The 113,400-nt window shown below is 42.8% G+C and overlaps 1 protein-coding gene and 1 long non-coding RNA gene across 5 annotated transcripts; one reads left to right on the top strand and one right to left on the bottom strand.

The window, feature by feature from the left end:
- Window positions 1-264: 264 nt before the first annotated feature.
- Window positions 265-41,543, top strand: LOC148093201 (uncharacterized). The gene is made up of 3 exons (XR_015714388.1): window positions 265-344; window positions 15,441-15,662; window positions 40,466-41,543. It is a non-coding gene; the product is annotated as an uncharacterized LOC148093201 (long non-coding RNA).
- Window positions 41,544-45,019: 3,476 nt separating this feature from the next.
- On the bottom strand, window positions 45,020-112,147 carry PFDN1 (prefoldin subunit 1). 4 transcript variants are annotated; one of them, XM_087816335.1, is made up of 6 exons: window positions 112,094-112,147; window positions 109,544-109,710; window positions 91,187-91,271; window positions 54,904-56,050; window positions 48,276-48,987; window positions 45,020-47,874 (listed from the first exon to the last, which is right to left on the bottom strand). In XM_087816335.1, the coding sequence occupies exons 1-4, from the start codon at window positions 112,124-112,126 to the stop codon at window positions 55,967-55,969; spliced, it is 369 nt and encodes a 122-aa protein (XP_087672461.1). In that variant the 5' UTR covers window positions 112,127-112,147; the 3' UTR covers window positions 45,020-47,874; window positions 48,276-48,987; window positions 54,904-55,966. The 4 variants fall into 4 exon arrangements, with proteins under 4 accessions (XP_087672461.1, XP_087672463.1, XP_087672462.1 ...); XM_087816337.1 differs by having other exon boundaries at window positions 48,831-48,987; XM_087816336.1 differs by having other exon boundaries at window positions 45,020-47,869; window positions 48,831-48,987.
- Between the last annotated feature and the right edge of the window lie 1,253 nt (window positions 112,148-113,400).

The raw sequence follows: 113,400 nt of genomic DNA, 5'->3' as shown, positions 1-113,400 counted from the left end.
GGGAGAGCCTATTGGCGTCTGGGCGCCCAGCCCGGCGCGGAGGCCGGAGCGCTGAGGCCGCAGCGGATCTCCAGTCCCGGCGCTCAGCGCTGGGTGGCGTTGCCCCGGAGCCCTATGGCCCCAGGCTGGGGGCGGGGCCCGCACTGTGACACCGCCCCTCGCCACGCCCCGCGCGCGTTGCCAGGGTGATCAGGTGACTCGCAGCTCGGGGAGGCGGGACTGCGGTGACGTCAGGCGCGCCGCTGCCGCTCACTGCGCGTGAGGCTGGGGCTGCGCTATTTGTGTGGTGTCGCCGAGTCCGGTCAGTTCCCGACCTAGCCGGTGCCAAGCCCGCTGACTGAGAGGTGAGGCGAGGCGAGGCGGCCCCGGGCCGGGCCGGGCCGAGCTGGGACCAGGGAGGGGGTGAGGCGCGGGCGGGTTGTGCGCATCCCCGAGCTCCCCAGAGGGGCTCCCCGAGAGCGGCGGGCACCGGGGCGGGGTGGGCCGGCTCCGGCTCCGGCGCGCGCAGCCCCCGGAGAGGGGTGGGAGTCCCGGCGAACGGTAACAGCCTGCCCGCTGCCCACCCGTGTCTCCCTCCACACGCACCCTCACACCCCGGCCGTTCCTCGGGCTCCCGGTCGCCGCGCCGCTGGCCGGGGCAGGGGGGATCCCGCGCCGCCCGCCCGGCCTCCGGGGCCGCGGTTTAGTGGTCTCGCGGTTGGAGGAGTCGGCGGGCTCGGAGCTGCACTCGCCATACCCCGTCTCGGGGGGCGTCTCCGGGAGGCTTCTGCATCTCTTTGCCTCGGGCTGCGATTTCTGGGGCGCTGCCGGGGACCTGCTGGGTGCCCTGAGCCGGGCCTGCGGGGGGCGGGAGGCTTCTCCGGAGCCCCGCGAGTGGGAGCCGGGCCGAGGGTGGTCAGACCAGGTGCTGCGCTGGGGAGGAATCCTGACGGTTGGGGGCGGTGGACTGGGACCTGGGGAGACCTGTTGGGTGAGGGGGTGAAATCTGAGCGGAGCCCTGCGCGGTGGGGGCTGTCCCTCCAACCCCGTGGGGGACTGGAAGAGTAGAGGGAGCGAGAAAGGAGACCTCGGGAAGAGACCGCAGTACTTGCGCTGGAGGAAAGGGAAAGACGATTCGGTGACTCACTGGACCAAGTACTGGGCTTTGTGTGGGGGAAAAAGTTTGGAGAATTAGGTTAGGGCCGATTAGGAAAACTTGAGCGCCCAGCTGAGGGTTTGTGTTCTGTGGGAGTCACTGAAGCGTCGGCTGGATTGGGGTTAGAGGATCACTGGGATGGGGAGACACTGAGGAGGCTGTTGGGACAACCTGGGAAAGAGGTGACACCACCTGGAACTCTGGTGTGATGGGATTCTGCGAACCCTGTTTATGAAATATTTATAACAGACAGGTGCCCTGCACCCCAGCCATTGTTAGCAGATTAAAACAAAAATCCTTCTTATGAGAGAAAGGAAGCACCCACTGCAGTTCATTTTCGTATCTCATTTGGCCAGATTTAATAACCACCTGAGAGCTTTGCGCCCCCCTACAGGGTGGGGCGAAGGGAGGTTTACAGTTGTGAGTACTCAAAACACAGCATTGATTCATGTATTATTGTTTATCAGTTATTGTATTTTCCATATGAGCAAGTGTAAACCTTTTGCTCCACCCTGTACATGTGCAGTAGTTGGATTGTCCACAGCACTTGTCCTTCAAAGGTTTCAAACTGTCTTACAAACACCTCTTGTCCCCCAGGCTGAAACCGGAACCCCTAGTGACTGGTAGGAGATTTAATGGGGGGGGGTTATTAAAGGATAATCAGTGCCCAAAACGTTGAGTATGGGGGTTGGGGGAGCTGAAGGGACCGCCATGTTCCTTGTGAATTGTTGAACAAAGAATTCCCATTTTCTACTTGTTCCCCTCAGATTGTGGCTTCCCAGCATCAGATTGCTTAAGCGTTAATTGACCATTTTGTAAATTTCCTGAGAAACGGGGAGAAAATATTTTGATTACTGAAGAGAAATGATTTGGTGATTTATGGTTTTTCCCAACTCTGTAATTTACTGATTTTGTTACTCAAAAAGATGTAGCAATGTCCATTTTATGTTGAGCCCTAGGAACTTCTGTTATTTAGGGGTAGGTGAAATGACTGAACCTTCCCACCAATTTGTTTTCTATTTGTTTGACTCCAGAAAACAAAATTGGACCTCCAGGGACCTTGTACAGTAAAAGGCAGTTTAGGGAATTGCTGAGAACTTGGGAAGGTGGCTGCAGCTGGTTTGTGTATAAACAGAAACCTGCCACCACTCAAGGGAGGGCAAATTCAGAGTGGTGGCACCTGGGAAGAGAACTTCCAGTGAGCTTCCAGTCAGATCAGTGAAGTCATTCTCTGTAAAAGAAGTCACCTGAATAATGTTTACCATATATTACTAATTACCTGATGAGTCCCCACCCCCTCCCTTGTTATAATAGTGATTTTTAAGGGGCTTTGCAGGAGCCTCATAATATTAAGAATCACTGGATATTAAATTTCTTTGCCACTTAAAAACAAAAATTGTTAACCATTTTCTAAATCTCTTTGGAAGTATTTGAACTGGCGAACTAATCATGCTTCCTTTTGAAAGAAATAGTCCGCCCCCCCTTTCCCGCAACACTCCGAGACGTGCTGCCAGGGTGGTTAAGTAGGCCAAGAGTTTTGGGGAATTTTCCGCTTTCATTCACCCCTGCCACCTCCGCAAGTTTTCCCAGTGGTAGAGAATTTAAGACTTCATTGTCAGGAAAAAAAAGTGTTTCCCTAAACACTGCTCACTGGGGCTGGGTATTCAGTCAGGAGTCTGAAATGCCCTCCCTTAAGGGGAATGAACTGGGCCCAGGTGAGAGGCAGGACTAGGGTAAGGGTCGGAGACCCTCAGAGCATTCTGAGCCTGCACCTTTGTCACCCAAGGTCTTGGGCAGGGCCCTCCTTTCTTGGCATTGAAACATTCCTCGACCTTGAAACAGGATAAGAGTCAGTACTCCCTTCACAGAGGTACCATGGAGAATTAATGAGAGGCTTATATGAAATTTAAGCTCATCCAAAGCCAATATTTTAATTCTTGGGTGAATGGTAGATTTTGAGATGTAGTAAAATAAAAAAGAGATGGACATTCTAAATTTTGGTAAAATCCTCCTTCAAACCCTAAGGCTTTTTTGTTGTTGTTTTTTCCTGGAGTGTTTAGGCGTGGTTAGCAATCAAATCTGCAGGCCTGAGGGTAAGTGTATGTTTGCATTTCACATGTAAATCAGTTCAGATTTTTTCCCCTACTCTTTTTCCAACTCTTTCAGAGTGCCTGGAGTAAGTCAATAACCTAGCAGGTGTGGGGCTTTAGACCCTACACCCTTTCAACCCTGAAGGAGTTTGTTATTAAGCTCACCAGAGACAGAAGGGGGTAATAAAGCTTACTAAATTGAAAGAGTGAAATAGTCATTTTTAAAAATTCCCCTATCCTGTGTCAGTATACCAGTCCTACTGCTCAGTCAAATAGAGATTCAGGTGCTTGCTGATGTTCCCAGGGACAGCACAGAACTGTTATATCCACCTCTTAGACTTGAGACATTTGTTGGCTAGGCACAGTTCTCACTTGAGCGAAATTCTGCCAGGAGAGGCTTCTTGTTTGTCTCAGACTGAGCTGAGTGCCCTGTTCCAGACCTTCAAGCTCCCCATGCTTGGCCAACGCTACTAATTGGCTTGGCTATAAAATGGGAGTCGGCAGTTAAAACACAGCAGTAGAGAAGAGAGGGAATTGAGCATGACCCTCCAGCCAAAAAGGTTTACAGTGCTTTGGGCACTATATACAAGTGCTCTTCAAAAGGAAGTGAGCTTGGAATTACTTCTTTTTTTTATAGTTTTTAGGAGACATATGTGGAATATTTGAACTGAGTTAGGCCTCAAGCAAAGGAGGCATATGGTTTGAATACAGTCTCCGTGGACAGCAAGCCTGTGGTATGACCGAGGAAAACAAGGGATGGTATATATTTATCTGAACCCTCTCAATTAAAAGGTTTGAGGGAGTGTTGGTAGTTATGGCAGGAGGAGGATTTGATTTACCCTCACCGGGGAGTAGTGCCTTCACAGGTGCCTATCATTAGTTCTCTGATGATTTATGCTAAAGAATCCTTAGTTAGTCCCAAGAGAATTGGCCCAGAAAATGCATTATTATTAAAAATTATCTGACTGTGTACTCAGTGTTCAAAGAAGGGTAGGGATGGGGAACCATTGAGCTGCAAAGGTTTGTGGGGAGAGGAATCCCTGGGAAATGGTGCTAGACATCTGCCACGTTAAATTTCCAGCGCTGCCCGCAGCACTTTGCGGGTCAGCTTTCAGTGTCAGGACCTGGGGCAGGGTCATTTGGGGAGGGTAAGTACTGCCTTCAGCCAAAGAATGACTCACTAACTGTATTTTTTCAGAGGTCCATAGGCAGATGGTAGAGATGGTTTGGGGTAGGCAGACCTTCAGAGGAGGCCCTTTAAATCCCATCTTCTGAAACTCCATGTGGCTCTGTGATACCAGGAAGACAGCAGAGTGAAGAATCTAGGAGTTAAAAAGAAATAAGTGCAGTCAGTGTGAAACCACTGGTGTTTTTATATGAAATTTGCCAAAAGGAGGCCTGAGTGGTGGTGAGACTGTGCTATTTAAGTTCCAGGCCCTTCATACTACCCAAAGCAATTTATAAATTCAATGCAATTCCTATTAAAATACCAACAGCATATTTCACAGAGCTAGAACAAACATTCGAAAATTTATATGGAACCAAAAAAGACCCCGAATAGCTGCAGCCACCTTGAGAATGAGTTCCAGGCCCTTCACCAGGGGTGTGACTTCATTGGTGCTGCAGTGTATTGTTCTTCCTGTGCATGCGTGCTCTTGGAAAACTCAGGTTTCAGTTCAGGGTGGATGCAATTTTTTTTAACCCCTCAGCACCCTATACTTTGAGCCCCTTCTCTTCCATATGTATAGTAGCTCTTTGTGGGTGTTACTAATGACAGGAAATCTGAAGATACCATCCAGCATTTGTGTTTTCTAACCTTTGCTGTCCATAACGCCTATTCCTTTAAAAATCCTATGAAAATGAAGCAAAGAAAGGAGGGGAGAGTGAGCTGCATTAAGAGCCACCCCACGGGGCTGGCTGAGCCTGCTTCCTCCAAGGGTCAGAAGGGCAAGCTTTAATGGTGGAGCAAAGCCAGGGCTGGTTGGTGTCCCTCAGGAACCCGGAGTGCGTAGTTAAATTACCAGCACATTCAGCTCTAGGGCCTCTTTCTAAGCCATCAAGATTTCAACTTTCCCACAAAGCCTAAATCTAATGCTGGGGCGGTGGGGGGCAGTCTGGCAGAGACAGTCTTTCAGGGGCTGTGCTGGTGGGGGACCTGGCCTGGGAAGTAGCCTTATCAGGCTTGTTGGGAGGGATGGGCCAGTCCCCCTTCTAATGTGTCCTCTCAACTTGGCAGGGGGCAGAGTTGATCCCTTTCTCTCTCTCTCCATGCTCTAACCTATTCTTTCATTTCCCCACCTCACTTTCTGTGTTAACAGCTTTCTTTCCTTTTCCTTTCCCTTCTGTTCACCGCTGCTTTCTCTCTCAACCCTCCCTCTCACTGGGCCTCATTTTCTCCCGATTGTCACTTTGAGGGCTGGCTATTTGAAGTTCCAGAGTTAGCAGTGCTGTCCTCTGTGTCCCAGTTACTAGATGTAGTTCATAGGTACCCAGCCTTTTCTTCTGAGGAGGAGCCAACCTTGACTTCCCTACTGCTTTCCGATAGCGCTGGTAGGGTACTGTCCAGAGTCCCTGATCTGAGTCATTGGATGAAACTGGAGGGGACTGTGGTCAGGATTTGCTGGCATTGTCAGCTGGCAGACAAGGGACTGAGGTCCACCCTCAGGAGTCCTTCTAGAAGCTGAAGGCAGAAGCAGAATCAGGAGTCCTGTGTCCAGGCAGTCCTCTGGCTTCTGCAGAGGACCGTAGGTGACTAACAAAGGCTGGAAAAGCGGTCCTTGATTAGGTTGGCCTGGAACCCATGGGACTATTTGCAACTGTGGATCCTGCCCTGAGCTGGGTTTTTCCAGGGGGAACAAACTGTGTTCTCAGTGGTAGTTGAATGGTTGTTGGAAGCATCTAAAAGCATGGCTTTTCTGCTCAATGAGTTAAGAAATGGATTTTTTTCCTCCTAAAAATCATGTGGCAGACTTCACTCGAAAATGATTAGCAGGAGTTTTAACTTTAATTGTTAAATATGTATAGAAAATATATATAACAAAAGTACAGTTTAATGAAAAATTATATTAGTATAACTGGAATCTATTCAGGTCTAGATATAGAACTGTACTCTTTAAACCCAAATGGGACAGTAGAATGCTCTGTGTTGCAATTTGCTTTTTTAACTGTGTTGACACTTTTCCACATCAGCACATGTAATTCTGCCTCGTTCTTCTTAAGGATCAAATAATAGTTCCATCGTTTGGAAATTCCACGGTTTGTTTAATCATTTCCATATTGAGGGCCTTTAGGGTGTAATATATCATAAATATGTACATGTATATGCATGTCTTATATATATAATATGTATGCTATATAGCTATTATAAACCAACACGGCAGTAAATGTGTGTGTGGTATAAAATTATGTGTATAAAATTGGGAGGTTTTGGCATCCTAGCTGTAGTATATATTTGTAGGATAAATTTCTAAAGGTGAAATTGCTGGTTCAAAGAATAGGGTGCTTTTATTTATTTATTTGAAGTTTCACTTAAAAATGTGTCTTTGTTGAAGAATTTGTAAGAAAAAAAAGGATGGACCCTCTATAAAAAGAAGGATGTTTCTGCCCAGCCAGTGTGGCTCAGGGGTTGATGTTGATCCATGAACCAAGAGGTCACTGGTTTGATTCCTGGTCAGGGCACATGCCCAGGCTGTGGGGTCAGCCCTGGTGGGGTGCAGGAGGCAGCGATCCATGTCTCTCGTCGAATTGATGTTTCTGTCTCTCTCTCCCTCTCCTTTCCTCTCTAAAATCAATAAAAACTTTTTTTTTTTTTAAAGAGTAATTTTAAAAAATCTTTTAAAGAAAAAAAAAAGAAGGATGTTTCCTCCAAACATTAGTGAGGACTGGAATACCAGGGCCTGGGCAACTAAGGGGTAGATTATTTTATTTGATAGATATTTTCAGGTAGCAATGATTTTTTTTTTTAGGGCTGTTTAAGAAATGTTATAGAGCTTATATTTTATAGAGCACCAGGTCCTGGATCCAGCCAGAAGTTCTGTATAGAAAGCTTTATGAAAAAAGATTTTAGGAGATGATGTGTTATCCTCTGTTGAAGGCAGCATCTGTGGATTCCCTCAAAGTCTACAAGGCTGGAAGAGGGCTGAAATGTATGTTACCAAGTTTAGTATTGGAGGGAGGTGAGATTAATGGTTATAGCCAGACAAGGTGGGCCAAAGTAGATTTACAGTTGTTTGTCTGGAAAATAATACAAGAATTAATAAATAATAATACAAGAATAAAAACTTTTACATACTGATAACTGTAAACCTACTTTTGCCCAACCCTGTATTTTCCAATAATGTTGAACTACTGTAGATAACTAATGTGGGTATGACTTTTCAGATTTTTCATAATCTGATGTGTCAGGACAAGTTGAGAATGCTCACATTTTTGTTGTTAATCTTCACTCGATATTTTTTCCATTATTTTTAGAGAATGGAAGGGAGGGGAGGGGGAGAGAGAGAAACATCGATGTGAGAGAGACACATCAATCAGTTGCTCCTGCATGCGCCCTGACTGGGGCCAGGGATTGAACCTGCAACCCAGGTATGTGCCCTTGACTGGAATCGAACCTAAGACCCTTCAGTGAGCTGGCCTACACTCCCACCATTGAACCACACTGGCCAGGGCGAGACTGCTTACATCTTTGTATTATTTCAATGTTGAGGATAGTGGCTGAATGGCATTAGCACATTGTTACCAAATAGTTTGTAGAGTTTTTAGTTTCATGTGAAACTCAGTTATAAAAGCAATGTGTAGTTTTTATATAAAATATTTTTTGGAGAAAATAAAATAAAATAGACAGTCTCTGAACGTTTCATTACTCCAGGATGGGGCTTCCAGAAATAGGATCCACTATTGTATTTTTGCCTTTTGTGTGCATTTTGATGTCCTTGTTCAGGAAGGGTCCCATTTCTAAGCTGTGGGTCACTGTGTACTCCACAGAGAGACTATTTTAGAGCCACAAACCAAAATGTTGATGTAAAAGACATGCTCTAATATTTAGTCATTCATTGATTATATGACAGCTCAGGACCTGGTGGAACTCTCTGGCAAACAAAAGATGGTGATTCAGATAGGAGGTGGCTAGTAATATTTGGGAAGCCAACTCCAAAATCAGTATTTGTATAGTAATGAAGTAACACTACAGGATGTCTCCCTCCAGTCTGCCCCCAAAAGAAGAGCAACTTAGGAAATGGTAACACAGCAAAATGTGTTAGAAATGGTGAACAAATCATAAAAACAAAGATCTTGTCGGTTATGATAACTGTGAGGTTTGCTGATATTGCTCTATTGTTGGGAGTGTCACTACTGTATTTTCAGTAAGTAAATCCCTGCTGTCACTCTGGGGTTCCCATGTAAAGTGGTCCATGTCAGGTATAGATTCTAGAATGTCTATTTTTGGTTTGGATTTGAAGGTTCTGGAATGCCTGCTCTGGTGGTTTGGGGTTCAGATACTCACATGTATGTGTGGCATGAATTTCCCTATGGTAGCATCATTCAGGCTCTACTTGTACCTCAGTTTCAGGAAACTTGCATAACTCTTGGAGGGGACCCACCCTCTGGACCACCCAAAGTGAATTTTGTTTAGTCTATATCAGAAAACTATCCTCACCCCCAAAATATGGAGAATTTCTAGCACTTTCCACCTGATGCAATGAGACAAATAAAAAAGATAACTTTATTTTTATTAGCAGTACAGAAGGGGAAGAGCAAGCCAGCCAGCTAGATAGAATTCTTTCTTTCATATCCCCAGTACTTGGCCTGTCATGTAGTAGGTACTTATATTGATAAACAGTATTAGGTTTGCTGATAATATCCAAAAAGTAAGCATAAGTAAAGTTATGTGCATCTTTTAAAATTATTTATTTTTTTTAATATATGTTTATTGATTTCAGAGAGAAAGAGAGCGATAGAAACATCAATGATGAGAGAAAGTCATTGATTGGCTGCCTCCTGCATACTCCCCACTGGAGATCAAGCCCACACCCTGGGCATGTGTCCTGAACGGGAATCGAACCTCGATCTCCTAGATAATAGGTGGATGCTCAACCACTGAGCCACGCCTGCTGGGCACGTGAATCTTTTTAAAAGAGATAAAGAATAACTATAGAAAAGGAAGCTGCAATAATCCTGAAATGGTCCTATTCTTTACAAGGCTGTTTGTGAACTGACCCTCATCTCATACTATGTGCTTCAGCCATAATGAACCTATTCAATTCCTCAGAGGCATTCAGCTCTTTCTCACAGATTGTCACCTCTGACCAGTGTGTGTATGCTTAACTCACACTGACCTGTGGTCTCTACTTTGAGCTCACGGTACCAAGTGTTTCCTCTCTCTTAGCTGGTTTCATAATTGCTGATGTTAATGTCTGTCTCTCTCACTAGCTCGAGAAGAAATTGTCTCTTGTTTACCATAATCTCGGTAGTGCCTGGAACCACTAGTGCTGAGTTCACAGGGTTACAAAAGCTATAAACAGGAGATGATAAAGCAGCACAAAACCAGTAATTCTAAAGTTGTTTTTAGCCTAACAAACGATACCCAAAATTATGGGTATGAGAATCAAGAAAAATTGAGGGACCTAGAATATAAAATAACCTATTTACAAAGATCCTATTAAAAGGCCAGCTAATCAAGGAATTTAAAAAAAAAAGACACAGGAGGTCTTTAGAATAAGATCTGCTCTCATGTTCTTAAACTTTAAGGACAAAGTATAAATTCCCAAGAAGGATATGTAAGGATGGAAGGATAAGCAAGACTTTGGGTTATAACCATACGATCATTTACAAGGTGGGAAAATCTGCATGAATCAAGAGAATTTTGCTTTTTATCCCATGTCCACTACTTAGCTAAGTAACTCTTCAGTTCAAAGCAGAAAGAAAACATTTTTAAAGGGCTTAGGGAGCTGAAGTGTCTTGTGAAAAAAGAATCACAATTACAGAAATCACTGTAAAAAGCAATGAAAAGCAGATACAAAGTAGGTTACCAACAAGGGGAAGATTAGTAATTGGAAAGTAAATTGGGGTACTGGAAGTGGATAGAAGGTCTACAGAGGCATTGTAGCTATTTAAAAAAAGATGGGCAGCGTGAAAAGCACTAAAAAACTTAATTTTTTTCTGACTATATAGGCTGCCTTAGTCAAACTCTTAGAAATACAAAAGAATATAAGTAAATAACAATTGCCTATAATTCCAGCCAAATTTTTCCTTCTAGCCAGAATTTTGTCTGTCTGCTGTTACTGTTCAACTTAAAGTGCAAAAATCTTAACATACAACTCAGTGGTTTCATAGCAGTCATGTAAACATGACTCAGCTCAAGATGTAGAACATTTCCGTTATCCCAGAAGGCTCTCCTTGTGCCTCTTTGTCAATATTCATAGATTCATTTGGCTGTTCTTGAACCTCACATAAATGGAGTCATACAGTGTGAAGTCTGTTGAGTCTGGCTTCTTTTGCTCATCTTTGTCTGTAGGATTTATCCACATTGTTGCACATAGTGTTCCTTTTATTTATTGCTGGGCAATTTTCTGTTATACAACTACATCGTAATCTATCGGTTCTGCTCTTGGTGAACATTTGGATGGTTTTTAGTTTGGAGCTATTATAAGTAAAGCTGCTTGGAACATTGTTACATGTCTTCGGTAGACTTAGGCACTCATTTCACCTCAGTATATATATATATATATCTAAGAGTAGAGTTACTGGGCCATAAGGTAAATACTGCCAAAATCATGAGTATAGTATATACTTGTAAAAGCTTGATTGTTTTAGCTTTTATATATAGGTGCATGATATAGTGTGAATCATTTTTGTTTATAAAGATGAGGATCAAGGTTCATTCCCCCACCCCCACAAGAACATTGTGAAATGAACTCAAAAAGAGTCTGGAGGCTTTGCTGGAAATAAATACTAGAGATTTATTCAAAGGTCAAGGTTTGCAAGCCAGAAACGCAAGTGAGCCGTACCGAGAGTGTTTCGAAGAAGAAAGAAAAGTTAAGAGTTCTTATAGTAGAAAGTACATTCTTGAGAAAAATCAGTCCTGCCTTCTTAGTCTCTGGATTTGTTGAGGTGGTCATCCTCTAGATAACTGTTGGTCTGGATAGTGGATGTCACATGTTCTGGATATGTGAATGTTCCTTCTCTAGTCCTTAAGGGGGTAATCGGGGTTATCTGGAGGTTTGATATATATCAGTATTTATATTTTAAAAATTGGGATCATGCTGACTATGTAGCTTTAAAATTTTTCTTACACTTAAATAATGCTTCAAAGACAAGTTAAAATGACTGGAAAAGAACTACCATGTATATGTACTATAATTTATTCAACTCTTTTCTCTTGTTGGGTATTCGATTGTTTTTTTGTTTTTTTCCTTTTTCCTGTTTTGTTTTGCTCTGTCTTTTACATTGCTGGCTCCCCCCAAATGTCTGATAATCTTTGATGTATGAGATAATAAAAAGTCAATTAGAAATTCTGTGTATATGGGCTTTACTGGGAGATGACTGGGCGAATCATTTCTTTGAGTCTCCTCAGCTATTAGTATCAGTAATTTTTTTCCATTGGGGCTGTTTAGTTTTTCCAGGAGAAAATTCTCCAATAGTGCTGCCTGCAGGTTCAATGCCAGGCTACCAGGTATCTTGTAATTTTTAAAACAATAACTTTGAAAATATTGCTCTTTCCTGCACTTCTACTTTGATGAGGTTTTTAAAATAGTGATCTTATCTCCATGGACCACTTTCCCAAAGAATAGTTTCTGCTTTTCTCATTGTACCCTTGAATACCTGCTAATTCTGTGTCTGAGCATGTCTTGAATGGGATCATAGTATAGCAGGGGTCATTCAATACAATCTGTTAATGGTTCTTGGCTGCTGCTCGATTTGCACTCTTTTGGAGCTTTGATTTGTCTTTAATGCTACGATTTCCACTGTTTACATTGGATCCTCATAGTAGGACTTCCATTTCACCTGACCAGATTTATAAGGGAAAACATTCATATTACAAAGCCTAGTTTCATACCTTAAATGTAAAGCTCATTTGTGTTTTGGTTATGTTAAGTGCTTTGTACTAGACTGTCTTAGTGTTAAGCAAGTTTTTATATTGCCTTGCTTCTGTACAAGCTTGGGAATAATTAATTCCCACTGGGTGAGGTCCTGCTTTTCAAAAGGACTTTGATCTCAGCACAGATGCTGTTTCTGTGACTTTTGCTGTTCTCTTTCTCTTACTGTTTGTCTTTTTCTTGTTTAGAGGAAACTGAAAATAGATCCAGATTTTTATTCCTCTAAGATGACTGTCTTAGGAACACAGGGACAGAATGTGAGCAGGGATGGGGTGGGGGGAGGGCGCATGGCTGCTGGAGCATCTCTATGGCTTACACTCTTTAAAGTGCCGCTGTGAGTACCACATGGGGTTTTCCCCCCTGGACACTGTGACTCCTCAGGCAGAGGGAGAAAGGTACACACCAGAGACAAGAGGGAAACATGATAGAGGGAGAAGCAGGGAGGACACATACATTTGGGAGAGTTTTGAGGGTCCCAGGAGAGAACTACACAGGATAATGAGAAATAGATGGGTCAAGAAAAGTCATGAAATACTGAGGTCTGCAGTTCTGAGGTTATTACTGCAGGCTCTTGTTGGACTAATCAAATTAAACTACAGTTTTGGTGGAATTAGGTCAGTCTGAAGGACCCCTCTCCCCCAATATGCACAGTGAATTTCAGGAAAGAGGATACTGTGGTCTACTTCTGTGACTTAAAAAATAAGTAATGGAATGACCGTAGAGGGGTTAATGAAACTGATTCTGTGTTGACCAGGGCTCTCTAGGTTTCGCACAGGAACTGAAGCCTTCTCAGTAGGAGAGGAAATACAGAAGTGGTCAGCAATTGCAGACACCCCAATTCATGGGATGATTGCAGTGTTAGTCCCAGTGAGCCTCTGTGTCAGGGTAAAGAGAAAGGCCATTCCCAGGTCAAAGTGTTATGCCATGTGGGCATAGACCAGGGAGCAGAGAAGGGAAAGAGTTCTAGTTCTTTTCTGAACGCTTGTCAGATCCCTGGGAAAATAAGAGAAAATAGGGGACAGACTACAATTGCAGTCAAAATAGAGACCCTCAAGCCATTCTGAGTCTATATTAAAATGTTTCAATTTATAATCACCTCCCTCAAATGACATTCTCCCCACTCCCTCCTTTTCCTATGGGTTTAAGCCCCTACTCCTACCCAGCAGTCTATTTACCACCTTTTCTAAAAATCACTATCCTTACTGTTTTTTTTAACCAGTTACCCAAGAGAAGAGTATGAGCTGTGTTCATCTCTATACCCTCCTGCATAGCACAGTGTCAGGAACAGTCAGCACTGCATGATGTGTGGGTGGTTGGATGTCACCCAGAAGGGTTCATTAGCCTACCTTACTATTGGTTCCTAGGACTGGAAATCCTTTAGAGGCAGTTTAGGTTAGGCTGGGTTTTAGTCTGATGTATGAGCTGTTACAGTCTTCTGGAATCCCATTCCTTTCCTTCTTTCTGCTCTCCCTTCCTGAAGTGCCTACTTCATCTTGAGACTGGCTCCCTCAGGTCTGCACATTGCCTGTCAGCAATTTTGTAGGACATGTGTTCTTGCTATACTTTGTGTGTGCCTGTATTAAGGCAAAGGGAAAGCTGGGAGTGTGTTAGGAGAGCCCCCAAGCTTTTAACTGATTAAACCACTTCAGAAACAATCCCAGTGGCTAAGGATGCCATTCGTGATTGGCTTAATCCTGGATTCCTTTGAATCAATCTTAATGTAAAAGGAAAGGTGATCTGGACCAACTTGGATAGATTGGGCTGTCTCTGGAGCTGGTAGAGGATGAGCTTCCCTGAAGCACATGAACTGCAAGAATGAGTGGACATCTAACTGGAAATCTGACTACTGTTACAAAGGGGGGATATGGCTGTTGTGTGGGCAACCGGCAAAGTCTGTTAATTTTAATTCAGATTTTTCTGGGGACCCTTACTTAATAGCTATTCTATTCTTCATATAGAATCACTTACTTAGTGATTGCATGTTATGAAAAAGAATTAAGTGAAATTTAGTAAATAAAAAATTTTTACTAAATTTACTAAGTATTTAGTAATACTCAAAATGGTAAATTTTGGGTATGAGACTCTTCCCTCTATTGACTTGCTCTTTAGTTGGGGATAGAAGACACTCAAATAGGTGAAAAGTTAAATAGCAGTACTAGAGATGGGTAACAGTACAAAGCAGCAAGATGACAGGTATCACGCTGTTCATCCAGCATATGGACTTGGCATTCCCCAGTAATACTTTTCTTCTGGAAGTCATTGTGTCGGGCACTGTGGAGGTTACAGGCATGATGGAAATGAGATGGCTCTTCCCATTGAACTTGAAGCCCAATCAGGAGAATGGTTAACAGGCTTGGAGGCTGGGAAGCAATGGCCTCTCTCACAGAAGCAAACCACTGAGAACAGGAACCTATAAACACAAGTGGGGGTTCCTGGTGAGCCCTTCAGAGTCCTGGGAGCCTGGATGCTCATGGAAGATACTTAGCATCCTCTATAGACAGCTCTGCCCTCTTCCAGTGATGACAGAGCTATGGCCCTGGGGAAGCAACCAGATCACCCCAGTGCCCAGGGCGGTGGCGGCCGTTCCACACTTTGGTTGGTCACTGCTGGCAGTGCTGCTTGTTAGAAAACCCCGTGTGGCCCAACCCTGTTTATTGGAGGACTGCTAATACTGGGTCAGCGTCTGCTGATCTGACTTATAATTAGTGCTGTTAGACTTTGTACCTTCTTCTTAGAGCTATCCAGTCACATTTATGGACATTTCAGAGAATTAAAACACAAAATAACATCCTGTTCTTCATTCAACACATTTATTGAGGATCCTGCCTTGTGCCAGGCACTATGCTAAGCTCTAAGGTCATGGTGATGATTCAGAATTGACCTGATCCCTGCTGCCCTAGCCTACAGTCTACTGTGGGGAAGGCAGACAAAGGCAAATGAACAGTTACATGAGATGTTTGCCAGTTACGATGGTCAGAAAGAAACAAAATGGGCAGAGCTGAAGATTTGCAAGAGGTTTGAGATACCTTTAAGGCATTTTGTAAATGATCTCTTGAGTTGAAATTTTTTTCCTAATGATTTCCATTGATTAAATGCAAATAATTTTCATTCTTTGCCTCTTAGGTACATTCTTCAGTCCCCTAATGAACCCAGGGAATCCTCCACCATATCCGGGCCCTGGTCCGACGGCCCCATATCCACCTTATCCACAACAACCAATGGGGCCTGAGGTCTACCCTCCAGGACCTATGGGAGGACCTTACCCACCACCTCAGGGGTACCCCTACCAAGGATACCCACAGTATGGCTGGCAAGGCGGACCTCAGGAGCCTCCTAAAACCACAGGTACTGTGAACGGGGTGTGTGTAGATGGATATGTGGGCATGTGTGTGCAGTCCTATGTCACCAAATGAAATGTTTGCCAGTTTTCTTTGGCAGAGAAGAAACTCTGACCTTTGTGTGCCGTGGTTGACTTTCTCAAAGCTTGGTGACTGCTTAGAGTGGCTTCTTACTCCTGAGAGGACTTCTTTCTCAGGAAACCTGAGTCAGTTCTACCTACTTCCTTCATTTCTCTTGTTTCCTGTGGGGCTGATGACTTCCTGGCCGACATGTTTTCTGAGCACACCTCCTGGAGCACCAGTGGGGGAAGGACCAGTTGGCTTCTTGCTCTGGCCATCAGTTTTGTTTTTCAGGTTTAGCCTGTTGGGATTATTTTATTTCAGTTTGTTGACCCTCAAGTCATCCTCTTAGCCCTGCTTTGGGGTTGGTTTTCTTTACTAACATGTTTTCATAATTCTGTTGAATCTGCTGGCTGGGTTTTCAGCCAGCTCGTGGGTCCTTGTGTGCTGGAACAGTGCTACTCAACGTTTGCTCTGCACACTGGTGCCAGTCCCCGAGCGCTACTGGGCTATGGTGAGACAAGCACAGAAAGTAAGAGTAAACATTTATAAACCTTTAGAGCAATTTGACATTTCCTGACATTCAAGCATGTGATCTTGCATTTTACGAAAAGTATCCGTGTATGAAGGGTTAGAAAGGAACCATCTTGAGAAGCACTGTACTAGGTATCTTGCTGACTGCTATGACTGTCTCATAACCTTTCGGTTTGCTGAATAGTTGCTCTCTTCCAGTGCTTTCAGCTTAATTCTTACTGAGTGCTTATATGCCACGTGGTCTCCTAAGAGCTTTATGTACATTAACATTTAATCCTTGCAACAATCCTATGAGGTTATTCCTATTTTACCCAGTGAAATAATTGAGGCACAGAGTGGAGTAATGATTTGCCCAAGGTCACCCAGCTAAAAGTGGCAGATCTCAGAATTGAATCCTGATAGTTCAGTTTAAGAATCTATACCTGTAACTTCTTGTTGTACTTGTGTCCCTCTCCTGTCTTTTCTGACCCACATTCACCTGAATTTAGGGCCTTAGGCTGCCTCTGAGATTTTCCTGTAGTTTAACCCCTTACTAATCAAAAGTAGTAATAGAATCTATGGCTTATTTTATTTTAGGATTTGAGGATCCTTTAGAATGGGTGGATGCCAGGGAAGAAAAATATGTTTAAGAGGAGTTTTGCACTAGTATGGGAAAAATAATATTTTTATAGTGTGAGATCAGAGGCTGTGTTAAGATTGAATCAGTTTGCATACCTTTAAAAGATTTGGTTTATCTTGAAGGAAAGCTTTTACAATCCAAGATTCTGTTTTGCTGTAAGTTTTAATAACACAGGTTTGGGAGAATGCAGAAAGTACAATCAGAGTAGTTGGCATCCAGGTCTGTGACATCAGAGGGGGGTTTCCTGAAAATAAATCTCAATTTCCTGGTTTTCTGCTTCAGGAAAAGGTAACCCTGTGAGGAATGAAAGAAGGCAGACTGAAAAGACCACAGGATGTATGATTCCAAGTTATGTGCAATTCAAAAATAAGCCCAACTAATCAGTGGTGATGAAGATTAGAATTGTGTTTACTCCTGGCTCTGAGTAGAGACCAGGGTGGGATTGGTTATTGATTGGGAAGGGCACAAGGGAACCTTCTGGGGTATTAGGAATATTCTTTGCCTTAATCCAGGTATAAATGTTCTTCAAGCTGTACACTTACTTTTTGTGCACTTCCTCGTATATTGTATGTCAATGAAAAGTCAGCCCAGCATTTGGATTATCTAATACACACAGCCCAGTGCCTGCCTGGTGTTATATCTTTCACCCATAGCCCGTGCCATCTATGGTATGTAGGCCATTTCTAGACTATATTGTTTATGCTGACTGACTAGCATTTGATTGATTTGGAACTCTATGGAGTTTGTCTAGAGAAAGTGCTTCCTGGGGTTGGTGGACTTTGTACCCTCATGCAGGATATACAAATTTTGTCTTTCTTTACCGTTGGTGTATTTTAAGTATTACATCAGCCTTTTTGAGAAAATAATATCTTAATCCTTCTTAGGATTAAAAGGCTCTGTTTATCATGATTTCATAAATGCAGTTAAAAGCTGTTTAATGTCCTTTCCTACGGGATTTTTTCTCTGTTATCAGCTTGTGAATTGGTAACTGCTCAACCCATTCTGCACCCAGACACAGCTGGTGCTGCCAGATGGTCAAGTCCTCTCACCTGGGGTCCAGGTTTTGTGAATGCGACCCTTTTATCCCCTCACTAAGGGATGCACCCTTTAGGGACTTATTTCATTCCTTACTCTTTGTATTGCTTCTGGGATTCCCCATTGAGAGTCATTCTTGGGGCCTGTATTCTGTGCCATGTCTCTGAGCTTTCTATGGAAACTTAAGGGTTTTCTCCTCCAACTGGATGATTTTAGATTGATCTACTACCACAGATACCATCTCTCAAGCTGAAGTTCAAGTGTGCACTCCATTCTGTTGACAGCTACCTAGGTGGAAATGGCTTCTTTGTCAGAGAAGGGAGGGTCTTCTTGGCAGTTCTGATTGGTGTCTGGTAATTAGTAAGGACTTACTTGTGTGTTGAATGGATAGGTAGGTGGGTAGATGGCTAACCAAAGCAGAACCTTCTTTGGTAGCCTGTTTATGGTTCAAAGTTCATTTTTCAGAAATTGTAGTTAAGAAAAACCTTTGTTTTTCCTCAGGATACTAGCTTTTTGGAAACTCTGTGATTGGAAGCAGCGAGTGATTGTGGGAATAAGACTTCCCAGAGAGCAGTACTTCAGGGGTTTCCGGGGGGGTTAATAATAATAATAATTATAACAACTAGTATTTCTAGAGCACAGTGCCTGGTATTAGCCTTATGTAATCTTAACGACCCAGTAGTATTAGTCCCATGTTACAGAGATGGAATCTGAGCCCAGAGAGACTGTTTCAGTTAGCTATTATATGGGATATCCCCCCAAAACTCAGTGGCTTAAAACAATAATGATTTATTATTTCTCAGGATCCTGTGAGTTGGCTTCATGTGATCTCTCCTGGGGTCACTTGCATGACTTAATTCAGCTGTCAACTTGACTGGGGCTGTAATGTCCAAGATGGCTTCACTCACATGACTGGGGTCTTGGTTTGCCTCCATTATGCCTCTCTCTATACATAGTCTCTCATCTAGTCTGAGCTTCTTTACATGGCAGCTAGCTTCCAAGAGTGTGAAAGTAGAAGCTTCCAGGCTTTTAATGGCTAGGCCCAGAACTGGCACAGCATTAGTTACCCAGTGTTCTGTTGTTCAAAGCAAGTCACAAGCCTGGCCAGATTCAGTAGGAGGGGAAATAGATGTCATCCTCCCACCTTTTTTAAAATAACTTTGAGATATAATTCATATACCATACAATTCATCCTCTTAAAGTATAATCCAGGGGTTTTTAATGTATACTCATTGAGTTTTAAACCATTCCCACTGTCTAATTCCAGAACATCTTCATCACAACACAAACAAACCCTGTACCCTAGCAATTACTCCCCTTTTCCTTAATCCTCCCCTCCATTAATCTACTTCTATCTATATAGATTTGTCTGTTCTGGACATTTCTTATAAATGGAATCATATAATAATATATGGTCTTTTATGACCAGCTTCTTTCACTTAGTATAATGTTTTCAAGGTTCAGCCATATTGTAGCTTGTATCATTCTTTTGTACTGCCAAATAATATTTAATTGTATGAATATAGCACATTTTTATTCATCCATTTATTAGTTGATGAATCTTTGAGTTTCTGCAGTCCACAACATTCCACTCTGTGCTCTCAGCAATTCACATCTCCTCCATTTGCATAATATATCCACCCCCTCCAAGACCACCAGGTATCTTATCCAATAACTATATTGGCTTGAAGTCTAGGATGTCATCATTTAAGTAGTCTATATGTAGATAAGGCCTCTAACCTGCCATGCTGCTTCCTTCACTTCCCAACCCTCATTCCCACTCTGCCCCAACCTACACATTCCTGGAGATCAAACAATATTACCTCCTCCCTGAAGCTTTCCCTTACAAATTTCCACACCTCCAGTAGAATTCACCACTCTCATGTGCTTCATTCATCTGCACCCTATACAGACTTCAAAGCACCTCCTCTCTACATATTCAGTTAGTTTTTGTGTTCTGTTTAGTTTATCTCCTTAATGTCTGAATTCATTCATCCTTGTCTCTTGCTATCTTGGTTTAGGCTTTCACCATTTGTGTTAGTCAAGACTCTTAAGGCTGCAAGTGACAGAACCTCAGCCTTAAATATTAACCAACAGAGAATCATCTTGAGAAAACCCTGCTACAAAAAAGGAAGAAAAACAACATTCTTTTACATACAGGAAGCTAAATCTTATCGAAATAAGAGTAGGGATGTTGTGTAAAAAGGAACTCAAGAAACAAAAGCACTTGGCCAAGAAGAATGTGAAAGTGACCTCAGCCAAGAATTAGGTCCAAAAGACCCTTTTGGACAGCCAAGTCCTGCCAAACCAGAATTGAAGGCTTTTTGCCACAGGTGGAAGTTTGACATAATCTTGGTTATCTATTGCTATCTATCAAACCACCCCAAATCTTAGAGATTCTGAATTTGGGTAGGGCTTGGCAGGAAAGCTTTATCTCTGCTCCCCATGGCATGTACTAGGACTGAAACATACATGATAACCAGTGTGCTGGGTTGAATATGTGTCCTTTCTACCTTCAAATGAGATTTATTGGCTTTTTGTTTACAGCATATCCAAAGGGGTGCTGTTGGTTTGTCTTACACCTGCAATCCAGAGGCAGAAACCGCGTGGCTTGGCAGATACTTCAGAAGGGAGAGAGGGAGGGGAGCATGAGGGCAGTGTTACTGCTGGGAGGGGTCAGAAGAGACCCATGCTGAGATGCTGTTATCCTGTGTGTGCCCAAACCTGTCTTGGGCCTCTCCACTTCTATTGACTTTGACCTTCTTACTTCCCTTGAAGTTCAGCCTATTCTGTCAATGGTTTCAGTTTTGGTGAAATCTTATATTTCTGGTTCACATAACAGGAAATTATTCTTTCAAATAAAAAAAAAAAAAAATCCCGTGTCTGGCATCTCTCTTTCCCCCTCCCTCCACATGGCCTTCAGTGTGGCTGGCTTGGGCCCCCTCACAGCGCTACAGCCTCGGGGAGTTGGGCGCCTTCCATGATAGAGTGCAAAAGTGGAAGCTGTCAAGCCTTTCTTTGAAAAAACAATCAAAAACCTTTTTATTAACTTCTAATTTTGAAACAATTTCAGACTTACAAAAGCATTGCAGAAATAGTACAAACAACTATGTATACCTCTCACCCAGATTTCCCCAAGCCTTACATAATGCAATGTAATGATCTGGCAGGCTTTTTCTTTTCTTTTTCTTTTTTTTAATATATCTTTATTGATTTCGGAGAGAGGAAAGGAGAGGGAGAGGGAGAGATAGAAACATCAGTGATGAGAGAGTCATTGATCAGCTGCCTCCTGCATGCCCTCAGCAACCTGGCCATGTGCCCTGACCTGGAATCGAACCCCGATCACCTGGATCCTAGGTTGACGCTCAACCGCTGAGCCACGCCCAGCCGGGCTGGCAGGCTTTTTGACTACCCAGTCTCAGAACCAAGTCTCAGAACATTACTTGCATCACACTTTGATTGGTCAAAGCAGCCACAGGTCTATCTAGCATGTGTTCTAGGGGAGGGGAAATAGACTTCACTCCTTGATGGGGAAGCGGCAAAGCCACATTGCCAAATGGCATAGGGTTGGGAGACCTTCAGGAACACTGCCACAGGTCCCAGTGGTGATAGGTGAACTCCTGTCCAGTGAAGCATTCTAAAGAACAACACTTCTAGGTTCTTGTAAAAATGTTATAGTAACAACTGTTTAAAGTTAAAAAACACCACAATATCTCTAGTCTCATATCAGAAAATAGGCAATCTGTCTTTTTAAAGGAACATTCTGTGAATTGGTTAGAAAGTCATGAAAGAAGAGATTTTTTAATTCTGTCACCAAAATTAAAATGACTCCCACTCAGATACCTTAAACGATCAAAAGTGGGAAAGTCCTCAGATGATCACCCAGGTTAATCACCATTCCAAACTCATGGCAGACAGTACTAATCATTTTGTGGTTCTTTCTGCTAAGCCCAAATGTGGCTTCAGCCACTATAATAGGCTTGAATTGTTAGGTGAGAGGAAACCATTTACTCTTCCTGCTGGGCCAAGCTCCTCTTTTTAGAGATATTCAAAGTGAAGCCCAGAGAGGTATAGTGAGTTTCTATATCAGGCTGGGAAAGTCCTGATTCCAAGCTAAGTGCATATTTCCTGCTGCTGCTTTGCTCTATAATCCAGCACAGATTCCACAGCAATTATCAAACACACAGCAAAAGAAAATACCTGCTTTTCAGCCCATTCCCTCTCCTGTCTCCCACCACCTCCCAAACCCACAAACACCTTGTAATCACAGCAGGGCACCAGTTTCCTAGTAAAAACAGTAAATGGAGTGATCAAGCTGGATTCAAACCCCCCAAACCCTAGGACCTGACAGGTTACTTAACCTCCCTGGTTTTAAGTGTACCTGCCTCTCCTTGTAAGCTTCAGGAAGGCAGGTTTTTCTCTGCTTCCCCTCTGCCTCCAGAGCACCTAAAACAGTGCTGACACATGTATATGCTCAGTGCATGTGTTGCATGAAGGGACCCTTCCCTTACTATTTAACTCTTTTGAATCCAGATATTGGGTTTCATACATGCTCTTCTGGGTTAGGACTGTGATACCTGGCAATGTAATGATTTAAAATAAATTCTGCTTCAACAGAGTCCTTGGGTTGCCCCCATGGAGATCAAAAGCCCGGTTGGCCTTTGCCTGGGTTTCTAAGCCTGTAGATGGGAACTAGAAGTGACCCTATTATGGTTCTTTGTAACTTGAAGAAGCGAAAGCAGAGTGCCTGCTCCAGGAGCGCCTTGCTGGGTCACTGGCCAACCACTGAGGAGTTAGAAGTGGCCTCTCCTTTAGTCTGCAGTCACTGATGGGAGGGGGAGGGTGGAGGGTAGCATGTCTCCCCTCCATGCTTTCTTGATGTCTGACACTGCTCTTATTAGCGTGAGGATGGAAGAGGAAGGAATGTAAGCGTCTGGCATCTCTGGCTAATTGGCTTGGGGAATGGCATTGCAGCTTGGCTTGTTCAAGTCTTTCATGCCTTTCTTCATCAGAAACTCTGATCAGGCATTTTTATTGCCCTGGGAAGCCTTTCTAACATAAAGTTCAGCTCAGTACCTTCTTTCTTTGCCAGGTATCAGATGACAGAATGTCCCAGCAAGGACTCTGCATGGTGCCACCAAAAGCCGCATTGGCTTAGGAATCTAGGTTTAGTTTCTCCAGTTCCCCAGGCTTCTGTTTCCTTATCTGTGAAACTGGGATTACAGGAATGTGGTGAAGAATAAAGGAATATGCCTTGTACAGTTTCTGGGACCTTGATGGCATCGAGGGAGTTAGTTCCCTTTCTCAGCCCACAAAAATTTCTGAACTTTTGCTTGTGGGTGAATGGGGGTGGTGAAGACAGGAAGCTCTACGGGAAAGGCGGGAAGACAATGACTGATGATCATTCCTGATCTACCCTAAGAATTCCCACTGGCCTGAGGCAGCCCCAAAGTCATCTCATCTGCCGTGTAAGCCACATAGCTGGTCTCCCTCTTCTTGCCCCCTGCCATCTTCCACCCAGACCCCCTAATAGCCTCTCATGTCACTCGGATGAAAAGCCAGCATTTTTACAGTGACCAGCACGGCCCTCTGTGAGTGGGCTGTCCCCTATATTACAGAACCCAAGTTTGTGTGCCCGGCGCCTCAAAAGGCCAAAACCCAAAACAGAGTCTGGAGTAAGAAGTGAATTGACAGAGAAGGTACCATCCAAGAAGATGGGAGACTTAATAGTGCCTCAAATCCCTCTTGTTCCCTGGACTGGGTTAAGGGTTTGTAAGGGGTTAGGGGGACCAGGTATGCCGAAGTGCTAGTGGGGCAAGTTTTAGTTGGAGGACCTTGAAACTTGGCCATTTATGGTAAAGGGGCATCAGCACTGGATCCTTCTGGACAGTGGACCCTTCACTTCTGAAAGGGCCCCTGTATGCAGGTTCTGGTTATATCCTGGTCTTTGGGCCCCGTGTATGTATGTGTGTAGGGGCGAAGGGGGGCAGGTGGCAAGACTGGTTCCAGGTGCAGCTGGAGGTCAAAGTTCTCTTCGCTGCACATGCTTCTGCTGCATGACCTGCAGTTTTGGTCTCTGTGTCTGAAAAACAACTCGGCATCTTGTTAGACAGGACAGGACCATTTCGAGCTATTCTGCAGTTACATCTGCTTCCGGTCCACCTTCACAGGCTGCCCTGTTCACTCACCAGGCCGCTCCCCCACTGGGCCTTTGTCTTTGCTGCTGGGTCCCTTCCCCTCTGCCTTTAGATTGCCTCAGAAATCCATGCAGCTTCTGTCCTGTGTTGGTTCTTGCTAGGCTGTCACCTAGTCAGGAAGGCCTTCCGTCCACCCCCCTTCCCTCCACCCCACTTAAGGTAACACCCCAACTTGGCTGTCTCTCCCCTGTGCTTCCCACCTCTTTCCCTGCTGGTGGTTTACGTGTTCCTTGGCTGCCTTTTCCTCCCGCTGGAATATAAACTCTTTGTGCTTCTTCCCTCTTGGCCTCCTACTTTATCCTGGTCTGTCTTCCTCGTGGGAAGAGTTGACCTTCTTGCCAAATACTCTATATCTTATCCTCAGTTTATCTTTTTTCAATCCATTTCACCTCCATCCTTCCTCTTGCATCTCTTAGCACATAGCCCGTTACATTTATTTGAATCTTCTAATGCGCAAATTTCATGGAATTCTTGGAAAAGTGCCCTTATATCTCATATGGGCCTGGGCCAGCATCTTTAAGACTGTAGCCAGGCCTGGCAGAATTGAAACAGTTGTGGTTTCTGGCCCAGCAAGTGGGTCTAGACACAAATATTCTTTGGTGTGAGGAAAGAGACGGATCCAGTGGCCACAGGAGGGAAGTGTAGGGAGAGGGAAGAAGAACAAGAAAGGAGTATGAGGTGGAGAAAGTACGGTTCCTGGGCCTAGCACAGTAACTGGTAGGTAGTAGGGCTTCCAGAAAGATCTACTGAAAGAATGAATCCCCAGGGCCTGTGCAGATAAAAGCGCAGAACCTGGGGACAAATGGGAGAGTTGGTCTGATCCAGCCTGAACTTGGCCCCTCAACTGGGAGAAGACAGGCTGCTTATGGGGTCCTCCTGGGGTTTGTGGCTCTTGACAAGGGCTCTGACATCAGCTGTTTCTCTCAGCCTTTCCTTACCCCAGAGAGGGCACAGACCTCCATGATTCACTGAGCTTAGAACTTGCTGATCCTTGCCTTGAAGGGGAGCCTGCTCCTCCTCACATTTTGCATAGTTCTGTTGGCTTCTGTTTCGTTGGGAGGCTTTGCTGCTGGCCTGGGTTCCTCTGCCACAGGTCAGAGGTTTTGGTGGAGCAGTTTCTCACCTAACCCTTGAACATGCCGTAGTAAAAACTCTGCATGCTAAGGGTTTAAACATTTCTTTTGTCTTCCTGAATAATTTGGTATTATTAGAATAAAGACCAATATTCCAAAAGGCGCTGAGGCCCTGCTTGGTTTGCCCTGCCACTCGATTCCTCAGCCTTATCAGGCCTCTCCTCCCACATGACTTTCGCAAATGGTATTTTCTCTGTATGGCTTGGAAATTTTTTTCATACTTCTCTTGGCTCAGTAAAAGTACCCCCTGTTAATCCTTTCCGTCTCACTCATGTGTCACTTCAGTGACACTGAGTGATGCCTTCCACCCCCAGTGTGGCTCAGCTTTCCTGTCCTTCACAGTTGTACCTTGGTCTGTCATTTTACAGCCCTGGCTCTTATAGAATAGGTCTTCCCTGCTCTCTGAAGGCTCCTTGATAGCAAAGACCTTGTCTAATTTGTCTGACCACTTGATTCTCTGGTAACTGCTTGCTGAGTGATTTAAAATGAAGAAGAGTTTGCCCAGCGGGGCGTGGCTCAGCGGTTGAGCATCGACCCAGGATCCAGACAATCGGGGTTCGATTCCCGGTCAGGGCATATGCCCAGGTTGCGGGTTGCAGCCGATCAATGACTCTCTGATCATTGATGTTTCTATCTCTCTCTCCCCTTCTCCTTTCCTCTCTCTGAAATCAATAAAGATATATTTAAAAAATAGAAAATAAATAAAATAAAATGAAGAAGAGTTTAGAGATATGCAGGAGAGAGGACAGGACAAGATTCTGGAATAAGCTTTTCAAGTTGTTAAACTCTGCATTTGAATTTGCAGAAAACACTGCACTATTTTTCCCTCCCTCACGTTACCCATTTTTTTTGGTCTGGGATCTGAGGAGAGCATTCACTGTGTCTCAGGGGTTGGAGCACTGTTATTATGCTGGCAGTCAACATATGTGAATCATCAGAACTGATGTTATCAGACTAAAGGGGTCCATGTGCCTGAGCACATCAAAGCCCAATAAAACGCAGCCAGAGTCTGCAGCAAAAAAGAGGTTTATTCGTTAAGGAAATGGTGCCAAGCTTGGAGACACAGATAAGCTAGCATTCTAAAACCTGTCTCCCCATGGGCACTAAATATGTTACCATTTCTAATTAGATCTTACTCAGGTGCTCTGTGTACACGATCTTATGTAATCCATACAGGAGTCCTGGTGGTTTCCCATTTTAGAGATGAGGAGACTGAGATTCAGAGGGACGAATGAATTTGCCTAAAGTCAAGTAGTAACTCACTGAGCTATGATTTGAACCCAGGTCTGTCTGATTTCAAATTGTATTCTTAACTTTTAGACCTTTTGTATCCATTGGGGAATATCCTTAAAACACTTCGAAATTAGCAATTACAAGCATTGTTAATAGCAGTGAAGAAGGGGGCTCTATGAGTAAGACAGTTCTCCCCAGGGACACTCAGCTGCAACTCTTCCTTTCTTGTCACAAAAGTTTATGAAATTGGTCTTTAGTGAGTGTGCTGGGCTCTTAGCACCAACTTTGACTCTCAGTTCATGTACTTGTGAAGTCAGGCTTTAACTCGGCAGGTCTGTTCGGGTAGGCCCAGTGCTTCTATGAAGTCCCCTGGTGACTGCACCAGGTCTCCTGGACCTGAGGGTTTGAGGACACTGGGGAGGGACCTCTAGTCTCCTAAAGATGGCCTTGGGTATTTCCATCTTCTCAGAGAGAGACACAGTCTGTTTTAGTCAAATACTTTATGCAAAACACACTCTTTTGCTTTTCAAAAGCCTTGGCCTGCCCAGCACTCGTAATGGAGTATGAAAAGGCAGCTACTCTGCACAGATCCAGTTTACTCAGCTGGCCGGTGGGATGGGCCAGCGCCCGCTGACTGGGAGGGAGCGGGCTGGGCTGGCCAGACCTGGCCGACAGGGGGAACAGAAGGTGTTCGAAGCCTTGCCCTGCTTCCAGGCCAGTTTGCTTCATTGTTGTAATCCCCATGCATCCAGGTGCAGCCTGGGTTTTCAGCAATAATACTACTTTTACTCAGTCTCAAAACAGAACATACACATTCCCTTCACTTCTCACATAAGCTTTTAAAAGTTAGATCCTCCCTGTGAGTGTGGGGTCACTTAGGGTGACAGGGATCTTTCCTAGGACTTACCCTTCCGAATAATAATGAGGCATTAGCTGTGCTGGAGGGGCCGAATCTGGGATCTGTGCACGGGCAGCGTGGCACGGGGCCCATAGACACCTGGCTCCAGCTTCCCAGTGGTCAGTGTGGTTAGCCACGGGGGAGAAATCTTTATTCTGCTTATATTGTGGCTCCCCAGAATTGAGATGTTCTAAAACGTGGGATATGTACGACAGAGGAAAATTGTAACTCAAATGCTGACAATGAAGATGTAGATTGGTGTCCACTTCACCAATGAGGACTTAGCCCGGCAGGCATAACACAGTGTGGTGACCAAGTCCAGCACGATTAGGGGCAGAAGAGTGGCTTCTCCAAACCTTAACCATGTGGCTCTGCTCTCTCCCTCCTGCATCACACCTGGGTTCTTGTTTTTAAAAGAACTTTTTAAATTACAGAAATCTCTCTTCCTTACAGAAAGAAATAATACCCATAATTTTGCTATACAGAGATAGTTAATATTTTGGTATAAATCTTTTGGTATATGTTTAGTTTTTGTTTTGTTTTTATGATGCAGCCCCTTTTTGAAGTTCAACTAGTGTGTTAATCTCTATCCAGGGGCTATATTGGCAGCTAATATCATGCTATATAAAAGCGTTGTTTGGTGGGTTTTGTTTTATTCTTCATTTTAAATTCATGAAGTCTGGGCATCCTCAGCAGCGTCTTGGCCGCATAGAAAATGCAAGTCCTTGCTAAGGAGCCATCAGTGTTCATGGAGGGCTGCGTTTCAAGTGTCAGTCTCAGCACTGCCCATCATGCCAGGTACCGCCTGCCCCCACCCCAGTCTAAATTATTCTTGTTTTTAAAAATCTCAGTACAGTGGAAAGCTCTACAAGAGAGATTGCTTTTCAGTTTAGCCTTTTACCTAGTTAATAGAAAAACAGCAACAATAATAACTATAATTTATTGTCCGTTTACTTTGTGCCTGGCACTAAGCAAGCTGCTTTTTGAGGAGTTAATCCTATAATCTTTATAACAGTCCCAAGAGGTCAGTGCTGTTATTGTCTCCATTTTCAGGTGAAGAAACTGAGCCGCTGAGAGGTTAAGGGAATTGCATTTTACTTAAATGGACCATACCAAGTATAGCAGGAGGCATAACCTGAGTCCAGCAAACCTGTATCTGCAAGAGCTGGACTGGGGGTTTACAGAGATGGAGAGGACCTGGCTCCTGCCTGCTCAGCTGAGCTGACAGGCGGGCGGGGGCTGCGAGACCCTTGGGGACAGACCCGTGAGTGGATCATGGAAGTATCTGTGGCCTGTCCTGGTTTTCTGCTCTTTCAGACTTGCCTCAGCTCCTTGAGGGAGTGGCTCCCTCCACCAGGAAATATGGACTTTCCTGTGGATTTGTGGGAAATCCTTATCAGCCCTCAGCCAGGGACCTGCTGCTATCAGGGCTGCAACTCTTTTGGTTTTGAGAGGCTGGGACTGCTTCCCTCCTCTTCCCCTGCTGGGCTCAGCGGCTTTTTCTTCATTTTATCAAAGGCGTCTTACGGGTCCAGGCTGGGATCCTGTTAGAAAAGGTGAGGCACTCCCTAGCGCCACCCTTACCCATTCTAAGCCTTTAGACTTCACAGGTTCTGAAGCTGGAGAGGGGAGTAGAGCCCTCCCCCACCCTCCACACATAACACACATATGCACACACATGTGCACACACTCACATGCACATAAGCACGTGTGCACACACTCATGCACATGCACATGTACACACGCATTCACACACGTGCATGAGCACACACATTCTTCCTCTAGAAATTGTACCTGGCTTGTGTGTGGGGACGTGAAGAACTTTCTCCTTGGGGTCTCGGGCATCAGCCCTTTTCCCAGGGACACACCTACTTAAAGACCATAAGTTGGAAATAGCCTAGGAAAGATTGATGCATTTCCCTTAAAGGAAAAAGTCTCCATTAGAATTTTTTTTTTAGCAGTGTCTTGGTTCCCTCTGAGCTTTTGCATTGACCCTTGAAATTAGTTCATTTGGTAGCCTGGGAGACCTCGTTAGCTGGAGGATTTTAGGGAGACCGTACAAGATTGTATCTGAGTTCTTAATGGAGTAAAAATAGATTTTTGCTTTTGGGGGGTATGTGTATTATGGGCAGTTTATGAAGGATCAATGTTCGTCTCCCTTCCTTCCCTCTGCCCCTGAACAAAGCCCTGTCCATGTACCCTTGGGCTGCTGTGGGTAACCACGAACTCCTGAAGGCTCCCGAGGGGTCCCCCTCTATAAGGTGTCTTCTGTGACTGTGGGGCCCCCTCTCCCTGGCCCAGGCCAGCTCGGGACCCTGAGCTCCCTTTGCTCGCTTGACGCTCCCCTCAGACCTCCTCCTAGTCAGACTGATCCCTTCTGGGATGAAGTGATGGTTCCAATGCCAGGGATGCCCTCAGCCATTTCAGGAAGGTTCACAATGAGCCAAGAGCTCTTGAGGGGTTTCAACTGGCAGAAGTAGGGGTTACTCCCATCCTTAAGAACTTAAGGCTGGCAGGATCTTCATATTTTTATTAGTAATGCTTTGCTGTTGCATCTGAAAATAGCTGGTAGCCTATTTACAAGGCAGGCCAGAAACAGCTCTTCCAACTGAGGTAAAAGGTACAAGAGAGGTTGTTCATTCAGTTGTTCACTCCTGCACTCATTGGTTAATTCATTTGTTCCGTGTCTCCTATATGCCAGGCCTTCTGAGCATGCCCTGTGCAAGACTAGGGGCATAGAGTGGTAAGTGACACTGGAGTCTTCAGCATTTTAGGCAGGTAGCATCAGGAGGGAAGTGTCAAAAGGAATTCCTGAACAGGACATTCCCTGCTCAAGCATGCAGAAAGGTAGTAAGGAAGGGGTTGCTGGAAGGGTCCTTGGTGGTCACCGGCTCCAGTTGCTGACATGGTGGGTGCAAGTAGTTAGGATGGCTGTGGTTTGAACATCACTGGGAGACAGTGCCCCTGCCTTCTCGGGTTATCGCCCAGCAGCCTGGCATCCACACGGACTTGGGCTTAGACAGTACTTACGGGAAACAGATGCCTCTTTTACCCCATTTCCATGTCTCTGGTTCAGTCTTTAGAAAGACCTCAGTTCATTGTGTAAAGTGAAAAACTATCTATAGACCTCCGGCTTCACATAGTACTGGCGTTGCCCCCAGGTGTCTCAGCAGTGAGGGAGTCCTGCCGCCTTCCTTTAGGCCCCTGTCTTGGGAGTAGCAACAGTAGCTCACATATACTGAGGACCTGCTGTCCACTAGTCACCAGCCTGTACGGGTGAGGTTATTAGTCCCTGAGGAACCCAGTGGGGGAACAGGAGCTGCTGCTATCCCCATTTGACAGGTGAGGAAACCGAAGCTGGGAGAGGTTGTCATACCCTCAGGATAGCATTGAGAGTGGACCTCAGGGTATCCAACGCCAGAGCCACCTCTCCCTATCTCTAAAGTGTTCCTTGGCGAGCTGTTAGGCCCAGGAGATTGGGCTGTGCTTGTGCTGCATTCTGGGGAGGGCCGCTGGCTAGTGATGACAGCAGGGCTGCAGGAGTGCCCTAGCCTGCGTGTGCCGGCTTCCGGAGTCTGCTGAGAGTCCCTCTGTTCTCCAGACTGGTGGCACTATAAATAAACCCACCACTTTGGGCAGCTGAACCCTGCTCAGTGGATGGGAGCAATGAGATGCCTTCTGTTATTTCTGACATACTGAGGCTGCCTGCACACCCACTGCACCTCATGGCTGACCTCACTTAGTTTCCCACTGTAGGGTTTTATCACAAGGATTAGCCTGCCTCTTCCTGCTTCTGTGGAAAGGTGGTTGGTTGGTCATGATGTTGAAGACTTTTTTTCATCGAGCTTTAGTGACAAGTTGACTAGAACTGGTCGAGTTGCCTGTGGAAGGAAGTTGCTTCCCTAATCTCTGGCCCTGTCTTCCAAACTAACAGAGTCACAGTCCTCTGGGCCAGGGTACACATGCACATGCACATGCACACCATCTCTCTTTCTTCTCTGGGGAGGTCTCTGGCCTCACATTTGTCAAATGGCACTCTTAGTGTGTGAGGTGGTGGTTTTCGGGACCCTCTGTCATTGACTTGTGGGTGACTGTCAGCTTGTTACAGAATAGCAGGTGTTGTGAAGAACCTGGCAGAGCCTAGGCCCCTGCCTTCTGTCCAGAGCTCTAAGGATGACCTTTGTTACTCTGAAATGGTGGGCAGTGCGCTGCAGGGAGTAGAGGGCACGGGTGGGCACTTACAAGACCTTACAAGTGAGGTCTGCCTCAAATCACTTCCTCACATGTTCACTGAGAGTGGTCACCCTGTCCCATCCCTGACCTTGGAACTCACCTGCACCAGGCGTCGAGACTGAGGTGCATTGAGGTGAAAACACAACTACTTTTACTGTCACAAAATTAAGCCTGACAGTGGAGGAAGAAGACAGCCTGGGTGTTTTGCATAAGTATACCTGCTAGAGCTGTTAATCAGTAACGCAGGAATCTGGTGCCTGCTGAAGCCAGTTGTGGTCTGTGTACCTAAGATAACAACACACTTTGTGTTCGGTAAAAACGATATGGCAGTATTTGCATTGTTAAAAAACCCAGCGGGTACTGTTTGAACGAGACTCCGGAGGCCGGCACTCAGTGTGAGTCACACTAATATTGCCGATAACAGAGCAGCCTGTGCCTGTCTGTGCCTGGACACCAACTGGTAGAACCCAACAGCTACCTCCTTGGTGATCTCTGCCCACTTGGGCAAGTTCCAAAGAGCCAGCTCCCCTCAAAGTAACCTCTCCGTTTTTTCCCTGCAATCTAATACCTGAAAGCCATGAAAATGATAGTTTTCTTATTTCTATTTAGCTTCCAAAATCATGGCAGTCATCTTATATTCAGGGGCCACTCACTGACATTGGGAATCTGTGGTTTCTGAGTCTATTTTTGTTACTACTCTTGCCTTTTCTCTCATTGCTCTGTTCTCATGATTCCAAGCATCATTCCTTCTGCTCAGCAGGGTATGAAATAACAGATCGTGCAGTAATCATCATCCCACCATCCCTCCTTGGGGCGAGGGGAGTCAGGCCATGATGCCTCTATCAGTGAGGAGAAGCCAGGGCTGCAGGAGCTGGCTGTCGCAGCCAGGGCCAATCTCCAATGATGTCCATTTCTGAGTGAGCCACTCACTAGCCATCGTTTTTTAAATTTCCTTGTGTTAGCATAAGGGGAGAGAAAGGAGAACAGGGCAGTAATAAGATCAACACTCCTCTGTCCTTAGCTCACTGTAAGGATCTGCCCTGATTTTTAATCTAGTCATGTTTATCATTGGTCCCAAACAGTGTGCGCTCCGCTCCCTCAATAGGACTTTGGCTCTTTTTCCAAGTGGTCTGTGAGCTGCCTGAGTTGGGGAAGATGTCTTTTATTCCTGGAATCCCCTGCAGGGTTGGCTGTGTCAGGAAAATGAGAAGTGAGCATGTGAGCGGGGAGAGAGACCCAGCAGTGTGTCAGCAACAGCGGCTCCTTTCTCCTTCAGCACATCCCGGCTTGTGAGATAGCTGGAGCAGTCTGAGAGTCTCCGGGCAGGGGCGCAAGTGGGCACACAGGCAGGCAGAGTGCACTTCTGGGTAACTACGATGTACCTTGAGCTGGCTAGAGTCCAGGCTGGCCCCAGGGGACTGCAGGGTTAATTCACGCTACCAAACCGAAGATCTGAAACTGCTGCGGAACAGAATGTGCCTGAGCCACGGGCAGACAGAGTGTTGCTGCTGTGAGGCTCAGCCCTAGTGTCTTTCCTCCTTAGGGTGTCAGGTATCCAGGATCCTGAGGAGTAAGCAGAGGACACGATGTAGGGTTCTTGTGGGTATGGTAAAATACTGATAACATAAAAGTTATCATTTTAACCATTTTTAAGTATACAGTCCAGTGGCATTTTACATTCACATTGTTATGCAACTGTCACTTGAATATCCCAGAATTGAAACTCCATACCCATTAAACATTAACCCCCCTCCCAAGCCCCTGGCAACCATACTTTCTGTCTGTGAATCTGACTGCTCTCAGTACCTCATAAAAGCGGAATCCTATAGTATTTGCCTCCTGTGTCTGGCTTATTTCACTTAGCATAATGTCTTGAAGGTTCACCCATGTTGTAGCTTGGGTCAGAACTTATTTCCTTTTTAAGGCTAAATATTCCATTTGTATGTATAGACCACATTTTGTTTACTCATCCATCAATGGACACTGGGTTGTTTCCGCCTCTTGGCTCTTGTGAATATCCTACTATGAACAGGGCTATGAACAAATACCTGTTCGAGTCCCTGCTTTCAGTTCTTTTGGGTAAGAGCTTTCAAACACAAGAGCAAGGTGTTTGAAGGTCGGTTTCTGATGAATCACCCTTCTCCACCGAGGGCTAGACCTGCAGACCAAGTCAGCTTTACTCACCATCTAATTTTAGACTCCAACGTAACCATAACTGGTTACTTGTAACATCATATTTCATTTTGACACTTGATAGGCTTTCACAGCGTTACAATTCCAGTTTTATATTTTACCTGCCATTGACAACACTTAGTTGTGATTGTGGGGGCACCCTTGTCACTCGGAGGTGGGCATGGCACTAGGCACCGCACCTTATACCAGCTGGCTGGCTTTAGGGGTTGCAGGCTGTCACTGACTTTGCCCCTCCTGACCCAGTCAGGCTGATCTTTTGGCCTTGTGCCCAGACTAGGACAAGGCTGTCTTGGGACCTAAAACCCTGAGCCCACTGATAGCCGAGGCAGAGGCTACTTGTCTTACACTCGCGGAAGCTTTGTGCAGGCATGGTAGTTCCTTCCATGTCTGCTGGTTCTTGTCATCTGTTTTCATTTCATCCAGTTCTTACATAACAGTTAGCATGATTAGAATTATATGTAATTTTTTTCCTAGGGAAAGTAGAATCTTTTTCTGAAATACCTTGGCATTCAGAGTTGCCATGAGGTCTGGTTTGCCCTGCATCAGCTTAGAACAGTCTTAAGGCCCTCAGATTGGTGAGGTGGACACACCCGGGGATAATGGGCTTTTGATGGATTTAGCTGTCCTGACATGGATGTCTCTCTGCCTTTGGAAAAGACTTCCTTCGGTTGGCACCCCTCTGTATTTGCCAGACCACTTAGGAAGTGGACATGGCTGGTTGTGAAATTCTTACCTTGATGGGCATGTGGTTATTCTCTACGTTAATTTCTTATTAGAAATTCTCCAAACTCACAGATGAGCCAACTCCAACCTCTTCTGCATGGTGAAGGACACTAAGAACCATCACCAGCGCCTCAGTAGACTTTGAGCCCATGATATGGTGAGGACCTAGACTGTGGGCCACATGACCTTATGAGTAGGCCAGGGACCCTGTCTCTGTCACTGCCCACTATAGCTACCTGTCCCTGCCTAGAAGGCTTTTGGTGCTGCGTGCTGACTGCCCCCGCGTGCTCCTAGTTCCTGTCCACCCCGTGCTGCCCTCCGGGTGTTTCGGGCCATGTGGAGCAGCTCGTGGAGAAGACCTGTACCCTGCACTTGAGCTCCTAGTCTGGTTGGGGCGGTTAGAAACCCTGGTGATAAACCAGCCATTTCTGAGACAGTCCTATTTTCTCGCTCTGTTCCAGGCACACGAGTGAAAACCTTGCTGGCATACGAAGGGGAAGTTTCGTGTGTACCCCAAAGCTCTGTTCTGGGCGCTTTACAACATGTACTGTTCTGTAGCCCACCTTTTTCATCTGAAGACTTCCCTTGGGCCCACTTCTGTCTCGGTGCCACATTCTTCTTAAGGGCTGCTTGATATTTCTTCAGCTGTTTTCGAAAGATCGTAGTGATAGTGTGGTAGCAGCAGTTCAGAGTCAGAACCATATTGATGGGCTGGACTCAGTCGGGGAGGCTTCTCTGAGGACTTGCTGGGAGCCTCGGTGCAGGTACCCTCCAGCTCGGCATGCGGAGGAGGAGGGAGCCTCTGCTACCTTTTTCTCTCTTCTCACGCTGACTGTTGCCTTCTACGGCTCAGGCACAGGGCTGCAGGGGTCGGGAGGGGATAGGACAGGAGTCAAGTGATACTTGTTGCCAACGCATCTTCATTTCTTTGGAGCCTCACTGCAGATGCCACTACCAACCCCGCTTTTTACAGGTCAAGACACTGGAGATTAGAGAGGCGAAGGGGGCCCAAGTGGGGGCCAGCTGAACAGGAGCCGGAGCCAAGAAGGAAGGAGGCGTGCAGACGAGCCTGAGCTGGGGATGAGTGAAGGCCCACGCACATGTCTAGTGCGATGACCGCCGTTTTAGTCCCCTGCCGGTTGCCTTATTTGGGTTTTAGATGCTGAAAGATGAAGGCAGGAGTTCGCCAGACAGCAGATAGATGCTTCTCAGAGGAGCAGAAAGGTCTGTGTCGGGTGTGGAAAAGCCTTTCACACAGCGAACCAGCCTCAGGCGAGGTTTCCGACCTAAACCCTGGGAGGGGCCCACTAATGAATCAGACAGCTGTCCTGTAGCCAGCATGGATGAGAGGGGACACTTTTCTGCCCTGGGGCAGGCGAGCCACTCCTCTGGCAGGGAGAGAAGAAAGGTTGTTTGAAGGGTGCTCTTCCAGCTCCTGGAAGCTGGCTGATGTCTCTGTTCACCGGTGTCAGTGTGCTGGGGAAGCTAAGAAGTGGCAGATGGTTTAGGCGGGTGCCTGAGAGACCCACTGTGCGGTTTCCTGCCAGGGTGAGTAGCCACAGAGCCTGAGGCACCTGGGCCTTCAGTGCATGTGGCGGGTTGTCACTAGGCAGGATGCAGGTCTGTCTGTGGCACTTGGGTCACAGCCTCTGTTGCTGTCCTGTTGGTTCTGGTGCTAGCTGGGTCCCTCTTCTGTCACAGGCTCAGTATATCAATTCCCTGTCTCCTGCCCTGGGTGCTGCTCTGTCCTGAGCCCTGTCTGAACTACACAGTCACACTTCTCAAGGATGTGACCATGTCTCCCCAACCCTGGACCTGGGTTCTGATGCCATGTGCTTGGTTGAGGCCAAACGCAAGGTGAAGGGACTGTGTGTGTGCACATGAGTTGAGGTGGGGGCAGGACCCTGAGTTCCTGGCAGTTCACCCTCCAGCATGCTTATGTTCTCCGGCCGTGGGTCTCCTGGAGATGGGGGCCTGGCTGGCTCTCTTCCCTTGCTCCCTCAGGCTGGCCCTCTGTTACCCCCAAAGAATGAAGGCCTCACTAGTCGTGCAGGCCCTTTGCTCCCAGAACAGCCTATTCTGCCTCCTCTCCTCTTGCTTATTTCCAAGGCTTCTCCCCAGAGTCCGGGTGAGCCCCCCTCCATTCTACCTGACTGGGTCTGTCTACAAGAGGCCCACTCTTTACTCAGTCAGGGGGAGAGTTCCCCCTAAAGGGTCATTGTCATTTGAATAATAGTAATAACATCAATGAAAACATTGACCGCTTTACAATGTGCTAGGCACTGCTAAGTATTTTACATGTCTGACCTCTTAATTTTCCCAGCAACCCTGTGGAGTATAGATTACTAATATTGCCCCCTACTTAACAGCAGAGAAAACTGAGGCAAAGAGAGGTGGTCACTTTCCCAAGGTTACATGGCCAGTGAGTAGGTGAGCCTGTCAAATCCAATTTGATGTGTCTTATTAAAATCTCTCTTCTGAAATCCTAATTGTGGTTTCTCCCACTAAATCAGAACAGTGTCTGGGAATTGTGCTCTGGATTGGAGTATCAGGTAGGGAGGGTTCCTTCCCTGCTTCTCCCCAGAATCTGATGAGAACCCGCTGCCTATCTGCCCTACACACACACACACACACACACACACACACACACACACTCACTAACTCACACTGCTTCTGGCTGAACCTTGGGTTTCTGGGAAGAGATGTTCCTGGGGCCAGCTTTGGTAAGGAGGAGGTCTGGGGATGTGGGACAGAGCTTTTCTGAGAGCACAGCTAGTGCCCCCTGCAGCTTGTCATTTTGTGTGTTGAAGGGCGGGGCAGTCTCTGACCCCCAGAGGGATGTGCTGATGCCCACCTTGCACACTGCCACCCTCAGCGCTGCTGGGGGTTCAGGACGGCTCTGTGTCTGCTGTGAATATAGCCCAAGTTGGCTCCTGCCTCCTTACAGCAAAGCTGTCCTCACCCAGCTTTTCAGAGACCAGAGTTCTGCAACTACCACCTCCAGGCCTTGGTGCTTGAAGTCCAGAATTCCAGCACATGGAATTAACACTTTTCTTTGGATTATTAGTCAGCCAAGTACTAGCCTTCACACTGTGCATGTGCCTAGAATTGGCTTCCCTGACTCCTGAAAAGAGCTTCCCAAAGAGCACTCAGAAGTCTCCTGATAGGAGCTCTGCTGCGTGAGGCTGTCAGGGCTGAGCTGTGCTGTGCTGAGAGGCAGCCTTCCTTGTAGGTTGATCCGGGTATTGCAAAAAGGAAGGGAATTTGGCTGTGAACGACCTGAGGCCCTTACAGGTAGGGCTAGGTAGCGGGAGTTGCTGATCGTGGCTGGATACAGACCCATGGGATCCATGCAATCTGGCTGTAAAGAGTCCAGGTGGCCAAGGAGAAAGTGTAGGAAGGAGGAGCCCAGATGGTTTTGAGCAAAAGAGTGCCATGAAGGACAGTTTAGAACAGTGGAAATATGCTTACCAGCGTGGCTAGATCTGCAAGCGTGAGCCTGCTGTTTAGTCATGTGTATACATGCTGTTTTTAAAATATAAATATATTATTGCCCTGGCTGGTGTGGCTCAGTTGGTTGGGCTTCACCCTGTACACCAAAAGGTTGCTGATTCAATTCCGGGTCAGGCACATGCCTGGGCTGCAGGATCAATCCCTGGTAGGAGGTGTGCAGGAGGCAGCAAATCGATGTTTCACTCTCATGTCAAGGTTTCTCTTTGTCTTCCTCTCTCTCTCAAAATCAATATTGTTAAGAATAAATTAAAATGTGTGTACTTACATTAAAAAACAAACAAAAAACTGACATGTGAATGCCACCTTCTAGTTGATTCTGGCCACACCATGGAGCCCCTCATGCAGTTACCTCCTCTGTACAGTGGGACTGTGAAAGTGTGGGGCTTTACAGACTTCATCTGATGACAATGAAAAGAATGATGAAGGTTGAGTCTAGGAGCAGCAGGCAGGTGCCTAGGCGGAGGAGGCTTTGGTCCATGTCCCAGCAATCGGGGGGGGAAGGGGGGTGTGCAGAGCCGAGCAGAAATGTGGAGGGGTTATTTCCAGGACAAAGGAGGCAATGCGCCCAATGAGTGTTGCCAGTGTCAAAAATAGGCCAAGGGGTGGGGTAGGCACTGCTTTCAGGGTCAGATGAGTAGGCACTGACTTTCCTGACACAGGAACCATTGAGGGGACAGGCTGGCAGAGGTGGATAGCAGCAGTGTGGGGCCTCGCAAACAGAGGGACCCTGCTGAGGAAGGGAGAGAAGTGCCTGATGTTTGCCCTGACAGGCGAGCAGAGACGGGGGAGTGGGGGCTGCTGAGGGACCTGAAGGTGGCTCCTGGAAGACCATTGAACCCTTAGGGTTTGCAGAAGCAGATACTGACTGTACCTGCTCCCTTGGAGCCCTCTTTCTCCAGGACCCAGCTCAGGTGGGCTCCTGACTACCTGCTCAAACCTAAACCAAACCCAAAGGGGAGAAGTGAAGAGGCTGGGGTTGGTTTGGTAAATTCTGAAATGCCGCCAGCTGGTATGACTAGAAGGGGGGACATGCAAAAGGAACCCTGGCAGTGGGCTGGTTCCCTGCCTCACGGGGCTCAACCTTAGGAAATGCCCAATGCGGGGCAGCTCTGGTCTCTGAGCTGCAGGGAGGGGCCCAGCATTTGCCCAGGGTTGAAAGCCAACAAGGCTGAGGGAGGTGTCAGAATCGCATGGAAGGCACATGTGATAGGGACTCCAGGTCACAGGGGCCAGATCAGGCCACGAGAGGAGCAAGAATAACTGGGAGCACAGGTTAGGTGGAGCTGGGCCGAGGGTGGTGTCTAGGTAACAATGACATGGGAAGGCAGTCCAGGAGTGAGGCCAGTTCCACCAGGGAGCCCAGTCCGGACATTGCCACCTACTCCCAAAGCCCCTGGAGCTAGTACTTGTGGCAGAGGCTAGAAGAGGCCCAGCTTTGAGTGTGGCTCTGGAATCAGAGAAAAATGTAAACTGTACAGTAAAAGCCTCTACTTCTCCCCACACCCTGACCTCTAAGTTTCTTGTATTCTTTCAGAACCTTGTGTGTATATGTGTTTGTGTGTATATCCTTTCATTGTGCAAGTAAGACAGTTCACTGCTGTATACCGTGCTTTTTCCCTCGCTTAATTTATTGGCAGCAGGAAAGAGCCACCTCGTTCTTTTTCATGGCTGATCCGTATTCTACAATGCGGTATGCAGTGATTTAGCAATCAGCCTCCACTTGACATTGAGGTTATTGCTAGTTTGGGGTTCTTTTGATACAGCAGCAATCGCAATGTACACCTATCTTTGAACACTGGGAGAATTATTTTTACAGAAAAATCTGTATCCTAGATACAGATTTTCATGGTCAAAGTTATGTGTACCCCCCCCCACCATTCTCTTTCAGAGGGTTTCTACTAGTTCACACTCATTCAAAAAGTGTTGAGAGTTTTAAATGGTGATAGTAACACAGCGCTGTTGTGAGGATTAAATGAGATAATGTATAAAGCTTTCAGCCAGTCCTGCCACGCCAGGCCTGGGCTCACTGCAAACTGGATCACTGGTCAAACATCAAGAAAGGTGCTGGTTTGGGTTTCAGAGAAGGGGAGGTGGCAAGAAACAGTGGTCTAACAGTTGCCGAGCAGATGTCACCTTTATTTACACATTCAAGAAATGGTGTGCCAGACACTGGCGTGGGACTGGACCAGTGAACCAGGTAGGCGTGGCTCCCACCCTGGTGGAGCAGCAGTCTGGAGAGGGAGGGAGACAGCCAACATGTCTCCACTGATTGTGTGCTAAGTTCTATCAGCACAGGATACTGCTGCTCATATTGCCCCCTGACTGGGTCTCTCTCTCCCCTGCCCTTCCCCTCCCCTCCCTATCCCACCCCTGCCCCTCCCTCTCCCCTGCCCTTCCCCTCCCCTCCCTATCCCACCCCTGCCCCTCCCCTGCCCCCAGTGTACGTGTTGGAACGGGAAAGGAAGAAGGACGACACAGGGTGTCAGGCAGCCTTGGCTGCATGCTGGGCCGCCCTCTGCTGCTGCTGCCTCCTGGACAACTTGGACTGAGCAGCCAAGACCCAAGTGCTTCCTCCAGGCGTTCTGCCTCCTACAACTGGAATAAACAACTAGTGCTGCATGATTTCCATTTTTTCTTTCTTTGAAAAATGCCTAATCTACAGACTTTTAAATTTTAGCACCTGTGGTGGGTGTGAAATGGTATCTCACTCTTCCAACTTACCTTCCCTAATTACTAGTGACCTTGAACATAAAAATATATAATTTTGGTGATTTGCTTTTACAAATCTTTTTAATTGCTCTTATATCTTCTTAGCCCCCCCCCATTTCTCTGTCTTTTCTTACTGATTTGTAGGGAGTGTTAAAATATTCCACACACTATAATATTTGTTACTTTTGTAGGTTTTTAAATATCTTCTTTCTCAGCCTTTCTTATTTAAATGTCATATTTATCAATCTTTCCTTCATGCTTTGTGTGTTTTAGTCTTTAAAAAATAATCTAAGATCATAAAGATAAGCCTGTATTTTCTTCTAAAAATTTTCGTAGTGAATCTTTAGTCCACCTAAGTTTATTTTTAATCATAGTATAGGGTAAGGTTCTGGTTTTCTTTTTCCATTTTGATAGTTCCAACACCATGTATTGATTAGGTCATCCTTTACCCATTGGTTTGAAAAGAGATTCATCATATACCAAGTTTCCATATGCAACTGGGCAGCTTCCATGTAGAAACAGAAGTCTGGTTTGCTCAGTATCTTTTCCAGCCCCAGCACATGCCCATTTTTCCTCCTTAGATTTGGCTGTTCTTTGCCTTTCACTCTTTAATCTGGATTTTAGGGTGAGTGTCAGTTTCTATAGAAAACCGCCATGTTTGGCCTTAACTGGGATGACATGTACTTTACAGAGTAATTGGGGAAAGAGTTGACGTATTTACAGGATTGTCTTCCTATCATGAACATGCTATCTCTCCACTTATTTGCCTTCTTTTAAATCCTTCAATAAAGTCATATAATTTTCTTCATATAGCTTTTGCATATCCTTTGTTGGTTTTTAAATTGGATTTCTTCTAGGGTACGTTATAGTTTTAATGCTACTGTGAATTAATTGCTTTTTAAAAAATACATTTTTGGTGAAAATAACTTATTCACTGCAGCGGGTCACATATTAGAAGATTCTAACCCAGTTTTATCACAGCATCACCTTGGGGCACTATATTTAAAAAAAAAAAATTTAATATGCTTTTATTCGTTTTTAGAGAGAGGGAGAGAGAGAGAGAGAGAAACATTAATGATGAGAATCACTGATTGGCTGCCTCTTGCACGCCCCCTACTGGAGATCGAGCCAGCAACCCAGGCATGTGCCTGACCTGGAATCTAACTGTGACCTCCTGGTTCATGGGTCGACACTCAACCACTGAGCCACTCCAGCCAGGCTTGGGGCACTTTAAATTGGAAGGAGCATTTCATCAATCTGCCCCTTGCATATTCCGAGGGAAGCACCCTCAGTCTACAAGAACCCACATTCATTCAGTAAACACTGAACAGCTCCAGTGTATCAGGTGATGGACCACATGGAACAGACCCCATCTCCGCCCTCATGGGGCTGACACTGTAGGGAGGGAACCAGACATTAAATAACCCCACAGGTAATAATTGACAGTCTATTTTCCTATGAAGAGAAGATATGTATTGCTATGAAAACATAAAAGGGACCAGCTTACATAGTCTGGGAGGGATCTGAAAGATGAGTGTTAATAGGCAAAATGGTTGTAGGAAGAGCAGGTGCAAAGGCCCAATGGCAAGAGAGAACATGGCTCATCTGAGAAAGTAGAATCGGTGTGGCCGGGAGCGATTGGATGTTGGGGAATAGATGAGAAACAGGCAGGAGCCCCGGTTAGGGGTTTTGATCTTTGTCCTGTGAGTGGTAGGAAGCCACTGAAGAGTTCAAAAAAAGGGGTGACATCAAATTTGCATTTTGAGAGAGCCCTTTGGCATCCATGTGGAGAATGGTTTAGAAGGGGGCTCAAGTTCGCATGGTGGTGATGGAGAGACCTGAGTGCATTTGAAATATTTGGAAGTGAAATCAGCAGGACTTGGTAATGGAGTGGGTATAGGGATTGAAGGAAGGAGTCGGGGATGACTCCTGGGCTTTTGACTGGAAGTAGGTGCCTGCCGGTGGTATTTGTGGAGGTTGGAAACAAAAATAGGAACCATGTTTGGTTTGGAGGAAGAAAATGAAGTTGAGCTCTGAACATGTTAGATCAAGGTATCAAGGTGACAATTAGACATTCAAGTGGAGATGTCATGTAAGCTTGGAGCTCAGAGGAGAGCTCAGGCTGGAGATATAAACGAGGGAAACATTGGCATATTGGTGGTAACTGGAACTGTGGGAGCGAATGAGATCAAGTTGGGTAGAAATATGGAGAAAAGAAAAGGTGGCACGTAGGTCTGAGCTTTAAGGAAAACTGAAGTGGACCTGTAGGCGATGGACCTGCAGTGAGTCAGAGATGGAAAACCAGGAAATGGGGTGTCCTGAGAATGGAGAGGAGAATTTAAGCAAGGAGTGATCAGTGGCATCAAATGTTGCTAGGAGGCCATGTAAGGTAAGACTCAGAAATGTCTATTGGACTTAGCCACACTATTACCAAGGAGGGGTGGACTTCTCTCCGGTTCCTGTTCTGTGAAGGACACCAATAGAGGAAGGTGGGACTGCTAGGACCAGAGACAGGGCTCCTCAGGTCCGGAGGAAGGCAGGCATGTGCGTAGGCGTGAAAGAGACAAGCTCAGAGGTACAAAGAGCTGGAGAGAGGCATGCAATGAAACGTTAAGTTCTAGAAAGTCCAGACACCAAGTAAGGGAATCAGGCTAATGTTCCTCAGCTTTGAATCTAGACAGAGAAGATACTGCTCCTCAAGCAGAATGTGTCCCCTGGAGTGGTGGTTGGAGGGTCCATCATGTAGATAGCCAAGCACATGACCATCCCTACTCTGCGGACACCCTGCTAAACAGCAACAGTGTAGGTCCTTCATGACTACCATTTCAGACTTACTGATAGTTTTCTGATTTTTCTAATGTTTTCAAATGAAACCACATACAATTCCAGTATGGGAAACATACTGTGGAACTGCAGTTGAGGCAAGAATGTACCGTCCCCTACCTTTTTATGGAACCCCGGGGACCTGAGGAATAGTACATTTGAAAGCCTTTGGTCTTTTCAGATTTCCCAGTACATTTGGCCAAGCCCAGGGAGGTTCAGGCTGGATGGGTTGCCCTGGAATATCCTCCAGGGATGCTGCCTCACAAGCGGAATCGGGGTGTAATTGCTGGTGTATCCTGTTGAGATCTGGAGGGTACCTTATTGCCTGGTTATTTCCACTTTTTTGGCGATTATAAATTTATGTGCAGGGTTTTCTGTGAACATAATTTTCATCTCTGAGGGGAATGGAATACCCAAGAGTGGAATTTCTGGATATGACTAAGAATGTGTTTAGGAAACTGCTATTGATTTCCAGAGCGGCGGTACCATTTGTATTCCTACCAGTGAGGGGAATGAGTTCTGGTTGCTCTGTATCCTCACCTCTACTTGTATTTTTTCCATGTAGCCATTCTCCTAGGTGTAATAGTATCTCTTTGTGGTTTAATTTGCATATTTTAAATGCCTGATGATGATGTCATGGGCTTGCTTTCCCTCCTTGTATCTACTCTTTGGTGTCTGTTCAAGCCTCTTGCCCACTTTTAAATTGAGTTCCCTTCCTGTGGAGTTCTGAGTCTTTAATATTAATTCTAAATACAAGTCCTTTGTTGGAGATGATCCCCTTAACAGTGTCTTCCACAGAACCAAAGTTTTAAATTTTGACTAAATCTTTTTCTTTTCTAGAGCATACCTTTGTTTCAGGTCTGAGAACTCTTTGCCTAATCCCAGGTCATGAAGATTCTCTTCTGTTTTTGTGGGGTTTTTTTTTAGTTTTATGTTTTACATCTAAACCTATGATCCACACCCTGGCCGGTGTGGCTCAGTGGTTAGAGCATCAGCCTATGGACTGAAAGGTCCTGGGTTCGATTCCAGCCAAGGGCATGTACCTCTGTTGCAGGTTTGATCCCTGGCCCCATGTGGGAGGCAACCAATCAATGTCTCTCTCTCACATGGATGTTTCTCCCCCTCTCCCCCCGCCAAAAAAAAAAAGCAATGGAAAAAATATCCTTGGGTGAGGATTAAAAAAAAATAAATCCATGATCCACTCTGGGTTAATTTTTATATAAAATGTGAGGTTTAAGATGGTTGAGGTTTTTTAGTTTTTTGCATGCCAATTTTTTCAACATTTGTTTGAAAAGACCACCCTTTCTCCATTGAATTGCTTTTGCATTGTCATCCAACATCAGCTGACCATTCCACTTCCTTGATCTGTCTGTCCTTTTGCCAGGACCATACCGTCTTGACTGCTGTAGCTTTATATTAAATCTTACTTAAAATAAGGTAGTGGGACCCCTCCAACTTCGATCTTTTTCAAAATTGTTTATTTAGTTCTCTTGCCTTTCTACAAATTTTAGAATCAGCTTAGTTACAAAAAATACTGCTGAGCTTTTGATTAGAATTGGATTAAATCAACATATCATTACGGGGCCCGATGGGTATTTCAGTGGGATTACTTGCTCACTTACGTGCGTAACCTTTCAGGACACAAGGCAGCCTGCTCTGCCCCTCCTTTGCTATGTTGTGCTTACTCCAGAGTCAAAGCCCCAGCTCGTGGCTGATGACTTTGGTGTCCTTTGAAGTTTGGAAGTAAATGAGGTGGGGGCTACATCACACAGAACAGCCATGAAAAGATGACTAGCATGACGAGGGGCTTGTGGGCCAGGCCATGCTCTGGGTCAGGTAGGCCACCATCATTCACAGCCTTGGTGTCCATGAGTCGCAGCTTCTGAGCAGTTTGTGAGCAAGGCTGCACTGGTTTGCCAGCCCTTAGAGGATCTGTGCCTCGAGGTCGTTACTCCCCTGCCACAGGGTCATAGAACTGTTGTGTTCTGGGCAGGATCAGGTTTTTTTTCCTCTGGATTTTCCTTAATTTCTTCTGCCTGGCATAGCAGCCCCGCTCATACTTATTTCTCCAAAAACTGTATTAGAAATATATTCATGATACAGTGAGTTGCGTCCTCCCTTCTGCTGTAGCAGTGTCACCTGACGTTGGGCTTATACTTGACCCCTCTCCCCCCTTTACCTTTATGGGGACATCTTTCCCCACTCACACCCATGGTTTCTGTCTGAGGGAATGGTACAGACTCCCGGCAGAACAGTGCGGTGCCTGGGAATCGCCTGTGGTGCTCTCATCCTATGTACTCCTGCCCGCTATTGCCCTACCATCCCCTCTGTCTCGTGGCTGGCTTCAGAGTAGAGGAAAAACTGCTTTCTACTCTCCAAACGAAACAATAAACAGGCTCTTCTAAGGTGTCTCTTCCCCTCTGGGTATATGAGATTATTCTCCAAAGTCATGTGCCACAGAAGTGGGTCTGTCGCCTTAGTAAGCCATCTGAGGTTGCCTTTTGGTGGCTGCTTCTCTCACCAGCATGAGGCTCTCAGTCTTCTCCTCAGATTTATAAATACTAAAATTATAAGTCATTTTATAAACTCATCTGGATAGACCGGACCCTACCCCAAAGCTGTTCAACCCTCCTGTCAGCCAAGGCGTGTTTGTGAATGTGCAGGACCCTGTACTCTGGGCCTTGGGTGCGTGCTGCCAGGCCAGCAATCACAAATGTAGATGCTGCACCAGGATGCCTGGCACTTCAGTTCTTAAGTTGTATGGACATAAACAGTGAATGTGTATCAAATTATGAAGGATGACATTTGAAATGTACTGTGTGATCCCACTAAGAATCCCCACGATGAAACTTTCCCATTTGTGAACAGACCTGTTTTTTCTTCTTAATACCTTTGTCCTCATTTTCCCAAGTTATGTAAGGCAATAGTTTCCACAGATGTCTGTCCTTCCTAGAGAGGAGGAAGCAGAGGCTCCACGAGGTCAAGCCGCTTACCCGAGGTCACCTAGCAATGAAAACAGGGCCAGGACCTCAGCTGGGATCTGCCCAGCTCCCGAGTCAGTAGCAGGGATGTGGGCCCCGGTTTTGACGTCTTTTGTTGGTGCTAGTGTGTGTTTGGGGGGGCGGGGGGGCGCTTATTTTCTGTTATTTAAGTGGGGTGAGTTCCACTTTCCCCCTTGTAGAATGGCGAGGTCTTTACTGGAAAGTACCTTTGGTCAGCTTCCAGCACTGCGCTGAGTGTCCCATGAGGAAAGTGATGCGCACTCGTGCGATCTCACACACACCGTTCAGGCTCCTCAGCCACCTTCGCTTCTGCAGCATCTCCATTTGGGAGGCGAGAGGGTGGGAGGAAGTTGGTCCTTTCACTTTAATATTCTGTGACCATGGACCAAAAATGCTATCAGCTCCTTTACCCCATTTCTGCATTTCTTTCCTAGACCAAAAAAACAGACTGAAGAACTGCCTCTTGATACTCTCTTGTCCCCAGAAAATTCAGTCCCTTTCCTGAGTCAATTAAAAAGGCCACCAGTCCTGATGGAACTTCTGAGATTCAGCTGTGGACTGATCACACGCCATTGGCTTTGTTTTTTTTAAGGCGTAAGGAGAAACACCTTACTCTTCAGTTTTCAGTCTTCTAAGTACGTACATCCCTTCTAACTTGACCATCCTTTCGTATTATGTTCCACAGCTGTTCTTCCTGCGGACGTGTCTACGTTGTCTTAGTGATGGTCAGGCTCGCAGCTCAGTGAACGCGCGCACACTGAGAAGGTTGCCTTACTTCCTTTATCTAAGGAAATGAGATGCTTCTAAACATTTCACCCTCTCTTGTCCCTGAGGGGTCTCAACGGTTGAAGTTGTGTGTTCTGCCTCCCAGTACACACAGCCTCCCCCCCGGGGTGGGGGTGGTTTTTTCCCTTTGCCCTGGGAGCTGCAGTGTTAACCACGGATAGCCAGTTCCCCGCTTTTGTCATCCCGTGGTGATCTGGGGCCACATGTACAAATATGAATCTGAATACAGGGTGCAGGCGCCCCTCTCCACACACAGACCCAGAATAGGAAAACGTGTTTCTGGGGTTTCTTCCGTAAGGTGTCCTCCCTCCTCCACTTTATGCTATGCCCTGGGCCTAGCACTTTACATTGTCTTGTTTTTGTCATAAAATGTAGGCTCTCAGGCACTACTTTTCCCATTTTGCAAGTGAGAAGACTGTGGTTAAAGGGAAGCTGTGACTTGTTTGGGGTCAGATGTCCTGTCAGTGGCAGTGTCAGGATTGGAACCTAGGAAGCACCACTTCAGAGCCCAGGTACATAGATACTGTCCTTAAACAATGAAGCAACACAAGGGGTGAGTGGTCAAGGAAAGTCTGGAGTAGATCTGTTGAGGGGAAGGGTCCAGTCACCTCTCCTCCCCCCATCCCCAGGAGGTGCCTTGTTCTGGGCCAGCACACCCACTCGCCTGCCTGGAGATTGCCAAGTGGCTGCCAGGAAGGACCCTGAAATTCCCTCCATTTCCCAAGTCATTCTGAGGCAATGGGCCCTGACTCTCTTGGGGACATAACTGTAGATCTCGCCCTCCTGCAGAGAGGAGGCCTTTCGCCCTTGCATACATAACCACATTTCAGGTCACTTGCAGCCAGGCTGCTGATTTGAAGTGTCTAATCTTGATGTGCAGAGCACGGGGCCAGGAGGCAGAAGGTTTGGGCGACAAGCCAAGTACCTACCTTTGATTACTACGTGACTTCAGTCAAGTTATTTCCCTTCTTTGAACTCAGCATCCTCTTCTAGAAAATGACTGGCAGTTGTGATCCCCAAGTCAGTTTCACCTGCAGTTTGGTCTACGATACCTCAGTTGTTTCAGGGTCTATAGCCAACCCTGTCCTAGTGGTCCCAGCAGGTCTAGCCCAAGGACAGGGCCACAGGAGGTGATGGCAGTGGGGTCCTGCTTATCAGACTGCCACAGTGTCTTATCTGTTTTTGTTGTTTATAGAGAATTTTGCTATCAGATCTACTCTTCATAGAACTGATTGGGGCAGACAGGGCTAAGTTCAAGTGGCCTTGTGACTGAGGGAGGGGGGCTGGGTCCCATCCCTCCTCTGGATGCTCTGAGTGAGATGGGCCTGGGGTTCACTAGACTCTCTCATCAGTCTCTCAAAATGTGTGGTCTTGGCTGAGATAGCTGCTTGGTTTTGTCTAGCAACTGCATCCCTTGTAGGATGGTGGCAGCTGCGCTTCTGGAGATGTTAGAACAAGGACCCACACACAGGTCAAGCTCTCACCCTTTCCACACCAATCCACAAACACTGAGCACTGTTTGGAGAGGGATGGTGCGCTGAATGCTGGATCAGCAGGGTGGCAGTCAGTGATGTGGGTGGGCAGGTGAACTGCTTGGCCAGCTCCCAGACTGTTCCACCTTGGAGTGGGTATCCTAGGACACTGAAGCAGAGAGAGGGACAGAGACTTGGAGACATGGCCTCTCCTGACTCACAGCTTCACAGAAGAGACAATGAGGCCAGAGCTGAAGCTACAGGAGGAGGCATGAGGAACGGGGGACTGAGGCCCAGGAGGCCCATGAAGGCCTGAGCTTAGCAGACAAAGGCAGCTGCTGCAGAGCCAAGGCTGTGCCAGCCCCACATCCCACCTCCCTGTGGAGAAAGATGAAAGTGGAACATATTCCTAACCTCTCCTGCTCTTAACTTTCAGCCTCCAGGGAAAACTACACACCTTGATCACTCTGCTTTTTCTAGCCACCCCTTCCCCGTCACTCCTCCCTCAGCATACCTAACCCGGTGCTAACAGGCTTGTGCAGGTGACACAGTGGCACTGCCTTCAGGGCATGTTTTCTCACTAGTGCAGCCCCTGTGCTGAGTAATAAGTGATCCCACTACACAAGCACATCCAAGGAAAGTTGAAGTGAATCCTTAGCAAGTTGTATACTCTCCCCTTGGCCTCCATGGAAGGGACAGGATCCATGCTAGAGCTACCTTGAGATTTTACCTACTCCAAAAATGCTTAGATTTCCCCCTCCCTGCCTGCCTCTTGGTCTGAGCAGGAGGAAAGCTGTTCCAGCATCGTCTGCTACCTCTGGAAAGGCTGACTGGGTGTTTCTGTTGTTCAGATTCTGAAGGTGGGCTGAGGGCAGCTGAGGCGGGCACAGGCTCCAGGCCTCCTGCCTCTGGCAAAGCTGTCATTTTGCTAGAGGCACTTCTTGGAAGGTGCAGTGGCTGTGGTGGTGGTAGCAATTGAGGAGCAGCCCTGGGTGCCATGACTGGTCTGGGCCTCGAGAGACCAAGATGTAGCTTCCTAGTTCATGGAGCAAGAAGACCCAGATGTCAGAACTCTGTGGGAGGCCCCAGTCTTGTTTGCTTCTCCTTATTAGCCCCTCCTGGGTTGTGACTATGTACAGATGCATTCTCAAAAGGATGGGCCATACAGCTCCATTACCACCAGCACCCGATTAATCATTTAAAATGTCTGAGCCGAGCAACTAAAAGGTTTCAGATTCCAGGAAGGAGCTGACTGAGGAGTCTTCAGCTGAAAAGGCCTCTGCTCACATTTCTTGAGAGTCATCTCTGCCCTGGCCCCTGTGTGGCCTGGACTCCATTTGCCCACTGCCTGCCCAGAACCAGGTTTTGTGAATGGCACCCTTGGGGCTGCTGGTTGATATGTGTGGTGGGCTAAGTTGTAGTGGGCTGGTGACCCTGTAGAAGACCCCAGGGCTTGGGCAGGCATCTGGGCTCAGGGGGCTGTATGTCTCCAAGCATCTTCCATCTATTTACTCTGGTTCCAGCACAGAGGCAAGAGGGTAAGTGGGAGCCTCTGACAGAAGCTGCTCTGCACCAAGACTTGCCAGGGCCTTTCTGACCTAGTCTGGCCTCTGGGTCACAACTATTTGCTCATACACCCCTCCCTGATTCTCTCTGCCCTCCACCACCCCTCTGTTCTACTTGCATTCACATGCCAAAGCCCCTTAGTAAGCTCCACCCTGGGCAGAGGCTGAGAACACTGAGGGTTGGTGCCAAAGGGCTGTTTGGGAGGCAAGAGACACAAGCCAGTGAAGGGTCCCCCTGGGTCTGATCTCCAACTCGACCAGTTTTCTGGGAATAGAGTGTCCCTTCAGCCCTTTCTTGCCTGAATCCAGGACATAGACTTCCAGCACTGGCTGAACAGGGTGGTCTTGGCTACTGAGACACTAGAGAGCAAATAGCAGGGTTAGCCTTTTGGCTGATGTGTATGTAAACCAATTGGCCCTGTAAGGCCCTGCCCGTCCCCAAGCTGGCCACAGGGGGGCACCTGATCTCCACGGAGCTCAGTCCGAGCAGCCACTGCAGGCCAACAGAACCTCTCCCTGTACCTGGGCACTGACTTCTGAACCACCTGGAAAGGCAGTGCCTACTCCCACCCCCACCTCCTATGGCTCTTTGAACCTTCTCCTTTCCCTCCTTTTGAAGAACGTTTTGTTTTCAAACAACTTTAGACTTAGATAAGAGTTACAGAAATGGTAGTTTCTGTTCTGTATACTGTTCACCCAGCTTCCTCTAATATTTAACACCTTACATAACCATGGTTTTGCCCTCTTTTTATGCCTCGATTGCCAGAAGAGATGAGTGGCCTGGGTGGAGAACAGTCCACTGGAATCATCTCTGCCTCAGCTCCTGCTGTAACCAGCACTGCTAGTGAAGCTTCAGTACACATGGTCCCCTGGCTTCCAGTAGCCAGGGAGGGCGTCAAGACCCAGGACACAGGCAGCAGGGGCTGCACACTGGCTGGCATGGTGGTGGAGTTCTCAGGCAGATTCACCCACTGGGTGGCAGGGAGGGGGACAGAGTGGAAGGTAATTTGCAGTGGCCCCCAGGTGGGGTGGTGTCCTGGAGCAGACTAGGCCATGCAACTCAGTGCAGCAGGGACCCTCCAAGTAGGTAAGGCATTTAGGAAGACAGTTGTAAAACGTGCCATTTCTGGGCCCACAGTGGGTCTATGAGGAACTGTGAGGCCTTCGTCAGAGCAAGTCACTTACCTGCACACCTGCCTTCCGCCATGTACTCTTGACAGTTTGGGGGCAGAGGTTCTGTTCTCAGCTAATGGAGAGTCATAAGGGCTTTGGAAGACTTGGTACTCCAGAAAGGAAGTGATTCAGGTTTCTAAGGTACGTACAGCACTAACCACCCGTCAAGGCTGGCGCAGCCCTCTGGTCTGAAGTCCTCTCTCCTATAGCCAGACTATTTCTAACCTCTGTAGGCACTGGCTGGGAGTAATGAGCTCAAAGTACTTATTGCCCCAGGTTTCGGAGTATGTCATGTGAAATGCGCCCTGGCAAAGGCAAACTGAACTAAAGGAGCAAGTGATAGAGGAAGTGAGACTGGGACATTTTTGTTTCCCTGACTAAGCTGCCTGAGGTTCAGTGGTTCTAACAGGAGGGAAGTGGTGAGGGGACAGGGTTGGGAAGACCAAGTAGTCCTGTGTATAGAAGGCCCTCAACATGGGTCCTTCCACATCTGTGAGCACCTCAGTAACTGGTGGCTTAAGAGAAACTGCAGGACCTTTCACATGGCAACTCTGCTACAGGCCTGGATCAAGCAGGCTACTTCTAGAGCTGGCAGGGGAGGGGGTCTTTCTATCCCAGGGGCAGCAGAGCCAGCGCTCTGGCAGGAAGAATACAGGAAGGGATTATTCAAGGGGTTCCACAGCCAACTGTGTCCTCAGTTTCCCTGTCCAGAGCTGCCCATGCAGGATCAAGGGAGGTTGGGGACTTGGGCCCGTCATCTGGGCAGATGGCAAGTGACACCCTGCCTAGGGCTCTCCTGCTGCAGTGACCCCAGAGTCTGGAGTGCCCCGGCCTTCAATGGGTAGGGTGGGTTCTGGGTGTTGTGAGAGGACTGGAGCCCATTCAAACCTGGGCAAGCCTGGCCTGCCAAAGGCCTGGGTTCAGATCCTGCTGCCTTTGGCTGGTCATGTGTGTTTGAACAAGAACCTTAACCTTGGTAAACCTGGAGTTCTTCACATGTGAAATGATAATACCTATCTCAAGGTTATTGTTAAGACTAAATCAGGTAATACGCCTTATCAGGCCTCAGAATAAACAGGTTGTCTTCTCCTCTTTGAGTAGGCTTTCCCAGTGTTGCTGAGTGGGGCCAAATGAAAGCAGGCTGAGATTAAACATGTGCCTGGAGAGAAGGGGAAGGGATGTCTCTGTGGAGGGTAGCTGATACAATGGGAGAACCTGGAAAGCTCGCTACTAACCTGGCCTATTCTAGCTACTATACCAGGCTCCAAGAGAGGAGGTATAAAAATAGATATGCAAAAATAGAACCGAAAGAAGGTTGCCAAAAGGACTGGTTTAATTTCTAAGATTCATGAACTTTCAAAGTTTAAAATCCTTACTGCCTATAACTAAGTCCGATGGTGGTGGTTTTGAGATTTTCTTAAAAGTGGCCACAGATTCTCTGAGGCCAAGGATGACCATCAGCCATTTTAAGGATGTCCTTACGGAAGAGGCTGATGTGGGCCGCAAGTCAGCTGACAAGTAAAGGGTGGCTGGGGTGCTTCTTGACCTGTGGAATTGTTTTCCACTCAAATCTCTTAACAGAGCCCTTAGTCCTGACAGGGGCTCAGATTTCCATCTCCATTCTGAGAAAAAGGAAGCGTGCCAGGCTCCTGCCATCCCTCCCACTCGGACAGGTTTTCATCCCTGCCTGCCACCACTGTGTGTGAAAGCTTAGAGGCTGGGGCACATTCTGATACTGTGCATCGTGCAGTGCCCAGGTATGAGGATCTAAGATTCTTGGTTATTCTTTTAGGAACTAAAGCCCCTTTTCTAGGGGATTTTGGTTCTCTTGGGAGAGGGTTTAGCTGTATCTAAAGAAATGTCCCCCCAGACTCCTACAGGGTATGGGACATAGTGCTGCTGCTTGGTTTATAAGCCAAGTTGGGTTAGCCAGCGCCGACCAGGTAGCAATGGACACTTCTTATGCCTTGGTGCCAGGCAGCTGTATAGGTTCCCTAGTGCTTGTCCCTGCAGGGATGAGTGTCCTAAGGAGGACGAAGAAAGTAGCTGAGTTCACTCTTCCTCCCTTCATCACCCACAACGGCATAAGCAGAAAGGCACCCCGTCTGCTCAGTGGCCTTCCATGCCGTAGCCCTCTCTTGGCCTGGGAGGCGTGGGCTCTGTAGGGCCCAGAGTTTGTGCCACATTCATTCTTACCCTCTCTCCTCTCTCCACTCCAGTGTATGTAGTGGAAGACCAAAGAAGGGATGACCTGGGCGCATCCTCCTGCCTCACAGCCTGCTGGACTGCTCTCTGTTGTTGCTGTCTCTGGGACATGCTCACCTGACCAGCCTGGCCCTGCTGTCCTGCCAGCTCTGCTGCCACCTCCAACAGGTGTGCCTGCCCCCATCTCTTCTGATTGCTGAAATAAATGACTAGCTCTGCGCAGACACTTCTACCTTCAACACAGTGGGATTCTAGATTAGCGGGTTACTGCTGTTTAATTCAGTGACTTGATCTTTCTAATGTTCAAAATCCATTTCCTATTGGCCTTTCACAAATGTGCTTAATGACTTTCCTTTTATTTTTTTGGCGAAAGGCTTAGTTATGAAATATATATTTATAATTTTTAAATTATACATTCAAGGTAGTAGCATAATGTAACATACCACTGAATGATTTCTCTGCTAACACCCTGTATGTTTTAATAAATTTGTCTAAACTTCAACTGTCTGAATTATTCCAGATAAAATTTAAGCCCTGGGTATCTCAGCTAGTGGCCACTGTCCAATATATGATGAGGGGCCTATTTACCTTTTCATTCTGGCTACTGCATGAGCAGGGTGGGTGTTATTAGCAAAGTAAATCCCAAGGCTGGGCGGCCTTCAGCCAGGTCATAGGGTCCTTGCTGAGCTAGCGTTCTCTCTCTAGTCCCACTCAAAGATGGGCTCACCGATGAGCCATACCCACGTCTACCCAGAGCCCAGGAAAGGGCCTCTTGGTAACTGTGGGCTGCCCCAGCAGGAAGGAGAGTAGGACCCCACAGCGAGGGTGGGGCCAGACCCAAAGCTTTCTTTTCTTGCTGTCCCCTCCCAACACATACCACCCCCCTGACACACACATACAAGAGAGAAGAGCCATCAATTCAAACCAGTCAATCATGCCACACATCTCAGTTTTGGCCACAGGGTGGCACTGAGCTGCCAGAGCAGCAAGTCAGTTTCTCTGAGGGCATGCCCTGCCAGCTCTAAGACACTGCAGTTGAAAGCTCTCTGCCTGCCCTCTGAGAAGTGATGTGCTTATAAATATTTAACTACCAGTGCTCTCTCTTTAAAGACAAACAAAAAACCATGACTTTGTAGCATCACCTGATTTCTGTAGAGTAAATGGTCCCACCATAGTTGATTTCAAGCTACCGTGATGTCCCAAGAGAGGAGTTGGGAAGAGAAGCCAAGAGTGCACCATTATGTAGTAGTTCCACCGTCCAGACACAACAGACTGTTAACCTCAAAAACAAGATCACAGGCAGATTTAGTTATTAGGAAGAAAGAGGTTTTGAATATTTATTACCCTTATTCTTTAATAATTTAATTGTAAAGTTACATAATTTAACTTTTAATAACAGCTGTGTTTAACAACTGGCAACAAAATTCCTGACAATTAAACAACTGGCTCTCCTGAGCCAGTGTAAGCCAGCTCCAGCACACCACTGCCCCCGAGCCTCTAGGAGGTCCCAGGATTGTCATGTCCACCTTATGACATTGACCAAATGGACAGAGTCTTGGAGGTGTTGCTGGTTTATTACTCATTTTTTTTGGAATGTTTAGGAGAAAGCAGGAAAGGAATCTTTAGGCAGACTGCCACTGAGGAACTGCTGTCCTGCTCCCTTAAATTCAACTATGCCCTGGTCTTTCTTTCCTATCTGCACATTACACGGAGGCTCTGAGCTTGAGGGGTTTACTCAAAGGATCAGAAAGAAGAGGGGAAGGCTTCAATGCAAAGGATCAGAGAGGGACAGGTAAGAGCTCAGGTAGAGATGGCCTCTGCGCCTCTGTTCTCATCTGTTGGCTCAAGAAAAGCAGACTTAGTAGAGTGGCACAAATGCCTTTTATTGGTCTGACCAGCATGACTAGTAGGGGGCATGGGCAGAGCTCCCCTATCTGTCCTGGCTCCAATCTTCCCTCTCCTGAGAGTTCATGACTCACCTCCAGGGGAGAGGAGTGTCTTAGGCAGGGGTGGCAGGCAAAGCCAGGAAAAATAATACAGGGTTGGGATTTGAAAGGGGCTCAGGGTGATGTAGAAAACATAGGGTTACCAGACCATCCAGATAAAACATCTATCAGGGTAAAGCAGAGGCCATTTCCCTGCAAAGGCTCCTTGTCCTTGCCAAGAATAGGAGGGGTCAGGAGGAAAAGTTTCCCTTGAGGCTTCCTACTGTGCCCTTCGTGCCATCAGCATCTCCCGGATGTTGTCCTCAGCTTCCTTCACACTGCGCTCCAGGTAGGATTTTTTCTGCTGCAATAGGAGAAAAAAACAAGGGTTACGAATGGGCTGGGTTGGCAGATGCGACTTTTATGCCCAATGGTCATGACTTCTCCTCTGTGACCAGTGACTTCCAGGAGCATGCTGTTGATTAGGAGCCAGGTGTATACACCTGACACATGGCAGGAGGAGGTTGCTTGGTACAGAAAGCAGAATGCTATAGAAGGCAGTAGCACTCTTCCCCTAGAAGGAAGTAGACTCTAAAAACAGGCATCTGGGTACATAAAGTTACACCGGACAAAGGCCAGGAAATTCCAGGACAAAGCTCCGGCCCCAGAGCAAACTGTGTCTCAAGGTTTTCCATGGCTCCGGCCAGGTCTAGTAGCCACCACCACTGCAGAATGGACTGTGTACCCTCTGCTCTGTTCAGTGAGATAGGCTTCTTGAGTCCTAAAAAGCTGTATCACACATCTCACAGAGGCAGATGAGTCAGGATGAAATCTGCTTTTCTAATGAAACTGCTGCCAGCCAGGAATCCAGGACAGTGACACACTGAGTAAAACAGACCTTTTGGAACTTGACCTCCTTTCCCCATCTGGGTCCTAAATTAAAAATCTCAAACAAAGAACTTTACTTTTAGGAGACACATCTGGACCAGGATTACAAAAGATCAGTCAAAGGAAATGATGTCTGTACATTATTTGCCCTGTGGTCACCCCGCAAGTATGGTGGTTTCACCACTGGTCCCTGCCCTGAAGACATAGTTGTGGCTACATTCCCACTGAACAGACATGAAAGGAAGGCTCCCTTTTTGAGGAATACTCAAAATAACCCCCTCCCAGGATGCATGGGATGAAGCCAGTAATGCAGAGCACTGGCCCAGGCAACCCAGCCCAGATGCAGCGTGCCCTTCTCTCAACCCTACCCCTTCACACGAGCAGCTGTGGCTTCAGGTTGACCACTAGAATGCCCAGAAGACCCAGGCAAAGGCCAGGGCAGAGGACAGGTGAGCAGCCTGGTCTGACAGGCCTTGCAGGAAAATCTAAATGAATGTCTCTATTGCTCGAGGCCTGCACCACGAAACCTCTATACATATCCCTGCCTCTAACTTCTCCCACACTCTGCCCAGATACTTATTAAACAATACATTTAGAGACCTTTTCCTGTAGGTGCCAAATGCTGTGGCATCCACGAATCTTTATCAGTTTTTGTATGAACCTCTAATTCCTGTTTGTCTTCTTTTACTTCAAATGTCCTGACAAGAAAGAGCCTGTCTCCCATCTGTCCAACGTCCATACAATTCCTTACAAACAACAGGAATGCTATAAAAACTCACAGAACCATAATTTGATGGCCATAAATGTATGTTATTGCTAAAGAATTTTAACTACATTGCTAAACCTGATACAGCCCTATCATTGTCATATCCGAGTGGGGACTTCCTTTAATAAACAACCCTTAGACTGTACCTGTGAGTTAAAAAGAGAGAAATACTAATAACGCCTGACACACCACTGAAGAATGTATAGGTACTGGGTGTTGCACAGAAGGGGAGTAGCAGCTAGATAGTGCCATTCAGCATCCAGCCCCATGGGAATCTAAGGAAAAGGCTAGTAGAGCAATCTGGGTTGTACTCCTGCAGTAGTCAGCCAAGGTTCAGGGCTCAGGGACCCAGGTGTGCTGTACTCCATCTCTGCCAACTTGCTGCCCCAACTGGCAAAACCACAAACCTGGAACATCAGCAATAGCTTTCTACCTACTGTCCAGGCCTCTGGACAATCAATTCAGTATCAATTCAGATCAAAATCAAAGTAATTCTTATCTTTAAAATTATTCATTCTATAATGTCTATTCCTTCTGTCTTCCACTTCCAGTTACATGACTTTTTCATGATTCTACCAGTGCATATCCTAAAGTCTTCAAGTTTCAAAAAATAATGCAAAATGAACTTGTCTATTTTTAAATCTTTAACTAAATTTGCTGGACATGAAAACAATTTTTTTCATCCCAACAGATGGGGCATCCCTAGCACAGAGGGACCTGTTTTCTAACTGTATTTCAATAGGTTCTTTCTCATCCTCAAACACACCTAAGCCCAAAAGAGGCTCATAATCAAACCCAGACCACAGCATCTGTCATGGGTTGAATTGTGTCTCATAAAAAGATGTTGAAGTCCTAACCCCTGGTAACAGTGAATGTGACCTAATTTGGAAAAAGGGTCTTTGGAGATGTAACCAAGTTAAGATGAAGTCATACTGGATTAGGCTGGGCCCTAAATCCAATGACTACTGTCCTTATAAGAACGCTGCATGAAGACAAAGGGACACGCAGGAAGAATGCAATACATCGCCGGAAGTACAAAGTGGAGGGTTGCATCTATAAGCCAAGGAAGGCTAAGGATGGTCAGCAGCCACCAGAAGCTCAGAAGAGGAATGGAAGAATTCTTCTCTAGGCTCTTCAGAGGGAGCAGAGACCTGCAACACTTTGATTTCGGACTTCTAGCTTCCAGAACTGAGAGAATAAATTTCTGTTGTCTTAAACCACCCACTTGGTGGTAACTAGTTATGCAGCCCTAGAAAACCAACATAGCACCTGAAATGAGGGATGCCCCCAGAGACAAAATCTACCACAACGCTCTTCTGGACCCACTGCCTCTGAGCACACTGAACTGCACAGGCATGGGTAAGGATCCCTTCAAGTTAGTACTATCAGACCGACTTCTCCCCCCGAAACTGGTAGAATTGACCCAAATACAAATCCGACTGTCAGAGAGAATGGAGAAAATGAAGGAACTAATAATTAAGTCAAACTTTCCCCTCCTTCGATCTCCACAGCTTCTTTGTAAAACTAGTCAAACCAGAAATCCTGTGGACCCCAGCCTTCCCCATTTCTGTAAATGACAACTCCGTTCTTGTAATTGCTCAAGACTGAAACTTTGGTATCATCTTTGACTCTTCTGTCACATCTGACATCCAATCAACCAACAAATCCTGTTACACTATCTCAAAATGTATCCAGAACCTGACCTGAATGAATAGCCTCGTAAATGGTCTCCTTTCTTCTTCCCTTGACCCCCCCCCTTCAGTTTCTTCTCCACAGTGGCCAGAGTCATCTTTTAACATTTAAAACCCTCCAAAGGGTTTTACTCAAAAGTAAAAGGTAAAGCCTTTTCAAAAAGCCACAGTCTTGTTCTCAGCTGACTCTCCGACCTCCCCGCCCAAAACTCCCTCTCACTCATTCAGCTCCAGCCACAAGGCCACCGAGCTTTCCCTCCTCTCCACCTGCTACGCTCCCACCTGGCCTTTGCCCTGGGTGTGAGCTCTCTGTGTGTGGGAACTCTCTTCACAAACAGCCACATTACTTGCTCCTTTGGGCCTTTCTCAACGTCACTTATGGAAAGGCCTTGATTACGTGCAGCTGCAGACCCCCTATTCTCACCCCGACTTTCCCCCACAGCACCTACTACCACTGGAAGCAGGATTTGTCTGTCTGTCCTCTCTCATAAGAAAAGGTCCATGAGGGAAAGACTTTGTTCTGTCTGCTGATATAGCCCAGTGTCTAGAAAAATGAATGGTACATAACGAACTCAATACCTGTTGGATAAAAGTGTTTACGATGGGCAATGATGCCTTACTGATTGACTGGCACACACGGTCCTTTTTACTTCTCCCCACCAACCTGAATGACTGAGGGACACCCTCCAAAGGAAGCAAAGGCAGAAACTGGCCATTCTCCTTCAAGGTGGTGTGCAGTTTTGGCACTGCCCTCTAACCTCTGCCCCTGGATATACACAAGTCTAAAACTCAAACCTCACGGATCTCAATGGGGCATCAAAGCCTTAGTCCCACAAACAGAAGAGGCCCTTACGCCTTATCAGACCTACTGTAAAACTGTGAAACAAGCCACCCCAATTCCCCACATCCTGAAATGGCAAATCCTCGAGAAACTGCACAGTAACAGGCTGCTGGGAGCTACAAGGAGGCTATGCGGTATAAGCTCCAGGAGGCATTTTTAAACCCAAACCTCCACCAGGAGTCCCAGGAAGGCATTTGCTGGCCTCGCTGCAGCACTTTTCTGTCTTGCTGAGCAATCTCCCTCAGAACGCTTTCCCTAGGAATTCTCTAGTGGCATCAAACCACAGAGCTCTGGGTGCAGTGACTTTCTTGTGGGGCCTTGTCCTGACATGAAATTCTGCGATTTCCTGTGGGGCTCAGAATGGCAGGGAAATGAAATTGCTGGGCTTACTGCACATCAGCCCAAGTTTCTTTCTGGAAGTCAGACTGGGGCTGGCATTTCATTCTTACCCTCTCACGGAGGAAAGAGGCTCAAGTCCCTAGGACTTTTCTGACATGACACGTCTCTCAAATTGACTCCTGAGGTAATTCATCTTATGACACTATCTCTACAGACTGTCTTTTCTTAGGAAGTTTGTCCTCTCTAATATTTTCCTGTTTGTCACTTCTTGGGGTACAGAAAAGTTTTCCCCTCTCACCCTCTATTTCCCCATTTATAAAATGAGGATTTGGGCAATACCAGTGTCCCCATTCCCCCATTTTTCTTTAGTCACAGAACTCTTTCTTCAAATGAACTCTTGTCTTAAAGACAAAATAAAGAAGACAGGTACAATGGAACTCAGGGAAGAAGATAAAATGGAGCTCATGACAGATAAAAGCAGATCTTCTGGCTTGTCCCTTGCCTCCAATCCAGTGTACAGGGGCAGCAGGCACATAGTCTTGGTTCCTTTTGCCCAATATTCTGTGAGACCTGTGTTGAGACCCTCTGTTCTGAGCTCCATGTTTCTGACCGAGTTTCACCCACCCTGGTCACACACTTCTTCCTTTACTGAATTTCCAGCTTCTGCAGACAACCGCCAACTTCAAGCTCTACTATTAATAAATAAAAAAAACCTTAGGCAGAGGCTATCTTCTCACTGTCTCTCCCATGACTTCCAAATTAAAAACCCGAGAGCCTCAATGATTCTCGTGTTCTCTCAGTTTGCAAAACTGTAAAATGGCCAGAAGGTGCCAGCTGCCCACAGTGGGAAAGTTTAGCAAGAGACCAAGAACTCACTGAGGGCTGAGGAGGCACATCTTGGCGAGCAAGGCGTAAAATGTGAATAAGGCCAGGAAAGGAGGAGGAAGAGAAAAAAAGAAAGGCTACGAGGGGACACAGTCAGAGAAGTCAGAAAGGGAAATGACACAGAGAGGGGCAGAGCCCCAGCAAGCAGGAGCTGCGCACAGCTCTGAAAGTGCAAGTGCTGTGATGGCCCCAATGGGCAAGGAGCACTCACCAAAGGCAGGAAAGGCGAGACCTGAGCGGGAATTTAAGGCTAAGAGACCACTGACCCAAAGACACAGGTCCATTATGACCCATTCACTTCACCATTAAGGACACAACTGGACTATAAGGTAATTTATGAACCTATATGATTAGCAAATAAGCTCAAAGAGAAAGCAATTTTAGGCACAGGGCAGGAGAATAAAGAAGTGTGAGAAGAGGTTCCTGTCTCTGCATCTTTCAGAAACTGCTTTCAGAACATCTTTAAGAGGTTTCTCTTCCTCTCTCTCTCTTTCCCTCTCCATGTCCTCCTCTCCCCCCCCCAAAAAAAATAGCTGCCACGTTATGAGGCTACCTGGAGGACCCCATGCATCAAAGGACTGAGGCTTACCAACCACCACGCCGGTGAGGTTGGAAGCAAAACTCTCCTTTCCTCCCCGTGGAGCCTTCAGGTGAGACCACAGCCCCACCGACAACTTGACCGTAACCTCGTGAGAGACCAGAGCCATTGGTACCCAGTGAGCCATGCCCAGGTTCCAGACCCATAGAAACTGAGATAAGAAACGTTTGTTTGTTTTCAGCTAAGTCTGGGGTTAACCTGTTATGCAGCAATAATAAATACAGCTCCTTTTCTGACACATGGCGGTGGAAATAAAGAGGTTCCTCTGCTGAAGGACAGGGATACAAGACGGTTCAGCTGACTGATCTGGTTTTTCTCCCAGGTGTTCTTTTACCTAAGAGACTCTGACAGGCATTGTATGGGGTCAGACTCCCAAGTGATAAGACCTTCAATCTGCCCAAGAAACCTTTACACTACTCAAGCACCTTACAGCAGAGACACACTGATGGGGGAAACTCTTATTTCCTCCAAACAAGTGTTTGGCCCCTTAGTCCTCCTAGGGTTTAAGTGATCTCTACTTACTGTTGCTCTCCCTAACGCATCAGCTTCACTTAAGTCCCAGAGAAAGTCCAATCCATCAGACAACCCAGGGAAGAAAGTAGAAAGAAAGTGGAGAGCCAGGAGGGACAACTACTTTAAGGCATATGGCACTGATCAGGCTTTACTTACAGAATCCTGACATGTGTGGGCACCAGGCCTAAAAGGGATGAGACAAGCGAGTAAATCACGTCAAGTGATAAGCAGCTGAAGTAGGCAGGGACGTGTGGCTCAGAGATTAGGGAAGAAGGAAGCTGACCACTAACTTAAATATCTAAAGTAATGGCTCTTAAAGTGAGGTCCCTGATGCCTGGCCAGGCGTGGCTCAGTGGTTGAGCATCGACCTAGGATCCAGGAGATCGGGGTTCGATTCCCGGTCAGGGTACATGCCCTGGTTGCGGGCTTGATCAATGACTTTCTCATCATTGATGTTTCTATCTCTCTCTCCCTCTCCTTTCCTCTCTCTGAAATCAATATAGATATATTTAAAAAATAAATAAATAAGCAAATGAAAAATATTAAATAAAAAAAAAGTGAGGGCTCTGAAAAATTCTGCAGTGTCAGCAACACCTGGGAACTTTTTAGAAATGCACATTCTTGGGTCCCAACTCAGACCCACTTAATCAGAATCCCAGGGGTGGAGCCCAGCAATCTGTGTTTTCACAACCCTCCAGGTGATTCTGAGGCAAACTGAAGTTTAAGAACCACTGTTCAAATGTGGTAGTCAGCAAACTTTTTCTATAAAGGACTAGATAGTAAATACCTTAGGCTTTGTGGTGTAGGCTCTGTCACAACTACTCAGCTCTGCCATTATAGATGCCATAGTCAATGTGTAAACAAATGGGTGTGGTATAAATGAATGCAGATAGCTGTGTTCTAAAAACACAAAAACATGCAGCAAGCCAGACCTGACCAGCAGGCTATAGTTTGCCAACCTCTATTCTTAAAAAGGAGGGAGTTTTAAAAAGTAGAACTGAGTCCAGCAGTTAGAGATTTCGGAGATTTTTAATTTTCAGTGAGTGCTACTTAATAAGAGCATAAATTTCCATCCATCCATCCTCCTGTTCATTCCTTCAGCCAGCTGCCAAACCATTTCTCCTCTTTTCCCCTCCAAAAACCCTGGTTCTTGAAGTCTGTGGCATTATTTTTTACCATCATCTTCCCCCACCTCGTTGCTGCAATCTTACCAATATCCTTGGGGACTGTCCCTCATTCACTGATGGCCCACCCAGTCTTCCTTTCCACCACTGCTGCCCTACTCAAGGAGGCTTCAACAAGAATGTAGATGCTCCATCAATCCCATGACCTCCTTTCCCCTCAGTTTTTACTTTACCCCAACTCAGCGACCAGTCCATGGTCATATCCTAGAGATCTTGTCAACACCAGTAATTGTACCATCTCCAAAATTTCAATTTCACCACCACTACTTCAATTCTTCAGGTCTCTTCTATCTGATGACTCTCTCTCCAGCACTTCTTCAACCTCGTCATTAAGTGACAAGTTTTTCATGATCCATTATGCTTCCATGGCCTTTCCCCCTCCTACCTGTTAAGCTTTCCACAGTCTTTCATGATATTTATTTCTCTTATAAACACCCTTTTCTCCTTTGCCCCTCTCTCCTTCTGCTGTATTTGCCTGGCTAAATGCCAACCAAGTTAAACCCAACCATCTACCTACTCCATGCTTGTACCTGAACAGCTGAATGCTGCTAGAGAAAAAGACTTAACTGTGCAGAATGGTTTCCCTTTAAATTCAGAACCATGAATCTCAAATGGGCATTCAATGCTGTCTGGAAATTTTATTAAACTTCCTTAATATGTTCACTTGTCTGCTCTCCAAAATAACTGTTTCATACCTTTTTCTCAAATCTCCTATACTCTCTCCTCTCCTCCCCTCTCATTCCCAGCTCACTGAGAAAATTCAAGTAATCTGATGAGAATTTCCTCTTCTTTCCACTACCAGATCTACTACCAACCTCCACCTATAGGTACACCCCCTTCTTTCCCTATTGTTAAAATGGAGAGTGTCCCTGCTTCTATCAAAATGCATACCTTCCACCTGGGTGTTGTCTATCTCCATTCACCTCAAAATTTCAATCCCACAGTTATCCTTTCTTTTTTCTTAATCTTCAATTTATCTTTCTCTGAAACATCCTTCTTGGTTAGACAAATCTTTTTTTTTTTAATCTTTCTTGACCTCACATTACCCTGTAGGTACTGCCCCTTTCTCTCTTTCCCTTCTTAGCAAAACTTCTTGAACCATTTGTTTTTAGTAGCTGCCTCCACTTCCTTATCTCCCATCTACCCCTCAGGCCTCTCCAATCATGTCTATCTACTCTATTAAGCTGATGTGGTCCAGCTAACCAATGAGCTCTGCTGCCCAAAGCAGCGCTTGCCTTTCTATTCTCTTCTTACTCAGCCCATCCTTACTCATCAACAGCATTCAACACAATTCTTAAAATACTTTCTTCTCTTAGCTGTCATGATACCACAGTCCAACTTTCCTCCTACGTCACTGGCTACACTCCTTCTAAGTTCTCTTTTGCTGACTCCTCCTCTGCTGAGCTTCAAAATGTTGGCATTTTCCAAGAAGCTGTCCTGGAGCTTCTCTTTTCCCATCTACACTTTCTCTTAGAAACTCTCATCTAGTCCCACAGATTTAAACATTAATTTAAATAACTCTCAAATTTTTATCTTCAACTCTGACCTCCCCTCAATTCCAGATTTACACATCCAATTGCTTTCCTTACAAAACACATCCTCTTGAATGTCAAACCCAAACTTAACATGTCTAAAACAAACACAACTGATCCACAGTCACCCCAGCCCTCCCCCCCAGTCTTCTCCATCTCTGTGGATACCACTCATCCATTTGCTCAACTTAAAAACCACTGAAACCAACCAACCAACAAAAAACAGGAGCCACACCGGATTCTTTTCTTTCTCTTTAAACCCTACATGTGTTACAGGCCGTTGAAAAGGCTCTGACTCCTGGCTACCCTATAGATGAGTGATGTCCACAGTGTCCTGTCCTCAACTGCCCTGCTCAGCTCCTGTAGACTCATGCCTATGGTTTCTTTTATGGAATCAGTCCATCTTGCATTTAGTCTTCCTCTTTTCCGGCATTACTGTCTTTTCCAAAGAACTCTGCCTGTAGTAGGGCAACTTCGGTTTTGTCATTTTTGCCTCCAGCGATGTTCCAGGCTTAATTTGCTCTAGAACCATTTGTTCCTCCTTCTGGCAGTTCAGAGTATCTGTAGAGCTCTCCTCCAACGTATTTCAAATGAATTAATTTTTTCCTATCATACTTCTTCACTGTCCAACTTTTGTATCTGAACTTAATAACTGGGAATACAAGGATGTGGATGATCTTAGCCTTGGTTTCTAATGACACATCTTTGCTATTGGTGATCTTTCCTAATTCTTCCATTGCTGCCCCTCCAAATCTCAGCCTTCTCTTGACTTCCTGGCTGCAGTCTCTATCTGAATTGACGACTGAGCCAAGCAAAATCTTCAACAATTTCACTGTCTTCACTATGTTAAATCTGTGTATTTCTTCCTTAGTCATGACTTTTGTCTTCTTGATATTCAAATGCAGACTTGCTTTAGTATTTTCTTCTTTCACTTTCATCAGAAGTCTATTCAAATCATCATTACTTTCTGCCAGCAATGTCATCTGCATATCTGAAGTTATTGGTATTTCCTCCAATTTCACCCCTTCTTCCTCTGAGTCTAGACCAGTTTTTTTGTATGTTCTGCATAGATTAAACAAATCTGTATATTTAAAATATGTGTATGTTCTATACGCAGATTAAGCCAAACCCCACATTCCCCATCCAATGCATCAGCAACTCTTAACTTACTTCCAAATATATTCCAAAATCACATTCTTCTTTCTATCCAGATCCACTGCTACCATCCTAGCCCAAGCCTCCATCATCAAAGCCTGAACGTTTTTCATGAATTTTTAACATGTCAATCAGGTTACTTTCTGCTCAAAACCCTCTAATGTCTTCCTATGACAATTTTTTAAAAATCCAAACTCCTTAACCTGGACAGTAAGGCCCTGCATGTTCTGGTCCCTGCCAAGTACTCCAACCTTATTACCCCTCTTTTCCCCTTTCACTACTTAAACACCTCCATCAAAATAAATGATTCCAACCTTAAGGCACCATCTGTACCTCCACCTAGAATGCTGTTCCTCTAGATAGTTTTTTTCTTTATTTTTTAAAAATCCTCACTGGAGGATATTTTTGCCATTGCTTTTTAGAGAGAGTAGCAAGAAGAAGGAGGGGGGGAAGAGGGGAGGGGGGGGAAGGGAGGGAGAGAGGGAGGGAGATGTGAGACATCAACTGGTTGCCTCCCACTCGTGCCCCAACTGGGGCCAGGGACTGACCCTGCAACCGAGGTACAAGCCCTTGACCAAAATCGAACCCAAGACCCCTCAGTTAGCGGACCAATGCGCTAATCACTGAACAAAATCGAATAGGGCCTCTAGATACTTTTAAGTAGCTGGCTGCTTTCCATTCAGATCTTAGCTGAAATTCCATGTTTTAAAGAGGATTTCCCTGATTACTCAATTAAAAGCAGAACTCTCTAAATCATCACCTTTGCTATATGATGTTTTCTTATTTATTATCTGTATCTGAATGTAAGCTCCATAAGAGTAAGGTGCTTGTTGGACCTAATTAATGCTTCATACTCAGCATCAAAAACTGATACATAATTCATTTAACCAACATTTATTGAGCACCCAATATGTTAGATTCAAGTACTGGGATCAAAGCAGTGAGCAAGTCACACACTTATTCATACGCCATCATTTAACTACCATTCTAAGAGGGCTCTGAGGGAAAAGCACAGTGTCTAATGGAGAAAATACCTGGTATAACCCAGGAAATCACAGAAGCACTTTGGAACTAGCTCTGAAGGATGAGTAAGAACTAACTAAGTGAGGAGGTTAGGTGGGAGTGAGAGCAATTCCCGGCAAATGGAGCAGCATGTGCAAAGGTCAAATGGAACACATGTCTGGAAACTAAATAACAGACAGTGAGACGGGAGGGGAGGGGCAGAGGGAGGGGGAGGGGAAGAGAATATGAATATATGAGAATGAATATAGAAGGATGAAGGTGCTGAGGCAGAGTCAGAACATTCAGGGTTTTACGCCATATTAAAATTTTAATATTGCCCTGGCCAGTGTGGCTCAGTTGGTTGGGCATCGTCCTGCACACCAAAAAGCCTGACAATGTAACTCCCAGTTAGGGCACATGCCCGGGTTGCAGGCTAGATTCCCCGGTAGGGGATGTGCAGGAGGTAACCAATCAATGTTTCACTCTCACATGGATGTTTCTCTCTCCTTCTACCTTTCTCTTTCTCTAGAAATCAATTTAGAAAATATTTTTTTAAAAATTTAATATTTACCTTGAAGATAATGGAAAGCCACCAGGTTTTAGGCAGGAATGACAAAAATCAAATTCCCACTGAAAACAAAATATCACTCTGGACACAACATAGAGAATGAGTTAGAACAGAATTTCCCACAGTCACCCAGTGAGTCATGAATAGGTAACATATGTGCCCAAGATATTGATCACTTTAGTTCCTAGAGTGGCTGGGTAGGTTCAGGGCAACCAAAGCCTCCCTGCCCCCCTGAGCAGTTACCGCCAACCTTGAGCACCTTTTCTCTACACTTACCCCAATGAATCATGCAAATATTATTTCCTGGGTGCTGTGATGTACAAAAGGTTGGGAAGCACTGGACTACAGGATACAAGTGTGAATGCTGAGAAACCTATTAGGAGGCCATTGCAATAGTCTTAGAAAGACAAATAACTCCTAAAAGATCATGGAATGTTTGGAAGGGAACATTATGAGTTTAGTTTTAGACATTTTGAGTTTAAGGTACCTGTAAGCCATCCAAGCTAAATGTCAGAAGAAAACTAGATTGGGTCTTAAGTTCATAGAATTCTGGGCTAGAGATATAATTTTGCATACAGGTAGTACTTGAAGCCACAAGAAGGTTGAAATTCCTAGAGAAAGAACACAGAATAAGAGGGTTTACTTAGCCTTGTACAAAGTCAACATTCAGTACGAATGAAAAGAAGAGGAACCAGCAAATAACACTAAATGGGAAGGAAACTGTCAGAAACCAAGAGAAGAGTTCAGGAAGAAGCATGAGATCACTAAAAATCATTGGATGTGTTCAAACAGAAACAGTGACATGTCAGAAATGGTTGTGAGCGGGGGAGAAAAGTGCTATATCAAGTGGCCTCACTATGAGGCCTGGCCCAAAAACTCCATGAAGGATTTTAACTGTCACAGATTAGCTCCAAGAGCACAGGTACTGTAGTGTTGGAACAAATCATTTTACTTCCTATCTTCAGTGAGACACTGGGCTTTGCACAAGTCCAACACAAGGGTTGTAGAAGTGTCAGTATAATTGTGCCCAAGGACATGATTAGAAGGGTTGAAATGCTTCATTCAGGAAATAAAGGAGCAAAGAGAATGTCCTTCAGAGACCACTAAACGCCACAGCTATGAATTGTGTGCAGTATAAAGGTACTAATGGTGTAATAAACATGACAAGTACTTGTCTGTCTCAGGAGCTGAGTAAAAGATCCGGAAGAGGATGCAGAGGCCGCTACCAGTATCACAGCCCGAGGGTCTTGGATTCCTCTCCAAAACAAAGCGAACGAACAAAAGACCCTAACAATTACAGCCTAGATAGAATACTTTCCTAAGTTCCATCATATGTGAAAAACAAATGTACACAGTACATAACAAAGAAATCTCATGAAAACAAATTTTACAAAAGCAAGAAGTTTCCCAATATACACTGCTTTATTTCTGCTTCTCCGGGATCAGAAAGCCAAGTCAATAAGGACTATTAAAATTCTACAAGTCTTCCAAATAAGCAAATAAAACAAGTTTTACTGTTATCGTTTGTCTTTAGTTTGCCATAGTCTTACAAGAGCAAGAGGATCAAATCAACAGTGTTTACTGTGGAGTTTGGCCTGTAGGCATGGTAAAGGGGTAGGTGAGTAAGGGTGTGTCTTCTGAGTGAGGAAGTAAGGGCAACACCTTGCATTCTTGGAAGTGGAGGTGTAAGTGACTCAACTGTGAGGGCAAGACTAGCACACTGGTATGTGCAGCAAAAGCCTGCAGTCCAATCCTACTCTCTTGTCCAAGCAAGTCAAGAATTTCTATTTTCACTAGGCTGGCGTGGCTCAGCGGTTGAGCATCGACCTATGATCCAGGAGATTGAAGTTCAATTCCCGGTCAGGGCACATGCCCAGGTTGCGGGCTCGATCCCCAGCAGGGGTTGTGCAGGAGGCAGCCAATCAACGTCTCTCTCATCACTGAGGTTTCTATCTCTCTCTCTCCCTCTCCCTTCCTCTCTGAAATCAATAAAGATTTTTTTAAAAAACCAAACAAGAATTTCTATTTTCTTATAACTCAACAGCAAAAAGATATACAACCCAATTTAAAAATCAACAAAGGTCTTGCATAAACATTTCTCCAAATAACATACTGTGAGGGCAAGACTAGCACACTGGTATGTGCCGCAAAAGTCTGAAGTCAATGGCCAACAGCACATGAAAAGATATTCAACCTCACTAGTCATTAGGGAAATGCAAATTAAAACCACAGTGAGTTACTACTTTATACCCATTACAATGGCTATAATCAAAAATAGAAGATAAGTGTTGGCAAAGATGTGGAGAAATTAGAACCCTCCAATATTGCTGGTGGGAATGTAAAATGATGCAGCTGCTGTGGAAAACAGTTTGGCAGTTACTCAAGAAGTTAAAAGATAAAATTACCATATGACCCACCAATTCCACTCCTACATATATATCCAAGAGAAATGAAAACAGGTGTTCAAGCTCAGGCCAGTGTAGTTCAGTGGTTAGAGTGTCAGCCCACGAACCGAAGGGTCACGGGTTCGATTCCCGGTCAAGGGCACGTACCTCAGTTGTATGTTCGATCCCCAGCCCAGTCAGGGCCCATGTGGGAGGCAACCAATCGATATGTATCCCTCACCTCCATCTGTCTGTCTGTCTGTCTGTCTCTCCCTCCCTCCCCCTTCCATTCTCTCTAAAAAGAATCAATGGAAAAAAATATCCTCTGGTGAGGATTAACAACAACAAAAACAAACAAACAAAAAAAGAAAACAGGTGTTCAAACAAAAACTTGTGAATGTGCATCACAGCAGGATTATTAATAATAGCTAAAATGTAGAAATAACCCAAATGTTCACCAACTGATGAGTAGATAAACAAAATGTGGTATATCCATAGAACAGGATATTATTCCACTATAAAAGGGAATGAAGTACTGATACATGCTAAATAGTATAACTTAGATTAATCTTGAAAACATTAAGCTAAGTCAAGCCAGACACAAAAAGCCAAATACAATATGATCCATTTATACGAACATCCAGAATAGGCAAATCTATAGACACACAAAACAGATTAATGGCTGTCAGGTGCTGGGGGGTGGGAGAGAGAAATGGGCAGTGACCGCTTAATGGGTAAGGGTTTTCTTTTGGGGGTGATAAAAATGTTCTAGAAAAAGACATGGTGATGGCTGCACAACATTGTGGATTTTCCTCAATAAAAAATAAAAAATAATGCCTAGTCTTCTTAAAATGCTGCATCACAAAGGAGAAAAGATAGGACATGAAATTCCCATGTTTTAAAAACAGGCATGGCAAGGCAATTATTTTCACAGCAAATCAATCTTTACTCCACCCAAACACTTAAGAGTAGCACACACACAAACTGGCCAGGGTAAAATAAAATGACGTAATTAATTTCTGAAAATTAACTTTAATGTTATCAGCAGAAGCACTAAACATTCAGATTAATGAGTTAATAAGGCACTCTGGGAGAGGCAATGGACAAACAAGGGTAAGGAAACTTCTATGTGATCACAGTACTACTTTCCAATCGAGTAACATACTTACACAACTAAAAAAATAGAGATACGGCAACCGGAAACCCATAAAAGGACCTGGAGACAGTAAAAACAAGCAAGAGCTCAAAGCCACTGTGGGCACAGATGAATGACTCATGGGCACCTCCTGTGATTTGTACAGGTCAGCAAAGGGCAGAACGACAAATACACTCCAATATCAAAGGGCTATTTATAAAGCTTTCAAAAAACCTCCCTTTCTTTTCATTAAAAAAGAGAAAAGGAAAATGCAGTTATACCTGTCAGTATCACCAAGAAACTGCTGTTCTCTAATTCTAAGCTAAACCTCTAGGTCAGACAAGCAGCCGGGCTGGTTGCTCATATCACTGAGCTAAGCGTTCGCAGGGGCACTGAGAGGTCAAGTCACATCACCCAGTGACATTTCTCCATTCAGGATGACGCAGGGCTCATATCATGATGAAATCACTCTATAGACCAGACGTCACAGCTGCCACTTGTCCCTAACTCCACACCCACCCAAGTAACCATGGAACCAGTACAAACAGAATAAAGTTTAATATGCTATTGGCTCTGATCTTAGTAGCTGACATAACACCAATTAAGTTTATAATGACACTGGAGTAATAAAAGAGCACTTGGCACGCACGCTTCTCTTTGAAAACATGATTCAAGGCGTGGTTTTCGTTTGGCCCTTTCTTCGATTTCCAGATGCTAGGCAACTTAGAAGCCACTTATAATCTCTTTATTCGAAGAGTTGGTGTTTAAGGAGCTTATCATTTTATAAGAAAAGAACCACTAAAATTAGAAGGCCCAGCTACTGGGAGTATCCAACCAGGAATCCCCATTTCTTTCTGAGTAAAAGTGAATGATATAGTGGTTGGAATCTAGAATCTGGAATCCTGGATTCCCACTCTGATCTCCCTCTCCTTCCCTAATTACAGTTCTGTTTCTGTGAAGTATACATGTGACCTCCATTTCTAAAACATGGGCAGAGGTCACCAAGTTTATGAGATGACTTCACCATAGAATCCACAGCTATAGGAAATAAGAGCAGCAGATAATCACTACCCTGCTGGCACTTGCATCCTTGAGCCCAATGACTAGCTAGCCCTACTAGTGGCCATATTTAGGCTACACATGGAAGGAGTCATCAGGTCCCTTGGCCACACTTACATAGTATATACTGGAGCTATCAACGAGTCCTTTGAATAAAATATAGAAAACTGTATGTTCTTATTGAATACCATACAGCAATTAAATGAGCAAACTATATATATACACACACACACACATACATATTTTTTTATATATTTATTAGTGTGGGTAGAGCTAAAAAAAAAAAAAAGCAAGTTATTGAAAGATATGGGGTAGGAAAAAGAAGGTTTATAGTTGTGAATACATGAAACAGCTTATCCTTGTATTATTATTTATGTATTATTGTATTATTTATTATTATTATTAACCTACTTTTGCCTACCCTTGTATGATGTCATTTGTTGAATTTAAGTTGCTATAAAATATGGAGTGGAGAGCTACACACCAAACACCTGTTACTAGTTGCTTTTGATGAATAGGAATAAGACTGAGGGAGGGGGGTTTGGGAGGGATGTAACAAAGGAGACTTCAATTTCATTAGCGTTGTTTTATTTTTGTAAAAAACAAACCAAAAAGAGAGTAAATATTACAAAATTACAGCATTTGCTATCTGGATGGTAAGGACACAGGTGTTTGTTAAATTAGCTGTGTACATTTATATATCTCTAGTTTATTTTCCAAATTTAAAAAAAAACACACAAAAAAAACTTTATCTTAAAAGCATTTGGTGGCAATACGCTCAATCAGTAAATAGCTACCATCCATCATATGCAAAAAACAAAACCTGTACTTACTATTTACTGTGTGCCAGCCACTGCATCAAGTGATTTACACGTATCATGCTACAAGGTAGGCAGGCACTTTTTGTCAGGGGGAAATATCTACCCTCCCCACCACCAGTTTTTCTGTGGGGTTTTTTGTTGCTGTTTTTAATCCTCACCCGAGGATTTTTTTTCCATTGCTTTTTCAGAGAGAGTCAGGGCAGGGGGAGAAACATCAATGTGAGAGAGACACATCGACTGGTTGCCTCCCACTTGTGCCACCACCAGTTTTAATTTAGTTACAGTCCTGGTCTCCTCAATCTACTCTCAGGAAGACTGGTGGCTTTTCTAATTAGCGTGTTTTGGGAACAGGAACTGTGGCTCAGCTCCTTTCGCTCTACCAGGATCTGCCCTGCTTGCAGAGGGTACACCTTTCCTCATGAGCTTGACCGACAGGCTCTGCCTGACTCCCCAGAGAGAGACCTGTGGTTGTCCCGCGCTTCTAGAGATTTGCTGGGTAAGTGCATCAAATTGGTATGCCTAATTCTGGACCAGTGTTAGAAACCATTATTATTGCTGCACACCTAAGCTACATCCTTCAACCTAACCTTTAAGAGTAATAAAAGTAAAATATATAAAAATGTTTATATCAATCTGCCTTTCAGGTGGTTCCACATTTAGGTAGGAGATAAAGGGGTTATTTATCACCCTTCTCCATCAGCACTGTTGTTGCTGTTTTACAGAGGAGGAAGTTAGGCTTAGAGAGACTAAGTAATTTACCAACTGGAAGTTAAGTGGCAGAGTCAGGGTTCAAATTCATACTCATTTCATTCCAGAATTCATATTCTTTTTAAATTAAATTTATTGGATGCCACTGGTTAATAAGATATATAGGTTTCAAATATACATTGCTGATACATAACCTGTATATTGCATTGTGTGCCCACTACCCAAAGTCAAATAATCTTCTATCACCATATATTTGGCCCCCTTTACTACTCCCCATCCCCCTTCCCTCCATTAACCACAATACTGTTGTCTGTGTCCACGAGTTTCAGTTTTACATCCCACCTTTGAGTGAAATCATATGGTTCTTAGCTTTTTCTGACTGACGTATTTCGTTTAGCATGATATTCTCAAGGTCCATCCATGTTGTCACAAATGGCCAACAGATATATGAAAAGATGCTCAAGTACACTAGCAATTATGGAAATGCAAATCTAAACTACAATGAGATACCACCTCACACCTGTTAGAGTGGCTGTTATCAACAAGACCAGTAATAACAAGTGTTGGAGAGATTGTGGAGAAAAAGGAGCCCTCATTCACTGCTCGTGGGAATGCAGACTGGTACAGCCACTACGGAAAACAGTATGGAGGCTCCTCAGAAAATTAAGAATAGAGTTATCATGTGACCCAGCAACCCCTCTTCTGGGCATCTACCCCCAAAATTGAAAACATTTATTGAAAACAATGATATATGCACCCCTATGTTCACTGCATCACTATTCATAGAGGCCAAGACATAGAAACAACCAAGGTGTCCTTCAATAAATGACTGGATAAAGAAGATGTGGCACATACATATAATAGAATACTACTCAGCCATAAGAAAAGATGAAGTACTGCCAGAATTCATATTCTTAATTATTATGTCAAGGTATTAAGCTATGCATATGAAAGAAAAGCAATACTTAATACTTGCTAAGAATCATTACGATGAATTCAAAAAAACATTCTAAAGGTTGAAGCTTTTATCAGTATACACTGAAAGAGGGTAGAAAAGCGCCTGTACGTTTGAGCATGTGTGTGTGTGAATGTGTATAGGGAACAGTGACGGTATTGGTTATGATAAAATCTCTTTAGGGAACTTTTAATCTTCAAAACTAGCACCCATATTTGCTTTCACCCACATAAGTACCCACTTCCCTCAAATTTTACTCAAGTTACCACAGATACAAGGCAGGGTTTCCTTTCCCCTGTGATGTAATATGAGCTGTGCTCAACCACTCCCTGTAGTTCGGTCCCAAAGAGAGTGCTCAGCTCTGAGTCTAACTTGGTCAGCCTCTACCTTCCCTCCCTGAGGGAACATACCTGCTTCCCTCCGCAGACCAGGCCTGCCCAGCTCCAGATCAGTGCTAGTAAGGAAAGGCCACAAAGCATTTGCAACTCAGGTCTGAGATGACAGCCCCTGCTGCCACAAAACCAAGGGCCTAGGCAGCCCCCTATGGAGGGAGCTGATCCCTTCGGCTTGGCCCCTTCGTAGCAGAGGCTTGTTCATGTGGTCTTCATTCAGTTCTCTGGACTCAATGCACTGTCCACACCTCTATCAAGAGCTTTATATCCTGTTGCAGTGCCCTTGGACTTGGTTCATGAACCTCATCCGTCCATTCTCTAGCTAACTTTTCTTAGTTGACCTAATCCAGTTTATAACTTTGACAATTTATAGACCTCAATTTTACTTCACTAGCCTGGAGTTCCAGATTCATCTATCCAACCGTCCAATAGTATCTCAAAGGTTAACATGGCTCCAAAAAAACTTTCAATTGATTTTAAAATTACTTTTGAAACATGAAAACTGACTAGAAAACACTGATCTATGAATTATCAATTGCACATCTGTTCTCATAAACAAATGGAATCTCTTTGGGGCCCAGTACACATAGACTGCTGTGTGGAAACCACACTGAATGAATAGCACTGGCAATGGGAATAACCTCTTGCCTCTGAACAAGTAGTACTTACACAAAGTAGAAAAAAATGCTGATTTCATTTTAGCCTTAACTCCTTTCCCTTAGACCTTTCCAGCCTCATTTCTTACTCCAACCCTCCATTCCACCACTCCACTTTCAGACTTTTGTCCACACTTTTTATTTGATTTGAATGTTCTCTCCTCTGCCCCAGCCCTATCCAGCAAAATTCTAACTGACCTTTAAGGTCCAGGTGAAATGCCCCCTCTCCCGTGACCTCATTCTAGATCTCTCTGAAGGAGAAGGAGAAAGGAGGCACGATTCCTCAATTACAGGTCACAAGTTTTGAGTCCTCTTTTTCATCCCTATACCCAATCATCTTGGCTCTACCCGAAATACATCCAGAGTTTGAACACCTCCACTGTCACCACCCTGGTCCAAGTTACCATCCTCTCTCACTTGGATAATGCAAACGCCTCCTAACAGGTCTCCTTGCTTCCTCCGCTGCCCACTATAATGTGTTCTCAACACGACAGCCAGACTGGCCTTTTAAAGTGTAAATCAAATCATGTAATTCGTCCATTCAAAGCCCTCCAAATATTCCCAATTTCAGAGCATAATCCAAAATCCTTCATATGGCCTACATATGGCCTATAAAATCATTACCCTTAGCCCTCTCTGGTTTCATCTCCTACTATTCTCTACCTAGCTCACTCAGCTGCAGCTGAACCAGCCTCCCTTCTGTTCTCCCAGTTCAATTGTAATCTCACTTCCATGTTTTTATACTTGCTGTTCCCTCTACATGGAACCCTCTTTTGCCAAATGTACATAGAGCTTGCTCTTCAGGCCTCTGCTCAAATATCTATCACCTTATCAGAGAAACCTTCCCTGTCAACACTATATAAAAAAAACTTATACACTCCCATCATTCTCTGTCTCCTCACCCTGTGTTGTTTTTCTTTTTACCATTCATCAATTATACTACTTGTTTATTATCTGTCTCCCCTGCATGGCACATAGTAAGTACAACAGACTGCAGGTTCCTTAATGTACAAGATTGAAAGAACAAAAAGCCTCCATAATTAGAATAATCCCAAAGCAATCTGTACAATCAAGAGAAACATTTAATAATGCTTTTTTAAAATATGCATACTTAACTCCTGATCTTTCTAACAATTGTTATTGGCCAAAGCCTTATGTCATGAATCTTGAAATTGTTTAGTTCTCCAAAGGAAGAAAAAATCAGTTGTGAGTGAAAAAGTTTAGCCTCTGATATTGAAAGCATCAAAGTTTAAAAATTTAGGCAATCAATATTTTAGTTCAGTTTAAAAGTTGATCCAGTTTAAGGCTTCAACCATAGTACCAGAAACGCCTTCTTCCCCTTATGTTTTCCAACACCAACTATCTTTTGTTTCCCCCTCATGCCTTCTCTAAAGAGATAGAGTCTGCATTGATGAAGGCTCTGAATCTGAACTCCAAAGATAGTCTAGGCTCTGAGTGGAAACTGATGTTTTTCTTTACAAATTTCTTGAGCTGATTAAACTTGACCAGAAATGCTATCTGTCTGGTGCTACTTATAAAGATTTAAAGCGCTACTATAGATGTCATTCCACATGACTCACAGGACTTTATCATCCATAGAGCACAGAGAGTCTTGCACACTGTTCTAAATTATACATAAAACCCTTTAGTTCAGTTAGAATGATTATTTCATTAAATTAGAGAGTAAGGAACATTGGTAATTTAAGAAATGTCTAAAAGTAAATACTCTCTCAAAGCCTGCACTGTCCAAGTGCTCAGATCTCAAAGATTTAGGTAAATATCAGGATCTTCAGTAACATAGGCTTTCCCAAGACATCCCCCTCACAAGAATCTCTAATAAAAGCAATCCATTTTTTTCTTTGGTACTAACATAGTCAGGTTCCAACCAAAAAAGAAAAGAAAAACAAAAGAGAGAATTACACAAAGAAAAGGATTTCTGATAGGACGTCAAATACGAAAAATCAATATGCAACTTTAGAACATAAGTATCAGTAAGCCCTCAGGTGAGTCAACAAAGAATGTAGAACACCAGAAATATAACTAAAAATTTGCTCCTAGTTTTCACACTCCACCACTGGTAAATACATAGCAGGGTATAGAAAAGGCATCGAAATCATTCCTTCAGTTATCTTCAACAGCATTACAAATACTAGATGGCTATCTCTGCTTTACAGAAAGTTATTTCTATTATTAGGAAGACGTTAAGGCACACAGAGGTCAAGAACCAAATCCAAGTAGAGCTTTATGCTGGCAAAGTGGGTTAAAATTACATACAGGTGTACTGGAGTTACAAGATGGTTAATTTTATCTAACAACCTGAGTGTCTGAACACTGAGCTGGGGAAGAGTACTAAATAGAAAGATTTCTTTATTCTCACACTAACTCCCCCATTTTTAACCACCACCCTCTCCCTCTCATCCTCTCACAGGCTAACTGCACATTCCCACTGTCAAAGCCACATTAAAAGATGAGCAAAAAACCACAATCGCCTGGTTAATCTCCGACACAACCACTGATCAGAGCATGCTTCTTGAGCCCCACCTCTGGCTTCACAGTATAAGTGGATGTGGGGACATGAGTCCTATGGGGTTTGGGAAAAGGAAGAGCTCAAACAATGTTCTCGTCAGCACTTTAAACAAAAAATCCATTCAATGAGAATGGCACCATGTTCCTTTTGCCCTTTCTCCCTAGGAACAAAATTAAACAGATTACAGACAGTGGCAAGAGCTAGCCTTAGAACAGCCTCCCCCTTATTTGTTATTTTTAGCAATTTAGTCCGACAACGCCTGACAACTAAACATGCCTAGAATAGCTAAAGGGAGGGGGATTATCAGATACTACCGGCAAAAAAACACTAGTCATCACTTCCTCCAACCCTAAGAAAGAATCATTTTCCATGTCTTTCTAGTATCACACAGAGTTGAGCTTTTAGAGCCTTATATAAAAACAGAGTACACATAAAACATCACTGAAACTGACAATGCTTCCTGACCTGGAGTACTGTTCCACCCTCACATGTGTTTTCTTAAAAACAAAAGCAGAATAAAATGAACTAAACTGCTTTACACAAAAGTTAGGAGTACAATGCATCTGTGTCCACTTTGGAAAAATTCCTCACAAGATAATTATGTACTCAAAAGAATGGCTTCATGAATAGTGACAGAATTCAAATATTTGTATTATATTGATGGCAGTTGAGAGATTTTTGTTTGAAAGCAAGACAAAGTGAGGTTGGAGAAACTATTTCATTGTAATCAGCAAAACAGTATCACTCACAGACACTGTATCAATGAAATGATGTAGTGAAAATTCTGAGAAATGGTAAAATAAAAATACTAAAGCCCTAAGTAGTATGACTATCTGCAATAAATTAAAATTCATAAAAATGTTATAAAATTCAATAAGATACCACTTATAAAATGTCCATGTGTACTCAAGGAATTTAATAATTTAACACCATTTTCCAAAAATTTCTTGCCACTATTCTAAGTATCATGTATTTTATAAGAGTATAGCTTGTTTGACGAAGCACTACAAATAAATGTAACAATGCCTTCCTAGTTGTTATTTTAATTTATGTATGTGGAGTTAATAAACTATTACACAGCTCTATCCAAAATTATCTCTAAAACAGGTGATGCCTTATATAAACTACCTTTAAGCCATCACATGCATTTCTCTGAGATTTCAGTAATTTAAGCAACTACTACAAAGATATCAAAGGAGATGCTGTCACCTTGTATTACATTTTAGTTAGCAAAGCTGTAGGTAAACTAGTTTTATTTCAGCTTCAGGAATAGATTCCAATTAACTTTTTAAATTAAGGTAATGATCTGGACATGAAACTGTTTTTTTGTTTGGTTTGGTTTTGCCTCCCTCCATCTTTTCATTTGAAGGGACACTTTTGCTCCTAAAGCAGCAATTCATAAAAGACCAAGGTTATTAAACTTAACAGAAGTGATCCTAGACATCTTCTAATCCAACCCTCTTACTTTTACAAATGAGGACAGAGGCTTAGAGCAGAGCAAGGGCTAGAATACAGAATTCCTAACTCAACAGAAGGTCCTTCCAGGAATTTAGGGTAATGAACGTTCCGCTTTAAATCTAAGTAGACTTGTAGATCTCTATTTATTGTTCAAACATCAGTTTGGATCTTGTTTTTCTGAGCTGACCGGACAGTGTGCTCATTAATACAGGTGTGGCCTTGTCCACGCTGAGGAATGAACAATTCACTTCTTTTAGCCAGTATCTATCACTTCAGATTAGAGAGACGTGCGGTTTACGGCTCAGAGTAAGAGCTGTAAGATCTTGAGTACAGTGTACTGATTAACTTCACCTTACCATCTAGTTAAGAGAGCCGGGGGGGGGGGGGGGGCGATGCAATACCATGAAAGAAAATTCAACGTCCAACTCATCAAAACAATCATTCTCTAAACAACATGAAAATGATCAGAGGAACTCTCAGGCGTGGGAGGAAGGGGGCTAAGGACAAATATTTATAGTAGGACAGAAAAGTATAGGCCATACAAAGCACAGAGTAGTGAAGGTTGAGGTCAACAACCTTCCGAAGCATTCAAGGGATAATCTGGCATGGGTACAGACAAGGAGTCCAAGGAAGGGATCAAGGATCTGGGGAAGGTATCCTGGAAGAAAAGAATAACCAAACTGAGATGCAGAAAGCTGACCTCTGGGCTAATTGAAAGGTAATCCTTCCTGTCTCTTCATCATGAAATGAAGGTGCACCTCAGTAAGCAGATCACATCAAAGGCGTGCATGTGTAAAATCTCTGTAATGTACATTTTCCAGAGAAATAAGAAAGGCTATCTAGTTGGTAGGGCAAATCTATTTGAACTGTTTACATCTAAGTTCTCACTAGACCTGAAATATTTCTATTAAGGAAATTAAATATATCATAGTTCACATTTGGATCTTAACATGTATATACTGACCAAGACATTGATAATACAGGGGTGGAAAAAAGTAGGTTTACAGTTGTGAGTACACAAGACACAGAGTTTACTCATATTACAAATGTAAACCTACTTTTGCCCATTTCTGTAGAACCAATAAAGCATACTCGACCAGAAAAAGAGCATATATGGGCTTTTTTGGACTCATGCCTATTCTCTGAAAGCCACAGAGGAGGATTGCATAGCTACATTAAGCCCTAAGACACCAGGAATAGAGAATATATATAGTTCACTATAAACTCTACAGTTTCCAACCATTAAGCGTTTTTAGGCTTAAGGCTTAAATAGCTAAAAACTATTTTTAAAACAAACATTCATTTTTATAAATGTTGAGAATGCAAATGAATTCTATAAAGAGATTAGTATTCATATCTGAAATCCCAATGTATGGGACAATAAGAGAAACTTCAACTAAGACTCCCAAAGTAAAAAACAAACAAACAAACAAAAAACCCAGAAGAGAGGTTAACTAACTGGCAATTTGTTTTTTAAATTTGGAAAAGAAAAGAAAAAAAGACACTCACTGGTGCCTAGCTATTTAGCTACTACTGAAGGTGGAAAATCATCCAGCTAATTTTTAGAGACATTATATACTTCTCTCCAGGACTCAAACTTTCCTGGGTTGAGGTGAGACGATGTCTCTGAAAAAACAGCTCCCCTCAGCAAGACACTTAGAGTTTGCTAAATTGTGCAAACATTCTATGAGAACATCTTGACTTGTTAAGGATGAAAATGAACTGTCTGGAAAGATAAATTGTGGTACAGCTATATAATGGAATACCATATTAGCAATGCAAATGAAGAAATCATAATCTCTAGTAACATGGGTGTACTTCACAAACACAAAAGAAGCAAAGCAAAAAATATATATAGAAGACGAGCTGGAAAGCACCCTCCTAACCAAGGAGGAAAAGTGGAGACCACATAGAAACTGGTAGGAAGTGTGGAGGTGCAAGAGGGCTGGCTGGGCTCCCACAGGCAGCAGGATAAAGGTCTGGTGGAATATCTCAACTGTAGAGGGTTCCAACTGAGGACTCTGGGGCCTAAACCCCAGGCTGGGCTTCCCAGCCAAGAGCACCAGAACTGAGAAAGGTGCCCACATGGCTGTGAAAAACAGAGGGGTTTTTATCTGTCAGAGAGAGATGGCTGGAAATGCAGGAATCCTCTTAAAGAGCCAACACACAAAGTTTCATGTGCAGCCACTCACTTGGGCTGCAGCAGGGAGAGGGCAGAGTGGACTGGAGCCATGTGAGGAGAATTTAGGGTTGTGGGCTCTGGAGATAGAGCTCAGAGAGCACCCCTCTGGATTCCTGTGCCAAGTCATTCCCCATACTGCAGAGGCAGACATTTACCTTCCAAGCAGCTTTTGCCTGAAGGGAAAGCAATTGCCCCACCTTGCTGGAAAACCTCTCGCACTACCTCTCAGAGTTTCTATCCAGCCTGAGGCTCATTAAGAGAATGATAATAATTAGAAGCCCCACCCTTCGGCGTTTCCACTGCTTGAGGATCATTAAGAGAGTAAGATTAATCAGCCTGCAGGCAGAGGCAGGCTTCAGAGTGCTTTAAATCTTTGTATGATCTGCTTCTGGATGCAGGCCTTGGAAAAGCAGACTTTGGTGTGCATCTTGGTCCAGTCCAAATGCACCCAGCCCCAACAGAGGGGACCTCAAGCTGTGGGTTGTTGATACCTCCACATAGGGTACTCAAGGCCAGTCACAAACAGCATCTGGCACTGGCCTGCACCAGAGACCATCCAAAAAGCCTGAGAGTCCTAGCAGGCCTACCTAATACATAGAAACAAACCCAAATAGGCAGCCAAAATGGGGAGACAAAAAAAGAGCCCCAAATGAAAGAACAAGAAAAGTCTCCAGAAAAAGAGCTAAATAAAATGGAGATAAGCAATCTATCAGAAAGAGTTCAGAATACTGATTGTAAGGATGCTCAACAGCATGAAGAAATATATGGGAACTATGAGGAAATTATGAATGACATAGAAGAAATAAAGAATACATTGGAAGGAATAAACAGCAGATTTGAGGAAGCTAAGGACCATATCAGTGAATTAGAAGACATGGTATAAAAAATCACCCAATCAGAGATCCAAAAAGAGAAAGCAATTAAAAAATAGGAGGACAGTCTAAGGGAGCTGTGGGACAACATGAAATGTAACAATATTCTCATCATAGGAGTGCCAGAGGAGACTGGAAGTAAGCAAGGGTTAGAGAACCTGTTTGAAGAAATAATGGCAGAAAATTTCCCTAACCTGGTCAAAGAAAAAGTCACACAAGTTCAGGAGGCACAGAGAGTCCCAAAGAAGAAGAATCCAAAGAGGCCCACACCCAGACACATCATAATTAAAATGCCAAAACTTCAAGACAGAGAGAATATTAAACTCAGCAAGAGAAAACCAATCTGTTACCTACAAAGGCTGTCAGTTGACTTCTCTATAGGCCAGAAGGAATGACATGAAGTATTCAAAGTAATGCAAAACAAGGATCTGAAACCAAGACTTCTCTATCCAGCAAGGCTATCATTCAAAATGGATGGTGAAATAAAGAGTTTCCCAGACAAAAAAAAAAGGGTAGTTTATCACCACCAAACTAGCATTGCTGGAAATGTTAAAGGGGCTGCTATAATTAAAAGTAGAAATAGAAGCATTTCAAGAAATGTTAAAGGGAATGCTGTAATAATTAAGAAATAGAGAGACAAACATAGGCATAAAGAATTAAAGTGGCCCGGCCAGGCGTGGCTCAGTGATTGAGCACTGACCTAGGATCCAGGAGATCGGGATTCAATTCCAGGTCAGGGTACATGCCCAGGTTGTCAGCTCGATCCCCAGTAGGGGGTGTGCAGGAGGCAGCCAATCAGTGACTCTCATCATTGATGTTTCTATCTTTCTCTCTCTTCCTTCCTCTCTCTGAAATCAATAAAGATATAGTTTAAAAAAAAAAAAGAGAGAGAATTAAAGTGGCAATAAATAAGGACCTATCAATACTAACCTTAAGGACTTTAAGGGAGAGATCAACAGCAATAGTCATAGTCTTAGATTTTAACACTCCACAGACTTTTTGTCTGGATAGATCTTCCAGACAAAAAGTCAGCACAGAAATGGTGACTAAATGGCACACTAGATCCGATGGATTTAATTGATATTTACAGAACATTTCACCCCGAAACTGCAGAATATACATTCCTCTCAAGTGCACATGGATCATCCTCAAAAACAGACCAGATGTTAGGACACAAAACAAGTCTCTACAAGTTCAAGAAGACTGAAATTATACCAAGCATCTCAGATCACAATGGCATGAAATTAGAACTCAACTACAGTAAAAACACTCAAAAACATTCAAACACATGGAAGCTAAAGAACATGTTATTAAACAATGAATGGGTTACCAATAAGATTAGGAAAGAAATAAAAAACTTCCTAGAAACAAATGAAAATGAACAACCCAAAATCTATGGGACACAGTGAAAGGAGTCCTAAGAGGGAAGTTCATAGTACTGCAGAGCTACCTCAAAAAGCAAGAAAACTTTTTAGTTAACTACCTAACCCTACAATTTAAAGAATTAGAAAGCGCCTCTGTGAAGCAGCCCAGACCAGGGCTTTTGTTTGCTGGGAGTTTTTATTACTGCTTCAATTTCATCAGCTGTTATTAGTCTATTCAGGTTTTCTGATTCTTCCTGATTCAGTTTTACATGAACTCACTCATATCTGGAATCTAATAAATAAAACAGACTGAGGAACAAAATAGATCCAGAGACATAGAAGCATGGAACAGACTGATGAATCTGGGAAGGTGGGAGGGGGGGATTAATCAAAGAACTTATATGCATATATGCATAACCCATGGACACAGACAATAATGTGGTGAAGGCCTGGGGGAGGGAGAGATAAGGGGTGGAGGGGACCAATGGGGGAAAAAAGGGGGTATATCTGTAATAATTTCAACAATAAAGATAAATTTAAATATATATATCTATATATAGTGATTTTCTCTAAAGTTCAAAAACAGGCAGGATTAATTTATACTGTTTTGGGGATACACAGGTAGTAAAACTGTATTTTTAAAAAAGGAAATAATTATCACAAAAGTTAGGGTAGTAGTTGGGATGGGGGTGGGCAGTGATAGCATTGTGATCAGGAAGGGAGGAGGGGCTCTGGTGTCCTGACAGTTTTTTATTTTGTGGCCTGGATGACTGTTACAGGTGTTTACTTTATAATCACTGATTAAGCTATATGTATTTTAACATATTTCTATATTTCTGTAAATGCTATATTTCACTTAAAAAAAAGGCTTAACTTTTCTATAGATTCGAAACTTTGAGCTATGCAAGCAGATGAACTATTAGGTGTAATTCTTGTTTAATGTATAAAAAACATACCATCATTTGCTCTCACCTGCCCTTTTCTCTTCATTGAAAACATGGACAAGAATCAGTGCCTATCATATCATAAGTGTCTACTTAACATCACCTCCAAGGAGGTTCCCATCACATGCATACAGTACCAGCTCTAAAATAAAGTACTTAGGGCAAAAACTGGACATCCATCCAAGTTCCTACCAGTCACCACCCATGCTATGGAAAAAATGATCCTCAATAGGCAGAGTAAAATCTCCTCAATCATGAGAACTCCTCCAAAACATTTTCTCATTAGAGTTGCAGAACTCAGCCAACTGCAAAGTGTCACGGGCACCTCCTATCCAGTTCTCTTGCCACTATTCTTCCTACTTGTTTCAGGAACCACTGTCTAACCAAAATTGTCATTTTTGTGAAAGAGTCAGGACTTTCACACAGTTTCTTAGATTTTACTTATATCATGGGCTGAAGAGATTTTTCACAACCCTGGGTGTGTAACACTCTGCGTCAGAAGTGGCATTATGCAGGCCACAATGTCCTGAGTTTCTTTATTCTTCCCTTTATTCTGTCATTGCTGAGCTAACCATGGTGGTGAAAGGGATGGTAACCATGTCAGAGACAGAGGGGAAGGAAAGTGGTCAATCAGGATATGAGTGTGCTTAAAATACAATGAGGGCTTTAGACTGAAGGCAGCCCAGCCTGAAGCAGTACCTGCTTAGCAACCCCCAACAAGGACGGGAACCTAAGAGTATGGCAGACAAAATGTGTTCAAATACATCACTGAAAGCTCAGTTATCTCAAGGATTCCAAATAGCTGAGAATCATAAGACAAGAGGTCAGAAATTGAGGTCTAGCTCATCTGAATGCTGAATCTGTTTTCCTAATTGCAAAAGAAGTCCACAAGTTAATTATTTCCTTATTACCCCCAAAAAAGTAAGCAAAAATATAGGATGTATTTTCCACTCTACATATCTCCTCAATCTATCTATAGGTTTTAATTCAATTTTAAGTAAAAGTGAATTTTCTCAAAAGAAAAAAAAGGACTTCTTTCTCTTTGTAGCATGCTGTACACTTCAAAAAGAAAATTGTTTTTACAAAGGCAGATGGGACTCAGTCATAATTCCAAATCTCAATTATATTCATGTGATTTTTTTAAAATTATGCTTTGAAAAAAATTATGCTTTGTACTTTTCTAACATATACTGTATGTATATTATATACTCAGCCATCTTCTTTAAAGTTATATTATCATATTATCGATATTTTTAAAAACAGAAAATTCCCACACAAGCCGGTTTTGCTCAGTGGTTAAAGCATGGGCCCGAGGATTGAAGAGTCCCGGGTTCAATTCCAGCCAAGGTCACGTACCTCGGTTGCAGGCTTGATCCCCAACCCCAGTCAGGGCGCATGCAAGGAGGAAACCAATCGATGTCTCTCTCTCACATCAATGTTTTGCCCTCCCTCTCTTGCTCTCTCTCTCCCCCTTCCACTCTCTCTGAGAAGCACTGGAAAAAATATCCTCAGGTGAAGATTTAAAAAAAAAGAAGAAAAAAGAAAATTCCCTCAATGACATAAAGAACATGGTTACTCTATCATACTAACGCCACCATTTTATCTTTTCTCTTGACTAGAAGCATCATTGATCTACTAATCACCTTTAGGATGAAATGGTGATATTCCCAGAATCTGATCTATCATCTTTATAAAGGAAAGATAAAAATCTATGTAACATTATCATATTGTGAGTGTGTTATGAAAATATTTCCTAAACAATCCACTTAAGTGATTATAGTCCAAAGAGCAACCCAACATCAGGGTATTAAAATGTAAATATGAAGTTTTTAAAAGAAAAAGAGTAAGGCTATCTTTCCAAGGTTAAAACAGGAATTGTCTTTTCCTTTCCAGTAAGTAATATAACTCCTATCAAGGGTACATGAGGGGAGGGTTATAGTACCCCACCTCTGCTCAGTAAGAGGAAAGGGCCAGCAGTTGAGGCCATCAAGCTGGTTGACAATGTAGGCATAGCACAACAGTTATCAAAAGCTAAACAAATTCTAGGTAAGCTTAGGATAAATACTCATAAATAAAGACTAGGGGGAAGATCAAGAGAGGGCAAACATAAAGAAACAGCAAGAGCAGAGGTGAATAAAAGGGAGTCTATGAAATACTTGTGGAAATGGGCTCTCAAATTAGAGAACCCGAATCAGACCAGCACCAGGTTATAGAAAAGGTTTATTCACAGTGTAATTCATATAGACTGTTGGTAGGGAGAGAGGAGGCATACACACAGCAGTAAGCCAACTGCTTTGATTAGAAACTGGACCTATGGGACCTGAATGGGTAGCCCAGTTGGTTAGAGCATTGTGCAGATGCACCAAGGTTGTGGGTTCGATCTCCCATCAGGGCACATACAAGAAGCAACCAATGAATGAATGCACAACTAAATAAAACAACAAATTGGCATTTCTCTTTCTCTCTCTCTCTCTCTCCCTCTCTCCCTTCCTTTCTAAAATCAATAAATAAAATTTTAAAAAAAGAAACTGGACCTATGGACCCAGACCAAAAGCAACCTTACTCTTTCAGAGATGGAAAATATACTAAATAAAAACAATCCGGCCCTTGCCTGCAGAGTTATGTATAAATTGTGCCTTCTCAATTTAATTGTAAGGAATCTAAGGGCAGAAATTAACAATGCTAATGATAACAGGGTTAAGATGAAATAGGTTAGACTGGCAAGAAATATTAGAGCCCAGAAGAGACTGCTTATTTCGAAGGAGGAGCAACTGAGAGGCCTTGGGAAAAACGACTTCGAGCTCTGAATCTGTATCTAGATTCATAAGTAATAGGAAAACCTATTTGTAATTACTTCAACTAGTGATAGTTCGTATGCCCAAATTCTCACATTGTGCTATGAAACTAGGGACAACAAGGAAAAAGCACCTAATTTAAAATTGAGGAATCAGAAAATGATTCTCAAGACAAACAGCCCTAAGCTAAGATCCTAAGGATTAACAGATAGAGCTGGTAAGGGCAGTAGGAAGAAGTTCCCAGTTAGAGGGAACTGCTTTTACAAAGACCTAGTAGAAACAAAGAAAGCACGGCAAGTTCTAAAAACAGAATATTTCTGCACGGCTGCAGCATGCAGTATAAGAGAAGGGGGAGGAAATGAGAAAGATGAGAAAAATAAACAGGAGTTATTTCATAAAGAACATTAAAGGTATGTTAACCAGTTTGAACTTTTACCCTAAGAATAATGATGGGTTTTACAAAGAGGACCAAATTTAACATTTTAGAAAGGTCATTATATAACCTAAATATGCTAAAAAGATTGGAAGGGAGAAAGCTGGAGATGGAAAAAACAGTTAAGATGCTACTGCAGATGGTGGGGGCAGCTGGTTTAAAGGTGGGGGGAAAATACCATTTAATAGAGAAAACAGGGAAGTAATATTCAGAGATAATTTTCTGGAATTGATGAAAGACACTAATCCTTAGATTCAGAAAACCCAACTGAATCCAAGTAGGATTACAAAAAAATAAAAAGACTAAATCCACACCTAAACATATCCCAAAGAAACAACAAAGCATGAAAGAAAAAGAGAGAGCATTAAAAGTAGACGGGGGGGGGGGGGGGGGGGGGGGGGGGGTGGGAACCACGGGAACAACACTTAGATTGATAGATAACTTCTCATTAGCAACAATGGAAGTCAGAGGAATGTTATCTCTTAAAAAGCTGAGAAATTCCTGAACATATAAAGCAAAATGAAACATATCCTTTGAACTATGTGTACAGTAATAATGAGCACTTACAGCACCCACGTAGTAGTGTCTAAATACCACTGCCCACTAAACTGAAAGACTAAGGAGGAATTGATAAACACCATCACAGAGATTTCATACATCTCTCTCAATAACTAAATAAGCAGAAAATAACTAGGAAGAAAATCTGAACACTACAATTATCAATGTTTGTGTGTATAAGTGCACATGTGGGTGTGTACATATGCATATATTTCAGGGTTAAGTAACAAAGCTATAACGGTATAGCAGTGGAAAAGTACAGGATTGCTTCGGGGGAGACAGAGTATGTAGTGGGTGAAACTATAACAATACAGGTTAGGGCAGTATTGGAGAATATACTAAATGTAGAGGTAGGGATCATACAATAATTGAATGTTGAGGTAATAAATATACAATGGTAGGAGAAATGGAAAGCAAAAAATTAAACATAAACTAGGTTTACATTACTAAAGTGGAAAGTTATCAAATGATGAAGAGTATATACAGAATAATTACTCATTTTTTTTAAATGTGTATATGTGTATGAATGTGTTTATAAAATAAAGGAAAGTTTGGAATAATACACACCACTGCAGAGGTGACATATGATGTGCAGGGAAGAGAGGAAGGTTGTATTTTCATTTTATCATGTTTTATTTTTTGACTTTTTTTTAAATAATGCACTTATAATGCTTTTATAATCTAAATAACAGTAAAATGAAAGATTAAAAAGAAAAAAGAACAAAAGAACTTCCTAGGGTAGAGGCTAGAGTTTAACTCTACTAGTTTTTGTAGCTATAAGTAGCATTTCAAACAGGTACCAATAAGCTAGCTAATCTACATCTATTATCTGACAGATATCAGGATACTTAACAAGTATTGTATTTGAGATTCTATCAAAAGAAACTTTTAGAAAGCAAATTTCCTAATACTTGTCAGAACTGAATAGTATGCTAAAATCATCATCCCTGGCAATTTTATTTGATAATTTTTTTAATTATAAAAGTCAACACATACTTGTAACAATTTATCCAACACAGAGATTATAAGAAAATTATATATACAATATTTTGCATCTTGCAAATGAATAATACACATTATTATTCATCAGGGCAATTTTTAGATATATTTAGCTACAGTTACAAAATCACATTTTTTGTTATCTACATGAAACAGATGTGACTGGAGTTAAGATACTTTTGTTTGAAAACACTAGAGAATATGAAATTCAACCTAGAACAGTTGGGCTGACAAAAGTGATAAAATTGGACATGATAACAACCTAATTACTACAGGATAACAGTTTTTTTTTGTTTTGTTTGTTTGCTTATTTGTTTTGTTTTTACAATACACCTTTCTAAACTACAAATTTATTATCAAGTTTGTTTAAATTATCATCAATAGTCAAACAAAAATCAGCCTAAGTAACCTAAGACACTACATGCTCACCCAAGGCCATACCAAGTCAGTGCCCCTGAGAAATCCCCAGAAGGCTAGGGGGTGTCTCACCAATTCAGCAGAGGGCTGAGTCAGATTCTGAACCACTGCCTCAAATAGTACTCACACAAATTAGATAAAGTGACCTATGAAGTCATTGTACCCACCCCGTATCAGGAAATCTTGTTCCCAAAGAAATAATAACCAGTTTTTTGTCCAGTCCAACTTTTACTATATAAAGAATGCACCTTTCACCAAAGCCCAAGAAGAGTATCTCATCAAAAGTCCTAATGTATAAGGACATTGTAATAATAAACTCCAATTTTCCAAAGATTTACTAAGTTACTTTTACCCATACTAATCTTTTTCCCTATCTTAAAAAATATAATAATAATTTGTTTTCCTCATAGGAGCACCATCCTTCAGTTAATTAATTATAGCTTAATACTTGGTCCTCGTCCAGACACCCAATCTAGGTTAAAGTAATAACAATGCATAAAAGAGACATATCAAGATCCTTTAACTACTATTATCATTACCCATGCTCATGCCCTACCACCACAATATGAAGTGTTTAAATATATGTTTGTTTTTATTTTTGTTTCTTAAAACAGACATATTCATTCAAAGGAAAGGGAGAAAATGTACTCAGGATAATAGCATCCTATCTTCAGAAATCCCCAGTTTCAAGAGACTTCTTTGTGTCTTATACACCCGCCATTCATTTGACCACTTCATAGCTCCACCACGATCAGAAAAATGAAAGTAATAATGACATGACCTTAGCAGGCATCCACTTTCCTTTAATATGACACAATGACATAATTCCCTTTTTCCTAAAAGTTGACTACTTACTGTCAATATTCACTCAAAACTTACTTCCAATTCTTTAATTTTTTCTTCTGCAATTTTCTGTTTCTCTAACAGCTGATTGTGAATTACCTCCTTGGACTGAAGAATAAACCTACAAAACACAAAAAAGTTGAAGATTAAGCCACATGACCACTTTATTCATCAAAATCAACAGCTATATTCCACAAATATTAAACCAAGGGAGCTAAAGGAATCATTTCGCAAGTCATTTCACGAGTGTACGATTATTTGACTTGCATATAATAATATGCACTGTTACGTTACTGCGACAAACTCCAAAAATCACCACAGGTTTAAGCCTTCTTGGCAGAGAAGGAATAAAAGCTTAAAAGTAAATCCTACCTTCATATCTAAGAAGGGACTCGGGCTTCAAGTAAATGCATAGATAAAAGGGGGGAAAAATAAAGGGATAAAAATCTATTACAGGCTAAGAGAAAAGTTAACAAACAATAAAAATCCCCCACAATTTTTTTTTTTCCAGTTATCTGTATCAACTTTTATCCAGATATTGTTTAAACAATATTTATAAATTAGAGCTCTCCCTCCGATCTCCTTTTATTTATTTACTTTTTTGGTAACACAGTAACTCATGACCTTTTAAAGTCACAATCCGGTACTGTGTTAGGATCAATGCATTAGTGTTTGTATGGGTCCCTCACACAGAAAGCGCTGTGGAAAGCCCAGCATCTTTCACTGTCATTCCCAGAGTGTACAATGCCTCTGAAAAGCTCAAGATGCGCAAGGGGGAAATTTCAACTTTCCCATTTTACAGTCAGGCTTATTACTTACAACTGAGGAGGGTGGAAATACGGGGAAGCTTTAAAAATTAACACTGTTTTGTGACTTTATGTTCATAATTCTTGCTGTAGGGGAAGAAAGAACAAACTATTTTATAGCCCAATTAAGTGAACTGAAATATTTCCCGTCCACTGGTACCAAGGGAAAACCTCAATTACTCAAATCTCTTTCAGGACTGTCCAACCCAATTAAAGATTACAATTAATAAAGTGAACTGTTTCTTCTCTCTGTACATAACTTAGAGTTTCTAACAAAGAACTACACATCATCGCTTAACAAAAAGCCAAACAAGAAAACATATTGAGGCAGCAATATGCAGTTTCCTCTACCAACCTCACAAAAACAGCGTTGTACTCAACAGGTTCTTAGCAAGAGGGTCTGTTATTACAGATATAGGACAAGTAAAAACAGACCAAAAAGGACAACTCTTGCTTTGCCTAGACACCTGGGAGGAAACTGCTTCCCCCCCACCTCTACTTCATGAATACACCTTGGCACACATATTATCAATACGGTCTGATGAACTTCTCTTTCACTCCACTAATTATTAAGCCTGTGTCCTGAGGTAGACAGTCCAAATAATTTAAATGATCATACTAGTCTTCAGTAGTAACTTGATCCTTTATAAAAATCTTACTGATATATTCATGCAAAATAAGGATTACTCTATAACCCTGTGTCCAAGCGTTATTATTAGTCCAAGAGACAAGGTGCTATTTTTTATTAAGATTATGGTCTACAGAACATTTTTCTCAGAAATAATTACAGACTTATGATGGTTTGACTTATGATGTTTCGACTTTACAATGGCATAAAAGCAATACACATAATAAATTACATGAGATATTCAACACTTTATTATAAAACAGACCATGTGTTAGATGACTTTGCCCAGCTGTAGGCTGATGTAAGTGTTCTAAGCACGTTTAAGATACATCGGGCTAAGCTATGACGTTTAGTAGGTTAGATTTATTAAATGCATTTTCAACTTACGATATTTTCAACTTACAATGAGTTCATTGGGACATAATCCCATCTTAAGTTGAAGAGCATCAGTATTTGGTACAGTATTTGAGGAGAAGAGTTGTTTAGAACTATACTGTCTCAGTGACACCACATAAAAAGTATTATAAATCTAGGCCCAAGAGTCACCAAATCATGTTATTACATGCATAATTTTTCAAAGAAAGTATTTTAGCCATGGAAATCATTTTTAGAATAAAATATACATTTTAAAATAGCACCGATTGCTGGCCTGTGAGTAGTAGTCTCAAATAATAGGTCATCAGACATTATCTTTATTAGTGTCTGGGAAATTTTCAAAGCTAAGATTAGAGGTCAGGTCATTACTTATGTGGCCTTTAAAAATAAATTATCTGAACAGATACTAAATCCCTTCAGCAGAAAATAAAATTACTAGAAAGCAAGAACACTCAACAACAAAAACATGTTTTTCCATGGCCACCCCCTCTCCCCACAAGGTATCTATATTGGACTGTGCCAACCTCAAAGGCCAGAGAGATGTCACCAAGATTGGTAAATCTAGTAGAAGCCTAAGGAAATGCGAGACATGGAAGTTTTAAACACGGATAAGTATTGAGTAAACTCAAATGTCTACCTTAAAGAGTAGTTACATAGTCAAAATTCAAACAAAAAAGTTTGAATTTTCACTATGGGGAATTTGGTTCAGGCCTTAAATTTTAAAATGCCAAAGATATATGGTATAGAGATTGGAAAGGGCCCCAAGAAATATTTGGATTTCTGAAAAAAAGTCTTTAGAAAACACCTTGTCTATTGTTAAAAAGGCACTGAATTATGGGATGCCGTTTGAGGATAAGGGATATATCATGACAATGCAATTATGAGTCATAAATAAATATTATGTACACAGTTTCTCAAAGCAGAGAATCTCACCGAGATCCTGCCTGATAGTTTATGGAAAGCCAAATGGCAGATAAAAAATTCTGGAATTCAGAATGTGCTACAAAGGAAAAATAAACCATGAAGAGGGAAATTATTTTATATGACAAATAACATGCACAGAATGACATAATCTAGACTAGAGTCAATGCTTTGTAAAAGGCCTCTACATTGGAAATCAATGCCATCTGGCCCTGCACTGTCAACCCTCATGAGTTTGTAGCCTGCTATTTCATTTTCTCATTTATTTGCAATTATGCCACCCAAAAAACATAATTTTATGACGGCCTTTGGTTTTGCTTGAGAAACATCAGAGGCTGTATTCTGAATTGCCTTGCAGATTGGTATGTGACTTCTACTATGTCCATGTGCCCAAAACACAATCCAGGATCAGTGGCAAAGACAGTCTTTTGGGTACCCTTCTGCAGTATGGTCACCTAGACATACACTATTCAGAGACAACAACAGGCTTATGATAATGCATTCTATTTGGGTAGGAAATCTACAGAGGAATCTGAAAACATGTTCTAATAGTCCTTAGGGCATCCACAAATTAAGTGACACAGAAAAAGTTGAAGAATGAACTTATCTTGCTTCTTTGCCTCATTCCAGTGGCAATGAAAACTACTTGCATGTGCACAAAGTTCTACATGCAAAAAAATTTTACTTCATAATATTTTAGCAAGAGGGAGGGAGGGAAATCCCTTAGTGAGGAAGCAATTAAATTATGGTACATCCATACTCTGGGGCACTGAATGAGTAAAAACTTCTGTTTATGGCAAAATGCAGGGTAGATACCCTGAACACTCGTTCTGATTAAAAACAAAGCCAAAAAAATTCATTTTTAAACATTCTGCTGAAAAAACACGATGAAGATTCTACAAAGGCCCAAAACATAGTGAAATCATGAATTCTGGAAGGTAAGAAAGCAATAAATTCCCCTTCTTGAGAAAGCCCTGAGAGTTTCTGCTGAATTCTAGAGACCTTGACCATCCACACTGGCACAGAAACAGGATGTAAAACATGAGATACAATCTAGGGGCAATCCAAAGTAAGGATGATATTAGAATTCTAAATTAAAGCCAGGTTCCCAAAGGGTTCCACCTTCAATCTAAGAGTGAAGAAAAAATAAACTTACCTCTCGTCTGAGTAAAAGAGAAGAAACTGAAAAAGCAAAAATGTCCCTAAGAACGTGTAACAATAAACTGGAATTTTCTCATGAATTATAGTTCAAAATCAACTTAATACAAGGACCAGAAAAATCTCAAGCACAGAATATAAATTACAATGCTCCTAAATAGGGGGTGGCAAAGTTAAAGTAAACCTGAAGATGGGTTAATAAAAATTAAACTAAAAAAAAAAAAAAAAAGAGGAAAAAAGATGTAAAACACAATAAAACAAATTTAAAACAAAGCAAAACAAAAAAGAATACAGCCCTGGCTGGGTAGCTCAGTTGATTAGAGAATCATTCCAATACACCAAGGTTCTGGGTTTGATCTCCAGTCAGAGCACATACAAGAAGCAAACAGTGAGCCCTGGCCAGGTGGCTCAGTTGGTTGGAGCATTGTCCCGTACACCAAAACATGGCAGGTTCAATTCCCAGTCAGGGCACATACCTGCGGCTATATACTGAAAGATTCCAATTATGACATTCTGGAAAAGGCAGAACTATAGACAGTAAAACATCAGTGGTCGTCCTGGACAGTGTTGTTCAATGGTTAGAGCACTGGCCCTCACACCGAAGGGTCTTGGGTTTGGTCCCCAGCCCTGGTCGGGGTGCTTGCAGGAGGCAACCAATCAATGTGTGACCTCTCTCTCTCCCCACCCCACTTCCTCTCCTTTATCCCTCCCTTTCATTCTATCTAAAATCCATGGAAAAATATCCTCAGGTGAGGGTTAACACAAAAACAGAAACAAAAAACAAACATCATTGGTTGCAGGGGTGTGGGGAAGGGAGGGAAGGATAAATAGGTGGAGCACCGGGTATTTTGGGGAAAGTGCAACTATTCTATGTGATACTGTAATGGCAGATACAAGACATTATACATTGCCCGGCCAGGCATGGCTCAGCAGTTGAGCGTGACCTAGGATCCAGGCAATCAGGGTTCGATTCCTGATCAGGGCACATGCCCGGGTTGTGGGCTCGATCAATGACTCATCATTGATGTACCTATCTCTCTCTCCCTCTCCTTTCCTCTCTCTGAAAATCAATAAAGGTATATTTTTTTAAAAAAAAAGACATTATACATTTGTCAAAATCCACAGAACTGTACAAAACAAAGAGTGAATCCTGATGTAAATGACAAAACTTAATCATATTTTATCAATATGCCTTCATCAATTGTAACAAATGCACCACCCAAATGCAAACTTTTAAAATATATATATCTTTATTAATTTCAGAGACAGTAAGGGAAAAGGAGAGAGATAGAAACATCAATAATGAGAGTCATTGATCGGCTGCCTCCAGCATACCCACTACTGGGGATCAAGCCCACACCCCGGGCATGTGCCCCGACTGGGAATCGAACCTCCATCTCCTGATCATAGCTCAACTGCTGAGCCAAGCCGGATGGGTGCAAATGCAACATTTTAATAAAGAAAACTGGGAGCCCAGCGAGCATGGCTCAGTGTCTGAGTATCCACCTACAATCCAAGAGATTGAGGTTCAATTCCCAGTCAGGGCACATGTCGGGGTGCAGGCTCAATCCCCAATCGGGGGCGGGCAGGAGGCAGTCGATCAATGACTCACTCATCATTGATGTTTCTCTCTCTCTCCCTCTCCCTTCCTCTCTCTAAAAACAGTAATATATTAAAAAAAGAAACTGGGAGATTGGGGGGAGGCAGTATGTGAGAGCTCTCTATACTTTCTGCTCAATTTTTCTGTCAACCCAAAACTGCTCTAAAAACTAAAGTCTGTTAATTTAAGAAACAAACAAACAAAAGGTTGGGAACATGTTAAATAAAAGGTTACAGGAGACAACCTAAAAGAACCAATGGCCCAAGTGGAACTGTTTGAGCAGTAAAATAACATATTAGACCGTAACCCAAAAATACAGCACTCAGACCTGCCATATCTCAGGCAAAAGATATCTACAGAACACAGTATTTTCAAATCTAACTCTGAGGAATGCTGCTACATCTTTGTACTATGCTATCCATGTTCCTCTCATCAACTACTCTAAGTCATAAACCCAACCTGCCTTTTCTCTTCCAGGGTTCCTATTCCAAACATTATGCAAGGCTCTCAGCTAAGCTATTTCTACCCAAAGTCTGCACAAGAACTCATTTTCAAGGCTTCAACTTGGCTAATAACTCTCAAAATAGTACCAACCCCTATTACTTGCACTATGTCTGCATCATCAAATGGTCATTCTACTTGTATGTTCCACATCTCCTCAAATTCAACATGTCCCAAATTTAACTCATTTTATCTACCCATACCAACATTCCCTAAAAGCAGTTTCCCCATCTCAACTTCAGCTTCCAGCAATGATATCACTTTCCCACTTACATAAGTCCCAAACCTACAGGTCTCCTCCTTGTCCCCTACATTCCCAATTTATCACTTTCTTTCATACTGACCCTCTTTCTCTCCATTCTACTTCTGTCACCTTAATTTATGTCCTTTTTTTTTTTTTTTTTTTTTTTAAATATATCTTTATTGACTTGAGAGAGAGGAAGGGAGAGGGAGAGGGAGAGGGACAGACAGAAACATCAATGACGAGAGAGTCACTGATCGACTGCCTCCTGCACGCCCCCTACTGGGGATCGAGCCCGCAACCTGGGCATGTGCCCTGACCAGGAATCGAACCAGGATCTCCTGGATCCTAGGCCGACACTCAACCGCTGAGCCACGCCCGGCCGGGCTATGTCCTTTTAATACACTCCTGAATTACTTCAATAGCTCTCTACCTGTACTCCCTCATTAAACTCTCCCCAACTCATCTTAAATATATTACCAACAGTTTTCATGTGGATAGCCCTCAATTGTTGGTCACTGTATTAGTTGTTGCTGATAATTTTAGCAGACACTAATGGTTAGCTACTTCATATCCATTCTTCCTTGTTAACAGAGCCCCAGTTTTGTTTGCGTGCCCTCTACTTTCCCAAGTGACTCAGGGAAGTGAATCCTGGGGTAAATCTTGACTGGTCTTTCCCAATCATGGCAGTCCCATCCCCCAAGATATTAGCTCAAGTATGTGCTTCAGTTCCTGTCATGAAATGTGAGAGGTGGCTCTTTTGATGACTTCTGAAAAACATTTCTTTGGTCCTAACAAAGATGACACAAAAAACATGGTACTTCCTAATTCTGGATGTTGTCACATCTGAATGAAATCCCTGGAACGTCTTCATCCAACCTGAAGATGAAGCTGGCAAGCAGAAGAAAGAATGCAGAAGCAAGAGTACTGAAATAAATGGAAGAGAAGCCTAACCCGTAGTCCCTGAGGAGGTCTGATATACACAAAATGGATAAATTATATTTAATGAAAGAACACATCAGTAGATGAGTGGATAAAAAAACTGTGGTACATTTACACCATGGAATACTATGCAGCTGTTAAAAAGAAGGATCTATTACCCTTTGAGGCAGCATGGAGGGACCTGGAGGTGATCATGCTAAGTGAAACAAGCCAGTCAGAGAAAGACAAATATCACATGATCTCACTTATATGTGGAATCTAATGATCACAATAAACTAATGAATAAAGTAGATCCAGAGGCATGGAAACACTGACCAGGCTGATGAATCTGGCCGGGGGGGGGGGGGGTTAACCAAAGAACTTATATGCATTGCCGATGAACCCAGACAATAGCATGGTGAAGGCCTGGAACAGGAACCAGGTGGCGGGAGGCAAAAGGAAAAAAGGGGGGACATCTGTAATATTCTCAACAATAAAGATTTAAAAAGAAAAAGTGGTATATGCATACAATGGAATATTATACAGCTTTAAAAAAAAATCCTACTTTTTGCAACAACATGAATGAACTTGAAGGATATTATGCTAAGTGAAACAGTCCAGTCACAGAAAGACAAATACTGCATGATTCCACATATAGAAGATATTTAAAATAGTCAAACTCATAGAAGCAGAGAATAGAATGGTGGTAGCCAGCGGCTGAGGAAGGGGATAAGGGAAGTTGTTTTTTAATGGGTATAGAGTTTCAGTTATGTACAATGAGTAAGTTCTAGAGTTCTGCTATACAACATAGTACCTACAGTTGATAATATTTTATTGTGCACTTCCAAACTGTTAAGGGAGTAGATCTCATGTTAAGTATTCTTAATACACCACACAGGCACACCAGAGGCACACAGAACCTTTTGGACATGATCAATATGTCTATTACCTTGATTGTAATGATGGTTTCATGGGTGTATGCATATGTCCACACATCAAACTGTATATGTTAAATATGTGCAGCCTTGGCCAGTGTGGCTCAGTTGGTTGGACATCATCCGGAACCAAGAGGGGGCCATGCAGGAGGCAGCCAATCTGTTTCTCTCTCATATCGATGTTTCTCTCTCCCCCTCTCCCTTCCTCTTTTTCTAAAATCAATAAAAACATATTTTTAAAAATATGTGGTTTTTATATATCAGTTATACTTAAATAAAGCTGTTTTAAAAAATAAAAAGGACAAAATGGATCAGAGAGTAAATATAAAAGGTATAACTGTAAAACATCTAGAAAAAAGCGTAAGAGAACACATTTTCAACTTTGTAGAACAATGCTCCTTAAATAGGACACAAAAAATCACATACCATAATAAAAATTTTACAAATATAACTACCAAAATTAAAATCTTTTGTTCTTTGAAAAACACTCATAAGAAAATGGAAAGACAAACTACAGACTGGGAGAAAACATTCACTGTACAAATATTGATAAAGATGTACCCAGAATTGATACAAGCGTATCCAGAATTTATAAAGAACTCTATCAACTCAATATGAAAACAAAAACAACCTAACTTTAAAATAGGCAAATGATCTGAACAGTATCGTCACAAAACAATGGCTACTAATCACATGAAAAGATGCTCATCATCACTAGTTTTTCAGGGAAATGCGAAATAAAACCATACCAGTATACCACTACTCTTGCACTAGAATGGCTATAATAAAAAAATGAACAGTAACACAAAAAAAGAATGAAAAAACAAAGGGATACATACTATAATGATACTATTTATATATCGTCCATATGAAGTTTTTTGTGTTTTTTTTTTAAATATATTTTATTGATTTCAGAGAGAGGAAGGCAGAAGGAGAGAGAGATAGAAACATCAATGATGAGAGAGTCATCATTAATCAGCTGCCTCCTGCACGCCCCCAACTGGGGATCAATCTTACAACCCGGGCATGTGCCCTGACCAGGAATTGAACCCCAATCACCTGGATCCTAGGTCGATGCTCAACTGCTGAGCCATGCCCGGCCGGGCCATATGAAGTTCTAAAATAGGCAAAACTAATCAACCAGTGATAGAAATCAGATTATCAGTTGCTTAGAGCAGGATTTGGGGGAGAATGGACTTGGAAGAAGCAAGGAACTTTTTAGGGTGATAAAAAATGTTTTATATTGTTACATGTCAAAACTCATCCAACTGTACTTTTAATTTTTTTGAGAGTATGTTTATTTTTTTATTGATTTTTTAAAAAGAAGAAAGGAGAGGGAGAAACATTGATGTGAGGGAAAAACATCTATCTATCCCCAAATGAGCCCCAAGTGGGGATTGAATCTGAAAGCCAGGCATGTGCCCTGACCAAGAATTAAACCAGCCACCTTTTGGTATACGGGATGACGCTCCAACCAACAGAGCCACATTGGCCAGGCTAACTGTACTCTTAAAATTCGTGTATTTTACTGTATATGTTATATCTCAATAAACATATACAGTAAAGTTGATTTAAGAAAGAGATAATTAGTACTACATTATGCCAAATGGTTGTAAGTGCCACGGAGAAAATGAAGAGTAAAGGAGAAAAGTAGGTGGGGGTGGAAGTATGTGTATAATCTTAAATAGGGTGGTCAGGAAAGGCCTCAGTGTCTTTTTAGCAAAGGCCTGAAGGAAGAGAAGGTGTAAGCCATGTAGACATCTGAAAGGAGGCTTCAGGGAGAGAGGCCAGCAACTGCAAAAGCCTTTGCCTTTTCCACTGATAAAACTGAAAGCCACCTGAAGGTTTTGTCTAGAGTGATAGGACTTGTGTTTAAAAAGGATCACTCTCACTACTCAGTTGAGAACAGCTATAAAGTGGTAAGGATGAAAGCAGGGAGCCCAGTTAGGAGGTGACTGCAACGATCCAATGGTTGTTTAGGCCAGGGTGGTGGTGAGTAAAAATGTTCAGATTTTGTACAACACTTAAAGATAAAGTCTTTGTTAATGGATTGAAAGAGAGCAGTAAAATATGAGTCCAAGATTTGGAAGAATTGGAAGGATAGAAAAGCCATTTACTGAAATTAGGAAGACTGAGGGAAGAACTGGTTTTTTGTTTTTAATATGCTTTTATTGATTTTTAGAGAGAGATGGAGAAGGAGAGAGAGAAACATCAATCGGTTGCCTTCCATATGCACCCCAGCTGGGGCTTGAGCCTGCAAACTGGACATGTGCCCTCACCAGGAATTGAACCGGCAACCCTTCAGTGCACAAAAGGATGCTCAACCAACTGAGCCACACTAGCCAGGGCAGAACTGGTTTATTTGTAAACAATGACAATTTTATGTTAGTCGAGTTAATTTTAAGAAGCCTGTTAAGACCATAAAATGGAAATGTAAAGCAGGCAGGCGGACACACAAGTTTGGAGTTCAGGGAAGGGGGTCTAAGCTAAAGCCAAAAACTGAGGAGTTGTCAGTACATAAAAAGGCCTTTAAAGAGATAAGCTTCAATGAGATCACTAACAGACTGAATACAGGTAAGAAAACAACAGAACAAAAAAAATCCAAAAGCTGAGTCCAAGGTCAATCTAACATTTGGAAATGGAAAAGGAAACAGTAAAGGAGACTGAGTAGGAAAGGCCAGTGAAATAGAAGGAAAACCAAAAGGTAGTGTCCTGGAAGCCAAGAGAAAAGTGCTTCAAGAAGGAGAGAGAGATCAACAGGACTAAAGGCTACTGACCGCTCAAATCAGAAGAAGACTGAGAATTCACTGTCATTATTAGAGAATCATAGTCCCTTCAGGAACCCAAACCCATGTCAACATTCTTTGTTCTGGATGAGTAACTCACACACTGCTAGATTCAATCTGTACTAATTAAAAATCACTGAGTATTTTTAAATCAAACTGTTACTCCTGAAATGGAAGCAGTAGTATGTTAATCTATTTTAAACCTGATGCTTATTTTTGGTCACTATTTGGTATTCTAAGTATTCTGGTAAATAATCACCTCTGATGTTTACCACTTTTACTCTGGCCTTATCAAACCCCGAACATTTCCACAATAAGCATCAAGCTGTGCTAAAACTTTTTCCAAGATGTGATCTTTATTTCACTAGGTTAAAATGTAACACTGAATAAAATACAACCCTTGGATAGTCACAAATTATTACCCAATGAGTACCGAAGGGCATAAACACAAGACTTCTGGTACAAACGCAGAAAGTCACAGAGAAATATATTTGGCACGAATGTAAAAGCCTCAGTCACAGAAACACATACAGGATGCATATTGTCGTCCAAATCTTTTTACCCTGAGCCAAACAATGTAAAAGGCTCGGCTTACGGCAGTCATGTTCTTATCTATTTAAAGACACACTTTTAATACTGGGCTTCTGCTGCTGTGCAAATTTTGATATGAAAGAATTTCGAGTCCTCTTTCAAAGCCAAAGGAATAGTGTCTTCCAGATAATCTGGTCATTTCAAGGTAACTGATTTTCATCAGAACAAGAGTCAGTAATGAGGGGTTCCTGGCCAGGACAATAAGATATTCCCCCAGATATGTCCATTCAAACTTCTAGAAACAAACTGAGCATACATTCTTCACAAAGCCACAGGCACTGACGGTGCATGCAACACACTGCAATCCTAATCATTCCATCTGGGCAAAGAAGATTTGCAGTTCACAGCAATTCTTAATACAAATAATAAGAAAAGAATACTAAAATAAGTCATTATTAAGTGTGTGTTCATATATATAGACTGACTCACACCTTCTAAGTCAAAATATTTTTTCTGAGCTCTTTGGCTGTCTCATTAAGATGATATATTCCTTGACATGAACACTTCAGTCCTCTCTCAAACAGATTAGATAGCAAGTTGTTCCTAAATCTGCCACTATGAGACAAGTGGCAGCTAAAATCAGAAAATTCTTGGTACAGCTTAAAATTTGTTTTTCATTTCAGAGAAATTCAGCTAGAGTTAAGTCAGTTACAGTACATAATTCTCCACTGACAAAGTAACAAAGTTTAAGATTATTGCTGCCTTTATTTTTATTTACATAGGAACAAAAGGTAATAGTACTTTTCACTCTTCCCTCAGTTAACTACACTGAATCTTGCTTATCACCAATGGGAATACACTGTAGTATCCTCTTGTGTTGTTGAATAATTGCTACTTTCATACAACAAAACCAGATTTTGTTTAATCCTTTGTCAGCTAAAAAAAAGGTCAGGCATTATGATGTCAGGAAATGCAGAAGCAAAGTTCTCCAACTAACTAAATAAATCAATTACATTTACCTTTTTAAAAACAAGTTCAGGCCTAAAATAAGTAACATACAAGGACACATTTAAAAAATTTTAGCATGTTTGCACATCCCAAGGTAAGTATGACAACCTTCTTTGTCCTTTTGTACAATAGATTTCTAATTAGCACAACCTTTTCAAAATTAATTTCCTGTGTATCAGGTTGTTTGGATCCTGGAGGACATGGGAGGGGAAGAAGGGAAAGAATTATTAAAAGTACTCTTCTGCAAAAGAAACATAGCTATGTAATTGCTTCGCAAATGTTTGTTAACTTCCCTTGGCATAAAAACAGTGATGTCATTCTACACAGCAATACAGCGGAGTTATAATGAACACCAAGTTTTTAGATCACTGACACTTAAGGAAATTAAGAATCATTACTCAAAAATCTCCTCTCCCTGGAGTACCACATCTGTGGAAGAGGAGAGTATGCCCATCTGGGGTTATATACATACTCAAAATCAACAAAACTGAAGTCATTTTTCCTTGCACAACAGGAAAAGTTGTGGTTTTTTCCCTTAGAACTCTGAGCAATGAAAGCCATGACTTTAAATGGCTCTGTATAAAAACACATGAAGGGTGGGTCATAGTCTATTAGTAAAAGCAGCTCAAAATCAAGAACTCCTCTTCCTTTAAAATAAAGTCTAAAAGGTAACTAAAAAATTCCTTACCTTTGAAAATTATTTTATATTTGCTGATTTTCTCTATTCTAAAATACAGATTAATACCTTTAAAGAGAGCATAAAAAGAGCTTATGAATTTGCAATTTGCTCTCACCAAAAGAAACCTGCATATTACTTTTTTCTCCTATAGTAAGCACTAAAAATATCCAAACTTGATTCCAGTGAGAACAATATTAACTATTTTTACTATATCAACAATATTTATCAACAATATTTACTACACCACGATTTGTGGTTTATTTCCTAATCTTTTAGGAATAAAATATAATACAACTATTTCTTCAGCTTTAAAATTACCTCAAATTGACTGGAATATCAACCCTACAGCTACAAGAAATTGTAAAACAGTTGCAAAACTTGAGGCAGCATGACTATATCCCTTTCTAATAATATTTAACATAACTAAGACAAACAGCAAAAATTTCATCCTACTTTTACCAAATGTCACAGTTCAAATTACAGGTCAACATCCAAACTTAACAATTAAAATCACTACAAAACCAACACAACATTTTAAACAAAGGGCAGTTCAACTAAGCTGTCATGGACAGTTCATATCTCTACATCCTAATTAGTAGAAAAATTACTCAACTATTTATATTTTTTTTTAAATTTATTACCTATCAGGAATAGACCTACTGTTTCACTTTCTACCTGTGCCACATTTATCTTAAGTCTTACACTTCTGGATCTTTTAACCATTAGAGAACAACCATCAAATTACTTCAACAAGTAGAAATAGCAACACCGCTCCCAAACAGCAATTTCTGCATTGCTAGACACTTATCTAGTTGGTAGATTTATACCATTGTTCATTCTTAGTTCCTTAAATGTAAAAAATACCCACAGAATGGTGGCATACCTCTAAATTAGTTTAAATATGGTACAAAGTTATATTTAGTTAGGTTCAAGTTTTAAAAAGGCACTAATCATTCTTCTCAAAGGCTAATCTACTCAAGTTCCTCCCATATTAAAAAAAAATAAAAAGCTTAATTTGTCTCTTTTGGAAAGAAGAAATGTTATTTATATAATGCTCAAGCAAAAGGAGATTAGAATAATAGGATAATAGACCTGACATCAAATCAGGGTCAGGATCATATTTATTGTTAATTAAAAATAAGCTTGACATTTATCCTAATGGTGGTCATTTCAAACCCCAGCATGGCTAAATGTCACTCATGTGTACCTTCCAATGCAATTCTTATTTAAAAAAAAAAAAACTAAAAAAAAAACCTCTACTTTTATGCAAAATAAAAAGGAAGAAAACCACCATATACCATTATAAATGGATTCTTATTTATGAAAAAAAGAAGATACAAGAAACAATCATGAAATATTTATTTGAGATCTAGTATTTATTTGACTCCCTCCTTGCATGCTAGAAAGATGCAAAGACAAACACTCTCAAGTATTCAGACAGATCATTCCACAGTTGTAACTTTCATCATAGTTCTCAAAGCAGCATGGTGAGGTCAGCTCACAAACAGCCTAAGGAGTAAAACCAGAAATCGGTGGTAGTAGTATCAGGCTACATAACAGCCTCTCCAAAGAATATGAAGTAACAGAACTAAAATGTGCTGGCAACATGCCAACAGACCGGATGGAACACAGCTTTGAGCAACAAATACGTGGAGCTTACAGTATATAGCAATCCATCACCTCTCACTCTGCAGTTTGCTTTTTCTTGATCTAAGCCCAAAACAGCCACGTATAACAGGTATTTAACACTACCAAATTTTCCACATATTTGTGACCTGAAAGGCATCTGGGCTCGCAATGGTTTGGTAAACTAAATACACACTTCAAAAAGAAAAATCTGACTTTCATCCTATGTGAAGATGAGGAAGGTATAATAAATACAATTATATTGATATCGTTCTGCATAGAATAGCCTTTATTCTTCTCCAAGGGTTATAATGCCTCAGCTTAATTTCAAAGACTTGGATTTTTCTATACTGCCAGTTTTGACTGAGTACCTCTGCAACTGGTTGGTATTCAGAAATAGTCAACCTTCTCAACAAGTTAGTAAAGAATTAATCCTGTCAGATCAAATGACATAATTTTGGTCAAAATTCCTCTGACAGTCAAAATACATGTCACTTTTATAATTTCATCTTTATTGAATCATAATATTAAAAAACAATAAACTCTAATTCTAAATCTGACACTTTCTAAACATATTTTCTTTCATAAGAACCAAAAGAAAACAGTTATTTTAGGCAAGAGAATCATATTCAATTCAAATCAACGCACACTTAACATATACTTTGTACCAGGCACTATGCTGAGAACTGAAGAAACAAAGGTAAATATGTATGTATATGGTCTCAGAGCTGACAATCCAGTTGGGGAGACTGACCTGTTTAAAAATCAATCAATCAATAAATCTCTCTCTCTCTCTCTCTCTCTCTCTGCGTGCGTGCGTGCGTGTGTGTGTTCGTTCTACTAGCTATAGGAACAAAAGTCCTGGTGCCACCTCAGAAATGTGATTAAGTGTGCCAGAGAGGAAAAATCTTCAGAGAATGAGCTATGTCTTAAAGGATGAGAATTTCACAGGGGAAAGTCGAATATCACAGGCCAAGGACAGAATGAGCAAAAGCAAGAAAGCACAAGACATGGCATGTGTGAGGAAGCCCATGTGGCAAGGGTAGGGACAACAACTTCTGGTACGTGTGCTACTACATGACAGGTATCACCAATCAATTAAAAAATGTTTAAAGTCTACATGAGACTCAAATTCTTTCTCAACAGGTAACCCAAAGCTAATAGAAGGAAGGAAGTCCATGAAATGAAATTTACAAGCCAGCCTGAGTCTGGGAATAGAAACTGGTGGGACTTGAGGATAGAAGGATAAATAAAGGACAGATTATGAACAACCATGATGCTAGGCTAATGAGTTTAAATTTTATCCTGTGGACAACAGAGGACGAACAAAAGGATTTTATGAAGAATAGTGACATGATTAACTCTGGCAGATGTGTAAAGAATGCATCTGGACAGACAGAATAAAGGCAGAAAGAACAGTTAAGATGGTATTGCAATAATCTAGGCAAGATATAATGAGGCCTGAATTTCAGCTATGGCAAAAATCTACTGCAAGTTCTAAAACAAAAACGGAATGTTTTCAATTTTATAATCCATGGTTTTAAAATAACAGTTTGAGAAAACAGTATTCTAATTAGAATTCCCAAATAATACTCAAAAAGAAAGAAAAGATAACGTAACGTAAAGACTAGAATTAAAGAAGTGAATCACAATGATACTCAAGATTACCCAAGACTATAAATTCAGAAATAGATATTTCAGGTTTAGCATCAAGAAAGAGAACGTCCTCATGACCAGACTAATACTCAGCAAGTCTTTTCTTCCTGAGGGCACTAATACTCTAGCCAACAAACACTATTCACCTTACATGCCCCTACAATGCAGGGTCAAATGCACACTCCCAGTGAGATGCAGAAAGCAAAAAGTAAAATTTAAAACCAAGGAATGAAACCATACAGGAGTTCCACTTTATCCAAACATTTAAAACTACACATTTCTTTTTAAAAACATAAATATGAAATAAATCTCTGGAAATATTACTATTCTACCATTAACTAATTCATATCCCAGCCTTTAAACTCTAAAATTCTTTGCGTGGAATGCAATCTATCAGTAGCACTTTGGGCAGTATGCAAAAAAAAAAAAAAAAAGCAACTCTCCTATCACTTCTGCAGAATGTTTAATAAATGAAATTATCCTAATAAAAATAAAAACTTCACTGTAGCTCAAAGGCCAAAGATAGTCAGAGTTTTTCTATTTTGGAAAAAGATTCTTTAGCTGTTGCAAACAGGCTAATGTAGTGATGTGAAATGCAAGGACAACATGTTAACAACCATGCTAGAAAAGCTAGCATTACTGTTTTAAGACCTAAGGATATTCACATTAAGGATAAAATTATCCTGTCGTGAATGCCAACAATCAGTTCATACTACATGGACACATATCCAAGGGTGCTCCTTTGTTTTCAACCCAACTCTTTTGTGTCCCAGTAACAACTCTTAAATTGGGATTCTCTACCTCTTAAAACAAGCTAAAATGAAAAATATGAACTCTGGAGACAAAATTTATTTGTGGAATATTGTTTACTCTGACGAAGCAAATCTGATGAACAGTTTATCATAATCTATCTCTTTTCCAGAAAGATGGATTAGCTAGTCAGGAGCACGGTCTATTTCTCATGATGTCATTCCAAAGCCATTGCTAAATGTTACACATTATGCTTCCTTCAAATCAATCTCAAAACAAGTCATCCCAAGACTGAGGTCAAATTCCATTCCAACTAAAAGCTCTCCAAACTTGAAGTAATGGTCCACTTACTAAGTAATAGTCAAAGACCAAATTCCAGAAGAACCCTCCTCCTGTATCCCCCCCCCCCAAATCAGTCTTCTCCTTTTAGCTCATTGTAATGGAATGTGACCTGTAGTTAAGGGCTTTTCCATTCCTTACTTACTGCTCAAAGGACATGAAGCAGATCTGTTCGCTCTCATAAAGGTAATATATGTTTTTTTAAAAAAAGGGGAAGTGTTATTATATGTTAATCCCATAATAACAATTAGAACAAAAGGTAAATTGGTTTACTAGATTTCTCATGTATGATAGCTAGAATGAGTTTATTTAAATAACAACTGAATATTTTTATTTTAGGACACTGGTCATGCATCTAAAAGAGTTATGATCTGTATGACTCCTAATAAATTAAGGAGGAAAGGGGAGGTTAAAACTACAATTACTTAAATAAACCTTCACGCACAAAATTACTATGAACATCTTTTCATGACAAATCATGTTTTTATCATTGAAGTTAAACACTTAAAGTATCTAATCATAGAGAGAGGAGAAAAATATTTAAGAAATGTACTTCAAAGTCTAAAATTAAACACATCTGGCCCCCTCTTCTTCCTCTACCCTCCAGGCATGTTAGCTTTACGTTTCTCTCTCCTAAGTTCCAAGAGCCCGTCTTTTGCCTCTGTATCTTGTTTCCTGAGCCCATTTCTCCTACAGCTCACTTCTACCTCTGTGACTTTCTAAATAAACTTTCTCTTACAACTTGAAAAATAAATTAAGCACATGTGGGATTTGGTTTCTCACTTAAATAAATAAAAAAGAAGGTATCTGACTAGATCATCTTTAAAGCTACTGTGATACTTCAACCCAAGTCCTAAAATGAACAACTTCTTTGATTTATTTCAGACAAAACATCTCCCAAGATAACCCCCTTAAGGATATATTTTACTTACATTCTTCCTACACCTTCATACATGTTAGTTTCGTCTACCAAAGTCATAATCTCTGTATCTGTAAGATGGGCATGCTTTTTCGTTCTGTTTAGCTGTTCAATCTGTATGTCTGCAAGCTTCACCTTCTGTTGGGTGTCAATAACTTTAGCTTGAAGCTCTGTGAAGGCCTAATAAAAACAAGTTCTTGATTTAGTAGGTGAAATATCTTACAGGAAACATTTAAGTAAAATCCAAATATGTTAAAATAAAACATGCTTACCAGAGACAAAGCTGTGAAATTTACTAAAGCAAACCAATAAAAGTATAATTGTAACCACAATCAAGCCATTAGGCTAAATACTGAATTTACCCTGTCCTCAGAATGTCATCTATTTGAAGAAGCAGAAACAAATGCACATTAAATAACAGCCATATCAAGTAGCAGGTACCCAAGGAGTAATAAAAGTAATAAATGCAACAGTCAGAGAATGAAACCCAGAGACCCAAACAAGAACCATAAATGGAACAACTCTCTACATTTGTATTACTCAACTAGGTCTCAAAGCACTTTCCCACATTTGTTTCAAAAATTAATATAGGTATATTAACATGAGAACCCTGAGTAATATATCTCATTTACTGCTCTCAAATTCTATGAGTTAGGGAGGCAGTTTCATCATAAGTTTACAAATTAAGTAATTAAATGTGTTAAAGAGATATAAGTGGCTTGCACAGGACTGAACAACTATCAGGTGGAAAGTCAGGTATTTAAATCCATTTCTTCTGGTCCCTACTTCACGAATCTTTTTATTCTACGGTCTACAGTAATATCCAGAATATAAATATTTTTAAGAGAAAGATAAAAAAGAAAAAAGAAAAACGAAAAACCTTTCAAAGCTTTGGTAGAATTGCATCATCATCTTCATATGCACATACCAAGCCAAATTTGACCGTGTGTACACCTAACTCAAAGATAAACACAGTTCTTGGATACTCTTGTTGAAGTGCCTGGAATGACTTTCACATGCTGTCAAATTTATGACTTAATAACAAACATTTGTGACTGCAATACATGGCAAAGGCTACTAAACTCTTCTTCTGCCTTGGTTCTCCCCTACCAGTAAGGTTTCAAAAGATTTATCTGGAGGGGAAGGGAAGAGCCTGGAAAAAAAGTATTAGAAGATAAAATCTTTAAACAAGTTTCTTTAGTTAATTTAATTGGTTCTCAAAACTAACCAATTTAAGGCAGAAACCGTTTTCTTAGTTTGCATTCATTGTCCACAGGTTTCTAAGCAACAATTCAATACTGGGAGGTTAAGTCCATTCACAGCTGTACACTATAGCTAGCTCTTTCACTAAACTCGGACTTAAATTTGAATTTTTAACAAGATTAAAAAAAAGTAAACTTTTAGAATGCTTTAAGCATTTTTAATATGAATTTTGTTTTGTATGTAAAATTACAGGTATTACCTGATTGTTGGGTACACAGTTTGCTAAGGAAGCTAGTATGTTGTGAAAGCTGAGATACTACAGCATGAGAGAACACCTAAGGGCCTTATCTACAAGTTTCAAACCAAGAATGATAAAAAGACAGACACACACATAAATCTTCACAGCAATAACAAACAGCCTCATTTATTAGGATCAACAGCTATTTCAGCTGTCCTATTGTTTATGCACAGACTGACCAGAAGGCAATCTTAAGTAAAACTTGTTCTTCTGAAGAACCTAAACTAATAGCCAAGTGTGGAGTAAAAGGCAGGGGATACTGGATTCTAGACCCAACCTTTGACTGAGTCTTTTCTGGAAATCAGTTTCCTTTTCTACAAAAGGTTTAAAGTAGATGAAGCCTAGGAATCTTTTAAATCCCCTCCCCGCCCCCACAAAAAAGTATGGTTGGATCCTGACAACTCAGGTGGTGAAAACGTTTCTGAGTAACAATACATTTATAAGCAATTGAAGAGAGAAACCTAATTTCTTCTGGTATCAATTTTGTTTGGAAAACTTTACGGGACTTGTTTCTTTCTTCAACAACTCCTCCGAAAACGGTGGGGGGTGGGGCGCCAAAGCCCTGAGATGCACATTGCTATTAGCATATCTGTGAACTGCAGTACGACCTTCCAGGTTTGGGATCGAATAAGTGGCCTAAAAGCACAGGTTAGATTTGTAGTTTTTCAAAGCAAATGAGGACACAGCATTACAGAGGCCTCAGCTCGGGCAAGCCGTCCTAAGGAGCTCCAATCTGAAACACTGACTTCAGGCTTTGCTATGGACCTGAAGGCTCCAAGCGCAACGAAACGGCTCTGGAGCTCGGAACAAGAGGACAAGCCAGCTACCGGCCCACCAGACTTAACCAAACCCAGCCCAACAGGCTCTTCTCCAGCAAAAACCGCTCGCTCCCCCCACTCCAACCTAGGGAGACAGGATCCCGCCTTAGGACTCTGGGAAATCACCCCCCCAGTCCCCTGGGGCCTCTTTCCTTCCGCAAGACTCAAGCCTCCTCGATATTCTTGTCCCCGGTCCCCTCGGCTACCAAAGAAAAGCCTCGGCCTACTCAAGACACTTTCTTACCTTCTTCAACTCCAGGTCCACGGGCGCCGCCATCTTGGCTCACTCTCTGCGCCTGCGCGGTGGGAGAAAGCCGGGAAGGGGGGGAAGGGCGCGCCTTGGAGATGCGATTAGCCCTCCTTTCTTCTGCGCCTGCGCAAGAGTCAGACTAGTCAGGCTTCACTTCTCCCCGCCTAGAAACTCTTGAAATAGCCTGGATTCCGATTCAGTCTGTGTTCCCCCTGTGCTCTATCAGGCCTGGCCTACTTCTCCACATCCTTCCAGACATAGCACAACACGCAGATTTCGTGTGTGGTTTTCAGCATTTTGACAAACAGTTTAGTTTGTGCTGCTAAACTGAGATGTATGTAGATCAGGCCAAAACCTCTTCATTCATTCAGCTAGCCCTGCGCTGTCAGGGGGGAGAAAAAATCAGCCTGAGCTATGCCAGTATGGAGAAGACCAGAATGCTAGTGACGTGCTCTTCCAAAGAGCTTATTTCTACTGAATGCTCCTGGAAGACCCTTTTGACACAGTGGTTCTCAAGAAAGGCCAAGTAAGTTTGCTAAAATAAATAAATAAAAACACAGGTTCTCTGGTCCTTAGCCCAACCTTATTTACTTAGACTCTTTGAGATTAGGACCTGGAAATTTGTGCTTTTGCAAACAACCCTTAAGACCTGATGCAAGTACTTTGCACACAGACTGAGAATTTGCTGTAAAAGACCTAGCCAGCATTTGAAGGAGAAGGATGGATAGAAATTGCACTTTTGAAAATGGAAGAAATGAATGTTTTACCTACTCTAAAAACTTGTGAGGGAGAGGAAAAGGGTGGAAATTTGGAACCAGACAGATCTGGATTGAAAGTTGGTTTACCCTAACCATGTCTGGTTCCATTTACTAGCTGTGTTGCAGTAGAGTTTGTCTTTTCTTTTTATTTGAGAATAACAGTATTGGCCTAACAGCGTTATTGTGAGTAATAAATAAGATCAGGATAAAAAGCTCCAAGCATAGCTCCAAGAACACAGTAGGTACGCAATAAATAGTTGTAGTTAAGTTGATGTAGTTAGCATTATCCTGTTTGTCTTTCAAGGTCCAGCAAACAGGTCACCTCCTCCATTTTATGTCTTTTTTTATTTTTAACATCACTTATTGCACACGCAGATCAAAAATAATCTCTCCTCCCAACTCTAAAGACTACATCTGTTCCTGTCGCAAGGTACATGACACTTAATACCTTTAAAAAAAATTTTTTTTTCTTATTAGAGTCTAAGATCCTTGAAACAAAGAACGATAGGATAATGGTTCTGCCAGCACTTCTACCCAGAACAC

Source organism: Miniopterus natalensis, chromosome 4 (assembly GCF_054644295.1).
Source record: "Miniopterus natalensis isolate mMinNat1 chromosome 4, mMinNat1.hap1, whole genome shotgun sequence".
Taxonomy (NCBI): Eukaryota; Metazoa; Chordata; class Mammalia; order Chiroptera; family Miniopteridae; genus Miniopterus; species Miniopterus natalensis.
The sequence above is the reverse complement of the archived record's forward strand: the minus strand, read 5'-3'. Positions and strand labels throughout refer to the sequence as shown.

Coding starts and splice junctions, on each gene's coding strand:
- PFDN1 (XM_016214137.2), bottom strand. CDS start 112,126: ATGGCGGCGCCCGTGGACCTGGAGTTGAAGAAG. Junction 109,711..112,093: donor TGGACCTGGAGTTGAAGAAG/GTAAGAAAGTGT, acceptor TGTTTTTATTAG/GCCTTCACAGAGCTTCAAGC. Junction 56,051..91,186: donor AAAAAATTAAAGAATTGGAA/GTAAGTTTTGAG, acceptor CTCCTATTGCAG/CAGAAAAAATCCTACCTGGA.